General features: G+C 40.1%; 1 protein-coding gene and 2 long non-coding RNA genes across 3 annotated transcripts; 2 read left to right on the forward strand and 1 right to left on the reverse strand.

Moving 5' to 3' along the window:
• The first annotated feature begins 282 nt into the window (after positions 1-282).
• On the forward strand, positions 283-13,083 carry LOC135329048 (uncharacterized). Its single transcript, XR_010390245.1, has 3 exons — positions 283-385; positions 4,885-4,910; positions 6,012-13,083. It is a non-coding gene; the product is annotated as an uncharacterized LOC135329048 (long non-coding RNA).
• ST6GALNAC5 (ST6 N-acetylgalactosaminide alpha-2,6-sialyltransferase 5) lies at positions 297-69,319 on the reverse strand. The gene is made up of 5 exons (XM_064516068.1): positions 69,119-69,319; positions 68,417-68,638; positions 13,458-13,867; positions 8,042-8,149; positions 297-583 (listed from the first exon to the last, which is right to left on the reverse strand). The coding sequence occupies exons 1-5, from the start codon at positions 69,182-69,184 to the stop codon at positions 352-354; spliced, it is 1,038 nt and encodes a 345-aa protein (XP_064372138.1). The 5' UTR covers positions 69,185-69,319; the 3' UTR covers positions 297-351.
• On the forward strand, positions 54,956-65,319 carry LOC112981266 (uncharacterized). The gene is made up of 6 exons (XR_003258663.2): positions 54,956-55,222; positions 60,042-60,297; positions 60,489-60,664; positions 62,618-62,793; positions 63,887-63,998; positions 64,882-65,319. It is a non-coding gene; the product is annotated as an uncharacterized LOC112981266 (long non-coding RNA).
• Positions 69,320-116,316: the final 46,997 nt, after the last annotated feature.

Here is a 116,316-nt window from a genome sequence, read left to right on the forward strand (position 1 = left end):
AACCTCCATTAAATAAGTACTGTAAGTTTTCACTATGAAAATTCAGTGGCATTGTACTTTAAAAAACCATAATGATTAACCATCCCGTAATGATACTCAAGTTGTTTTTCACAAATCACATACACATACAGGAAGTCAGATGGCCAGAGAAGGCTATATACTGGTTTAATTTACAGTTTGACACAAGGTACTCTTGATATACTCCCTCATAACTTCCTGATTGTTGTTGCAGTTCTCATCTGCAAATCCTGTTACTCTTCTCATCTAGGTTGCCTTGCTGTCCCAGAAGGTCCAACACCCTGAAAGCTGATACAGTAGGTGACTGTGATTGCAGTCTTCTGTGTTCATCCTTCAGCCCACCATTTTAATCTCAGGGTGATTTACAGTAAGTGGTTCTGGTTTCCAGTCTGGTTGGAAAAAGTGAATATTGAATGTCCGTGCCCAGTTCTCAAACACTCGTTTCTCTGTGATGAAACGATGATGGCTGCCCTTTCGGCCCCGCTCATGGGAAATGTACATTGTGCATTCATCAGGTCCCAAAGGTTCATAATAATGATAAGGTACTGAAAGATGATTAGGATCCCTGTGGAAGAAAGAAAATAGATGGAAGCCCCAGATGTTCCTTTTTACTGATTGAAAAGATGCTATCTTTAATAAGCTGAGCTTTTTCTCCTAGTTAAACCAAATTTCTAGCTATCTGTATTTTTCTTGCATATTTAATGCATCAGAATGGGGCAAAGGTTTTTAATTTGCTCTTTCTGCTGTTTTCTTTTAACGCCCTCCTCCCTGTAAAATACAGAACAGCAGTAACTCACAAATAAGGGAGAATGCCACAGGGCTGTGTTACTATCCTGAAATTTGAAGCACACTGCTTAAAAGAGATTCACATCTACATTGTGACTTGTAAAAAGCCTTGCAGTGGCATTTACTGAACTGAGGGAAGAAAGGGAAAGGAAAGACAGAGGGGAGGAGGTTATCTGTGTCACTTCAGCTCAGGTGAATGTACCAGCATGGTGCAGAAGGATGTGACTGCACAACTTCATTAGCACATCTGCATGTCAGAGTGGTGATACAGCCTGCTGTTGCTGGGTTTATAATCAAACAGATCTAATGCACATGAGTTCTTTTTGATTTTTTTTTAATGGAAACTTTCATGTATGTAAGGTAAAAATTAAAGCTGTTCACCCGTAGTATCCTTTTGACCTTGTGAGCCATCAGCATTAACCTGCAGGAGATGCTGTACCCATGTGATAACACATAGGACAATCCTAAGAGCAATTAGGTACTTAGGACAAAGATCATTTTAACAGTTTTAACCTCAATATTTTGATCGTACATGCTTGAAAAGGTGCCTTTGTATTATGTTTGTAATATAAACCAGAGCGGATCATTCTCCTTTTGCCTTATTTATTCTCTGTATTAAACTGTACCCTTTGTGTTTTTACTTTGGGCACAAGTATTTTGGACTGACAAGAACTCATATACAAAATAACTGTTTCTATCAAACACTGAAAGAGATATAACTGTCCAGACAGAATAACCCAATTCTAATGACATTTTCCAAGCCACAGCAGAGTTAGTGTAAAGCTTATGTGCCAGATCGCCACAGTTACTACCAACGAAATATTTTGGGTGTAAAAAAGGATAACCAAAAGTTAATCCAAATACTACCACTTAATGCAGCCTTGGAATTGCTCTGTGTTAAAACCTGAGCTGAACAGAACCCTAATACAGAGCAAGAAAGTTAATGCAGAGTCAGGGTTGTCGGCTCTAATACTGAGTTTATCTTCCTTTTGAAGAGCTATTTTCAGTTGAATGCATCCACAGTCTGTCAGTATTCTGTCCTGATCATTATTTTTATTATATAATTCTGTCACCTACACAATTCTCTAATTTTTCTTATTTTACAAATATCCATATTATATTTGCAATGGTAATGTATGATACTGCTGCTGCTTTCCATTTGCACCTGAGATTAACATTTTAATTCAATCAGTCTAGCTTCCTAGTAACATCAGTGTGATCAATCTTACTACACTAGCATAACAATAAAATTGCATTTCTAAAATAAGATGGATCCTAAATTTACAGTATGTACTCTCCCTGGAATACATATGAGAACAAGAGGAAATCCTTTAATACCTTATCTAAAAGAGCATATTTTTAAAATTTAAAAAAATATCCTTTCATATATGTATTTAATAGATTTTTTTTTAGCTACCACCAAAGTGCAGACTGTTAGATCTCAATCTTCAATTAAATTTTCACACACTTTTTGATACATTGAACCTTTTATTATTATCTTCTAAATGAATTGTTTGGTTATTATAAATGTAACAGGATACATTTTAATGTGATTTATTTTTAAAAACTACTAAACAAATAGGCATCTGTCTTTCATTTAGATCACTCATCCTTTCTGTACAGAAGCTGGATTTTCCTCTTGTGTGGAAATTCACTGCTTTAAAAAAAAAGATTAGTAAAGTTGAAATCATACCTCCAGAAGACTTTGAATAAATGCAGTCACAGTGGAAATGAGTTACCTGCTCACAGCCCAGTACTGCAAAGCGAGCCCATAAAGTTGCTGGCCCTGATACCTCCTGGCAGATTTGGTTAGAGTTTTTCTCTTGTTTTTCAAAAAAGTAGTAGTTGCAAACTATGACTATGGACAATACAGTAAGCCTGAGCTAGGTTTGCAGAGCACGCACGAGAAGCACACAAAACAGGATAGGGATTGTGGTACAGCCCTTCCCTCATCCTTTGCTGCATGTTGAAAGTAACAGCGGATCCTGGTGATTACTTTGACCGGAATCAGATTTCCCTCTAAGGATCTGTAGGAACTCTGGGAATTTTTTTTCCACACAAAATCCAAAGGATACAGGGGTGGTGGTCTGTGTGCATGTGGTTCAGAGGGAGGGAAGGAGAAAGAGAGAAGGCTTCATAGTGGTCCTTTTTTCTTCTCCTTCTCCCACATAACTTAGTATTTGCTGAGGGTTATACCCTTCCTGCTGCCTCTCTGAAGCACGATTTTGACGCTTGTACCTCCCAGTAGGGCTTTATCCATTATGCTATCAATACGCTATGATGGATTTTCAGCAGTGGATTTCCCTCTTGAAGACAGGGACTCCAAATTCCATTAAATGTACTGAAGCTAAAACCGGAGTATCCCAAGTAGATGCCCTTAGCTCAAGGATATAGGGTGTCACTGTATTTTGTGCATTGTCCTGGCAGAAATATTCCAGAAACAGCTGCTGCATGGGGCCTGGCCAGCAAGAGAGGCAGAGGAGCATGGTCCAGGTGTGCTGTTGGGTTCAGGCCCTGACTGACAGGTGCTGTGAAGGCTCGTACTCAGTTTCACTGGCTGAACTGGGGAAGAATGCCAACATATAAATCAAGGTGCTGATGATTTCAGGCCTGTCTGGGACTGACTGAGGTTCTGAGGCTAAAAAAATGCCACATTTTGGATTTAGGAACTCTGAAAGGCAGTTAGGTATCAAGAAAGAATTGTCTGAAGTTGTTCTCCTTTCATGGGTGTTCTGGATTCCCCCAGATTTCATGAAAGTAAGGTTGAGATTTGAACTCTGGCTTGAGTAACTGCACCATAATCCAATTTAACTGCACTGTGTTATCTTCTAACTCTGCAATTAGCTTGTGTCACCAGCAAATGAAATGCATGAGTAATTTCTATAAGGAAATTGCTTGCCACCTCATTTATTAACATTAAAACAGATGCTGTTTTATCACTGACTGATACTGGACATTAATCAGTATTTTGTCAGACTTTGCATGCATATTAATATCACAGCTGGGAGGAATCTAGGGAAGGTCCTTTGTAAAACATACTATACTGCCTGCCTAATAGCCTGCCAGCACAGCAGCAGCGTAAGTGCTTGTACCCAGTGTCAATCATCGACTCTTTGCCACTTCGGTGCACATTTTCCCACAGATGGTGTCCACCCACACTGAAAGCTGAAAATACAGTAAACAGTGTTTGCCTCAAAAGAAACAAAGCAGAAAAATAAGGCCATCCCATACCACGTTCTAGTCAACCTCTTCCTTTACAAACTAAAAGCGTTTATAAATCAGCCCACAAAACTATATGTATTCACCTGCTTTGTAAAAGAATTCATATTTTGAAGGGTGACTAAAATGTCATTATCATGTTGGGTGATGGGCAAGGCGCTACACCAGGACTATGAAGATTTCTGGATAATTTTTTGCCTCCTATTCCTGGTATCCCATTTCATTGACCTTCTTTCAAGGCCAGTTTTGCTGAACTCCTTATACATTTTTTTCTGGCTACACAAAGCCAAACAATGCAGCAGTTACTAGGTAATGAGGTGAGATGGGGGTGTGAGGATTAAAGGGCATGACTATCTGCCACACAGCTGGAGTTTAAAATCTTATGAACACTTCCCCCCTTCCACCCGCCCCCCCCCCCCCCCCCCCCCCCAAATAAAGCCCAGCAAGTGTGACTAGCAACAACTGCTTTTTTGCACTTGATTTAAAGCAAATGAAAGTGAGGAGAGGGAGGTAAGAAAACACTAGATTTAAAAGCTGTGCCCAAAGGAATAAATTAAAGGATTTCAAAAGCCAATTTGCAGGCAAATTATCACAGATGGGAAATGGCCTGGCAGTCAAATAATTCTCCATAGGAAAATGATCTGGCTCCATATTCATATCTGTTAAAATAAGGCTCTGAATAAGCTTTAAGGGCCTGTGAGCTCCGGCAGGCCCATGAAGAGAACGAAGGCACAAGAGGGCTCTTCTCACTACCGCCTCGAGTTCTCCTTGGTGGAAATACCTAAGGAGATAGATATTCAGATAGACAGGGGCTGGTGTCATTACAAACTGCATTAAGGCTTGTCTGTGTCCTTTCCACAGATGCTGCTGAGCAGCCGCAGAGCAAAGTAAGTGGCAGCACTGTAGCTCATTCAGGAATTGTAGTGCTGTTTGTGCAGGATGGCTACTGATGTGCGGGGAAAAGGAAAATCCGTGATGGCCCAGGTCAGGAGTCCTTGCCCATGCGTGGTGCAGGCTGCTAAGGAAGCCCCGAGAGGGAAACGCTGCCTGTCTGGGGTACTGGCTTGCTCCAGCAGAGGCTACGACTGGATCCCTGCACACTGAAAATAATACAGCAAGATGACTTTTCCTCCTTGTTTCTTGTGATAAAAGAGCGAGAGGTGTGCACACACTCTCTACAAAAATCTCTGCAATGTGCATGCTGGCAAAGGCTTTCACCTTATTTCTAGAATGTGCAAGTCAGATGTATTTAACAGCATGCGAGCAGTATCAAAGCCATTAACCCCTAATACAGTCCAGCATAAGTGTGTAGCCAAGTAAAGAGATTCAATATTACATACGGCTTTGCTGCAGCATACTCAGAAATTCACAATAATCAGGTCACCAATTCCAGTTCAACTATAAAATCAATATCCAGTGAAAGTAAATAGAAATGAATCTAAAACACATTGTTGCAATTAATAGTGACAAATCTTTTTAGTCTGTAATGCACGCTCCTGTAGCTGGACTGTTTTTCCTGCCTGGGCAGGAAGCAATTTGGTTAATGATCTTAAGCTAATATTTTGTAGCAGAGTCAACAGTATGATATTCATGATACCTTTGAGATGTCCTTCATGTTACCAATGTGATACTAATTTAGTTCCCTGACAGTGATTCCTCTCACACTCATTACTTACTCCACAAATTAATACTTAAAAAATAATGGGTAACTGCTGAAGTTGTAGATTTGGTGACATTGAACCTGAATTGAAATAAGAATATTAGATTTTTTTAAATCTTAGATTCTTTAGTTGCACAGCAAATAAAATATACTTGTATCTATATCATCTCAGACACAATTAGAGAGGTGTTAGGGATTTTTTTTTTTTAAATGGTAAATTTGTATTTCATCTGAATGAAAACCATAGAAGTCTAGCTTAAAGTACAGCCATTTACAGAGTATTTCTTGACTTACACTATTCTATCTTTTTGTCTTATTTCTTTGAAAGGAAGCACTCCTCTAACTTCTTACTGGATAAAGAACAAACTGAAAGAGGTAATTTCCATTTATGGCAACATATCCCTTTTACAGATCTTCATGGATGGCTTTTTCCAGGCTTGGCCACTACAGTTTTCCTCTTTGTCAGCTGAGGAATAAACCAAACCTAAAGACATTTCATATCCTTTTGATTTTAAGAAACAGCTTTTTCCCTTTTTATGACCAGATAAGTGAACTTTTATGTTACAATTTGTTATACTGGCTATAAACATTAACTGTAACTCTCAATAGTAGGATTGACTACTGTCTTTCTTGTGTTATAATTTAATATTATACCCACTTGATTAGAGTGTATTCATTCTATGAAAGCCTTTCATACAATCTCAGTGACAATTTTAGCCTCTCAAACAGTTTTGTTGTTTGTTTGTTTTTGACTAAGTATACCTACCTAAGCCAATCTGGCTTTAACAAGTAGGGACGCTTGCTTGGAAAGTAAGGATTGTGCCTTGTTTTACACTGACTTGCAATTTTTAGTTCATCAGTTTAAGAATTACTTTCATGTGGCACTGGAATACAGCCTCAAGCAAGACAGAGCAGTCACTGTAGTGATGCCAGGGGCATAACCATTTCAGCACAGGAGCTGGAGATGAGCGTCTCGGCCAACTGAACAACAGGGGAACTGAAGTGCTGTGCTGCAGCAGGTATTTATGTTGTCTGGACTATCTGATCTAGTTTGTTATTTTCCTTGGAGGATTCATGTTGAAATCTGGCAGTACATTACTGCATTTGTCATCTCAATGTTCTGTTATAATTTGTAGAAGTTCTCACAAAGTGGAATTTAGGCTTGACATTTGATATTGTAATTTCTTCAGGGCTTTCTACTTCTTTTTGCCCAGGACAAAATGCAGATGCCTGAATCATCCTTGCTGGTACTCAGAAGAAGAAAATCAAACAATCCTATTTTTATGATAGATGAACTAACCTGTCACTGCAGCCTTGTGCCCCTTGCCCCTGAAAGGCATCTCACTAATGAACTAGACTTCAGTGAGGTCACTAAATTTGCAAGAGAAAATTCAGGAAAGTAAGTACCTCCTAGTGAGACGGGGTTCAGGAGGAGGCGATGAAACGTTACAGGTCAGATGGGCACATGGCCACATTTCTCTGAAAGGCCAGAGAGCTCGGCCTAGTAATGGAAGGACAGATGATGCTTAATTCAGCATAAGGACTGCTGATGCAAACAAATTCATATGAATTTCATACTGGATGGGTGCTTTGCATCATGTGACTAACATGATTTTGGTCCAGTATGAGGAGTCTGGAAGACTGGTTTCCTATCACTGACCCATAGTGAAGTGGTAATCAGCACCTCAGGCCTGAGTCCTGAATATGGCCTGAGGCATAACGGAGCTGTAAAATCTGTGCAAACCATTATAGCGTGAACTGGTCACTGAGCTGCCACTGACAGAATTTGTGTGCTGCTTGTATCATTTGTAACCCGCGTTTTGCATGACAAGAATGGGTGATTACAGGACTATCTATCCTGCAGGAACAAATTATGTTTTTTGTGGAGATTATTCAGTAAGCCAGTTTACTGGAAGACTGGAATTTATGTGACACATACAACAATCTTCATTTTGTTTACGTAAAAAGATCGATTTAGAAACTAGTCACTATGAAAACTCCATTCCTCCATTAAGGGGCAGGGAGAACCTTTAAAAAAAAATTAAAAGTAATATTTTCCAGTACTCCTTTTTTCAGATTAATTTCATGCCAATTATTACATTATTTTTAGGTGATAAATATTCAGAAGCTAAAAAACCCCAACAAGATGGATTAATTCTCCCATACTACAAAAAAAACCCACTTTTATATAACATAATTAAATGGTGTTTGTTGCTTTCAGAATCAGATTTTGGGACATGTTAATTAATAGCTTTAAGAGGACTGAAGACACATTTCACAGAAAAAAATTAAAGATTCGGATATTTATCTATAACATTCAACCTTGCTGGCTAATAATGGTTCTGAAATAAAGCCTACCTGCAGAAATCCGGTGGCACCATGCCATAAACATTTATCCTGTCACACAGCTCTAATGCGATAGTCATTGTGAACCAGCCCGTGCTAAGCCAAGTGTTGGATATCTTCCTGAAAGCAAAAACATAATTAAGTTTCTAGGCTGACAAATAATTCTTGAGATAGCTGAAGCAATTTCTGGGCATTTTTTTCATTTTTATGAAAGGTTATGAAAATTGGGCAACCAAGACTACTTTGGCTCATTCATCTTTTAATGATTTTACTCGTGTCTACTGTCAATGGACTAATCTATGCAGAAACGGCCCTTGCTGCAATTAATTTTGGGCACAGCAATGTTAATATTTAGCTGACCTTTCGATAAGTTTACCTTAAGTGACTGAAACTTCATGTCCTATATTTATATTCTTCTGCTAGTAATGTACTTGGAAAATATCACACATCTAGACTCACTAAATGTTCACGAAGACATATCTCAGGGGATGAAGAGGGCTGTTTAAAATGCTGCCTCCACACCATATAGAGGAGGTCGTCTCCTGGAATAGGATCTGGCCTCAAGTGCTCAGTCTAGTCACATCCTCCCCTCCCTGGTCTGGTTTCTGGATGCTCCCAGCCATCCAGTCCTCCACACGCCCAGACACTCACTGTGGCGGCTGGCACGAAACTCCTGTGCTAGCTGCAGCTGTGCCTGTCTCCGAGCCAACCTGGGAAACCTTCCTCCCGGGCCCTGCGTCCCGCTCCTGCCCCGGGGGAGCCTGGACTGTGGGGAAGGGATGCGGGGGGACAACCCCAGGGAGCCCTCTCAGGCAGCTTCTGTCCTGGCCTGCTCCGCAGGTACGACACAGCGTTAAAAGAAGCACAACCGATCACAGCAGTGTTTATGCAAAAATCAGTAGGTGCTTTTAGGTAAGTAACTGTTCACAAATATAAGATGTTTACAATCTGGGCTTAAATTTTGCCATCTCACAGGTCCTTACCTGCAGAATGGGAACAGTACACTTCTGCGCATTTGCTTGTCATTGCTGTTTAGTGTATAGGAACTAGGTATTACAACGGTCACTGGTTGCCTGGCACATGCACTGAAGTTCCCAGTCCTGCGTTAAGTTCCCACCCAGCCTGTATGCCTTGGGAGAGCTGGCGGTCTTGGAATGGGATCGCCAAGGAAATGCCAGTGAGGAGCACCCTAAAGGTGCAGTAGCAAACGGTGGGACACCCCTACAGGCCTAAGTCAGGCAGCTCTATTAGAAATGGGTCACAGCCCTCAGTCCTCTTCTGGAATCAGGGAAACAAATCCCCTGCAAGGTCTCCTCTGAAGTACCACTAAAAGAGGAAGCAGCAGGTCTCCCTCATGGCTAGTCCCTCATTTAGAGAAGCACCTCAGAAGGAGAAGTTAAAGCTCATGTTATCTGCTTCCCAAAAAGACAGCCTCATATTCCTGACTACAGACTGTCATAGTAGCTGGCACTTATTTCACATCTTACTAAAGCTGAGCCATTGCAGAGCTCTTGTATGACACACAAGCTGCATCCAATAGTACTAATACAGAACCTACATTAACCCCACTCCAGGATACCCATATCTGACCTCTGTGAAATTTGGTAAACCCAAAGAAAGCATGTAAGAGAATATGATGTTCTACATCAGAGCCTTCACCTGGGGAAGCCAAGGTCCTGACCCCAATCCCAGTCCCTCCTTTGCAATTTATCCTGTAATAGCTGAATGCAAAACAGTCCTGGAAGCAGGGCCCTGAAGCCGGGACACCCACTGCAAGCAAGTGCCATCATCACTAGTATCGTAAATGAGCAGGCAAGATCATACCATGCAGATGCCTGAGCTAATGCTTGGTTTGGAACTGGTCACCTCCTGTGCAGTAGGAGGAAGGTGTTTTAAACACACTCAGATTGAGAAACATCTAGTACCAAGGTCTCCCTTTTGCTCAGTGAAAGAGGCTATTGTAAACACAAGGGAATTTTTTAACCAAAAAGGCCCAAAGGATGCTGGGGGAGCCTAAGTAGCCCATCCAGTCCTTTGTGGGACACCTGGTAAATACATGAGCTCCTGAAAAGTACTTGTATGTCTTTGGTGCACCTGACATACAGACTTTCAGGCTAAGCTAGCATTTTGAGAATAACATGCTGTGATTTAAGCATCTAATTAGTCCAAATCATGGGGCCTTACTTCTTTTCTGAATTTGCACTTAAGCTCTTTTTGGGACCAATTTGTCACAGTGTAGTAGCAGAGTCGTAAGCTCGGCAGAGGCCTTCAGGCACTGCAATGATACAAAACAGTAAGTAATTTCTGTCTCAAAATTATTAGAAATGGGAAAGGCAGGGAAAAGCTTAAAAATTTGCTTTCCTGCCACTTGAGAGTTTTTGAGCCTATGAATCACTAGGCAATTTAGGTACTTAGTCAGGCTAGCGTACTTGGGAGCACGCACAAGGCCATTGTTTCAGGTGACTAAGACTGTACTTTCCAAAACTGAGAGAACAATTACACTTAGACCATGATCTAAGTGGTTAGCCTTTGCCCAGGTCAGGAGAGCTATTTAGGCTGTATGCGGGGTCTGTTTTTGTGCCATCTACATGCAGTTATTTTGTCCTTTACTGTTTTCAATAAATAGGAAAATAACTGATTTGAAATAAACTAGCTTAAAAGCCAAACAATGGAATAAAGATTTAAAAACCTATTCAAGTAGCAATCTAGCCTCTTCAAATACCACCTCTGTAGGACAGCAGTATAGAACCAGGGTTACAGTGTCTTGCCTCTTCATGAAAGATCTGAACAAGATTCCAACAAAAGGATACTGTTTTTATACCTTATCAGCTGTAATGAAAGAATATGAAGAACTGTCATGTGCTTATTAGAGGGAATTATCAGATATTCTTTTATATGATGAACTAACACACAGTGCTGATAATTCTGTAGTGCACACTAAATTACAATTAAAGGCCTTTCTGCTCCACCAAATCTCATTTATAATCTCTATGGAAATACTCTTCCTGCAGTTATTTCATTTATGCTTCCTTTATCTAATTACTATAATATTGGTTCTGAATCATATTTTCTTAATGCACCCTTATTCAATTATAAAGTTATTTTCAAGTACAGTTACTTTATAAAACCAAGTATATTGCTCTGCAGCCTTTGTCATTCACTATACTATTTAACTAGCAATATTTTCTGAAGGTTTCCCTTCATCTTAAAATCAGCTTTTTTTTCATAAGGCACAATACATCCAATTACATTTTTCTCATCATTTTCAAGACAGAAATGAATGGTTTGATTATGGCAACCTTGCAGTCAGACTTCCCTCTCCCTCCTTAGTATTTTGTAGGCACTAACGTGGAGAGCTCAGCAGAAACCTCCCAGTGAGGGGTGAACACTCTGGGCTGTACAATGTTCTGCTCCTGCTCCCACAGCCATGTACATTGTCTCTCCTTACAAATTCCTTACTACCCATGTTTCTTTTAGTCTTCTCTCTCTTTCTCTGTGCTGCCTATTCGTTTATTTTCATCTCTTGTTTTAAACATCATCTTAGTCCTTCAAGTATGCTGTATGTGCCCTCTAAAGGAGCAGTTGCTGTACAGCAGAGCATGCAATTTCCTAAATGCAGCAGGACCTGTTTATGAAGCTGAATTTTGCTAGTATTCAAGCGCCCTTGATTCACGCTGGGAGTTTAGGGTGCCCATGACTGAGCCTGAGGTAGCCTGTGATAACACCATTAAAGTCTCAAGCTCCTCGAAACTGGGCCTGGTGCCTGCACAGGGGGAGAAATGCTTTTCTTGGGTGCACAGCTATAGGTCTGCTCTGGCCAGGCGATGCAGAGCTAGAAGCAGCAGCTTGCCTGAAAACACCAACTGCAAAGCCAGTGTCAGGAAGGGACTGGGATCCTGGCTGCCCACCGCAGAGTTGGTCAGGCTGCAGCAGAGGATGTAAGCCACTCCTCAAAACAGGGGACTGCAAGTGGTGCTACGCTACAAGAGTAATCCAGGGACAAAAGAGGCAGCATGCACTTCCCTGCCTGCAGCACCTGGGCCTTCGAGCTGCTGGTAGTCCATGTTGCAGCTCTGCTGCAGCTCTGCGTACTTGAACGCCTCTAAATACTGGGCATACGGATAATCTGCTTAATTCTCACAGATTATAAGAGCCTCACTTGCTCCGCTCTGGATGAACAAATCTGGAAAAGACTCTAGCACAGCTGAGCTGGCAGGGTATCTCCCCTTGTTATCCTTCCTCCTAGTTCCCGCAAAGGAAGAGATTCACAGGCATAGATTTCAAGATGAAGAGGAAAGGGCCTTTAATGGTAAGACCTGAATAGTTACTGTGCACGCTAGTGTTAGTGTAGGTCGACTGAGAATTTAGATACTTAGTGTGATCCACTGTGCCTGAACAGAGCTCTACAAGCAAAGCACATGGCATATGACAGACAAAGACAGCAAATGCAAAGCAAAGCTGCACCCCATCAGCTAATAGGATGCAACAGTTTACTGTGTCACTGGCTCTGCCTTTGCCATGCCGCCCAGGAGACAAAGTCTGTGCTCTTGAGTCCTCCCTACCCACAGAAGATCAAGCCCAGCTGCTGGGCTGTAGTGTGCATGTGTAGTATTTGTGAAGACACAGAATTTTACCATGAGTTACTGCACAATAAACCTACCTCTTCATTTGTACCGAAGTGGGGACCCCGTTCTGTTTCTTACAGCTGCATATTTAGTATGTAGAAAATATGAGTTCATTAAAAATAAAAGTATTTCCCTCTAGGAAATCTTTGGCTTAAATGCCAGTTTTCAAACATTATATGTGAAAATGCTCAAGTCCTGCAGTGGGTCACTTATTAAAAATTTGATTTGAAGATCAGCCTGCAAGTCATAAACAGTCTCATAAAGATGTAACTATCATAATAACTTTCCTTTTCCCAGTTGGAAATGTAAGATGAACTGTTCAGAAGCACCTAATGTATGAATAATGTTTATTTGTTTTACAAGAAGCTTTACAGCTGCAATGTTCCAAGAATGCTTAAATTCAATAAACAACTATTATAATTCACAGAATGATGGCATTCCCTCTACAATAAAACATAACCTATCCATTCTGATTTTTCAGAATCAGTAGAAGACTTTCAGGTATATTACCCCAAAGTGAGATTTAAACATTTCCTACCTCTTTGGATATATAAACAGTACATCCTGATTCTGGTATTATAAGTTGATGAGGCAATAGTCAATGTAAATTATTTTGATGCATATTTTTTTACCTATGTTACAAGTGATGTTACTTGGTATGTCATATCATATTACAACTCATGAAGTAGAGTATTTAATGGGTATGATGTTCCCTCTGAACCGCTCTGAAATCGATGCATATAAACTACATTATTTTACCACAGTATGACTTCCCCCAAATATATCCACCTAAGTTTTCTCACCTGTCTTTCCCGGTTTCCCGTTTAAAAAGGTCATCAAATTGAAGCATCTTGTGGCGAGAAATCATATATGCTTTTAATTGAGGCAGTATCTGATTCATCAGCTGCAGGTTGTTATACACCAAGCCTTTTCCATCTCTCCTCATGTAGCTGCTAGGACCCCAGAAGATAAATACAGCTCCATGGCTCATATTTAAGAGTTCGTTGCGATTTCGTAAAATCCTCTGAATGCTAGAGTGTGCAATGACTCGAAGGCTTGTTTTGTTTCCCACATCTTTTCCGTAACCTCGAGTAGGTGCATCGTTCATTCGTATTACACACTCTGTCTGGTCGATTTTGTCACCTTGTTTACTTCCCAGAAGGTGTCCAGAACTGGTTACCAATGCACAACTCTTGCAGTGCATTTTTAAAGGCTGCAAAGACATACATACTTCAAAATTAGCTGTAAACACCTTCCCATTCACTATGTAAGTGATGACTATAACTAATATTTTACATGTACATGGCATGTTCTAGAACAAAAAAATCTCAGAGGACTTTACATAAACCTCTCCCAGCAGTGTTCCCAAATAAATAGGACTTATTATCTATCCATTTTGTAGATGGGGAAATGGAGGTGTAAGTGTCTGGCCCTTAAACAAAATTCCCTTTTAGAGCTAAGTCAAGTTCACTGTTTAAATCCTCCTTTCATCTGCTGTTCAACCTTCATATACCATAATTCCTGTTCCTTGCTGCCTAGGACTGTACTTCTTCCACGTACCATAAATGAGCCAAAATAAGAGTATTTTTGATTCCTCCTCTTCCAGTTTTTGCAGGAAATAATTATTCATAAGCCCAGCGCTAGAGAGCACAAGTGTGAATAACTTTTCAACCCCAAGTTTAGGGCATTTTGCTAAGGGGGGAAACTTGGTCCAATCCTTCCATACCATTTCCAAGTGCGTACCACAACTGCTATGATGCTCTCACTCCTTCGTTGTGGCTCAACAGGCAGAGCTGGTCATTACTGTGTGCATATATTTTACATGACAGTGAGTTAGTACTCTGAACTTTTTCTAGCTTGTCAGGTCATGTTTAAAAGTTATACAATAAAATGGAACAGGAGGTGTCTGTTCAGTGAGTGCCTGACCTAATGGAATCAGGAAAGTAAAATAAGCTTTCATGAAAATGAAAATGCATTATAAATCACATTACTGAAATATGCCACCAATATATATCAATAAGAGGAGCCTGGAAGTGTATTTGCTGCTCAGCATGAGAACTAAAGAGGGGAAATGGGTTATCTAACAGCATCCCAAAAGTGCTAATTCCTAACAAGATCATAGTAAACAGGGATGCAAAGACTGTCTGAGGGTGTGCCTCCTCAGCGGGGCTCTTTGAAAGAAAACCTTGCCACATTTAAGAACAGTAACATGTGACTGCAGAACATGGAGATTATGTCCCCTGCATAGGCAGAATGGAGTGGTCTCACTGCCTGTCTCCGTCCATGTCCTGACCTGATTTATAATGGCTCTCCAGAAGAGGAAGAAAAGCCACCAAACTGAACTGTGGTTTTCTCACCAGTGTTAGGTTTCTTGGAAGAACATTTGGATCCTCTGTGGAGGTCTATCAGATTTTTCTTTCATTTTCATCATTAACCATAAAGTTACTTTTCCTTGGAGACTCAGGTGCTGGTACCTTTCTGGAGTGTAACAGGCTTATTTAATTCTGAAGGCTCCCTATCAGACACAATATGCTGAGAGCAGTCGGCACCAGCACTGCTGCGCATTGGCCTGATCCCGTAACATACTAAGGACTCAAGAGTATTTGTTGGTTTTGGAGGATGCTAGCAACCTAAACCACCTGTGACAACACAGTCCCTGACACCTCTTGAGATCAAACTCTGTGGCTCCACATGGCAACTAGTTGTCCATGCCATTACAACCAGAGCTAGCATACCTCCAAATGTAAACTTGTAAGTTTATTAGAAATGAGACTATAGTGACATATTATTATACTTGGTAATCAACAACTTGTATATAGGAAAGAAATGATTAAATGAGTGTGCTGCGATGTACAACTTAAAACACTAAAATGGAAAACAAGACATAGCCTAGGTTTTAAGACAATCTCAGTCCCCTGTTTGAGAATGCTTTGGTCTCCAGTATTTGAAGGGGTTGTTTAATTTAAATAACTTATTTTTAATTCTAAAGTTTCTGAAAGAATACATAGGATGTAGTTTCATAGGTGCAGTCTGAGCTTATTTTCTGTGAGAACAGCTAATGAATGATTATGTGCTTTTTCATTAAAGATGAAATAACTAAAAATGTAGGCAATTTGCATAATGACATAACCAATAAGCTTTATATCCCCATCTTCTCCAAACAATAAAGTCCATTTTCTTTCATTTATATGTATTGTAATCCAGAGCTAATGATATGGGTAGAAATGTTCATGCCTTCGTGAGCCAAGGTTCCTAACACAGTATTTACATGTATTTTCCTTCAGGCTTTCATCTGCCACTTTGATGAATTACCTAGCAAAAGGCTCTAAGGTGAACTAGCTGCTCCACCATCATGCTTGGAAAAGCAAGATGAAGTGCTAATGAGGTTAAAGGAAACGTGCTCAGCACCACCGTTAACTCACATGGGTTTGAATATCCACACAGCAAGACATTTTCACCTAACAATCTCTGCTGGTTTCTAGCCTACTGAGTTACAACTTAACCTGCTTCTTTTAAAGGGAAACTATCAATTGTCAGGAAACAAGAGCAACCATCAGTGGAGCTGTGGAAACTTTTTGGGGGGGGGGATAAGAAATCTCAACATCTGCAAGAAGAAAAATATTAACACCCCCCACCCCACCCCCAATACATCTGTCCCAGATCTTGTTTCAAAACTGTTCCTTTTGGCTAAAAATTCTTCCTACAGAAACATTCAGGTATTACCCAACTAATTCTTGAATGATGCATGAGGGTTGATCCCTTGTAGCTGCTCAGGGCAAGTCATTTTCACTGGCCTCATTCAGATTCATTTAGTCCGAATCTACAAAACTCGCACCCACATTCTCGTATCAGCTGTTTATAATGCCTCCACAATATTGAAAGCAAGGAGAAAAAAGCTTTTGGCTGTAGTATTATCTCATTGGGAGGCAATGGCTGTACCACAAATGTCACGTACTTAAGCAATAATAATGGAGGCACAAGACATTTCTTTGGGATTGATGACCAGCTGGGAAAAGTTGATGGCCTGAGAATAACCAGGGGCCATTAAACCAGACGAACATTAACTCCACAGAAAGCTCTCTGTTAAGGTAATTATTACAGTGGTATGTGGAAAAAAAGCAAATCCCAAAAAAGCAAGCCCAAGACATACAGGTTCTATTTTTAGGTAGGGAATGCAATCGTTAGGCCATTAGCCTCGCTTCAAAATTCTCAGAAAAGGGCTAGGGTGAGAGGTAGGTGGGTTTCATGACATCTGTGTTCGTTACCTTGAGATGTATCATACAACGCATGTAAAAGCCGCTGACACTGAATGGTATCATTGTCACCAACCGTCTTCACCGCGTGTGAAATATCCAGTCATACTTCCCTGGGTATCTGAACTACACATACAGCCCCTAGCACAGGGTGGCACTGCACATGGCTACTTCCACAGCACAAACAAGTCACATCAGCGTTCAGGGCACTTTCTTAGACAGTGAATGATCCAAGAATCAGCCAAACAAATTGTCCAAATTCTCTCAGTTCCAGTCACCTAAAATACAGGCTGGGAGAAGGAGAAAGGAGATTTTACCAAAGCAAGCTCCGTGTGCTCGCACCACAGGAGATGGCAAAATCAACCTCTGCTTTTCACTGATGGACGGGATATACCAAGGCAGTGAAGAGAGTAGGTGAACCTTGCTAGGGTCTGATAAACCCCATAACAGCACTGTGGTGGCCATAACAAGCAAGTGCAACCTGGCATTTCTGAAAGTGCCATGGGCCAAAATGACTCCTGTGAACTTTGGCTCATATAACCCCAGTAAGTATGGTTGCCACATCACAGTTCTGGTTTGTTTAAAACCAACCAACCAACTGAAACACAAAACCAATGGCACAGTTGTTTCTGTGTTTTCCAATTTGAAGCAATCTCTGCTCTGTATTGACTGTAAAATCTATGTTGGGCAACAATAGAAAAATTTTGTTTTCAAACACTTTATTGCTTGAAAGAAATCAATGGAAAAATGTTATTCTTCATTCAAAATATGTTACTCTTAGAGATAATTATTTTCTTTGTGGTGAAATCAAATGATCAATTTTTTCTTTTTCTTTTCTTTTTTTTTTTTTGTTATAAAAGACCTTCGATTTTAAAGCCAAGAGTTAGAAAACAAGACAATTCCCTCCAGTAAAATTAGGCACACTAGAAAACACACTTTTTCCTACTAAGTACTTAATGACCTGCTTTCAAGAGCCCTGTGTTCAGATCATTCCATTATCAGTAGTATAGAAATTTCCTCTCTAGAAGTTTAAAAAACATATTTTATCTTGGCAGCAGTGACCTGCCCAGCTTTCCCCACCACCACCAAAGCAGATATTCTGGAGTCAAGAATAGCTCATTACTGAGAAAAAGACTCCCTGTCCCTTCATGATCAGGAAGCATTCCTAGTAGACCCAGCTGGAAGTATTACAGATGATTTCCAAGGTGTGTTGGCAGAAAGCAAGAGACACCAAGAAAGGTTAAAGAATATCCAAATTTCTTATGGATGAATGACCTTTAACTAAACATTTGAGACTGCAAAGTGCAAAACATCAACAAGACTGCTCAAGTAACTCTGAAATATGGCTGCTACTAACAGCATGCCGTAAAGCTGGATTACTTGACAGCTATGTTTTCCTCTTACACTGCATGTTATTACCCAATACCAGCATGGTTGTCTTCTGTCTGACCTAGAATGAAAGAAAAATTGTAGGTTGTCTTCACCGTGTACTACCATATCAACGACCTGCTCTACAATGACTCCCAAATCAACCGCTAAAGTAAAACTAGTGGTAGAAATAAGTCTGATGTAAAGAAAGGCAAGGTTTTCTATTTTCAATTGAATTCACTATGGGGCCATATTTATGGTTAAAAATGTACAAATGAACACTAAAAGAAGTCATCTTACTGGTTCAGGAGATACCTGTCTTTCCTATCATTCCACGGCAGTTTCTTGCCTTTTTTTCCTTCCTTCTTTCTTTCCAGAAGTGAATTTCATTGGTAGGAGCTTCACATTGACACTACCTACTTCCTACAGTGCCTGTGCTATATACCAAGTAACTAACACATGGCCAGTAACAGCAGACTCTCTCCTGGCAGCTTCATCTCTAACCTTGTACTTCCTTGTAGCCTTGAGCAAGTTTGGGGTTTCTCACAAGCGGCTGGCTGGGGACGACTGGCTGGCTGCTCCTTCCCCTCTCCAGCGGCCACGAGGGGAGGCCCTGTCACGACAGGCACGCCGGCCCTTGCCGTGCGCCGGGCCCCCCTGTACCGCTGGCTCATCGCAGACGGCCACTCCTGCTCACAGAGTCCTGTCCCTCAGCACGGCTCCAGCTTCTCTTGCCATCGCCTCCGTCACTCAGGTTTCCCCACTCATAGCATGCAATAAATACCGCTGTCGGCACAGCAGCAGTGAGGCCCAACTGCCCAGCAAACCACATCCATGGAAACCAAGCTGCAGCTGCTGCTTCACACACGCAGCCAGGCCTGCATCCTTCTAGCGGTTATCGTCTTCCAGCAGGACGCCAAGATGTCCTTTTTAACTGGTTAATACCTTTCTCTTAAGCATCCATAAGCTCCAGTCCACAGCCGCCTCATGTGTTTATTTCATGCTATGTACTTTAAACGCTATGTTTGGAAGTCTCCCCGTGTGCACGTGTTCCCCCATACGCTACAACAGGCATCCCGCACAGCCTCCTTGCCAGCCCTGTAGCTGGCTGCGTGGCTCAAGCTCCCCGTTATAGCAGCAGCACATCCGCAATAATTAGACTTCATATTTCTCTGGTTTGCACAGTATTGTTTCAGCCTACATGAAGTAACCGCCCATGATTGCCATTTCACTGCAGGTACGAGCAAGCAATACCGTGTTGTTTCCAAAGCCATGCCTCCTTCCTCAATATTTTTTCTAGAAGATCGATGACTCTAAGGCCAAATCTGCTCTTCAAAAAATTCCCGCCAATCACCTTAAAGTAGAATGGAAGCCTTGAAGCTTCTCATTTTCCAAGTTAACTTTTGGTCTCTAAGTCATCGCAGCAACCTGGTGTGGCTCAACCTGTCTCATTAGTGAAGTACAGCCGTGCATGTGAGGATTTCCAAAATACAAGTACTTTGGGGTACCTGATCACATGAAAATAACGTAAGCTCCCTGATACCTTTTTCTTTGTAATATATTGATGTTGGAACAGTGCTATCATAATAATATGAAAAGAAGAAAATAAGAATGAAAAATATATAAGCATAGAGAATTTCCTTTAGTATTTTCAAGGCCCATCTATCTGACACACTATTCAATGAGGCTCTCAAGCTAGTCTCTGAATGGTAAGAATGATTCAGATGTATATTGGGATAATTTAAGTAACAATTCTGTATATAAAAAGCTGAAACAAAAAAGAATGTATTGAAACACTTAAAACATCTGGAGGATTTAGAATAAGGACCAGCTTCAGCCTTCGGTGGTACTTGCCCTCCTCAGGTCTCTGAGAGTTTTGGTGTTGTGGTGCCAAGTCCTGATCTAAGCCATGATTTTGCTTTGACCATGCAGTTTTCATATGTATGTTCAGCTAGGGAACACAGCTGAAATCCCACACTACACATGCCAGCTCAGCCCATCCCCTTAAGGTTCACAGCTTTTCATCCTTTAACCTTTATGCTAGCAGGTACTGAGAGGTCTTAAAAAGAAAAATATCCCCAGAGCAAATACATTTATAATTTTTGTTGAAGTAAACTTCTGGAGCTTTAGAAAATCTGCCATGAAAATAAACTGCATTATCCACTGAGCTAAAAGCACTGATTGCCCTTAAACACTGTAACCCAATGACTGATATCGCACAAGTAAACAGAGAAGGTTAGGAGATACCACTTCCCCAACATTGTTAATCCTTATGCAAATCCAAATAACAAGCATTTGCAGCAAAACTTTGCAATTCAAAAGAGGTCTGGCAAGTCTGTTCATGAAGATAAACACATGTCTGGTTAAAAAGATAAAAGATAAAACAAATGAATTTCTTATTATTTCTCTTTGTTTCTTGGGCTGTGGAGCTTGAATATGCAAATGTTGTGGAAACATTGGAAACATTAGCATCTTCATTTCCCATTGATTTTTCTGAGTTAATTAAATAACTGGACTCTGCCTTCAGATATTTAATAAGTAGGAACAGTGAAATAGCCAAACTTCAGCAAATGCATTCACCAGACCAGTGATCACTGCCCTTGTTTTTATTTCTCAGAGAAATGGTGTGTTTTTGCCTTCCATGATGCTATACTGATGGGCATCTACAAAACATGCAGTAAAAATACAATAATTCTATTTTCAAATGGTCCTTAGGCAAATCTAATTCAATTCCAAAACACGAGGCTGTATTACAAAAAGAAAAATAATAATAAAAAAAAAAAACAAATGCACTCCGTAAAGCTTTCACTGGGATAATTTTCTTAGAAAAAGTACCGTTAGGCACATTAGTCAATGAAGAGTCTTCTGCTCATGTGAAGTGTTTTCCGGCACATTAACTCTTTTTCAGGGGACTGCCTGCTAGTCAAAGCTTTCATTAGATTAATTAAAATATGGCTCCTCTCACTGGAAAGGAAATGCATGAGTTTGGTTACAGGAGATTGACTACCTATAGATACCAGGCCCTTCCCAGACATGTTAAATACCAGCTGGAGATGCACAGGAGCCTGAGCAACAAGGTAACTTTTAGTATATGGACCCAACAAGGTAACTTTTAGTATATGGACCACATTTCTTATTCGGAAGCATGATTACAAGGTGCTGATGTTTCCCCTAAGCCACCTGAACTGAATATAAGGTGCAACCTTGCAAATTGTCAGCACATATAAAGCTAAGATTTAGCGAGTAGTTTCCATCCTGCAGCCTATAAATGTGTCCCATGAGGAAGATTAGTATCAATCATAGGCTTATTGGAGAGGGAGATAGGATACAATGATAACCTGAAGCTATCAACTAGAGTAATGGCCTAAGAAGAAAAAGCAATCAGAGAAAGAAAAGAATATCCTCAATGAAAGACAGAACCGGAAAATCAGGGAGGAATGTATCACGTTGATGAACATGAGCTGTTATACAAGAGAAAATCATATGAACAATATACAGGCTCTAAAGAAATGGTTATTGCCTAATGTTTATCTTAAAAGGAGTGCAAATAGACATCCATATTACATCAAACTGCTTTACTTTTGTTCTGCAGCTGAAGTGCTTGCACTAAAATGCAATAAAGCCACAAGCATGGGGTCTCAACTGTGCAAACTTACCACTGAAGTTTTACAAAAACACATTATTTCAAGGGTCTACAGAAAAGCTATTGAACAGTTTGGATTTTTGCTTCAGAAAGTTTTCAAGTCAGCTGCTTCTTTTGTGTGTTTAGGTATGTTTTGACAATTCTGCCCAGTTTAAACGCTTCACGGAAATATGCCCTCGGCTGCTCCCTTTGCACCTGTCGTGGCTGTGAAAGGTTTTCGATACTTCAAACTGTACAGGGTCACTCTGGGCCATCTTTTATCTAGCCTAGCTTTAAAGGTGAGCATCACTGATCCTTAAACTCCATACCTCCCTTTTCAACTTAAAGCACTTGTGTCTTGCTGTGACACCCTTTAGCTCGTCCAAACGCACCTGCACCCCGACGAGAGCCGTAGCTCTAAAGGGTAACGGTGCGCCAGGAGCTGCAAGGACGCAGGCAAACCTTTCCAAGGGCGTTGGGTTTCTACACGGCAACTTCAACGCAACATGCCGAGTCTTTAGCATGGGCCAGACCACGTTTGAGACCAAATGTCTGATTAGGAAGAGTCCTGACCCTATAGAGAATTTTCTCTAGAATGTATTTTGTTTTGTATTTCTCCATCTCACTCAAGTACACTGTAAAAAGAAAAAAAATGAGGTTCCTCATTCCGTTGTTCAAAGGTCTTTGTTTCAAAAATGTCCAGCCTCCCTGTATCCTCCGAGGTCTTTCAATTTTTGTGCAACTAGCTCCGTATCATCTTCAGCAGTTTATTTCCTATTAACCCAGACTGCTCTGCACTCTCTTACTTCTGTCCCTCTGAGAACAGAAGGTAGCTCCTCACTCTGATGGGTAACAGCACATCGGAAATTAGGGAAAGCAAGCAGATTAAAAATCTGTGTTTCGTCAAAAGATACTGAGTTTAAAATGTTTTGCAGAGAATATATCAGGTTCAACAAAGCTTCACCAACTCCACTGCAGGATCCCAAGGTAGCCTTCCCTAACTCCTGGCATACTGACACCAAAGACAGATGCTGGAGACTGGTACTGGATTTCTACTGGTTTTAGAAAGTCACTGGAAATTTCTCCCACGCATATATGTAGAGATGAGAGAGAGTGCTTTGGGCTAAAATATTTGTATATATAGTTTTGGACTAAAACTAGGTAAAAACAAAACAACTTGAAGACAGATGCATAATCTGTAACTATGGATCACTATAATTTTTAACTCATTTTGGACTACAACTAAATTTGAAAAATAATCCTGTGAAATCAGGGGTCAGTTTTGGGTCCTTTATTTTGAGGGGTATCAAGCACTCCAAACATTTTCTCTCTCCAACTCATTGATTACTATTTTCACAGTTCTGATCAGGAGACAAAAATAAACATATTTATTCTATTCAGATGTTTGTACCTAATCTGTTGGTCAGTGTGCAGGTTAATACAAAACTGGAGAGTCAGTGGATGGAAACCTTCAGCCCTGAGATGCCCCTATCACAAGGGTTAATCAGATAATCGAGTATAAGAAATGACACCCCGTCTGCCAACGCGGAATCTGATTCTCCAAAGAGACGAGATGGTCTTCAATTTACAGCAGGAGCATCAAAATTATCTTCTGAATAAATCAGAGGTAAGTAAGTTTGGGGGAGAAAAGGCTGAAGTTCACTGAAGTCTCTGGAAGAACCAGGGAAAGAGGCTGTCTGGAGAGAGAGACAGGCTCTCTCTGAGGAACATGACCTCAGCTGTACAGCAAATCCTTGGAAAATGGACTCAGGAAAGAGTTGACAGCAAGTCAGCTAGACACAGTGGGAGAGGGGATTTGACCTTACTAGAGGTAGAGTACGTGGGGTTTTCTTCCATTTCTGTATCTGTTTAATTCACAGACATTCGTAACTGTGCCACCTATTGTGGCTGTGGCAAATAAATACTTTGATTTATATTTTACCATCACCTGATTTGAGTGAAGGGTGATTCCCAGGAACCTGGCTAACACTCCTTAGTAATATTCCTCACTTTAACACGTAGCTTATTGAAAAACTGGGGAATGATGCAACTTAAAAGCCCAGTTACCCAACAGACTAGGCCAGGGTATCAGAAGGGTGGAAAGGTGCGCTCCAGAGAAGGTACAAAGCGTGAGTTTAAGAACAGATATGACAGAAATCAGTAAAAAGGAATTATCTTTTAGTGAGCAGCAGTAGTAAGGAAACCTCTCCGGAAAGAGGTAAAGTAGTGCGGCGCACAAAAGTCCCAAAGGGTTTGTGGGGGCTTTATATACCTATTTTACTTTAATAGTCCTAAATTGTACTCCTTGAATGTGATGTCTGTGTCATTTAGAGTGCATTTTACCTGGCAGTGACACTAAAGAACAACAGTTCTGGCTCTTTTTTTTCCTTTTTTTGGAGGAAGGGGGGGAAGGGGTGTAGGAGAAGGAGAAACAAGTCAGAAAAAAGCAGCTTGGTGGACGGCATCGCTTTCCTTAGTGGCACTGAACGTACATCAAAACTCAGCCGAAGTGCTCCAAGACGACCGGTGGTAGCGGTGGCAGAAGAATGAAAAGGAAAATCTGACATCACCACCACCAAGCGGTGCTGGGTTGCAGATGTCTTTCAAAATATCTTTTAACCTTTCATCATTTTAAATCACCATTAAACAGCAGCTGTTTTGTCAATACCGAAAGGCTAGACATCTATTTTAGATCTGTCATCAGGAAATTTTAAATTCTCCAACCAACGCTAGTTTTCCCGGTCACCGTCGCGTGCCTCTGCCTGAGCCAGGCAGCAGCCCAGAACTGCAGTTTCACCTGGATAAACTTCTATCAGTTTTATCAAAGCAAAAGGCATATTCTAACTTAATTTCTCAGCACTGGACATGCGGGCCATCATTCCAGCCTTCACTCCAGATGACGCCTGTTCATCTTAACAGCGCCTCTGGCAAAGCTCACGTCTCCAGGGCCACAATTTCAAACCGCAGGGAGGATGGCAGAAACCAGCGGCCAGCCTTTACACACACGTCAGCGTGTCCAGCTGGAGTTTGCTCCCAGGCGTTCACTTTCTGCCACGTTGCTCCCCAAAACACATAAAATAGCAATAATGCAGCATATCTACCAAAAAAATTAACAATCACACTATAGCACTGCTATAATTAAATAAAAATTAAATGACATTTCATAGAATGGGACACGTTTTGAAGGCTTAGCTAGTTTCCTTTTTAATTACTGTGTAACATCCTGAACAGATCACAAATCTTTTCGACATGCTAAACACACTGGGGTTTTTGTTTGTTTTGAAAGACTGCAATGGTTGCTTCATTTGCATTTAATTAGAAAAATAAGTTATTAAGACAGTTTATTTTGGTTCAGTATGTATTTGTTTAGCATGTGGATGGTTTTACATCAGAAATCAGATTTCCCCCCCCCAATCAGAATTAAGCAACAGACACCTGGCAAAGCAAATAATAAACCCAGATCAATATATTTTCAAAGGAAAGCTTGTTAATGTGAGAATGTCTAGTCCTATAACAACTAGATTATTTTTGAATATTCACCATTTCCAAAGGAATCAATGGCTATCCCAAAAGCTAAAGGAGAAACTTTTTCCACGGGAAGAAAATAATGTAACACTAAAAACTAGAATGCCTGCAAAACCCTCACTCTTCAACATAAAGTAGCCTCTGGATAACTCGTTGGGAAGAAGCGACTCCTACGGGTAGCTGACACCATCCCCTCCGACCCCCTTTTTAGAGGGTCAGGTTGGCTCTATGAGCCAAGAGGTCGACCTACTTTGCTAAACTGCCCCTAGGAGAGAGAAGATCCAATTTCCATATCCTGAGCAGACTCGCACCAGAGAGAAAAGCACTTGAGGCATCTACTTCCCTTCAGAGTCAAATAGGGAGACATCTTGGTGGTTTATGTGCCTCCAGGGTTAGGCAGCAGCTCAGCGAAGACTTCTGAAACTGCAATTTTACAGTTGGATTTAGGAGCCTGAGGTGGCTCAAGTCCTGCTTTAGATGCCAAAGCTCTTCATGGGATATAACTCTGTGTTCCTACATTAAGGGAAAGTCCTAGGGAACCACTTCTTTGTAGTCACACACCTGATTCATCACTCTTTGAAAGGCTACAATTAATCTGTCATGGAAGCCACCTAATTGCTAGTAAATCACCAAATTTGGAAGGGTCACAAGCTTATCCAAAAAGATCAAAAGTGGAGAGCATAACAGTCAAAGAGCTCTGCAGCAAAATCCTGTCACTTTACAGACAAACCTGTAATCTATGTGAAAATAAATGATGTATAATGATTACTAAATTTGAAATCAAATCTTCACATGGGGACAATCCAATAAGGTTAGGTGATTATAGGACTATGCTGCAGCAGCAATTTTGGAACCAGAAATAGCCTCACATCCCTCAGAGGCTACAAAAATGCTGTATTGCTTTATTCACCACCATCGGAGGACACCCACTTTTATCAAACAGTCTGGGGGCTTCTCAGCTGGGAGGGGGGAAAAACAAAAAAAGCACAAGCCCCCCAAGCCCTCCAAATGACTGGCAATTACCCTAACTTATCATTTGAGCTCCCATTTGCTCTGCCAACTGATGGGAAATGAAGTGTGATCAATTTTAGTCCATCGTACATCGTTCCCATTGACTGACCTGCCAAATCCTTCATTGAGTGATTAGTTAAGATATGAATGTCAGGTATCTTGCAGAGCACTCGCAAGACAAAGCCCTAATGTTGTCATAAAATGGACAATTGCCACGATGTCTGTGACTTTATGTTTTCTTTCACATGTATGACTAAGCCTTCATATTGCCAAAATATGGAATAAAAATATAACTGCACATAAGAAGTAGGAAAATCCGGGAGCATGAAATCTAGAGGTCAGTGCAGCTCCTGAAGTAATACAACATACATATTTAATCTTGCAGATGGATAATAAGCCATATCAGGCAGGATTAGATCTGTGCTCCTCATTTACAATAGTTCACGTTAAGTAGCAACCTGTCTATTTTCCATTCGCAGGATCAGGGGAGACAGCGCTAACTCAGGTGCGGTGTGATGAGTGACAAACTTGGTGACATTTTAACAGCAGCCACCGTTTAATACCACTATCACCATCCTGCGAGTCTTAAATAAAGGAAGATTTAATCTAGTTTTGATGCAGCAAAGGCTCCACAGACCACACAACCTGCTGTTGCAGCATGGGAAAAGGTGGTGGTTTCTTCTTTGTCAGCCCATTCCCACCCCACAGGTCAGACAGGCCAACACAAATGGCGTTAGCTGCAAATACAAATCAGTTATGCAGTACAGAAAGCGACACATGACTTGCTCATTGGGGCCCTTGATGAATACCTAGGCCTTTTTATGTCTCGTTCACGTGCATGGATGGATCTCCAAAGGGTCTGGGTGTCCTAGTGGTATTTGAAGACACCACCCAAACCATCCTGCGGCAGCCCTGGCTGTGCTAAGCATCTTTTCCTTTAATTCTCATCTCTCTTCCCCTCTGATTTGCCAGTGCAGAGCAAAACCAAAGAGAGAAACACACAAACTGAAAATGCAAATGCCTCTTCCAAGAGGCAGGAACGTGCCAGTGGCTTACAAACCACGAACGGAGAAAACATGCGAAAGAGAAAGCATCCTACTCCACACGGGTGACTAATTTCTTCCCGCACTAGCTTGTAATAAATCGTAGCCTTTGCTAACACAAGAACAGGAAAGCTTTTTTCTGGAGCCAATGAAGACATGCCCTGCTTAGTGCTTCCTTTAGTGTGCGTGATGGGGGACACTTCTGGTTTGCCAGCTAGGGGCATCTCAGCCCGAGGAAACCAGGTTCATCTTTCCTTCTGGGCTCACGGCACGTGAAAGCGTAATGCCACAGCTTTGGAAGTCACAAAAGGCTCCCGCGGGACATCACACTGACCCTAGCCAACAGCTTTATTTTCAATTTGGCAGAAGATACCGTTCCAGTGGGATCGCAGCCAAAGCATTTGCTGGCGGATGGGTTTGGGGCCTGCTGCACTGGGCAGGTGCAGGCCATGGACGGGACCTGCCGCAGCCGCTCGCTACGCCGCCGAAGCGCAGTTGTTTGCGTAATGCTTTGAAGCGAACGTTCCTTAAGAGAGGAAATCTGCATTACAGATGCAGCACTTGCATCACGTGCAAACTATATATTCAAGCTCAACGCATATCTTTTCATGTCAGACCCACTTTCTGTAACAAGGGGATTTGCAAATGAGCGAAGTGACGCAGGTTGCGCTGATCACCATCCTGAACTGCTTCAGCGGTATTTCCTTATGAAGTATACATGCAAGCTTTACACAGCGTGTAAACCCTTATTATGGAAATATGAATTATATATATATTTGCTATGTGTAGTTGAATACAGTCTGAAGGAATCTGGCTCTGTGTTTATTTTGCATGTTCAAATAGCCTTCTCTCAAATTCAGAATAACAGCGCTGTCTCTTTTCTGATGACCCAGTTATCCAAGTATTATCTAGGAATTTCTTACAGTGTGTTCATCACTGCTGAGTAAAAGTACAGAATGACCAGCACGAGCCCACAGAAGGACAAAATACTAATACAGTCTTCTTTAAAAATAACTACATACTTTCTGTGGTTATCCATGGAAATTTGGGTCTGTACTAGTTAGTTGGCCTATCTCTTCTTTTCAGGAGCAAAAAACCTTATCTGTGGTTTTCTACAGGGCTTAGCTCTGGTGAGTATTAAATAAGCACCATGAGTATCACTGTACAAAAATACCTCCTTTCGCCCTGCTAGCAAAAGTAGTAGCAGGGGGTATATAAAATATAAATAAAATATTCTACCCTTTCCAGATTTGCCCAAAGCACAAACAAGTATCAGCATTCTCTTTGTTCTTCTTACCCAGAGCAAACGCTACATAAAGTTCAAGAAAGAGACTTGCATCTTTAGCAAATTGGCTCCAGGAATCAATCAACTTATCTCATTTGCAAAGAGCTCGGATGTCTAGACTTTTACATTTGTGGAAATGGTTACTAGGCATTCAGTAATAATGACAACATGATGGGCTGACAAGACTATTTTCCTCCGAGATTGGAAAATTCTGATTCTGCTTGGCAATAAATGTAAATTATTTACAGTGTGAAGATTTGGTAGATACCATGCAGCATAATGCACATGGATATATGTAATTCTTATATACAATAATTGTGCACTCTATATGCATTGATAAAATTAATAGAAATAAAATGCCTGCAGTTCTATCTTGAATAATTTTCCACATATTAACCATTCATCTTAATACCGTGTCTTTTCTTATTTGATCATTTTATTAACGATTGTCACTCTTTTGCTCAGCCAAAGCTTACTAAATGAAGAAAAACTTACAATTGCTTAGTAGGTCAGACAAAGAGGATAAAGAAGTCTCCATATGGCATTCTATTTACTACAGAGGTAAATGCCAGTCTTGCGATATCTGAAAGAATTTAACATTTGTGGCTGTGAAAATGGACCGTACAGCATCACAGGAGGTTCCCCTTTATCCAGCCTCAGTTAAAATTTGCTGTCTTCTAAGACGGAGATTTAATTTCTCCTTTACAACTCTGTTTCCAACTGCCTAATGCACTTCAGCAAGCATTCAAAGGCAGGCTGACAGCACTGAATTTGCTCTCAAATCCAGGTCATTTCCTTTGCACCGAGCTTCTCCTTTCCCAACCTTTTCATTTTTTTCTCCTGTTTTTCATGGTTGCTAACTCCCCAGGATATCTTTATTTCCTAGGATAGAATCTCTATGCTGCATATTCTACCATTGCAACGATACAACATAAATGAAGCACATCTGGTAAATTAGGAACTCATTTGAAACATCCCTGAAAGTCATTTTAAAGGACAAAGGGAACACATCAAAAATTTAGGATGTTTCAGAATGTGAATGTGAATTTTGGGATGTTATAGAAATCAGCTGGGCATGCTATAGATTTCAGGCTTTTTTTCTGTTCATTTTATACTTGCCACTTGCAGAGGGCTACCAAACACTTCCTATGACTGAACTGCAGCCTACGGGTTGTTTATAGAATCTGTTTTCTGCAGGTATTCACCATTTCTTAAAGATTTGTACAGTTGTTACTTTAATAAAGCATATTTTGGTAACTTGGATAAATCTACAAGTTCATGATTTGGAGTTTTTTATTCTCTCAGGAATACAGTTCAGGCAGTTTATGACTTGAACCTGCAAATTAAGAGCTTTGCTGAAACCTTAGTAAATCTCCTTCTTTTTGGCCACTGTATAGGTCTTTCTTGATTTAGGCATCACCAACAGAAAAAAAATGAGTTACTGCACATAGTAGTCTTAGAGTAATAATCTGTTCACTCATATTACCATATTGCCAATTGTTACAACTTTACTATACATTTCACAATATTGTATGCTTTCCTTAAATCCCCAGCTCCCAGAGTGGTGAGATTAAAAGAGAACAAGCTTAATTCTCGAAGTGGCAGAGAAACTGAGAAGTGTAACACTCAGCACTCCATGAGACTCCACAGCAAAGGGAAAAATAAGCTCCAAATATCATATGAGTATTTAAATCTTAGGATTTTTTAAATTGATATTTTTGGCTGAACACAACTTCTGAAGGTTTGACTTGGATTTGCAGAGCTAGTGAAGGTGCAAAGCGTGGTCACGGTTGCTTACGTCAGGCTTTGGTAGCTACCACAGCTGAGCTACTGCTGCTTGCTCAGTTCTGCATCTGCTCTCCAGCCAGGCGTCTGAGGGGCCCTGACCGAGAAGGGTTGCACCCTGCGCTCACCTAAAACTGTGCTAGGGTCGGGATCCCCCCACGTGTTTGGAGAACAGCCTCTCCTTTGGGCACTCTGCCTCCCAGTTTTGGTCTCTGTCCAGTCCCTGGCACTCACACATGGCACTCAGGTAGCGACAACATGAAGGAAAGGAATAAAAAAAATAAAATAAAAAAAAAAGGAAGAAAAATTGAGTGAGATTGTAAACGTCTCACTGAAACACTTAGCAAAATCCTTCATGCCAAATGAGAGAAATGTTACAAACCGCCTTAAAAATTGATCCCAAATGGATGAGTCACCTCCCTGGTACGCAAGCCTTGGCAGGCTGATTTGCATCGCAAACCACCACGGCCTTTTGGCAGCAAGAACCCCACGGACCGAATGGACATAGCTGCAGAGCAGAAGCACTGACTCCCGGGGTAGCCTCTAGCTGCAGAGCTGGCCTGAACCTTACCCCCGGTCCCTGAACACCGTCCTCCCCACGCAGAAACGCTAATGACCCGTCTCCGAGAGCTCTTCCAGCCTGGGCTAATGCAGCAAGCGAAGCACAGGCTCGAGCCCAGCCTCTGCCAAGCTGCCCACCCACCTGAAACCTGGGGCAGGTCAGTGCCACTGGCTCTTATTTCCCCGTATTACTGAGTATTTCAACTGGGTTGAGATGCTGTTGTTCTGGGGCACAAATCCTACATTTTCTGCACTATCATAAAGAGTTGTCGGAGCAAAGATACACCATGAGAAGACACCATGGCTTTCATCCATATGTAATATCACAATTTATCATCAAAAATCCCATTATTACACTGAAACTATTTAACTCTGTTTAAGGGACTTCCAGCCTCTCAAGGGTTTCAGGCATTTCACAGTAAATTTCCATGTCTAGATACATCAATAAGCTCAGTCTCTTAAGCAGCAAGAATAATCGACCATGGGAATAATACTGCATTTACCAAATGTATGCAAATAAATTTGACGGACAGAAATATCAGATTAAGAGCGAAAAAGACAAAATTCTTTGTATTTATGTGTATTAAACACAATTCTGCCACATCTCCTTTGCTTCATACAGGACAAGCTGCAAAAGTGTGATTCTTTCACAGCCAGTAATCCTGGTGAGCATCACCATTTACCCCCAGTATCTTCAGGAAATTCGTTCCAACTGCTGAGTGTGACAGGCAGGCAGCAATACACACTTTGGAACGAGCTTTTGTGACATCGTTTAAGCTGACCCAGTTTTTAAGGTAGTTTATATATCTTACATGGGGAAAAAAAAACATGCCAATGAATAAATAGATATGAATGCTATTAGCACATTATCATCTCTACCAGTCTCTCCCCAAAGGGAGAAAGAGACACTCTTCCTCTGTATTCAGTCTCTCTCATTCTTAGGTTATTTTTATTCTAGAGGCACATTATTGCTATAGTAAAACAAGTACATTATGACAAAAAAGTAGTCCTAGCAGGGATACACCTATATGGTAAAGATATGCTTTGTCTTCCGACACAGTTGAGCCAAATTACACCACATTTACGGGTACAACCACTTCTCTATGAGAGCCTCTTCCAGAGCCACCATGCCAGTCAGCACTCACACCTATTACCCTCTCCCACCACCCACAGGACTCCTTAGCGTAGATCTGGCCTCTGATTTTCCCCTTTCACTACCAAAAATAGCACTGGAAGTTATTCCTGCTATCCCCATCCTAAAGAAGCTCCCACTGCCATGGTGACCAAGCATTCCCCTCAGAAGCACAAGAGCTTCCCATTTCTTTAGCCTTTCTTTTTCACAAACAAAAAACTACACCAGGTCCTACCACTGACCAATGACAAAATCAGACTGACCAGTAACGCTTTGGAAGTTTCCTTCATTCACTTCTGTGTTTAGGCATCACACTGACGTAGCCTCACTTGCTTAGTATTAAGTATGAATCCCACCATACCATTTGCAGTCCTGCTTCTTAAGTGCCTTTTAAAAGCAGGAGTAATAGTACTGTATTGCTCTCAAGCCAAGTATTCTGCGGTCAAAAGCAGAAAAGCGACTATAAAAATTCCTCCTCCCTCTCTTCCATGTCAGATTTGTTTAACAAAAACACTGCTTTGTTCTTTTTCCATGCAACTCTCAGCACCTGGGATCCAAACGTCAAGCTCGGCTCTTTCTCCCTCTTTTCTCAGAGAGTAATTAGGGTCCTGCAGTCGGTGCCAGGTGGCAGCTTGGCTCTTTAGGAGTCAGGCAGAACAAGAATTCAAAAGTTCAAGACTCCCTTCCACCACATCGTGCAGAATCAGTCAAAGAAAAAGAAAACCTAACATGAATAACCAGAAAAAATGGTAAACAGAAATGGTACAACATGCTCGCCTGAAGGCTAAAGAAGCTACTCTGTCCTCCAAGGACTTGCACGAATTGCACATAAAATGGTCATTGGACAATATGTGGAAAAAGGCAGGCGAGCCGGGGTTGAACCCACACTCTCCCAGCCTTGGGCTCGCCTTCCCTCTTGCCCAGTTCTTCCTTCCTCGCGCCACAGCTCCAACAAAAGGCGCAACGTACGCTGACCCCCACGTAGTTTGTAGGTTAGAGATGAGGGCCACATCCTTAGAGAAAGAGTTGTAAATCATCTCAGACAATAAATTTTTACCTTCTGCATTGTCAATAAGCGTTCCAGCCACGAGCCTACGTTACAGGGGAAAGCAGAGGACCTGCTTGTTTAGTTGAGGGCTTGGTGTTGTTTGTAAAAGTGACCTTGCTCTCTGGTTTCAGGAAAAAAAAGGGCAGAGGAACCTATTTCAGAATCAGCATTTAGGTCAGAGTGAAGGAAGGAGCTTTTTCACAGATATGAATAAGCTTGAAAAATACCGGATATTGAAGACGTATCCCCTCCTTCATCATTTCCTATTATCCCTTGTTATTTCTTTCTATTTTTTTTTTCTTCAGGTAATTGTATATCATCTTAAACATAAGCTAATGGGTATATGTTTACTGAATATTGCATAAAACATGGAAATTTGGCATCTTATGTGCATACACAGATATACCTCCAAGGCTTAAACTATATCCATTGAAATATTTAGGATCTTCAAATATATCATGGTGTTTTCCATATTTGGTTCACAGGCATTTCTGTAACACAAACTCTTCTTTTTAATAAAGAACTGATGTTATTCCTGCAATATAAATCCAGTGAAAAGCATGACTGTGGTTACATAACATTTTTTTTTATTTCTTCCTTGCATCTTTATCTCCATCACTAATTTTGTAATTTTAGGTAAATCCCAGCGTATATCTCCTGAGAATACGAAACACTGTATTCCAGTCACACTTACAGGGAAGCATTGATGCTGCATTGTTTTTCCTGAATGTAGATTTGAATGTGCTCTTAACAGGCAAGTGCCCATCTTATTGATCCAAATAATATCTGAAAGGCATCAAAACTGCAGCAATGGTTTAGCTCCTAACGTGAAACACAAACTCTTTTTCAGCACATCTGAACCTGGATCTTACTGCCCTGAACACTGATACATAAATACGGTTGCCTGACATAATGTAATTTCAGAGCAAGATCACATCAGTGCACTGACTGAAAACCAGGTTTTATGGAAAAGTCTCATATTCTTTCCTGGTTACTCAGAAAGCACAGCTGAAACAGCACAGCACATGGAAGAAATATTTAACCTGGAGAAAATACAATGAATAACCTTATTGGACAGATGCACTCTGAGATTTTAATTCTGCTTCAATTCCTATTTAGCAGAAGTTCATTAAACTCCTACATCATGAGTCTGACCTAGAAAAGTAAATAAGTACTCTGTTATTCCCTTTAGAGTCCCGAGTTACTAATAAGGAATTATAAATCTCCAGTCACTTTGTCAAGCGGCCAAATACATCCCAAGTGAAACACAACTGCAAAGTTCATAAAAATGAGACCGATTGAAATGCAAGACTAAAAATGTGATTTTGTTTTATAGACCATGAATTAATACCACATTGTTTCTGCTCTTCTGAACTACAAATATGAACAACTAGGAATGAAATGAATACAGCTACATTCACCAGCCTAGTCAACTCCTTCACTGGCCCTTATTTGTCTCCTCCTTAAAAATATCAAGTTATTGCACTTATACAGCACAATTCATCACGGATGCTAAAGCTTTTTATGAAGACAGATAGGTAGTTTAGCTGTGGAAAGACTCAGGAGCAAAGAATCATAAACATTAACACATGACTTACTAAGTCACCAAGCAAGCCAGTGATGGATTTGGCAAGAGGACCTCAGTACCCTGCCTCACCTTTCCCAGCTTTACAACTAGAGCGTATCACAGGCCCTGATCCAGCAAAACGCTACGCATATACATTTCTAGAAATTTCTGAATAATTAGATTAAAGCTGTTTTCTAATTCAGAGCCACAGTTCTTGCTACACATAGGGTGAAATCCTGGCTCTGCTGGAAGACTTGACCCTCTTGATAAAGCCTCTTGGCTTCAGAGGGTCTAAGACGCAAACCTCTCTAAACGGTTCTTGAGAATCTGCTTTGGATTTGTTGATTTGTTCACTGGATGACCTCAGTCATACTACCCAGGCTATGTTAAATATAGTAGCTTCAATTGTCATTACCTACAGCAATTAAGCCTATAATTAGATCCCCTTCAATGTCTTCTTGACTTGCAAATACATCCCTCTAACCTTCCCTGATGCTGTTTTAGCATTTGATCCTGGAACATCTCTGGTTGCTTTCCCGGCGCAATAGCTCCAAAGTCCTCCTTGAAGAAATCTGGCCAAAAAGCCAAATGCTACTTTTAATAGAGACTAGTGAGAATTATTTATAATCTATTTTCATCTGCCTGACTACAAAAGACCTAAGGGTCACTTACAAACCATCCTACCACAGTTTATCCCGCTGCTTTTGCAGCTGTCACTCAGAGCACAGCTCTGCCCTCAGAGCTTTCTGAACGCTGCCAAAACGTCAAAAGAGACAATTGTCCACGCAAACAAGGTTTTTGGTAGGACTTTGGCTATACTATGAATAGTAACTTAAAAGGGGATTGTCTTCAGGCACTCAGATACCACAGCAAAGAGAGCAATGTAAATGTCTAAATAGATGTAGACAGCGGCAACCGTAACATCAATTTTTGATAGTGTTTGCTCTTGCCCACTGACCTACGCAAGTTTTACAAAACAAACTTTCCTTCAATTTCCTCTGGCATAAATAGGTGCAGCAGGATTTATCTACCTGGGAAAAGACACCGAAGGTTTATTTAAGGATTAAAAAAATTCGGAGTTCCCTGGCAATGAGCCCCACTCAGTTGCCCATGGAGCGGCCCTCCTCACAAGGCCTGAAAAGCCCCAAAGTCCTGCCTGCTTGGCCTTGAGAGACGGCCCTTCTCACAAGGCTAGGGTTCACCTTTGGTCCATGATCAAACCTTCCTGGGGCAGATACCGTCCACCCGGCCACTGGTTTCTCAGGGCAGAACTGTCTGTAATACATGTATGTATTCTGAATATACTCTGAAAAGCAGTTTGAGACTTTGCAATACAAAAATAATTTAAGGTAAGTTACAATGTGGCTTCACAATTTGAATTATACCTGATGTATTTGTCATGCTGATTTTTAATTCGCTATCCACCTCTAACGCTGAGATGGCAACATTAATTTACATGGCTGGAACACTGTATCTGTATAAAAATGTGAATAAAATTGCTAAACTAAGATTGCCTCCAAGAAAGTGTTGCCTAGTCTCATTAGTAATACAAAAGTGTAGTAATTGAAATGCATGCAAGAAGCTGTTTATTCAACTGGTCAAGAAACCTGACATTTACTAAAGGCAGTCTTAATCTAAATGAAGAGAGGGTTAAAGATATGCAAATGATTTGTTTGCTTGTATTCCAAGCTAGGCAGCTCCTCGTGTCCCATTTAAAGAGGTGATCGTGTCCCATTTAAAGAGGTGATCAGGAGACAACGGACATTCTCCTTTGGGGATGGTCTTCTTTGGAAGATCACAACGACGTGGGAAATGCAGTATGATGGAGGGTGTAAAGAAAAATCACACACTAACATACGACGTACTGGGGAAATGGAAATTAAAATCTGGTATAGCTGGTCCAGTTTCCAAAGATGAAATGTCTTCCCATGTATTTTAGTATCCCACTGAGGAAATAAAAATGTTTTTTAATTACTGACACCTGCACATCGAAGTCCAAGGCCTAGTCTCCGGGGGGGTTTCTGGCCCCCCAGTTTCGCAGACAGCACGTCACTCTTTCCGACTCTGACAGAAAAAGACAGACATGGCTTTGGGCTGTGAGAGAGCCAATATTTTACTGTTACATGGTTAAACCAGCTAAAAACCCACCAATTATTCTTTAAACTGGAGAATAAAGCTAGCAACTGGACACTGTGTCTCCACTTCAGGCAATTTAATATCTCCTATCTTTTATTTTCTCTTTTCTCTCTGTTCCATAAAACACCAATAAATCCTCCTTTCCTTTAATCTAAGCTTAATTGGGTTTTTGGCTGTTATCTGGGGAAATTACTTTCTCGCATTCCTGAGGGAAACAGAGCAGTGTCCTTGGGAGAGGTGAGCACAGCAGTCAGCAACTGGTCAAGGGCAGGGGAAAACTGCTGCCTCCTTTCGAGGAGCTGCTCCGAGGGTCAGCGGTGTCGTTCTGACCACGGCAAGGCACCTCGGGGGTACAACGTGCCGTCGGGGCCTGGCACGCCTGCAGGAGACCACGGCCAGCGAGAGGCAGGAGTATAAACAGACACGATAGTCATAAGATGAGTATCTTTAAAAAAACATTTCAAAAGCAATGTGCTCACTGAAATATAGTCTACATGCAGAAGCCAAATTGTTTTAATTACAAAAGTGTAAAGAAAGCAGAGCGATTGCCTTAGCGTGGATGCAGACTAGCAGGTACAGAGGTGTTTCCTCCACAATAAGCTACGCTTGGAAGACAAGAACATGAAGCGCTTCTGGGATAAGGCATTTTGACACTACCACATCTATATCCACGGCAGAAGATAAGTATTTCAGTCAGGGATGTGAACGTAATAGAATAAAAACGGCACGTAGACCAGACCTAACAAAAGAGGGCACATTCCAGCAGAAATGGGGAACGTGGCGTTCTTGATAAAAGCAGCATGAAAACTGGTCAGCTTTTGTTTGCCCATAAAGGGCACCCCAGTATTGACATAAAAGCAATGCTTCTTCTCTTTGATGTCCTCCTGAGGGTTCTCTCCTACAGGCATCCCACTAATATTTCTCTGCATCATGTAATTACAGAAGATGGAAATAGACCCACAGCAATGAGGTGCTTTCAGCGGAGTTATCGCTTTGCAAGCCTGAGCCTAGCATTCACATTATTTTTGTTGCTCTGTATCACTGCGCTGTTTGGAATATTTATTCAGGATGTTTGTGTTCCAAATATTTCCATTTTCAGAATACAATTTAACGTATAGACAGAGCAGCAGACTGACTGCTTCCTGACAGGGCTGATAAGAGCCAAAATGTTTACAACGTACAACTGTCGGAGAAGCAAAGCAGCAGACCTCTGCAGGACAGGCTCTCAGACAAGAATATCTAGTAGTAAATCTGAAATGCCTCACACTGACAGAGCCATCCTACCATCCAGAAATGCTCCCCTGAAATACGAAAATAACTCATGAGCACAACCAAAACTATTTTTAATGTAGAAATACTACATTTTCCCCTGCTGTGGCTAGATATACACAGGGCACCAACATACTAGAAGCATTTTGCTACGGCATCAACATACAGGCAGGTTGTTTTCTCCCAGCTGAAACGGTATGCAATCTGAGGTGCCAGGACAAATATATATACTGCATTATTTGGCTTGGATTTCTTCAACAACTCCATAGAGAGTGAGAACTTACTCTAACCTTTTTGCTGACCCTCGCATTTTGTGCTGCTATCTCTAGCTACATCCTTAGGCCACGACTCCTGCAATCCCAACTTGCACCTGAAAACCACCAAACCACTTTACAGTATCAAGTTGCCCCAACTCAAGCAATGCGCAAGAAGATCACAATATCCATAATTATACTACTGCTACTTTGGAAGAGGACTTGGGAGGAAATAAATAGCCCTGAAATAAACTCACTCTATGAATTATTCCAATGCAAATGCATACTCTAAAACACTCATTGAGTGCTAAAAGAAAGGAATGTAATTAACTGAGAATATATTTTTACATTTAGATTTACAGGGGCCATTACGAAAAACAAACCTCTGAACAAATACTAATTTAAAGAATCAGGTCAGAACCACAGAAGTGATGAATAGCTAACCAATACATTCACCTAAGACACAGTCACAGTTGAAAGACATTAATTCCCACTATTCCTAGTATGGATTTTAAAATATTTTGGCCTAGATCCTTAAAGCACACAGGCATTTAAATCTATTTGAACTCAATGAGAATTTTCATCTACTTTCGAAGAACTGGGCCTCTGGATTTCTCAAGGTATTATCATCACAGTTAATGTATTCGAATAGGAAAGAAATTGGTTTAGTCACACAATCCATCAACCGAGGTTGCCAGCACCCTCCTCGCTGAGGAAAATAATCTGGTTCATAAGCTTTCTCATATTAAAATTTTGAATGTTTTCAAACTATTTCCAACAGTAATATTGCTCTGTGCCATCTGATCCCCTCCTACTGATGATGGGTAACACAAGGGCATCACTGAGAGAGCATGATTCGAAATCAATGACACACTGAAGCACACCAAAATTATTAAGTACTGACTCTACCATGCTGGTGCGGTACCCGTGTGCCAGGGTGCCGCACGGCAGTGCGCAGGGATGGTGAGGGCTGTGTGCCCCCTCAGGGCTTTAAAACTGCGTGACACTGCCCCTGAGCTCTGCTCTGTGTCACCCTTTCCATGCCATGCTACTCTGCACTTGGGCTTTGCCACCTGAATGGCCTCTCCAGCCCAACCACAGGGACGAGGGACAGCAGGACAGGCCATCCCTCTGGGAAGCGGTTCACACTGCTCTGCGTGGCAAAGCAGAACTGCTACAGAAATGAAGCAAAAGGCACCTGCAGGTGTTGGGAAGGGCATAGATGAAGATGGCTGTACTGGGAAAGGGCCTTAGAGTAACGAAAGGTTGGGCAGGAATGTCCCAGTATTGGTTTGTACTGCTGGATCCATTACAACGTGCCATCAGCCAGAAACATGTCTCAGTCCACGAGGGAGATCTAGCAATCTGGAAATTAGGGATCAGAGAAGAGATAGACAGGTCAAATGGTATTTATAGACAGGTCAAATGGTATTTATAGTATTTCTAATATTTAGAGGTGTCACATGAAAGATTCAGATAGTGTTGCTCAACACTACTGTAAAATGATTTCATGACAGTATGACTAGACCAAGTCTCACTAAATGATTAAGTAAAGTCATTTTAGAAGTTCACCAGTCTAAGGCAAGACAGGATAAGAAACCAAGCTACAACCTTTCTCCAGTATCCTTCTCATGAGTTTTACAAAATGCCAAATGTTGTCATGTTTGTCACTATTTTATAGTAAGAGTTGAGATCTTTCATGTAAGTGCCCTAAATCAGATACCACATTCAGCCCAAGTAGTAGTCAACTAGTATCAATTTGAGACAGTTTGTGTGAATCCAACCAACCTATAAAGAGTTGACTGCAAACAACCCAAGCCCTTTAACTTCTAAAAACAACTTATGACCAGCCTTTCCAAAAAGTCACTATGAAATCCACTTTGGAGAATTTTTTTTTATTCATCCCTTCCTAATACAGCTTTGAATTAACATGTTCAATAAAGTGAGTAACACTCCAGCTCTAATAGCCAGAATCAGTCCTGACCCTCATTTTATCTTAGCTGGATATAATTACTTGATAGTAATGTAGAGTGCCAAAGACAAGCCTGAATTTCACTCAGTTATTCTTAGACAGATTTTGGTTCAAATCACTCAGTATAACTCTCCCTCTCTCTATATATTTATACACACACACACGTATGTATGTATGGGAGGAGTGTGTGAGTGTGAGTGAGAGAGAGAGAGAGAGTTAGTTTATTTTGTGGTATCCTTGGTTGCCAGCAGGCAAAGGTCGTGATCCTTGACTGTACATTCAAGTAAATCCCCTGACTTCAGGACCAATCCCATAATCTGATACATGCAAGTAATCACATCAATTGGTATGTACAAATCCTTCTTAAATAGACTTGTGCACACTCGTTCTGCTGAACCGTTTTAAGAAGTGCATTTATTACAGGTGGAGCTCGTGGAGTATTCTATTCCAGACTGGGTATTGTAGCTGTCAGACATCCGCCAAGGAGCAAGCAGCTGCTGCTTTTTGTGGGGGGGTGTCACATGAGCTGTCAATAGAGTTTGTCAAACAGTGTCTTGAAATTTGGTTCTCTCTCAGTGGATGACTGGTTAATTTTAAAGAGTCTAGACGGAAAGTCTGAAAATTAACATGCATAAATTTGAATCAATCATTCCTGTGCATTTAGCAGTCCCTGCACTACTGACACCTGTGGAAAAATGACCAGAGGTGTCTGGAATATCAATAAGAAGCCCCACAAGAGGTGGTTACCCATCAACAAATACTCAAGTATTCACGTAACCACAGTTCTGCTGTGTTTGAAGGAGGATACGTTCTTTCTAAATGAAGCAGCCATGCCCTCAGCATCTATTAGCATTAAGTAGTGGTCAGTCACCGTTGAAAATCTCCATAATTCAGCCCTGGTATATGTTATGCTCCACATGAGCAAAGACTGGCTGGATCCTTACTAATCAGTTTTGCGACGGCCAAAGGCTCGCTGATTGTTTCATCAGCTCAGGTTTATTCCAAGGATAGCTCATCAGCTTACGACGGTCTGACAGCTGTTGAAGTACCTTACAGCATTACACAGCTGATGAGCGCACAGTGTCACAACAGCAAACCAAAGAAAAGCAGAAGCTTTCCTTCGGAATAAGTTCTATTAACTGTTAAGCTTTCTTCTCCAAAAAAATGCTTCAAAAGTTAACTGTGTTATGCAGAAGTGCTTTAATATTCTGAGGCCCCTACATAACTGCCTGCTCCAAAACCCTTCTCTTCATAGTTACTCTTATTGCATGTCTGCAGTGGCACCTCTGTGCATATGGAATAATATGACAAATGTGGCCTTTTGTATTCTTAATGGATCACGACCAATACAAGAACACAAGATGGTTGATCTGAGAGAGCAACAAGCACACAGGCATTAATTGAATCCTGTACCCGGTATACGAGCTAATCCCCACAGTGGCTGTCTCCCCACGCATCAGATATGTTGCTTGGGTATACATGCTGCAAAGAAACATTTCAACCTTCCTCTGCAGCCCAGTAAGTGTTTAATAAGTTTAATCTGAGCTAATGTATTTTTAAACTTTGCAAAACATTTTATTCTGTTTTATCGACCATACACACTCAGCCCAACCAGGAGTGACACACACAAACATGCGCACTCACGCTTCTATTGTGAACCTCATATTACCAGCATGGGAATCACTTTGGACCACAGGAGCTTAGTGCCTCTGAAACATGTGGTACTGTAGGAACCTGCCTTTGCAGAGGCACTCATGGCAAGCATTGAAATTCTTGGGTAGTTTGGTTACTTATTTTATCCCGTGATGCTCCAACTTTCTTTTTTACTTTTTTATTGGTGTTTGATATAGTAACATTACTTATTTAAATTCATATTTAATTATACCAATGCTGTATTTAATTATACCAGTGCCTGATAAACAGTACCTATAACATTTTCTTCTAGCACTTATAAAAACTCCTCATCGTTCAGATGCAAGTGTACTATAACAGTCACCTGTTACCTTTATGTTTTACCTTACATCATTTTTTTTTTTTACCTATTGTCTTTAATTTTATACTTAGTCCTCAAGATTTTTAGGTCTGGGTATTGCACTATATGTTTCTCCAGTTCCTAGCACATTTGGGCTTGGTCCCCTAGCTGTGCCATAAAATGAATGCAGAGCAACAGAAAAGTTTCTGTATTGCAGTCCCCCAGGGACACCGCTCACCAAGTTGCCTCAGTGCTTCTTTGCTCCAGTTCTCTGACTAAAGCAATGTGAATTCATACGTTCAGCAAAGCTCAGTTCAGCAAAGCTTGACCTATACAGCCAAATGTAATAAGTAAAATTTAACTAGCCTTAAAATAACCCTCTATAATCTGTAGGATTCATGAAACGTCTGCAGATTTATTTAGAATGACAGCTGAACCTCCCGCAGAACCAACAGGTATTGCCCTCCTTCACTCTCATCTTTCTCAAACAGATTCTGACCATCGATGTGCAAAAATCCAAGTATTTTACATATTAATAAGGTGAAAGATTAAAACAAAAGTGGGGGAGAAGGAGACCTTTTTATGCCCAGGGCTTCAGTTATGGATACAAAAACGTTAATGACACTTTTATGGATTACATCATGTTGATAGCAACTAATAAAAAGCTACCCACATGCAGATTTAAGTAGCTACTTATTCCCAAAGGATACTGGATCACTTCACGAAAGACCTTCACTTCTGAACCCGCTGACGGCATTTACACGCACCAGGGGAAGCTGATGCCATTCTGGAATCAGACCAGAATAACCAGGAGCCCAGCACTAATTATTATAGCCTTAACTCAGCAAGATAGTTAAGCATGTGCTTAAACGTTTAATTATTCTCACTGAAGTAACAGAAGAATTCACATGCTTAAGTACCTCGCTGAATTATGGCTATAATTACGGTCTATTCTTCCTGCCAATATCTTTCAATATCACTGAAGATGGATTTCTCAAAGTGCGCGGACACTTCTGGAGTAAAACTAAGAAGGGCTGCCGAGAGGAGCGGGGCCTCACCAGCAGTGTCACCCAGTAATTTCTCAGCATAATATGAGTTAGTGCTCGCATGCTGATCTATCCCACATGCTATAAATCCCTAAGTATTCAGAGACCCTGAAGTTCCCATTCCGAAAATCTTCCATACTGAACAAAAAACTGAAAAAAATCTTGATCCTAATAAATAATTCATGATAAACGTAATCTTTGGAATTTGAACACATAATTAAATGCTGTGATCATTAAACATTCATAAAGTTTGAAAAGTACGGTACAGTTGAAAATACTAAATATGTTAGTTACCGAGAAATACGACTCGCCCTGATTATCCACTGAATCCCTGCCATGCTGTAACACACAGTACTGGTCTTGAACCACCAAATCACTTTAATTACTACGACCAATGCTTGTTCGTAACACATCTTTATGGACTATAAAGGAAGGTTTTTTTTTTTTTTTTTTTTTTTTTTTTTTTTTTTTTTTTTTTTGGCTAAAGCTGTACAGTGAAGGCAGTAACTGAGGGGGGAAAAGAACTGGGGGGAAGACAGATCAGTCCAGGTCTGAAAAACTCACAGGTGAAGGTACACAGCTGAGTTATATTTTTAATGGCCAAACTTGCACCCATTTAAGAGCACCATGAAAGGCAAAGGAGAACGATTTGGCAGGAAAAATAAGTTTTTAACAGCACATCTTTACATCAGAAACTAACACAATCATTACTAATTGGTTCCTTTAAAAGACAAGCCTAATACTGATGCTGGTTGCAACTCTGACACAGACTGTCTCCATAGAAAACCTTTCAAAACTTGCCCTCTCATTACGATTGTAACATGGCTTGCTGGTAAACACGTACGGTATCAACCATATACAACACTTTTAGACCCATTCCATTCACTTAACAGCAACTGAAGAAATACTTCATGAACCATGCAAATTACTGGATATTAAAGCATTAATTAAAATAAATTTAATTTCACTTGGGATTCCTTTTTATCAAGTGAAATAAGTAAATACATCCCATTTGTTTTCAATTTATGCTTTCTTTGATCTTCAACATACAGGGAAATATACTGCATTTTAAAATAATTTGGTAGAGTTGGTATCAATAATTCCCACTAAAAGTTGCCAGAACACAGTCTCATTTTAGGATAGCACATAGCAGAAAGAGGTATTACCCCTTTCTCACAGATTATTTATGAATTCCCATTAAAAACGTGCGGGCTATTCAGTTATCCAATAAATACCTAAAATAGCATTCCCCACATCCTCCAGCACTCAGGATGCTAGATATCATATCTTTAAAAACCCCATTTTTTTCCATGTAGTCTCCTATACGGGAAATATGAATCTTCGCAGTTGCCACAACATACCTACAACTGTATACAAACAAACCAGCTATCAACAAAAACACCTGATACGTAACAGCAAATGATATTTCCACCTGCAAATAACTGACAGTATATGATAGCTTTTACTTAGTAACTAGTATAAAGATTTGGGTGCCTACCATCAAATTTAACTTCACTTTTATTACAGTGCCGTTTGGAGAGGTAATTAACTGTGAATTTGTTCTACATTTAAATCCAAACTCTCTTGCTTTGGGATTAATGCTTTCCACGACAAAAGAAATGCACCTGCAGAAACGCAGTTTCCACACAGGCTGGCATAAGTAAACATGACTACAAAATTTTGCATAGCTGCAGCCTGGATGCCAGGCTGGCCTCGCTCCAGGGAGGCCCCGTTTCCTGAAGCCCGGAGTACGGGGGAATTCGACACCCATTTCACAGCGGTCATGCAGGAGCTAAGGCCCTTCAAAACACGACACATGATGTTACCGAAGCAAGCAGGCAGAGAGCGAAGAGGAGGAAAGGGTTACAGGCAAGAAAATGGGAAATTTCATAAAGAGCATTACATTGTAGTACGAAAGAAGAAGACAGGACGCCCATGCAGTAGGCAAATCTCTACCAAAGTCTCAAGGAGGGTATCAGAAAGATATAATGGAGAGGGACCAGGCATCATTTTGAAAGACAAAGTCTTCCCTAAGCAGGAAGCCGTCTCCTGTTCCCTCAAACACACCTCACACTAGTAATCTGTATTCAGAGAGGATCAGAAAAAACAACTCATCAACTTTTTTCCTGACATCAAAACCTGGTTGAGAAAGGCAGGTGATCAAAAGCACGCTCAGCACGTCGGCAGGCCAGACAGCCCAGCGGCAGAGCGCCGAAGGGGCTGAAGGGGCAGGGCGCGAGGGAGGCAGGGAGGAGGCAGGCTGCAGAAGCGCCAGCCCCCCGGGGCTCCAGCCCAGCCGTCCCCGCGGCAGGCACGGCACAGGGCCGCGCTCAGGGCGAACCCGCTGCACTGGCTTCCAACCACCAGGCTGGGCGAGGAGACTCGCCACCAAGGCCTTCCACGACAGAAAACCACCCGCTGGTAAATGAGCTGTTAGCAATAACGAACGCACACTTTTTCATTAAAAAGTGCCAGGATTCTGTTCCTCAAATACAAATATAAAAATGAATATCACATTTCTGTCTGGAGAGTTAACGTATCAAGAACTAAGCTAGTGCAGGGGCGCAGCACCTCGAAACCTCGCGGGTACAAACAACAGAAAGGAGTTTGCATATACCCAGTGCCGAAGTCCTAAGCTACTTCGAAAAGAACGTGAACTATATGAATTCCAGTCACATGCAGACAATAAGAATCATATAACAAATACTGTAGAAGTGTCATATTCAAAAGACTGTAAAATACTAGATTTTGCTCAGACCAGCAGAGAATTTAAAACTGAAATCTTGAAGGGAAAAAGAAAAAGCTTATACAGTTTTAATCCAGAACAAAGTAAAAACAGAAAACCTCAAACACTTTCTAGCTTCAAAAAGCCAGAAGCTATGCAAATGAATGTACAGGACGGCAGAGAGGCATTGCTGAACTACGATACACACTCTTCGTGTTTCATCAATTCACTTAACAACTTTCCGTAGGCGGCCTATGAACCAGGCAAGTTTCTAATTCAAGAACCCCTACGTTAGGGCATTAAGATTCATGGCAGAAGTTCCTCCATATTTCAGGTTTTCTCATAATCCAGGAACCAAAAGAGTTTTCAATGTGCAATTTGCAATCCTGTGTGATATGATCACATATAATATGTATATCCATGTAGCCGCCTGGTGAGAATACCTTCCACCACGGGTATCAGTGTGCAGCCCAGGCTAGAGCAACTCAGTCCTTTAGCTCCAGTCGCAGCATCCTCCGCTTTTAAGCCTGCAGGTCTCCAGTACAATCTGTGATGTCTGTCACATACATTACTAAATAAAATACCAATACAGCTATTAGAACTGCTCAGCGTCTGGACTTGTGCATATGTGTTGGCAGGACTGTGGTCTTCAATCCAAAATAATTGGAAGTTCTTGGGAAAGGAAGCAAAAAGAAGTGTATCTCCCAGTTTCCTGGGGTCAAGAGAAGAGATTTTTCTGTCCCAAAGTGAAGCATGATTTTTTTTTTTTTGGTCAATTATAAAGAGAACAGACAACTAACTAAAAATATCTTTGGTATTTATTACTATCCCTTAAGATGACCCATAAGAGTCACTGATAAATTTGTTTTTGACTCTAGGACTGCAGAATCCAATGCAAGCTGTTTTTACTTAATGAAATCTAACTAGGCACAAGATGAAAGCGCTGTCTACATTTCTGGAATGCCTAATGCTATGTTCACCACATCAGGCTATCTGACTTGCAGCCTGAAAACCCAGATAACCATAAGTAAGAGCTAGTCATTAGCATGCCAGAAGACATCACCATTGGCAAAGGCTGTGTGTGAGTAGAGAGTGCAGGAAGCGCTGAATTTTACAGAATCATCTCACAGGATATGGAGCAAGGGGCTGGAATGGCTCCATGTGCATCCCCATCAAAAGGGGTGAACGCCTAAGGTATCTGCTGGCCAACAGATTTTCAAGGAGTCACAAGATAAGACTTTGCAAAACGTCAAGGAGAAACAGCAGGTTTAAGACCATGACTTGAAGTAATAATATATGATACAGTTCTCTATAACCTGATAGATATGTCAAGAAGTGGCTCTTTCTGGAGAGGATGCATACAATCAGTAACTATTTGAACTCAAGATGATGGTACTGGTACCTAGGATTACTGATTGCTCTTCCCCTTGTTTATTAATATGGCTTGTCTTCTATTATAAATCACTCCAATGGCACATAAAAGCCCTTGCAATGACCTGCTGCCACAGACCCAGAAACGCCGCTGCTTCATTACATACAGCACCACTGCATTATCCTCCGCAGCAAGACTCAAAGTCAGTAGATCAGACTTATGTTTTAACACACACATGCAACCCCATTACAGCCCCTCTCCAGATCTATATATATGCCATATATAAGTGACAGGACGAAATGAGGGACATGGAGGGCAGGAAGGACGTGAAGGCAGACCCATCTGAAATGCCACTTGGCAAATCATTCCATTTTGAGTGCTGATTTACTTGGTACATTTTAAGGGCACCTGCGGTACACACAAACATATGCTTTTGGTAATAAGCAGCTCTAAGTAAACAAAACATTACAACAAATGAGCATGGTGAATAGTCACATATCCATTTCTCATTGATTTCAAGGGGATTCAATGTACCATATCTGAAAAATTATACTATGCAGCTGATACAACACATACAGCATTGCATGAATAATAATGGGTATTTCCCTTTTTTAACTCATAATTCTGCAAACAGTACTTTGTATGTTACATTGATCTGAGGGCACAAATAATACATTATGGCCCATTAAAATCAATGAGGGATAAAAATACAATTACTGAAAATAATTTGGATTAAGATAAATATGATTGACCTTTTAGCATTTTTTCCATGTTTTCAACAAAACAGCTTGAGAAACAAATTTAAGATGACATTTACATTTAAGAGTGGCACAAGGGGATGAGAAGATTTGTGACATCCAGAAGTATACGATGAACCTACAAACCAGAGAGTAAAATTGCTCAGGTGAAAATCAAATACACACAGAATTGCTCTGACATTTATTTCTTACCATTTGCTTCTTGTCTGTCTCTTATCAAGCTTAATTTTCTACCGATAAATCAAATACTGAAATCATCAGCACCTTTCTTTCAAAAACTGAAATGCAGGTTCTACAGCAGATGCTTAGTCTTCTGGAAAACACCATTAACACAAGCACAGGCAATTATATCCAAATCTCAAATAAATGGATTTAACAGACTTTTGCAAAAGCTATTAGATAAACTCATCAGTCAAATTTAAATGCTTGAACAAAACAATGCTACCTACTAAACATGCCTATGAAGAGCTGATAGGTTCAATAGCTGCTGAGAGCAGCAACACACACCTGAGAATAACCACAAACACTGTAGTTAAAAACAAAAATGGGCTTGCACATTCCTCTCATAGGGGGTGGGAAGATAAACAGCATAAAGAAAATTGATAGAAAAGCAAATTATAAATAATAAAAAACATGACATCTTATAAGTTGTATCATGTTTTCTCATGCAGGACACAGGCAAATTACTTTCAAAATCAGAGTTTCTTCCATTGTCTTCCAAAACATTAAAACTGAACTAGCGTAAATGTATTGTTACCTCAAAAGAAACATTTTCCTTCCTATTTCTATGAACTTAATCATGTCTCTTCTGCTACTTGCTTTTTTAAAGCACCCAAGTGCTATGGGGTGGTTCTTTTGAACTAATGAGATTAGAGACTTTCATTATCACAATCTACTAGTAAAAGGGAAAATGTGTCTCATTGGACTTTACAGCAAAGGTTTTCAGTATTATATATCTTAATGGTGTATTTCATTTGAATGCACAGAAAGAGATTGCACGGAGATGCAATGAGACGAGGAAATCACACACAGGAAAGAGGACTTTTTAACAAAAACGTCATACTGAGATGATACATAATGTACAATTGGCATTTTTGAGACTGTCTGTTCCTCCATTAAAGGATTTAACCTTTACTGAAAGAAAACCAAGCATCTAGTTTCTCTGACTTGAAAGACAAACTTCTCACTATGTTCCACTTTAGCCTCTCAAAATAATTAGAGGTAAACAAAGCTATCATAAGTAAACAGGTGATTTAAATTGTCACCATTAAGCTTCAAAGCAAAAATCTTTTTCCTTTATTGAAACCAAATTCACTGCATATCACAAATTCATTGCAGCTCATTATATTCTATCTGCACCCTCATTTTTACTGCAAATAACAAGATGGACCATTTTAAAAAGCAAATCTGAACTCAAGTGAGCCATTCCAAAAGCTGCAAGAATTCTTCCAAAAGCTTTAGCAGTGAGAAAATATTGAATCTGGTGTCCCCTCCCTGACAGCTGCAAAACTGGTGATTTCACATATATACACTGCACTAAATGGCAAAGGAGGTTAAAAAAATATCTGCTACTTTTGCACTTAGGTATGCCACACAGAGTAAAGGCAAAATCAACACCTTTGAATGGTTTCACAAAAAATAACAAGACAATCACCTGCGAAATCCTGGCACTGGGCTGCGATGCTCTCTGTACCGTTCTTCAGGGAGGAGAACGCTTCATCTGGATTTAGCATCTACACAGAGTTACGCAACTTTGTAGGACAAATGCTTAATAGAAAAGTGAAAACTTCTGATTTTCTTTTTCTATCCCATTTTATGGCTGAGTCACTCTCCTGCACAAATAAGAATTTGCTGCCTTTCCCTGACCAACCACAGCTGACAGGCAGCAGGTCCAGCAAGTGTGGGTAGAGATGTGAAGGGAACCAACCTTACTCTGGCCTGCTGGGTTGCACCTCTTGATCACCTATCGGATGCTCCCGCACACTGGCTGCTCAGCCATTGGCCAAGCAAACAGCACAGGCCACCTTTCAGCCTAAGATATAGCCCTACGAATTACCTCCAGCCCATAGGCTGCCTGGCATATAGCGAAACAAATGCAAATTATTACTTTGAATTTAATCTGTCAGGTTTAAAATGAGACTCACAACACTGAGCCATGCTTTATCCAAAGAGCTGAAAGCGCTTTAGGAAGAGCTATGCAAGTGCCAAGCATATCACAGTAAAAGAACCATCCACAGACTGGGACCAACTTCTTGCACCATGTTTGGAAAGCACCTGGCACCCCAGATCCTGCTCTGCAAGAAGGCTTAAAGGAATAACGTTAACATAAATAAACACCATATTTTGTAAATGCGTGCTGTTTGTGTGGCTCTCAAAGCTAATTAGTTCATTGCCAGGAACAACAGCAAGGTCTGTTTGCTCATAGCAAAGTTCTCACATACTGGCATACTATTTTCATTTCTTTATTAAGAACCTGCTGATGAAAGAAACTGCCAAACTCGCTAGAGCCAAATTATCACTTGCCTTCTTTAAACACTGCTTTCAATAAAAAGCATTAGGAAAGCACCATTTGATGGGAGATGCATCCTGCACTAAACATCACTCCTATATGTCTTCAGTGAGCGTTTCGAGAAATGCTTGAACAATTGCTTAAGACGGGAAAACGTACTTATTTTATCACTGGGGTTCTTGAACGTGTGGCTGGATGAAGGTGCCGACAGCATTTGCTCTCAAGAATCCCTGTGGGAGTAAGAGTTGCGTGTTGAAAGGTGGGAGGTAGAGCAAGGCTAGAAGACACAGAGCTTTCACCACCTCCCCTCCAGCCCTCACCCAAACTACATCGCTAGTGTCTTCTACCAGGGTTGTTACGGAGGGAAAGCTGGTAACATCTCAGGACGTACGGTCTTAATTTCCTTGGGCAGGAGGAGGCACCCTCTCTGAAAAAGGTGGCACATCTGGGCACAAACAGATTCAGCTGAAAACACTGAAATGTGAAGACTAATAAGCCTGATTCTCCTTTACCCTTTCACCCTTTTAATATATTAGACAAGAGCCTTAAAGTGGGCAGAAATTGTGAGGTTTACAGAAGAAATTCATGCCAACCTTTTCCATAGTTACCAGTACAGGCTGGAGCAAACAGTACAGAATTAACCTATTATTTTTAGCGGAACAAAGGCTGCTACCAAAAAGACAGAATAAAGTTAGAGACAGCATGGAGCTACTGAACTCTCACCAGGAGCCAAGAACGACACAGCCCAGCGCCAGAATATTTCTTAGTCTCAAATACAGGACTAAAATAACTAGGAATCAGCTTCAGGGGAGTAATATTTACAAGAAGGATCTATATTTAAAATAATAAAGCCTCCCCCTAAAAGCATACAAAAATATAATAACACATTGCACTTTTGCATTCATAAAGGCTTTTTGTGCCTGTATCTCCGGTTTCAGGTTGAGTGACACATCCTTCAACCTTATCAGACAGATGGGGGTTTTTGTTTGTTTTCCCAGGCTCTTTAAACATACAAGTGCTCTTCTCCATTTCCTGAGATTTAGAATAACATATTTAAAAGGCATTCAGGACTCGCATTAACATCTAACCAGCAGCAAAAACTGTCACTTCTATTTTAGCCCTCTTAGCTCCCTGATTAGAAAGTTCTATTAACTGAAAGACAGCACCAGTTCACAAAGATAATCAAGAAGAAAGGTCAGGGTTTATGAAAGGAAATTCTGGCCTTTCAGTGCACCGCTGGGACTTGAGCTCAGTGCTAGCTCGAAGAATGAAAAGGCAGAGATGCAGTGTCCTTCAATGGTATAAGCCTGGCACCACTCAAAATAAAGCCATACGGACCTCCTCGGACTGGAGAATGACCACTGAAACATCAACCCTCAAATGGCAATTCCTTATAAACGGTGGTTGCACAGACACTATCAGAATAGTATCAGTGACAGTCAGCATTGCCAAAGTCATACTTTATCAAAACCTTGAACTGTTGATAGAAAAATAAGTGTGACACTCTATCACTGTCACCCTTTAACTCAGAGAATCCTAAAAAAATGTTAAAAAGTAATCTCTTTCCTTGATCCCAAAACTACATTAGCACTGTGGCTCCAGTTTCTGTTACAGCATTCCGAGTTCTCCTGCTCCTTGGACACTGCGACCCATATACAAAGTTGTAGAAACATTCAGTGCACTTTAGGAAGTATTTGGGACCTAACAATTACTAGCCCTCACACCGCAGCCTTTCACTCTTTTCCCTAACCAGTACAAATCTGGCAGAGAGGGCCTGACCCTGAATGATTCATGCCCTTCTGTGTTCAAATTTTATCGATCTGTAGATTTTGAGAATTGGGAGCAGAACCAGGGAACAGCCTATGCACTCACATAAGGAAGGCACCTATTAGGGGATCGGCACCTGGTGCTTAACCTCTCGCAGGACTGAGCCAACTGCACCAGCAGCCTTTGCTGGAAGCAGTTGATTGGGCTGCAAACTTGGCACTAATGCTGCCCCTGCTGATTTCCAGGGGAAACTTCCACAGAGTTTTAGCAGAAGCAAAACTGGGCTCTTAGAATAGCGACATTTCATTCCAAGTAGTGTTTTCTGCCCGTGCGTGCCTCCCCCGAGGTGTGCAGAGCAGCACATGCGAACTGCCTTAATCATCCAACGCTATGCCTGTGCTCTCCCAAGAAGCACAAAGAGACAGAAGGTTACAAGAGTATCTGCCAATAGAGACCATTAGGAGATGCACAACAAGAAGTGATGGATTATAATAAAAAAAAAGTTGTTTGAGGCTGCCTTTCCTGACAGAGTCTCAACATCACTTGATGGATTATTTGTCAGAGTTCGCCATTTGCGAGTCATGTATCTCGCTTAAGCTACAACGCTGGTGGCAGGCTATGCATATTGCTGGATCTAATTGGAACGGTCTGCTTTGTACACCTGAACTCTCAAAGCTGTGCAGCGCAGCTTTTATGAGTTTGATTTTCCATGATGACAGAACTGCCTGCTTGCAGTTCACTCCTCCGTCTGTCCTAATTCAAACAAGAAGATCAGGATTGTCTTATCTTCATTCCCACCCTCTGAAAGGGAAGATAAAAATATTTGCTCCTGCTTCATAGGAAGCAAAGAAAACTGAGGTCTTTCTTGAGACTTTGGCTGTGTAATTTTAAGACTGAAAGATGACCTTCCTTTTTTCAAAGATGGCTACTCCAGAAACCCTGTATTTCCGTACCAAGTTGCTCATATCTCTCTACTGCTATACAGAAAATAATTGAAACTTTTTGTATCTGTGTTCTTGTATTTATACATTCTTGTCCTTGTTGTTCAGGCATTGCGAATTTTAGGCAAAGAAAAGTGAGGGCTATCTAAACACTAAGCAAACAGCGAGAGCCCTTTGAGTTTACAGAATTTCAGGAGACCTACCATTTCCATTTACTAGATCAAATACAAGCTGTGTTGATACTGACTCCAGCTGCCTGGTACAGGAGGGCTGGTGAAGCATGTGAAATGAATGTAGTGATCTAAAAACTGAAATGGTCACATCACAAACTACTTTGCTGCCACTGAATATCCCAGGAAACTCTGGGCCAACCTTCACAAACAGGTTAAGGACTGAGCTGACAGTCTAAAGACCACTTCCACTTTTACTCTTAAAGATGATCTTCCCAGGTATTTGGTGAAGCTTTCCCTGCTCTTCCTAAACTGCCCTTGTTTTACAGGACCATGATAGACTCCAGTCTCCAATGCTGTCAGTCAGGCACTTTATACGAGCACAATGTTTACATTCAAATATATTTTAGCTCATCCTCTTTGTTGGTTCTTCTGCAGTAATGATTCTGTTTTTCTTTACACTAAAATATGAAGGGATTACTTGAATCCACAAAGAGAAAAGGTTTTCACAATCCAAAACGCATTATCATAATTCTTCTCCCTATCACTTAAATTCACTCATTTGATTAAGTATTTGAGATGTATCATATAATAGATGTCAAATATACAGTACAACACAAAATATAAATATTTTTAAGGCATAAGAAACCAATGAACTTTTATAAGTAGTTGGTGCTGTTACAACGAATAGGCTGTCTCAAAGGCACAAGCTCAAAGAGCCTTGTTCAGCCGCCATCTGAATCCGTGCATAGCTCCCCACGCCGCCGGGCTAACGCCGGCAGCCTCACGGGACAGCTAGAGACTGCCACAGGCGGGGAAGGGGCTGAACGCAGTCGGAGGAGGTGCACCATTACCTAAAACAGAGCAGAAAGCCGCCTTGGAAAGGTACTCAGGGAGGTTGTAGCCTTCGCTCTGTGTGGCACAACTGCCCAAAATATCTATGAGCTTTACCAGCCTCTAGAGCAGGAACGGGAACCCTCTATGCTCCGTTTCTGTGCCAGATTCCCAACTCAAGAACAAAGATTGCATTCGCTTTTGTGAGCTTTCATCTGGGCTAACACACCCTCCACCCCGATCCCTCTCAAGCTGAAGGGCCGCACTGGAAGTGCCCTGCGGCATTTTTTGGTGCTGCAGCTCCACCCAGCAGAAGAGGTATTTTGCAGCCATTTCCAGGCACAGAAACTTTGGTGTTATACAGAAAAAGGTTCTAAGTTTCAATTCCAAGCCAAGCAGGAAAACCACAGATCTCAAGCGACTGCTTTTTGGACCTGTTCCTAACTGACAAGTCCCTTCAGTTTCCAACACTTCTCGGACTCCTGAGATTCCTGGCCAGACACTCAAGGTCAAAAATGTGGTTTTAACTTTCTGTTTCACTATCCCCATGTGGAATAAGGAACTACTACTCCTGTACTTTAAGGCAGGAGTCTCCGTTTAATGTTTCTACAGCATTTTGAGATCCTCAGAAGCAAGGTGATATGTAAGTACAAAGTGTTATTATTTTATGAGTTGAGGGAAAGAACCTCGTGTTTCAGAAAATGGGAAAGGTGTGTGTGTGTGTGTGTGTGTGTGTGTGTGTGTGTGTGTGTGTAAAATATAAAAACAGCTACAAGAATAAAAGAAAATATGAAAAGAAATCCTAAACAAATCTTAATTATCTCAAAAAAATATAGCCTGGTTAGAAAAGTAATATTTGGGCAACTACCATACCCAAAATCTTCTTTGCTGTTTCTGCTACCCCTTTAACATCAAAATTGTATCATTTCATTAGATGATCATGTTATCACTTCTGATGATTACATATATTTGCACGAATGGCACTATGTATGTATAATCAATTATTTTTAAAAAACCCTTCTTCACAAGTTTCAGCTAAGACAACTTTAAAGTAACTAAATAGTCCAGTAGAGATATCCAGAGTGAATCTAAACCTTTAATACCTATAAGCACTACATAGCTCTCCTAATTACCAGTTTTATATGCAGTTGGGGCTAAAATATTAGCTTTATCCTTCACAATGAATTTAACCCTGCCTCCCAACTTCACTATTCTTCTCACGTAGTTTTGTTTCAAGTCCTGCCTTGTCTAAACATGCTGCAACTATAGCATGTTCCCTCTTTTGTGACTTAATGTTGTAATTTGAAAGAAAAATGTAAGAGTAATTACTGATGTAATAAAACATGAACATACTGTAGACAACTCTATGGAACTTTAATTAGGAAAAGTAGGTTCTTATGATTTCCCTGTTCTCCTTTCAATGAGCTGTCACCCAGTGTACATCTTATTTCCATGAATTTATTTTGAACACTTTTTGTCAACTTTGGCTTCGTATTTCAAAAGCATAAACATAGAGCAAATTATGATGTTGCTAAATAAAGGCTTGAAATGCAATCTTCTTATAGAAGTATGTATGTCTAACACAGCTTCTCCTTTTATTGATTGCTATGTGGAAAAATATGAAGGCATAGATATTAGCAGAGCTGGTTCTTTTTAATTTCTTTGCACTTAGATATGGCCTCAGTCTAAAGAATCTAACCAGGCTCTGACAGTTAAAGATTAACAGTCCTGCCATACCAACCGGCTTGACAAAGGAGCTTAGCTTAATCCTTAAGGCAGTATAAGATGTCTTATGACTATTACTGTGTAGGAGCACAACTATAATAAACACACTGTAATGTAATTTTCAGTATTTTTCCTGATGTAAAGTATGGGTCATGAAAAAAATATTGACACATCTATTTGTTTTCCAAGGAAAACAGAAATCAACTACAAAACTTTTTTTTTTTTTTAAAAAAAAGAGATTACTTTTATTTTGAATTTCAAAGATGCAATGCTTTGCATGTACTGGTACACAAAAAAGCAATTCCAATAAAAAAGAGAAAAAACACACAACCTCATCATCTACACTCAAAAAGAGATGGCCTTACAATTTTGGCTGAACTTGCTCACGCACCACTCTGTTATAGCTGCCCTTAGTTTTCACCTCTGATCTTAGTCACAAGGCTTTCATGTACTTCCTATGAGCAATGTACTCTATTTAAAATATAAATCGATTTTAAAAAGTCTTGAGGCCTTAAATAATGGTTTGTCCTTGGATTTAGCATGACCTTGGCTGATATCACCTCTTGCACTTCCAAGTAGAATTAATCTTTTCTCATTTGCTATAGACTGTGCAAATTAACCATCACACCTGAAAGTTCAGAAGTTAGGATACTAACTGTCATCTTAAGGCAATTTTTTTTCATATTATGCACTACAAATAAGATGTCATCTTCATAACACATTGAAAAATATCCCTAGAAAGTGGTATACTTATAAAAAAAGATCAGTTCTGAGAAACTTTAATAAAGCTGATGCATTTTATCATCCATCAATTTATTTTACATGTGCCCAAGAGCACCACTAAAGGCATTAGGGCTCTGTCATTATTTTTGTCATAAACACCACTGCTAAGGTGCTCCTAACACTGCACTTTTACTGTATCCCATACAAATATGAAGCCTGGAAGACCAGGTTTCCAGGTCCTGTGAATTACTTCAAATCTAGATTCAATCTGAAGATACATGGCCAATGTTAAAAAGCAAAGGAGAAAATATTTTAGTGACTTATAAGCTCAATTTTATACTGGAAGACTGTCTTTTTTGCATCTCAAAAGCCTCAATAGAATTAAGTTGTTAATTGAGAGTCCAAATATATTCTGGATTTCCCCCCCCCCCCCCAAAAAATCAAAGAAACAGAAAGATCCAAGCGGTGTTATTCCACCTTGGCACCTGTGACAGCTCTGATGGGGAGCGAGCGGTGGCTGTGCCTCCTGCGGGAGCCTGAGCCGCTGCAGCACCGCTGCCCTTCTCAAGACCAGAGTCACCATCCTTCCCCTCCCCGCTGCGTAATAAGCGGTGCTGAGTTTCAAATCAGCCCAGCTGGGAGGGAAAGGTGATCCTAAAGCATCATTTCACTTTCCAGGCCAAAATGACCACAGGCATAATTTAAAACATCTTGAAAGCCGCTCTGTATTGCATGAATTGCTGCAGATCAAAAGCGATCACTGTGCTGGCAGAAAGCAGACATGCCAATACCACAGATACCCTCCTGGCCCTGATATCCCTGCTCCATGTCTACCAGCTGCACAAAGTACCTCATTTGTGCCCTTAAACCATCAGGGATGCACCAACACTACTGCTGATAAAGAGTATTCAGCCTACCTATAACTAGCCTCATTGCTTCTTTGCGCTACTACTGAGGCATAAAGCAGATATGGGAAAAGTGAAGAATTTTGCTCTAGTTTTGATTCTACTTTTTAAAAACTATAGCTTTTGGCTATTCATAAAAATTAAAAGAGAAGTCAAAATTAAATCTATGACTATGATAATCATGTATGGGAAGAGGAACATTAAGACTCAGCAGTCTCACGTTAATTAGATTGTGAGGATATTAGTAAACATCCCATCATCTTCAAAAATTCTTCACTGACAGAAATTAAGATGCAGTTGTCAACATTTCTGAAGAAATGAACATCGTAAGAATACCAGAAAACATATTACAAATGAAATAGCATATATGTATATAGAAATAGTCATATTACAGATAAAAAAAACCCCTTGGCCTGATTTTCAAACATGAGTTTCTAAAGCAAAGCAATGCTCATTTTTCTCTCTGATAAGAACATGCCCAGTAAAAATCAGCATGTTTTGTAGATGATGACTTAGATGACTGATTTCTGCTCTGTAAGCTTAATTTTAGCTATCTCCAACTCTGAAAACCTGACCCACGATGTTACCTATCATACTAGGCTGTTGCATGCAAGATAAATGCTGAAAACCAGTCTTTTTTATAGGTCTACTAAACTTCTGGCAATCTACTGTAATGACCAAAATGTAGGTAACGAGCACTGGGAAGTACGCAGCACTTCTGCCTAAGCCCTGAGAAGCGTGCAGTCTGCACAAGAAGTCTGTAGGTCGGAGTCATATCCTCCTACCATAATAGGTAGGAAATTCCTGGTGGTGCAGCACAGGGCTGAAACCACTCCTCGGAAGGAGCATTAGGAGACCATTAGGATATGCAGTCAGCAGTTTTTTGCAGGTAGTTGCAAAAAAATATTGACCACGCTCCACACAACCACAAGCAAGCTCTGCCCACGCATCGGACTGTAGGACACACAAAACTACAGTGTAAGCTGCATAACCACACTAAACGTGCCGAACCCGAGGTAATAAACCCCTTCTCTCAGTCAAGCTTATTAGTTCTGGCTTAGCAACATGCAAACTGCAACTCCTGAGCTGCCAGGGCAGAGCTGATGCCTCTCCAACCGGCTCAAAGGGAGGGCAGAGCATGCTCCCGTCTGCTGGCAAAATCCCACACAGACATATGCTTTGACATCATGTCAGCTGGCACTCGGCAAGAGGGGGAAGCCCTTGCTGAAGGGCTGGTTATTATGTATAGTCCCATTCAGGTCCAAGGTAGTTCTCACGGATAGCGTGAGCGATATTAGACCAAACGGACCCAGATTTTGTAATGGTCATGATGCAAATGAACCGATACTAAAAACAGAAACAAAGCCGGAGCGGTGCTACAAAAAGAATGCACAAGTAGATGAACAAATTGAAATAGTAGTGATTTTGCTATAGGTTTTTAATTTGCAAATCACACTTTGAATAGTCATCAATAATAATGATAAGGAATATAAATGTTAAGAAAGAAATTATCTAAATAAATTACAGTGTCCTTTTTTCTTTTCCTTATTTTTTTGCTAAAAGGAGTTTGCCTACAAATACCCACACACAGGCAGATGAGCTGAGGAAGGACAGGCAGCATTAATTCTGCATCACCCTGGCAGCTGCAGCAGAACACTGACTGTATTCTGAGATTTTATGTTCCTATTTTAGAGTCAACCGATATGCTGAGATGTGTAAAACCAACCCTTTTACAGTAGCATTAGGAATAAAATGGACAGCAACAAAATTTAGGAGCACGTTTGTCATTATTCTAACCTCCCAGGATGAAATTCAGCCAAGTGTCTGAGAGACTGACCCAAAGATGCCACGCTCTGCGCTACAGTGGAGCGGGGAAGGGGCAGCACAGTTTGCACAACAGCACGTACTGCCTGCGAGCCTCTATGCTCGGAATAAACCATCAGGGACAGGACTGCACCAGACCTGCCGGAGGCTGATGGAGGCTGAGGTCAGGGGAGCAGCGCCTCTGCGGGTTTGGCCAAAAGCTTTCTCATAAGGACTATGAACAACTCTTGGAAATCATGTTTTTTTTTTTTTTTTTTAAACACATTTTTGGTTGAATCTTTGCAGACACAAAGTGCCTACAGTTTGGATGGTTAGAGTTGAAGAACAGCTAGCATCTCAAATGCAGTTTCATGCAGTGGAGGTCCCTGGCACGACACCTGTGAACTGCCCAGAAACGCTCTGGGCACGCGCACACCCCGGCCCCACAACGCCCCGGCTAGCTTCAGCCCACCCTGACCCCCAGTGCCACAGAAAGCTCAGCGCGGAGCCAGCTGGCTCCAGAAGAAATACAGCTGCCAGAAGTCAGGATTTATTTGCTCAGGTATGGTGCGACTATTCTGCTTCAAATTGAAGCTAACAAGCCTGGCTTGGACTGTGCTACGTGGACTTAGTGACCCAGTCTTTGCTAGCTTGGGGATCTCTGCATCGCACTTTACTGCCCAATAATCATGTGCTGCCATCCTGTCTGCTGCCCTGATTATGTGCTTCCTCAAATCCTTATGTTTTGTACAGGTCAAAAGGGTGAATTTCATTGAAACAGAATAAAAATGTCCACCTGCAGAGAATGCAATGCAGGCGAGAAAACCGAGAAGGAAACGAGCCTGAATGTGACTCACATCACCACCAACGAAACACCGCCTGGTGCCTCGAACTAGGAGAAGAGGTTTTAACCCTGTGTAAGGAAACGGGTGAGCAGCGTGTCTTTGGTGATGAACGCAATCTCTAGAAGCCTATTTCTTAGTGAGCAGTTTCTTAAGCATAACAGTACTCCTTTAGCTTTTCTGTGCACAAAGCCTGATACGGGTGTATATCTGGACAAACTTTCACTGTTTTCTTTTCCTTAGAGATAACTCTCAGGACAGCTGCTCTGCTGAGCATTATTACATCTACTCTGGGTACTTATGACCTGCTATAGCTGAGGGCAAGATATACTCTATTTTAATACTGTCTGGCAGTATAAGCTTTACCAAATATTTTGTTTCTGCAATATTAGAATCATAACAATATCTGAGGTTGCGAGTAACATACCTAACTAAAAATATAGTATTTGCTAGGGTACTTGCAAGCCCCAGTAAACAAAACGTGTATTCCAAATGCACTGCCTGTTTACTGAAAAACATCTTCCTCCTCTTCTCCCAGGTTATTTCTTACCAAACCATCCATTCTGTGATGGAAATTTTTCTATAGTTGCAATGAAGTGTTTTATTTGAGGACAAAGCACACATTTTATATTCATGTTCTATGTTACTTATAACAGTCCAGATTACTAAATCCAAACTAAAAAAAGACTGATCTATGCTGCCCGTATACCGTGTAAACCCATTACTGTTCTCTTTCCTTGGAGAACAAACATTTCGCACTACCAGTGCACTGTCACAGTGAAAAAATACTCAAAGGTGATGTCTAGTAATTACATTGGTTGGCCCTCGCCATATTTTAAAATAACCCAATCTTATCCCAAAGTTTTCTAATAATGTTCCTGTAAGAATCCAGTATTTACTACTGCACTTCTTATACACATTGTGCTTCTCTTACACTGTATGGGGAAAACTGCCTCCCTGAATCTAACCCAGGCACTAACAGTATTGCCAGCTTTGGCCAGCCCCAGCGCAAACTGTGTTCTCCATAGGCACATGCATGTGTTTCTCAGAGGAGGCCTCTATATTGCAAACATCATCAACAAGGGACACCTCTGAGGGGCACCACAGAGCTCTGCTTCATCATTTGTTTTGCACTTCTGTTGCAAAAAGACTCTCTGAAGGCAGAAGCTTAAGGCTTTGGTTTGCCCCCTCTCTTCCCATGTGACTCTTATGCTAGACTGTATTTGAATATTTTCAAGAGTGACAATGGAGATCAGTTAATAGAGGTTTCTGAACTGAAAACATTTGCTCTTCCAGCTGCGAGGAAACTTCAGTAATTAGCCTGGTCTTAACACTCTTAGCTTTAACTGTTAGAGCAAAACAGTGATGACTAATGGAGATTGCTTAGGGATGAGGTGAAGCAGCATGATGCTTCATCTCACCTTCAAAGTAGCTTTTGTGCTGTCACATCAACTTATATCAGCACCAAACAACTGCTGATTTGATCATAATTGCCCTAATTAGAAGTTAAATTAATACACTGAGTTGTTCAGTATCAATGCCACCTCAGCATCAAGGATGTGCATACAGAGCATTACTGAGCAATATGGGTTGAGCTAATCTAGAAGGTCACTGGCACAAGGAAACTCATCCTGTAGTTTCTTGTTCTGAAGACATCACGTAGTTAAGGTGACACAACTTCAACTTACACCCCAGGACAGGGACAAAGGGAAAACTTAGGGAACTCCATTGAGAGAGATCCGTCAGTTGTGAATGAAAGTTATATTTCCTGCCAGTGAAACCCTCATTTGGTTCAGACTTACTTCCACCAAGGATTAAAACACTTTAAAAGAACAATTCATCTTCACAGAAAAACGAAAATAGCCTAAAATGCTCGCAGTCAAAGGCGGCATGCAAGAAGTATACAATATGGCAGATCTAAACAGTTATCAAATATAATACACTTCAGCATGTACTGGAAATACAAATGTCGTCATTGAAACTAATGATGAAAATGGAAGTAATCAGAAATAATCTTTTCTGTTTCTGTTTCAATGAAAGCTACCTCAAGATTTTGGATAACGTCAGAAGTTCCATGGGGCAAGATCTTCATCCAGTATGAACTGCAAGAGATTTCTCTGCCTTCAAAGTAACACTGACCATTTGCTCTCCTTCATCTTCTCAAAAACCAGGAAATGATCAGAACACGGCTGGTTTGCGTTTGAGTAGGCTTTTAGGTATCAGATGATATGAATTAATGTAATAACACCACATATTAGATGCATATTAAACGTCTTTCAATTTTCAGGGACATTTGAATATTTAATGGTACCTGTACTCTTTCCCATCAGTTCTTCTAAGCAAGAAGTCCTGACCTCTGCCTGGAGTCACTATTTCTATTAGTCAGATTCCACCTCTACTGGCACTTATTTTATGAAGAATTAGGCAATAGTGATAACAGTGAAATACTACCCTTTTTACCAGTCTGTTGGCCAACATTGGTGTTCTCTCTCAAGCACACACTGGTGTCAAAATTCTTTAAAAATTTTGTCCAACTACAGAACACTGTCCTTTTCAAAAAGCTGAATAAAATAAATGCCTAACTGCACAGCTAACTGATACCTAGCACCAACAATATGCAAAAGACTTCAAGATACTGCAAATGGAAACAGTGCCAAGCAAGGACTGCTGGCTCTTTGCAGAGGTGCCAAGCAATCTGGAAAACAGCAAAAGGCACCATTTTCCATCACTGTTGCATCCTCTGTATTGCGCAGTAAGTGTTATCATCTAGCCCACACAGAGGCTGCTAAAAATTTTAGACAAGAATCATCAAAATGAATGAACCCAGTATTATGATGCATTACGCTGAAAAACTAGACTACTGCAGTAGCTCAAAAGCAAGAAAATATGAAACACAGGATAGTCATTATTCACATACTGGCTAAATCTGGTAAAATATCACTATCTCTGGAGGGTGTGCGTGTCTGTGTGTGATCCAATTACATTTCCCTGTTGTCACAGTTCTATTTTTTTTTTAAACTGTCAGTTTTATGAGAGTTTTAATAAACTTAAGCTTACTAAATTAAAAAGTAACTGCACTACCTCAAACAAAAAAAAGCAACCAGCAAAACACAGCAAAAGGGGCTTTTTGGAGTCACACCTTGCTTAGATTTATGGCCCGTGGAAGTGTCCCCCGGCAAGGTTATTCTAGAATAAAGTCTCCCCCTTGTGGATCTCTGACATTATAAAGGCTCCATCAACTACGTAGCACGATAAAGCATACAATGCATAAAGCATCGTATCATAAAGCCTGTGCTCCTTCCTTTACAGGTGAGGATTTCATAGGGGCTAATAGCAACCTGTAACGAAACCACGGCACACAGCTTGCTTCAGCTCAGCGGGTTCACCCCACCTCAGGCAAGACAAGCCGTTCTGCTGCAAGGTACCTTATGATTCAGTGATAAATGCATTTGCAAGAGATGGAAACCCTCTGAATAATCTCGCTGTCTTCCCATTTCCACATTGCACAGAAGCTAGTTGCGAAGCTTGGGTTACCGACCCCACAAACCATCCACAGCAAAAATGGCAATGGTTTAACTACTTCGGTAGCAACTCAAATTTCAGACTGTTTCTATCTGATCAAATTAGAGAGCAAGCATAAAACACGACAAGGTATTTCACCCTTTTAAGTGGGAAAAGTTACTATTCTAGAAAAAACAGTTTTGTTCCAGAGTGAGTACTCGTGTCTCAGAGATTATGGGAGCTATAGGACTATTTGCAGAATGATCCTTCCTCAAACACTTCATTAACTACACTATTCTCTGATCCACGTTAAATTAAAGGGATCACAAAGATTTCTTTGCATATGGTAATTCATATTATTAAGAAATCATTGCAACCATTTAAATTCTCATGTTGATTTCAATGCGCTTTTAAGGTGTTTAAACATGGGTCTAAACACATTTGTCTGCAAGACCGATTTTGATGCATTGTTGTGTTTTCTAAGAAATAAAATCTTTGATGGCTCACTATACTATTCTATTACATATGTGATAAACTCATATTTTATTCGTAGTACCAACTGTTGAGTCAATACTGGGTAAAAAGCTTCTTAAGCATCCAGACGTTCTCCACCTCATTTCAGAATAGTAATATAATGGTTAAATATTTATTTCTTGTAAGTTTTGGAGTAGCACTAGGTTTCCTGCTTTCATTAGCAGCTTCCTATTTGTATGCAGTAATTGCTTTAAAAATATTAGCATTGTAATTCCTTGCTAGCACTGTGATAAATCAACAGAAAGTTTTGTCTCCGTGCCTCCCCACAGAAGAGCGTAATTCTACTTCCCTCAACACCAATGACAAAATCTCTCTAATTTCCGGATTACACTCAAAGAATTCATGAAAGACATTAATTTGACAGTCTGGGACTCTCATCCTTCCTAACCACAGAGGAGATGCGACAGCGGAGCAGTGACGACTCTGCCAATGCGCCTCTGCACAAAGCCGCAGCTCCTGGAAGCAGAAGGGAGCTGCTCTTTCTCCGCTCCCCTTCAGTCCTTGACCTCTCAACAGCAACTATCAACAAACCATGTTCTCTGTGCCGATTGCGAGCTGTAGACATCTGGCTACCACGAACAAATAAACCATTCATTCATTTCAGACATCAGTTGACGATTTTTAACTGCTGTTGGTCTGGGACATGGTGAGGAGAAATAGCCAGAACCACTTGCTTGAAGCAGGTGCCTAATTTTCTTTTTCTCCTTTTTTTTTTTTTTTTTTTTTTTTTTTAAATAATAAAGAGTTCAGTTCAACAAAAATGAACTTTGCACTGCTAAACTGTGAAAGGCAATGAAAAGCTATGAACGTCAGCTCTGATCTCTGCTGCCTGATTCAGGGAAAAATAAGCTTGCAAAAACCATAGAGGCAAAACACTATGAAACAAAACATCACAAATCTGACCAAGTGACAAGAGACTCTGGAACAAAGACTCTTCGACCTAGTGAAAAGAATATTATGTATTTTAGCCATATTCTCAGAGATTACCTGCTTATCTTCACAGGATGGATGAGGAACTACAATTCTTACTGAATGCAAAAATAAAAGGGGGAAGTAATTGGTAATTACAATACTGCAAGCTATATTTTAAAATAATCATTGCTGCTTTAACCAAGTACCTTGATTTGCCAGCAAAAAGTCTCCATACATGATCAGCCAGCACTACTAAATGAGTTGCACTGCTATTACTGAAATACCACATAGTATAGTATAGTATATCTGTCACTAATGCGGACAATAGTTAAGCTTTATCCTTGAAGAGAAATGTCTATACAATTGTATAACATAACTTGTGTATGTGCCAATGCTCATATTTGTAACTTTGGATTAATAACTTCATCACTTATCATATAACTTCTAAATATATGTGTATTCTTACTCACATTAAGTGCATCAGAATGGGAACAGCACCACAAACGTTACACTAGGTGTTCATATTAAGCTGAACTATGGGATCCAGAAGCATAAAGCCTGTCTAAAGTTAGAAATGTTTCAGCTCCTAGATCCGAGTTCAACATTTGGTCTACCATTAACTGCCAAGAGTGCATGAACGGATGGATTTTGCATAGTTTATTCAGCTTCTTGACAGATAAACCAAGAGTCTATCTGGGAAATCAAGGAAGCTGTGTTGTGAAAAATCTACCATTAATTGTCATTTCACACTGCCATCTCTGGGGCCATCAAAATAAGACACATCACTGCTGAAGTCATTTCCCCCTTACCTTTCCAAGCCTGTTGTCCTCATACAACAGGAGCTTTTCATCTCCTTCCAGAGCTCCCTGTCTCTTAAAATATCATGTCCTCCTCACAGCTACACAATTTTATCTTGTTCTCCTCCTGCAGTTCTAATATTTCTTAAACTGCTCTGATTCCTTCATTTTCTCTCACTTTGGACTGGACTTACATGCTGCCTTTCAAGCTGTCTCCCACACAGTCTCCAGTGTAACACCCAATAAACATTTCCTCCAAAAATCTTTATTTCCCAGTTCTCGCAACATCTCTTTCTTTCTCTCATCATCACTGATCCTGCACCCTTCATCTTCCAAAGCCCTGATGCCTGTGATCTTTCATGTTCTCCAATTTTTATTCTGCAGGAAACCTACATATTCTGGGATTGTAAATCCATGTTAAATATATGGGTCTGTTAAATTACTAAAATAAATACACTATCAACAGTCACATCTGAACCCTTCTCTTCCCCATTGTCTCCCTACAGTAACACAGTCTCCTCACTGCTTTGTGTACCACAGTGGCATAGTTCTCTGCATGATCTCCTGTGCATTAAAATAAGACAGAGTAAGCTGGGAATACAGCAGGGACTCACATTATCTTCCTTTTGACCAACAAAAGTTACGTGGAAAAGTTATTAAAGCTTCAGCAGATTATTACTGTGAGGCATGAGCTATCTGCAATGAAATTCAGAAATATAATATCTGTGGGGTGTGGGCCATAATAAAAAAATACTAAAAAGCTAGAGGAGCAGGTCTTTTCAAAACACAAGGAGACACTAGGATCACCTTGGAAAATAACAAACATGGAATACTGATTTTAAGTGTGTTCTACTAACGAGGGGAGTTTTGGAGTCAGGAGAAACCACAGTAGGAGGTTACCAGTGTCAGATGGCTACTCACATAAAGAGCCTTAAAAACACGTAGATGCTTTCTCAATTATTATTACTGCTCACAAATTCATGTTCACATATGTCTACATGTCATTACTACAGCCATGTCAAAGAAGGACAAAAGAACACAGTAGGAATCCAAGTGGCCAAACTTGCTTTCTCTATAGCCACCAGCCATTACCTTGGAGAAGTTCTAGGAGAACCATGTAAGACAGCAAATAAAACCTGCAAGGGATCATCATGAGCTATTTCTCTGTGTTAAGAGCACTACAGATAGCTCTTGCATAGAAAGTGTAGCCAGAAGGAACAATAAAAATCACTGTATATCAAAGTCAGTAGTACCTCTAAACTCAGCCCAGTAACTTGCTTGACTATAGAGTATCTTTCAGAAAGATACCAGTCTTGATGTGAAAACACTGAGAAATTGAGAATCCTCACTTTCCCCCCCACCCCTCCTTTTTCCTGTTAAACCTGTGCATAGCAAACATTACCCAGGGGTCTGGCAGAGAGGGGTCTTTGGAGCCCCCAGGTAAACACAGAAGAACCTGACCACCATCCTGGGCAGAAGAATCTCCCTTCTGTGAAACTTGCTGAAGCTCAGGTATCTCTTCAGCAGGGCCATTCCCACCTTGCCCACCTCATACCACAATCCATCCTACAAGAGATGGCTACGCTTAGTGTGCTGGTCTCCAATAAAAGGGCATCATGGTCTGGCAATCCAGCCAGGTAACTCCTGTGTCAAGGAGAGGGACATCAGTTTGCTCACCATTAGAGAGGTACCCCCAGATTTCTGGAGTGGAGACTAGGGTTGACACCTTCTGCTCCAGGAGGAGGATAAAAAGGTCATCTAGGAAGTGAACGCAGCTCTTGGCTTCCCAAGACTAAATGAGCTAAGGAGAAACACCTGCTACTGCCCTTTGCCTTCCAGGTGCCAACCAACTTCTTTAACCCTGCTTTAATCTCACCACAAGCTCTCCCCCACCCTCGTGGGGTCACACCTGAAACAAAATGCTTTGCTCTCCATCCTCCCCTGGGCAAGGGAGGAGAAAGCCGATGCCCCGCAGAGGCCCGGCCACTCGCTAACCCGCGCCAGGGCCAGGCGGGACGGCGGCGGGGCGGCGGCGGGGCGGAGTCCTGCGGGGCTGCCTCCGGTCCCCCCGGCGCGGGGCGCGGCGGCCGCTCACCTTGTGCTCCAGGACGCTGATGTAGCCCTCCAGGAGGCCGGGCCCGCCGGGGGGCGCCGGGCGGTGCTGGCCGCGTCCCGGCGGCCGGCTGGGCTCCGCCGCCGCCACCTGCTGCTGCCGCCGCCGCGGCTCCGGGTGGCCCCCGCCGCCGATGCCGCCGTACATGAGCAGCAAGCTGGTGCACATGGTGGTGAGCGCCAAGCACACGGCCAGCCCCTGGCGCTGCGGGGCAGAGAGAGGCGGCTCAGCGGCTCCGCGCAAGTTTCACGCCGCGGCGGACGCGGCAGGACGGGGGACCCTCTCCCGCGGCGCCCCTGCCCGCCTCCCCTCCGGCATCCCTCCGCTCCCCCCTCGCCGTGCTCCCCCCCCCTTGCACACCCCGCTCGGGCGTTTTAAGGAGCGCCGGGGGCGGCGGCGCTCCCCCTGCCCCAGTTACCGCCAGCCCCGTCCTTCCAGCAGCTCGGCTCTCTACGCGCCCCTCGAAACGCGCACGCACGGGCACAGCCATCCCCGGCCGAGCACCAGCAACACGAATAAAAGAAAGGAGTGGAAAGTTCCTCTTCCCCCGCCTGCGGGGCTTCGTCCCCCGCCGCGCAGCCCCGAGGAGCCGGGGCAGGCGCCCGGGGAGGGCCGGCGCCGGGGCCGCCCGGGGCACCCCGCGCCGCGCCGCGCCGCTCCTCCCGCCGCCCGCAGAGCACTTACCATCAGCGTCTTCATTTTGTGCGGCTCCCGGCCGCCCGCCCTCGCGCTCCCCGCTAGGCTCTGCATGGCGGGGACGCCGCAGACATGGCTCGGCCGGGGAAGCGCCGCCGTGCCGGGGATTAGGGGGGAATTACAGCCGGCCGGACCCTCGGAGCCTGCCAGAGCCGGGTCCTCGACTGCCCCGCCTGCCTCCGCCCCCGCGCCCGCCTCCTCCCGCCGGCGCGGCGGCGGCTCCCGGGCAGGTGGAAGTTAACTTCTGCCGCCCCCGCGGCCGCGCTGCTCCGCGGCGGCGGGGGGAGGCGGCGGGCGGGCGCCGCGGGAGCCCCTCAGCCGGCCCCGGCTCGCGTCCTGCCGGCAGCGCCGGGGCTCGGCCCTCGCATCACGGCACTTGTGTGTTCCCCTAGCGGAAAATCCGTCACTCTCCCACCGCTAGCTGGATTTCCTGAAGCTGGCAGCGCTCAGGCAACAGTTTAAATCCATGCTGGCAAAAAAAACAAAACAAAAAAAAAAACCAAATCAAAGCAAAAAAAAAAAAAAAATCGACGCCTTCAACTCGTCGTCGGGCGCTAGCAGCACTTGCGGGCTCGCTCTCATGCCATCGCTCTCAAGCCCTCACAACCAGTTAAAAAACCTTCTGACACAGGCTATCTTCCCTTTTTTTTTTTTTTTTTTTTTTTTTTTTTAAGGAAATCCATAGTTTCTCGTAGGCTCGCTCCCCATGCCATCTCTCTGATTGCTGAAAACGGAATGTTTTCCACTCTCCTCTCACAAGCATTTTTCCATAGTCTTATTGTCTTCTTCTTCGTGTGAATGGTGCACAGTTCAGCTGTGAGAACTTTATTAAATCACCTTAAATTACACAGATTTCTTGCGCTGGGAATTCCACATTTATAAACGTGCCCCTTCAAAACAACCCATTTTAAGGTTGATTTCTTATGAAGTTATTAAAATGACAGCATAGCATTTTTTAAAAAAATCTGTATCTTAATCATGAACATACTTCTCTTGAAATTACTCATGGAAATAATAGTTCTAATATATGGCTTCACATCTAACCTATACCAATATAACATTAAAGATTACATTAAGGAGAAAATGATAATCAGGCTAACTCAACCATGGTCATAATAGCAGCTTTCCCATGGCTGGAATTGTCATTGAAACACATTTTTACATCTTTCCTAATTCACTGGTAGACTAACAGTGAAACAAATGCCATCTCTAGCAATGGCACAGCATGCAGCATTTAGTGCCTTTTAAGAAAGGAAAAAGTATTAAAGAAACAAAAATGTTTGCCACATCTGTAGACAGCACAGTAAACCTGCTTTATCATTCCCGAGGAGAATGTCCATATTGCACACACACCAGCTATTTATTCAGTTTGCTGGTTCCCTCTCAGTAGTACCAGTTGTTAAGACAAACGAAGCAATACACAAAGAATCTTATCAGGTCCTGGTAATTCTTTATTACGTGGTTGCACTTGGCACTCAGATTAGTGAAACAAAGGGCCAACTTGATAAATCATTGAAAGCAAATTATCTGTGGCTCTCCCAGGCTTCCTGCAATAGACTACAAAAGGCAGCTCATGCATTTTACAGAGCTGTTTCTCAACTACCAGCAAGCAGGTTGCTGGTGACTGACCTTTCCAAGCCTTGCTAATATATTTTGCCATGCCACACTGAAGCATCATGTTTATGATTTAGGCTCATAGCTGTATCTTAGACAACTGTTACACAGTATGTCTGACCAAATTCATTAAGCTTATGGGTTTTGGTAGAATAGCCTGGTTCAAAAATCTACTGATAAAGGAGATGAACTAAATTTTCTAATTTAATGCTGAGCTTGACTTGAATAATGTCCAGCTCTGCTTCTTAGATATTTAATTAGATTGCTATGATGGTCATAGACAGTATACTTGGCAGTCAAATACACAGTGAAACAAATACGGTAGTGTAATGTAAATCCTATGGAGGTTTTTATGTGTAAGCATGGGAACTTCAGAAGTCACCTGGAAAACAGCCCAGCTATTTAATTTAATTTTAAGTTCCTATAAATTAATAGTTCTAATTATCTGGAGGTGTGTATTTTAACTGTGTATATTTGAGTCTACATATATGTGTAGATATGCATCTGTATACACAATAGTTAAATTTGCAAGGCATAGAAGGAGGCTGAGCTCATAAGCGTTTAGTCAGCATGGAAATAAGTCAATAAAGAACATCTTAAAGTCGATCAAGCTTCCTGCTTCAACCAATTTTTTTTTCCAGAATGCAAGGGATACTTAACTAGATTTCTGACTGTTTAAAATTCTGCCATAATCCTTTATACACAAAGCATTGCAGGCGCTTGGTTTTATCCATCAACAGTTTTGTTTTCCACTTTTGGCTGACATGTTGCTCTATGTTCTTGACACTCGATTTGAAGCTGCAAAGCACAGGCAAAGACTGGTACTACTCTTCACAGCCCTACATACATCACTGTTCAGGTATTTCTCTTCTTACAGAGCTTAGAAGTAAAGACAGATCGCAACGAATTCAGGTGTTCTTGGTAGCCCAGCAAAAAAAGTGGCTAAATTTTTCAATAAAGCCTGATCAAGGAGAGCTTTCCTTCTGCTTAGTGGGGAACAGGGATTGTCCCCTCTCCCAATTTATTCTTTTCACTTACACCTTTCTGGTAGCTACAGGCTGACAAGAGTCACATGAGATAATAATTTGCTCATGGCAGCTTCAGGAGGACGCAAATGACATAAAACAAAAATTCAGGTAGACTGAGAAATCCATGTAAGAAGTAGTGATGCAGATAGAAACAAACTTCTCAAAACTGACACTGGATTTGGAGTGACAGAATTCTTTCACTGGTTCGAAAAAACAACACTGCTCAAACAGCAACTTCTCATGAGCTGCCTGGATGCCTGGATGAATAATTATCCTTTTATAATGCATTTTTACCCAGCTTGTCTTTCAAAGATTTCTATGTATAGATAAAAAACACCCTTTCAAAGAAACTTTTCAAGGCTGATTTCTCATGAAGTTAATAAAGTAACAACATAGCATAATCTATATCTTACATTATGAACAATTATGAACATATTTTCCACATTATGATTGGCCTGGAATGAGCACTTGTGTGAAGAGCCTCTTACTCTTCATCCTACATCTTCATGAGACAGTGCGTCTGAGCAAACGGCAGCCAAAACATTCAATGCAAGTTAGGATGAGGGCAATGGCTAGCATTCCTGCTGATGCCCCATGACATTTTCCCTGAACACACCGGCTAATACCTATATGACTCCAGCAAACACTGCTTTGGCCGCTGAAGTTCCTCCCTCCTTTCCACCATACTTGGAGGAAGCATGTTTGTGCCTCCAAACTGGAAGCTCCAGCCTCTCTCCAGCCCCTTCACCTCCTCAGAATCAAAGTGTTAAATGTTCAATTATTTAGTGACTCACTGATGGCAGTATGGCTCCTTTGCTGTAAAAAAAGAGCATATAACTGATTTAGATTTGTGCCCAGGTTGAAAGAGAATAAGCAAATGAAGTTTTTGTTTACCTACCACCCTTCACAAAAAAGAGAGAGATGTGGTGTGATAGAAGTAGTTAAACTCTGGGTGATTTCTGCATGTTACTCTGCAGGAGGGCTGAAAGCACTTTAATACATTCCCATCACGCGATGTGTATATGAAGAAGTTTTTCAGAAAAATATTGGCAGTAGAAGTGCTTAAAATAGATTGGAGGGGGGAGGTTAATTGTATCAGGACCACTTTGATATCCTTTTGCCTTTGAAATGAAGAATCTCAGTTACTAAGATTCTATACGTGACTAAGCACAAGATAATATTTCTTAAAAATATAAAATTCATCTAAAAATGACTCCTTTTAAAGTTGCATCATTTTATCATTTCCAATATATTTCTGTGGTCTGTGAAGCCTTGGATCTGCCTCCTCCAGAGTAAAATCCTGGCCCCACTGAAATTAACTCCTACACATCTTTTATCCCTCTTTGCTCGCTGGGGCAAGGAGCTCACTAGCAAGCATAAAGGTCCCACTTTTAGCTTTGCAGCCTCATGAGATAGGAGCTTAAACCATGATCGCCAGCTTAGAACAGAATATTGCCTGTCCTGGGCCTTAAGCCAGTGATATTTTGGAGGATGGCTGAGAGTGCTACATTTCAGGGAGGAGAGAAGTAAGCATTTTTTGACAGACTGGTTAGAAAAATGAGACTAAAGGTGCGAAGGAGGCTGGAATATGATGAAATTTTGCATGGATTAATGGAGAGAAGGGCCGTCAAAAGTGTATGGGGAATGAAATACATCACACTGATATCACCTCCACATGTTCTTTTATTATTTATGTATATATGTGTATATATTATTTATGTATGTATGAACCTCTTTTTCCTGAGTGAAAGGGCTGGTAAAACCGTCATTTTTGCATTGCAAACACAACCAATGGAAAACATTCAGCAGCCAGCACGGTAATGACCTTACACTACAGATTTTTCAAACTGCCCAGTGATTCATGAAATGCTTTTCAAAACTGGAAATATGCATTGAGGATTGGTCAAAAAAGGTAGAAACAATATTATGGATCAGTCAGTACTGTCTCTCCTTGATGAAAGCAGGCTGCTTTTGAACTTCTGACAGAAGCAAACAGTGATAGATGCATAAAAGTATGAAATGTTGCATGGAAATAGAAGTGAAAATGAAAACAGAAGGGGGAAAATAGTGAGATAAGATGTGCTGAATCTGCTGTTTTGTTCTTTTCTATTTCTTAGTTTTCTTCCCAATCTAGGAAGCATAAATTAAGGTATTGGATATTTCAGAAACAATCTTTCTAGCTCAACAGAAAAGACTCCTCAGCTTTAAGACCACATGTGAAATACAGTGCTTCATCTAATCACTTTTTTTAGGAAAGTTAGACAGGAACATTGGGGAATATACAACATACCAGTGGCTTACACAGGCCAACAGTTCCAAATTCCACATGTCTGAAGTCAGAAAATTTGATGATAAGAAATTAATCCAGGTGGTCACAGGGGGAGAGTACACAGTACCACAGGTGGAAGCCAACAGAGATGACTAGAAACTGCTCTTCATGGCCTTTTTGCGTTACCATTCAGTACCACAGCAAAAGAAAGAAGACATAATCTCTATCCACAGAGCAAATATTTAACATAGGTATTAAAGCAACTGAGGACATAATTACTACAACTACTTGTACAACTACAGTAACTAGAGAGATTAGAGATTAGATACAGTAGATCACATACAGAGATTAGATACAGTAACTAGAGAGAGAGAGATGAGAGATTAGATACATTTTATTGCATATTGGTGGAGGGGGGTATTTTTGCTACAATGTAAGAGATTTCAATTCAATTTTTTGCTACATTCCAGAATATTTGAACTTCCAGTGTGCATGTCTTCCTCTTCCTTTGCAGAGAGAGAAAAAAAAAAAAAAAAAAAACCCATAGGAAGCCAAAGTGATAAATGGAGTAGAAATTCTAAACATTTAAAAAAATTACCTAGTAAATAACAGACATGAAGCATTAGAGGAAAAAAAAAAGTGGAAAAGTGAAAGGATAAATGCTCATTATGGATTGGTTTGCAGTTCATTATGTATTATTAGAGAGTCAATAGAGAACTCTCCTGCTATTACTAACACAAACACAAACATCACTTATGATGACAGGCTGAACAACAACTGTGGCAACAAGGGGATCCATTACCATCAAACTGAAAAGGCACAGTCACAGAATCAACTAAAGTCCTTTAGTGGTTGAGTTATGTATATTTGATTTTGGTAGTAGCTAGTATTCTTAGGTACAGGTTTATAGAAACCATCCTTACAATTCACATAGTATATCAGTATATAAGCATATGTGCAAAATCAGAGCAATAAATCAATTAATGTACAGTGTGAGAAAGCTGCCAATGACTCCTGTGATAGCTCAGCAATATCATGCTTGTGTCCCTTGTGCTTTTGTTTGGTTAAATAATAGTATTTCTTAGAGTCTGTGCTCTCTAACAATGTAATATTTCATATTTCAGCTTTCAAAGACAAAGTAGACAATATATTTAATTCACAGAGCAGTTAGACTGAAATTATGTAGTGGTCTTCTCTGTTACGCATAAATCTCTCGCATTTACCCAGCATACTTCAAATACAGTTATCCAAATGAAGGAGAATAGTCTTGGGGACTTGGGCTTACTGTTGAGAGGTCCTGAGCACTCCCATTTCCTGGGGAAGTCGACAGAAATTGAATGAGGCGCTCTGCATTCAAGTGAGCTGCCTGCTAAAAGCCAGTCTTGGCTCTAGCCATTCACAGACTCAAATGATGATACATTTCTACTAGGGGATATCAGAGAGCATGAGCCCAGGGTGCAGGCATTTAAAGGTATGGAGATTGTCACTTTTATGTAACTTGCTTAAATAATTGCAACTAAACATGGAACGTGGACCTACACATCAGTACAGAATGGCTATAAAATGATTTCCTGCTTCCAGACCTGGTTCTGCAAACCATCCCAGGCAACTCTTCTGGTCAGGATGAGTGAGGGTTGTAGGAACTAGCCTGAAACAGTGGGAGAGTTTCTTCACTGTAATGGATATCTAACTGAATGCTCCAAATCAGCTGCTAAAATAGACAGATTGTCTTCGTTAGCGATGTGTGGTGTCCTTGTTTAAACATTTCTTCCAGACTATTGACATCTGCCACTTTTAAACAAATACAGAAAGCAAGTCTTCTCTGTTTCATGCAGGACAGATATCTTGGGTGTTTACTGGCGTCCTCAAATCATGGGTTGGTGCAATTCCATATCGATATATACTCATTTTTCTTTCTTACACTTCAGGGCAGAGGACCAAGTCCAACTCAGCTGCAGAGCTGGATGTAACACTTCCTCTGCAGCAGCTGTACTTTCCTTTCTTTGAACTGCTATTAATACTTGTTATCACATTCCCTAGACTTTTGTCACCACCACCTGCCTCATGCATTTCATTCAGATGATAGAATTTGAAAAAAACTGTACTTTTCCTGGTCACTGTAAATATTTTATTCAAGACGATGATTACATATTTATTCTCTCCAGAAAAGTACAGTGCCAGGAATGTACTGATGTGAATTTTGTCAAAGTACTTTTTCTGCCTTCTGATGATTTTCTTGGTGGGAATTGCATTTGGCCTTTTGTTCTGCTGAATTTCTCCAGAATCTAAAGCATTCTAATCAAACAGTTATATTTATCTAATTGTTTTATTTTGTACTTTTTGTTTATGATTTATTTCAGTTTACAAGGGATTATTTTGATGTCTGCTTTCCCTAAAATAGCTTTTGTTTGTATGGTAAGTACCTTATGTTTTAGTTGTTATCAAAAGCCCGCAAATTCTGTAAGGCTTATTCAGTCTTTCTTGTGATCAGTACTTGAAATGTGATGCTAAGCTCTGTACGGCATGTGTTGTTTCTGTCCCAAGTTCAAATAAATGAGGCCTTAGGCCATTTATGGTTTAGACCATAAATTCAGATGTCAGAGGAACAGGTGGTAACGTGACGCAAGCTGTTCTTGTTCACTGTATGAGCTTCCTTTGCTCAGTCTCCTACTGCTTCATCTCTGTCACAATCTCGAATCACTCTCCAACAATGGTTACTCTATTTTGGTGGTTTCAGTTTCCATCTGTTGATAAATGAGAGCTGCTCTGCTCCTAAGCAATACTGGTCTGGGGAAGTGTGGAGCTTGGAATCTGAAAGCGTGTCTATACTGGCACATTAACTCAGGCACGGCACTGCATTACTGTGACTAAAGCCTTCTCAGATAAAGCTGGCTCACTTCTGTTCAGCTTGGAGCCTGTGCAGAGGAGCTCAGGTCCATCTGCATGCCAGCTCTGGCTGACTAGTGCTTTGCTACACTGAAGCACTGTAGGTTGTGCCTCAAGAACTCGCAAATACTAAAGAAAAATGAAAGCTGACCAGAAAAGTGAGAGAAACAGGCATGAAGCAATAGTATAAAGGAATGTGTAATAGTTGCTCAATATTTGTTCACTCACCGATTCTGGAGATGTTGTATATAAAGTTTGATATCCTGCTGGTGAGCAAAGATGGACTGTGTGGGACTTTCTTTCCAAGGGAGGAGAGAAGGCACTATCTGCCAGTCTTATCTGAGTAGCTGATTCAGTTGTTTTAACCAAAGAAACTACTGATTTTGTCAATTGTCTTAGGTTCCTCAAATAATATTCTAAACACTGTTAATCTTCAAAGCATTGTCTACATATCAATCAATCCTCACAAAACCCATGTGACTTCATCCCCATTTACAGAAGATACTGGTGTAGGGATGGTTAGAAATGCTGCCTGGTCAACTCCAGCTGCAACCTTAGAGCTGTACCTTCAAGACTCGAGTCCACAAAGCCTAAAGTTGCGCACTGAAAATTAGAAGCCTCTTCTGGAAATCTGAACCTTCTTGACCTGTCAAAACCATGAGTTCTTACTTCTCAGCATCATGCGAGGATTGCTGAGATAGCAACACCTCTCATCTCAGCTGGTAGGTGAACCATGACCTCATACAAATGTTGGTTTGGAAGATTACTTGACTCTCTGATTCTGCACATTTCTAGCTACCAAAGTTATGAAACCTCACAGTCTCTTCTGAAGTACCGGCAGTTATCAAAAGCTGATGAGACATATTTGAGACTAATAGGTCACTGGAAAAAAATATGTTCTCTTCCCTCCTCCCCAAGAGGTGAAGGTGCACTATGCACAGGCTCATTTCATGGGAAACTTGGTCAGTCACCATTAGCATATGGGCTAGACCAGTTATGGCCCAACTCTTTGGTTTTCAGTTTCCTTTTCTCTGCTTCTGCAGGAGCCACAAAGAAGTGGTTGCTTTGCTCAGCCCTGCATCACCTCTCCAGCTAGCAAAGGCAAAGGGACCAACCAGAAGCCAGGCCAAGCTGAAACAGAAGCAGCTAGGAACCCTCTGTCACTGCATTCCTTTCAAATTCCCTCTACCTCCAACATTGATTGCCTCAACACATTACATCCACAACCAGCATCTAACATACAAACCTTTCTCAAATATCCCCACCCTTATCTTCATCTAAAGCGACCTCCACTCTTCTGTGTTTTTTTTTCTTTTAAAACCAGGCCCTTGCCCAGTCATGGAGCTGCTAGGCTGGGTCCTCCCTGGCTGCTGCTCTTTCCTACCCCCCTACCCCACCATGTACTTCTCCCAGTCCATGCAGAGCTCCATGATACAACTGCTTAATGGTGAGTCTGCTGGGCAAATGCTTCAGCACAGCACTGGGTGATTGCTAGCACAGCTACTTATCTGTACTTATATTATTACAGCATGTCTTTTTGATTAATTAGAAATGCAGTACTGTAAGTTCTAGTTTCACAGTCAGGGTATTACTAACTAACATGCAGAAAAGAGTGCCCTATTTGCAACTTCTCATATTTGAAGGTGAGAGAGAAAAGGAAAATGATTAGAGTGGGGAGGAAAGAGTATATGCGACAAATACATATACAGTAGAGGGTAAGCAGCACTTTGAGAGATGTGCTAGGGATAAGACCTTGTGGTCTTAGACATCATCACAGAGGGCAAAGAAGCCAAAAGAGATATTTATAAAAGTATTAAGCCTGAGCTGTATGGTTTCACTCACACAAACAAAAAAAAAGCTCTAGGGCCTAAAGGCTGCCCTGGGCTGCTGAAATTTCAAGCCAGCTAATCAGGACTTAGCAAAGGAAGTGGAAGATGGCACACAGAAAAAGTATGGTATGCAGTGTCTACTTCCTGATCATACCAAATATAAGGGAAGTATCCTTTCTAGTTCTTAACAAAGCGATGATTTAAAGGGCAATGACAACCCTGCCTCATCCTTCTTGGAGCTCAAGATCCCTGAGGGCAGAGGCTAAGTAGATTAAACTATATTCCTAAATCCAGAGTTAAATATTTCTATAAAAGGATGTTATTTCTCAATTGTTCTTTGCAGCCACAACTTGTGCTGCCTTGAAAAAACAGCTCTAGATCCAAGCTGGATCTTTGTCTTATCTTTCATTTCATCCAAAACTGCTTAGTCTTTGCATGTGGGCTGATCTTTCACTTTTCTAGTCTACTGCTATTGAACTGTTCATAAATGTTGTGATCATTAGGCAAGGTTACCCCTCACATTTCACAACGGGAACATCTTTTTTGCAAGCTGATGTTGGCTGTTTTTATGTCTTGGTACCATTAGATTACGTGAACCAGGTCCTGACCAGCAGATACTTCCCAGACCGCAGGTTGCTAATTGTGGCAACACTGAAACAGACTAAAACATCCAAATGTGGGTTGCATAGATCCATTTTATTCCTAAATGCAGATATTAAAAAACTGACAAAGTTATTGGCCAATTGACTCAAAGTATAAGCATTAAAATAATTCATCCTGAACAATGTGTGGTTTTATTTTATGTTTAGTACAGCAGGCTCACCTGCACGAATTTGCTGTGCTTATTTAATATCCTTTTTAAGATGAAAAATGATGCCAGTCCTGTGGTAATAGCATCTTTTGACGCTAAGAAAGCATTTCGTTGGATTGAATGGCAGTTTCCCTTTACTATGATGGAAATTTTAAAATTTGTTATAAATGTATTGCATCAGTTACACTGTTCTGAGCAGAGATGCATACTAATGTCACAATACTATCTCAGTTTTGACTTTTGAGGGAGACTAGTCAAGGGTTCCCACTTTCAGTGCTATTTTTGCTAATGGAAGCAAACCAATCTTTGCAAGACTAAGGAGATTGGGTGGAGACTCTAAAACAGAATGCATTAGAGCTGAGTGATTCTATCTGTGGAACTGCCTTAAAATGGTGTAACTTTGTTTTATACATTAGTAACCCTTCGGAGACTCTAAAACAGAGTCTTCAGGCAGCTGTAGATCCAAGACAACTTCCCAGCCACAGGGTGGATTAGGATTCAGTCAAAAGATTTTGGAGCTGAAGTGATGATAGTTGTGGAGCTGTTGTGAGTCTCTTGCTTCTTGTTAACACCAAAAACTCACAAGTCTGAGGACCTTCACAGTGGCCTGCATGGGGTATGGTGGGGCTTCAAATGAAAAAATGCTCTACTCAAAGCTTAGCTTTTCACATGATTTTCTGAAGCAAGAGTTCTTTAGGAACACTGTGGATTGTTCTGTGTTATTGCCACTGGGGGTGATGCAAGGAAGAAGTGTCTTCTCTGCTTGCGGTCAAGCATGCCATCATGAAGAGAAAGGGAAAAATCCTCCTGAATTCTCAATAAGCTATAGGATTTATTACTTTTCCTCACTGTCCTGAAAGAGTTGGGCAGAAGTATGCCAGTAGTATTAGAATAAGCCTTTGCTTCTGCAGACAAAATGCAAATAAGTTCTGAAAATACATTGAGACCAACCAGGCATTGTGTGGGCAACTGTGGTGCAAGCTCTGTCCCTCTTGTTTCCCAGCTTCCTGCTTTATACATCTGAACCACACTAAATATCAGACTCCTCTTCTGTAATGCTTTAAACATTTCATGGGCTGGTTTCCTGCATTATGTTCAAATCAATAGTGCTGAGAGAATGTCCTCTCACACTGGTGCCCCCCAGTACACACCAGTCCTTCTTTAAATCTCTCCCACCCCTAGTTTTTGTTGCTGTTCTCTGCTTAACCAGATGTGCTTGGCGCTTCTTGCAGATAGATGTTGACAAAGCTCCTTCCATTGCCAGCTCACTTAAAGCTGTAACCCATAACCTCCACACCAGTCTCAATGTTACAGTTTTGGGAAACTGGAATTAATCCCTACGGCAACAGCAGAATCAGCAAAGTACAAGTGAAATTCTGAGAGGTACCTGACAAAACTAACTAAACAGATGGTTGTGCAATTTATCACATGCTTCTGCAATTAAGTATAGTCACAACATCATCTCACCACTATGAAGAAGATCGGAGATATCACTCACATGGCCAAGGAAATACACTCCTTGGACGGAGCACAGTCCATACAGTAGTACGCAGGAGAGTCACAAAAGGTGACTGGGCGTTTAATTTGCCCTGAAAGTCAGCAGTATGTTACTGCCATTAGTTCTTGGCAAACCTTGCTTTTCAGTGACATGGTAGACTGAGGTATCTACAGGGGGAGAAACAAGCTAAAATACTTTAAAAAACACTTATTTCCCATTCTCACATCAGAAGGGATGTTGCAAATAAAGGAACCATTAGCAAATTCACTATTTTTACTCTCCTCTTAAGTTAATTTTATTTATGGTCTTGTAACAGGTTCTAAATATATGCTGATGTAATTTAAATACACGGTATTTCAAACATTTAGGAATCAAGTCCTCTAGTTAGGAAAATTGAGTTTTCACTAAGTGCATACAAGTTAAACACAAAATCACTAAATAAAGTTTAACAAGGGTGAACTGAAAAGCAAAATGAACTCACTCTGATGAGTTAATGTAATTCCCTTATGAAATGCTAGTTTCCTACGATAATTAATTTTAAACACTAAACCAGTATGTCTGTTTTTTGATAATTATAAAAATGCATTCGTCCATATCCTTGTAAATTATTAATATTTATCGTAAGAAATATCCTGTAGACATTAAGAATCAAGGGAGATAGAGTTTTCAGTAAATTTTTCCACAGCTTTACTAAAACAGTAATGGAGTTGTAAATACTCATGACTCCAAACCAAAGAGAAATATAGGTCTAAATCCTCAAGCCCCCTTCCCTTCATCTTCCAGATTACTCAGACAGAACTCAAAAAATCAAAGAAGAATTTCAGGACTGCAAGTGTGTGATACTGCTAAGTACCCTATGTGCTCACTTCATTACCGTTCCACTCCCGGGAGCCAGGAGTATCTAGTGTTATATAGAGATGATGCCATAATGATGTTATAGAAAGATTATGAAAGCCCCTGTAGTTCTGTTCTGTTTCAGGGATAACTTTAGTGATAAGAAAACTGCATCACGATACTTTTGAGTTACTTCTCTGACATTTCAGCAACACTGATTATCAGTAGTTCTGTTCATGGATATTTTTAAGCCTCTCAGCACATTTGGACGTAAAGCTTCACGCTCGTAGGAACTCACTCATCATCATCAGCAATAAGAAACTTCCCCTAAGTCAGTCAGAATTACTGGGGGAGTTGCTTGTGTAGAAGCTGCTGGATCAGACGCACACAATCTACTTATATATTGCCTTACTGGTTGTAATAAAGTATGAACCTGAGAAGCAGAAACTGCAACCAAATATGAAACACAGCATTTTCCAGTTCCAGAAAGTTAGGTTCCAACTAACTTGCCTCTCTGTACGGAGAAAAAATTTACATATCTCGCTACTTTCTGAACAGATATTTGAAAGGAATGTGCTTTCTTTCTAAATATACCCCAATACAGAGTTCAGGAAGCAGTAGCAATTTAATGGAAAATCTGATTGTATCACAATTTTACATACATACTAATATATATATGTGTATACATATATACACACGCACACATACCTGAAAATTTTGCTTCATTGACAAGTTAGATTTTCAACTTTGGATACTTTTTTGGAGTGAAGAAGCACAAACATACTCACAGTAACATTAAGGATTACAAAAGCAATGCCCAATAAAACCCATTGCACTCTTCAAAATTATAGGCAGTTTATATGTTGGGGAACTGGTGGTCAACCAGTGCTATCTCCAGAGGTTTCAGAAAGGAAGTTGAATCTTGGTGGGGTATCAGGAAATATTTGCAACCTTTTCACAGCCAGTTCTTACAATAAACTGGAGAAGCTAGGTTTTCAGGAAGCTATCTTGAGTTTTTCACTTTGCTGAAGCAGGGAAGCTCAACTCTGTTTGTGATGGGGATTGTGAAAGCACAAAGAAGCAGATGAGACAGAGCTAGATAAGAAAAGAGAGCAGTGTATTCCTTGTCCTAACACTACTCAATAACTAGAGGAGGCAGGGGTTACAGCAATGTCAGTACAGGTGGGTGTGCTCTGTTTCCTGACCAGAGTGATGATGTACCAACCTCGGATCCTAAAAAGAGAATTAAGAACTTACTGCTGTTTCACGTACCAATGCAAGGCCCTAAATCCAGAAAGTGAGCTCAAATAGCTATAGGCTGAGAAAAGGAAGTATTAGATGTATTTTGAGTAATCTAAAAGTATCAGAGGTATACAAAACTACTGTCTTGGTGTAAGACAGGTGGAACACGTAATGATGCTTCAAGAATGAAAAGTTTAAGACTCTGAAAGTGAAGTGTTGCAACTGGTTTGCTATATCCTGCTTTGATCTGACATTTCCAATTTTGTTCACCTTGCTGACTGCTGAGAGAGGAGGATTGAAAAGACTTAGACTGTGTGATTGTAGGGTGCTATCTTTTATGTCAGTGGTCTTCATTACTGAGTTGGCTATTTATGCTGCTGATGGGTAATGTTGAGAAGCAGATGAGCTGGTAAAGTATGAAGGGTATTCTACAACCTTTGCTGTACTTTCCATTGCCTTACAGGAACTTAGAATTCAGAAAGATGGCTCTGAACAAAATCAAAATACAGTAAGATAAACTCCTTCAGGAACTGAAGTCTAGGGCTGTTGTTGAAGGAGAGCAAAATGGTCTAATTAACAGCTATCGCATCAAACTCACGCAGTAGTTACCGTAATGACACTGATGATATTGATGGCATTGAAGATGGCGTTTAGTTCAGAATGGAAATGAGCAGAGGATTCATCTATCAACTGCATATTGCTGTAGGCAGTGGGTGGTCTCAGAGTTTCTTTCTTCTGTTGTTCTCTCATTCACCTGGTTTGCTTTGGTAGTGCAGCTGCAAATGATTAATATATATATTTGCACAAAATGGAGCACGTTCATTTTAGTGGAACCCCATGGCTGACACTTGGCCATACCTGAAGAATAATCATTTATTTGTTTTTATTCCTGCTGTTTGGTTTCTCAGCAACAGTTGCATGTAGGTGGGTAGTTAGCTAAGGGAGTCTCCCAACTTCTTTACACATTTTATAAAAAATTTTCCTCTCTTCTCTGGTTTGTGAAAGCTGTTGGCAGCAGGGAATGCTGCATCCTGAGATAAGGTTTCATTCTCATCAGTATTTGGTTTCCGTTCAGACTCCTGTTGATATCTGCTTTCTTTCGTTCACTTTACTGATGTACCTTTTTGGCTGGTGTTATTGTTCAGAAATAAGCACATCACAAGGTCTTGCAATAACCAAGCTGATATATGTCAATGGATGTGGTCTCCATCAAATGTGAGGCTCAGCCAAGCTCACACCCACTCTGATATTAGTGCCCACTGTCTCGCAAACACCACTTACTAATATGAAATGTCAAATCCCAGAACTGAAACAGCAGTCAGCTGAATAGGACCAAAGGCTAACAAGGGAATCTAAAACCCGGCATAAACCTAGAGACATCATCACAGTAACTGATGCTCGTAACAATAGCACTTTGATTCTGAAAGGGTCATAGCGTACAACTAAGCTCAAGAGGGCCCTGTGATCAAAAGAAGAGGTCAGAGCTACATACACCGGACAAAATCTTTTCCCAGTCCCATTGAATTCAATGGTAAAATTATTCCTGACTTCAGCAGAGAAAAAAATTAATTTTCTTGCCTCTTTCCAGACTAAACTCATCTGCCATGTAGACTTCAAGGCTGCAAGTGCTATCTCAGGTGGGACAGAGGTGCATCCAAGCATCCTAGTAGGTAATTCAGGTAGGCAGCTCTAAAATACCCAGGTAGACACAAGCTTACAGCTAAACAAAGGGTGTGCCAGGCCTCCAGCTACATTGTAGGCCAGGCTTTCAGAGAAGCAGCTAATATTACTAAGCCTATCTGGATAGGTCTTGCAGCACAAAACAGCTGTAGCATTGTTTAGCTGGTCACATGCAGATTCTTCTAGTGAAAGAATAGTCCTCTGGTGAAGATCTGGCATAACAGCTCTGAACTACCCCTTTCAAAAAAACCTGAAAATAAAATGGGATCTACTCTAAATACCAACTCCATGGCTTCAGGAACAGTCACTGTGATAGAGGCCAGCCTTTGATTGCTTACCTTGTCAGGGACTAGCTAATTTCTGTCTCTCCCAGCAGCAGTAAGATGCTGGGTCACTCAGTCCCTAAAGTTTCCCAGACTGAGTCTTAAATGTTGCCTCAGGAGCAAGGAGACTTACTGCTTGTCTTCTTTATGTTTTAATTTACCTTCCCTAAAGATCAACACTTCAAATCAGCAACTAATGTTCTTTGACCTCTTTATTGATCCATCTTAACAGCTGTTCATCCATTTTCAAAGAGAAACTCCCAGTCTGTGCAGGAGGAAGAAGGGAAATATAGCAAGCACTGTATAGACCTGGACATATTCCCATGCTTTACCATTATTTTGCATGTTCAATATAAAGAATGATTGAAGGTTTCAGTCATTCTAAGTCATGAATTCGTACACTACCTTTAACTCTTGTTAGGCAGCTTCCTTCTCCTTGATGCTGCACATCATACAAACTTCACAATCTTTTACTCCAAAGCTTCTAGTAACACAGCCAATTGCTCCATTTCACCAGGTGTGCATGCCACAGAGCCTGTAAATTCAGCTTTCCCAAGGCCGTCCTCTGCTATCCCCTGACTTTTATCATGAACACTTTTTCATGTGTTTGCAGGGACTGCCCAACCAACTGCACAGATGAGGAAAGCAGGTAAGATTGTTGCCGAGGACACAACAGAGCAGTAGAAGCAGAGAAACAGCTAAGCCTATTGTATCTTCCCACATTTCCAAATAGCCATGATTTCCGTGGTCTTCTTGGTTTGCAACCTCCAGCCAACCTGCCAGATCACTCAGTACAGGAAAATCTCTACCTCAGATTCTCAGTAAATGTCAGTCATCAACTCTGGAGCAGCTACCCAAGCTAACCTCAGAAACGATTCTGCTCTTCGATTTCCCCAGAATAGAGAAGACTTGTTTTTCAACAGCATTTTTGTCAGTACCAAGTGTCACAGTACACATAGTCTTATGCTGATATACTAGTCTGTGCTCATTTGTTTTAGGTGTGGATTAGGACTGGCTGGCAGGCTTTCAGTCTGGAAAAGGTCATCAGATTTGTTGTTCCACTAGATTTGTAGGATTTCAGGTGATATCAGATCTGGTTCCAGGTACTTTTATTATCTCTGATTGGTAACTAATGAACAGCGCTAATACAGTTCATATAATATGAGTACAATATACCCACATGGTATGGGTAGCTAGTTTGTTAGGAAAGATCATTTAATAAGGGAACACTGAACCAGGCAGGATTCAAGAGATTTCCATTCATTTCTTCAGCTCAACCAAACATTTATTTTGTGACTGGGGACAAATCATCTCATGTGCCCTGTATAAATGAGGATAATATTTTGCTTGGTAGAAGATTTGGAGAAGAAAATCTCACACTGACCCTGAGGCTCAGGCACAGGTAATGAAAGCCACTCTCTAAGTAGGTAATGTTAGACCTTTAAAGATCCATGTTCTTCCTTAAGATCTCTGCAGAAGAGGTATTGAAATTTGGCCTTCTGCCCTGACATGCAACAACTGAAGGAACCTTCAAACTCTCCAAAGCTTCCACTTGTGTGGGACTCAGCAGCAGGGAAATATTCTTGCCTTTTTAACACGAAGCTTCATGATACTCATTTTGTTAGTTGGTTACTAACTAGTTTACCTTAACCCTTCCTTTAAAGCCCAGATCAGCTCTCGTTTACAACCATTTATTAATATTTTAGACAGTATTTACTTTCTATTATGTCTTTAGCAGGTATTCAAGCCACCTCAGACTACTTTACTTTCTACATGGACACCCCTGCTTTACTGTTTTTTACCTTTCTATGAACCACAGCATATTTGTTTTCAGAATAAGCTTCATGGGTGAGTTGTTGCATTCAACAATATTTTCTCCCTCTTCTGCTATCACATGCAGGGCGGCCATCCTGTCTGGCCAAAGTAAACACAGCAGAGCCAAGGCTGCCAGCTAGCAATCTGTGTTTCGTTTGGCATTGCTGGAGCAAGTGGTGATGTGGCAGGCAGTATATGTGTTATCTACATGTTAAGAGTATCCTTCAGGGTCAAAAAACTGCCCATTGCAAAGCAAGGATGAGAAAGAATGCACAAAAGTTATACTGAAGTGAAATACCTCCTAAAACTGCTTTAATCAGCTTTAATAGGAAATGGCAGCTCCAGGCATCACACATCTTTTTATACCACTGTCAAAGGTAAATGCACAGGAATGTATAGTACATGATTAGCACAGGGAACAACCAGATCTGCCAGGATATTTGTGCACCTTGCCAAATAACTGCCAGGCAGGTCAGGCGGCACAGACACCGACTCTGACTTTGGCATCTCTGAACACTAAACATTTGCCCTGCTAATAAATGGTACAGCACAATCGCATTTTGCTTTACCACCATATGGCCAGGAAGAGCTACATCTTAGCCCTTGAAAGGAAGATTCGCTCTTCTCTTTTCTTCCTCCTTCTTCTCTAATATTGCTCTCAGATTTTAGAAAAATAATTTCATGTTCTCCTTCCTATCAAGCTAGTAGTATGCTCCTCTGCTACCAGTCATCAGCGATATTGTGTGCACTGGAGTGCATGACCTGTTTTAATGAGCTTTGGCAGAACATCAGATTCATTCCCCCTCCCCCCATCTAATTATAGTGTGCCGTTTGTGCCATTCTGGTTCAGGATCTATCAGGAGATCTAATCGAAACACCTACTTCTAGGGATTTTTAAATAAGCAATAACAATGTGCTTAAAAACAACTGAAGAAGGGCATGCAGCTGCAGTATTTTTGCATCCTTTTTAAGCTATTTACCCAGTTGATTTGAGATGTTTTTGAGGTCTTATAGCGCTGCATAAAGAGCAAAGTTTCCTGCAATTAACATAGGCTGTAAATTAATTCCTCTTGGTATTTCAATGTGTTTCATAAGCTCTTGTAGAACAATTCAGTGACAAAACAATTTGCAAAGTTTCACTCATGGTTCAAAGCCCTCACCCTGCAAGGACTAATACACATATTTTACTTTCTGTAATTTAGCAGACATGTTTACCTCTAAAGGATGACAGATGTGCTTACAGTCAAGCCCAGTGCAAGTTTTCAGGAGACCAAGATCTGAAGTAACAGCCTGAAGCCACTTTTGGCCCCTAAATACTGATAGATTACTTTAAAACAAAGCATTTGAAAATTAATTTTACTTTTACTCATCCAACCTTGGATTTCTCAGGACTCAGATCTTGGCAGAGAGATAAAGAATATATAAAGAGCTTTGTACATGGTCTAGCCAAGGACATAAATTACTACAGTGCAGTGTATGCTATTCTGATGATTAAGGACAGAACATTGTCATCCTTGCCCAATTTTTCTGAACCAAACAGGAATTCTGCTTGAATAAAATCTGCATATGAGCTAACAACATGGTGCTCAAATTGCTTTTGAATTTTCTTAAGTTTTGTGGATTGAAATACATACCCCTCCACAGATATAAATAAATTTGGGGGTGAAAAAATTGGTGTTTAGATTTTGTGAGCTGTCAGTCATTCTTCAGTAATTGCAGACTGTGATCCAGGACAAATTCAAAACATCATCCTTCCTGCTTATAGAACTGGCTCCTAAAGAAGTTTTCTAGGCTTATAAAGCCATCAGCTTAGACACTAATCAGATTTTACAATATTTATTATCTGCTAAGTAGGACTGATTTAGGGTCCACTAAAGAGAATTGATTTAGGGTCCTCTCAAGAGATCTGGAAAATAAAGGTATCTTGAGGACTATCTTACTTTAGGAGAGGAATGAGTCCTCTATTTTGCTCATTCCTGTAGTAGGATGGTTGTTCAACTGTCCTGTAAATTACAGTCCCAACTCCACCTAGCGACTAAGCAATCAGCTGCAGTGTCTTTTTATTAGCCCCTTTCCTTGGCAATTCTGCAATCTGAACCCCAGTCTGGGGCTCCTAGCACGCTCCAGGAAGGAAACGCAGCTGTGTGGGATGGTGTCCAGCCTGACTCCTTAGAAGCCAGTCACTGGGTGATCTATGGGGTTCAAGACCGGTCAATCTGGAAAGGGCAGGTCAGAAATATCTGTGAGGGTGGACAGAAAATCATCCCTCCCCAATCAGCTCCATCACCCAATTTCATGACTGAGCTAAATGTTTTCACAAATAAAGCTTTTCTGCCTGGGATCTTCTTCCATTATGTTGAACAACTTTAGGCTTGAGAATATTGAAAAAGATAAAAATAGGTCAAACAAATGGCTAAGGCAGACTGATGGCATAAACGCTCCACTAAGGCTAGTGGAGCAGTAAGACTGCAACAGGAAAAGGGAACTCCTTAAACCCAGAGGTATAGGTTTCCCCTGCAGCTGTACTGAAACAATCCACATGGATGTTAGGTGGCTCCACGCTCCATGATTTATATGCACAGTCTGAGGAACTGAAAGACTCCACGGAAAATGCCTGTACATCCCTCCACCCTTCCAATGCAAACCCCAGCACGGGCTTGCTGCATCACTGGGTATGAAATTATTTTCATTTAAAAATAACAGGAACCCATAGGCTCTAAATTTAGTCTTAAATGATTCTGAATTTGCAATATACTAAGAATCAATCCCCATCTGAAGGCCCATGAGATTTCAGTCATATATATATGTGTGTATATAAATGTATATCTATGTTTGCATATGTGTGTGTGTGTGTGTATATATATTTATATATACATATATATACATACATATATATATATATGATTGAACAGATAAAACATGCAAGAGCTAGATGCAGAGCTGCAGTTCCATCTACCCTCTAATGCCTGGTTTGATTAGGTGGCCTAAGTGTCACCTCAATGCAAACAAAAATAAATACGTTAATTTAAACATACCTGTTACCTTCTTTCTATTCCACCAAGAGTATACAATAGTTTCTCTCTTTCTACACATGGAATTATCAATCCAGCAAAGGTGATACTGAAGAAAGAGGTGCTTTACAGGAGGTCACAAATGAACAGCATTTTTTATTTTGCAAGTCCACCTCACTCTATTCAGCTGTTGCATTTTCCGTTCTCAGCTATGTTCTCTGAATACTGGATGTCACGGCTTGGGAGCCGACTTTGTCAGCCTTTGCCCAGTGTCTCCCCCTCTCATCTGCATAGCTCTCTCTGGCTGCATTATCTGTAATATGTTTCTCAAGAGCTAGTTTAAAAGGGGAAAATGCGGTACTACAGTCTTTGCTTCCATTATCCAACAGATATGGATATGCTGGTATCTGTCCTGTTTGCCAGCCTTCTTCACTTTTAAAACCAAAAATGTAATACAGTTCATAGTTTTTTTCTTGAATACCTATTTACATTCCTACAGCTTAAGAACTTCGTGAAGTCAAAAGGTTCAAGAGGCATTTTCAAGGCTGACAAGATCAAAATGTGACCGCTGGCCTAAACTGAAGGCTGAAACAGCTGTAAAATCCCAATTTCCAGAACTGCTACACGTGTTGAGCTTGCAGACAATGGTATAATGGTAAACACAAACGTGTTCCAGGCCATGTGGTGAGAAGTGGGTAGAAAGCTCTATTACTAAATTCTTCTAAATTAGAAACAGAGAGGCTCCATTTACCTGCATCTACTCATGCCTGCATCAGTGCCTGACGACATGTACCTCCACATCTTACTGTTTTGCCTTTCTTGATGCTTGTCTTCATGGATTGCTAGGGCAAGTAAAAACTTTACCCTCTAAACCACTCAGACAGGAACTTCTATATCTACAGTCCCAACAAATTCCAGGTTTTATTAGCTGGGACTGCTATCTCCCTTTTTCTGCAGAACTGACTGGCATTGTTTTTTAAAGGGGCTGCAGGTGCTAAAAGAGTGATGTTTTAAAACACAAGTTGAGGATGAGAGTCAAGATTTGTTCATTTTGTCAACTTTCACTTTTCAGCTTCATTACAATCATCAGTAGAAGCAAACTGCTGCTTATCGGAGGGATAGAAGTTGGACCACAGTGGCCACATCCAATTAGAAACTATTGTTGTATCTAAATGGTATTTAATCTAATTCCATCTTCAAGTATTTCAATATCAGTAATCAGTAATATAAAGTAATACAAAGTAACAGTAATATAAGGTAACATGAGACGTATCAGATATCTCATTGCCTTGCGACCATTGATTAGGGCTCCTATAGACCTGGGATCTGCCACAAAACTTTATGACTTTAAGCATAGGAAGCAATATAGTGGCCTCATAGGAATAGCCCATGAATAGAGAAATTTAATGGCTGTGAGCCACTCCACTACTGCTGAGAAGTTGGCCACAAAAGAATTCAGGTAAAATTCACAATACTAACAGAGTAATCCAGGCAGGATGATAGTAACCGTGTACATAAATGCTTCAGCTGGCCAAACACTTCTAGATGACTCTACCTAATTTCTGTTCACTCAAGAAACAGAGTGTGGGAAATGCAAGTTCACAGTTTTCCTGTTTGGTAGCTAGCTGAGGACTATTTCTTTGTGCTGCTTTAACTTGAATCCTATTACCTATGTCAACAAAATAGTGACAGCTAAAATAAGCTGCAGGGTGTTTTTGGACTATATCTCTCCTGACCTTCTCTTTATGCAGTTAATATTTCCTAGGGCTTGGTTATAGTTCCTGAATATATACAGAAGACTATACAGGGCCTGAATATAGCTCCTTTATATCTGCAAGGTGGCAGAAATAATTAAAAACTGGCCTCATGGAATTTAACGCTGAATCTGAAAATTAAATTATACAAAAGATATTTCAATAATCATAAAAGTAAAGATTCCAGACAAGCATGTTCTTCATGGAACTAACTTTCATTACTACAATTTTTCATACTACTAACTGATTTTAAATTATGGGGATAATCTCTGGTAGTGCCCATTAGTACCTTGGTGTATAAAGAATAGGCTAAAGAACAGGCTCCCACAACAGTAGGTATTGGAGTTCACGGACACTTTTTGGCACAAAAACAGAAGAAGCCTTCAGAATCCTGAAAGGCATCAGAACACAGTATCATTCTGCAGATAAAGAAAAGCAAATGCCAAGCAGATAGTGTAGCTTCCCAAATATCTGCTCAAAGACTGGATGGTGGAGAGAATATTGTAGAAATGGAGAGAATTAAATATAAATGTACAGAGCTGGACAAAGAGGAGACCAACCAAAACTGCATTGAAATAATTTTAGTCAAAGAGGTAACAGGCAATAGAATAATATTTATAAAGATATCAAGAAGAAAAGATACACTAATGAGAAATTAGGCCAGGTAATGAATGACCGGGAAGATTAGCTTACTAATGATTCAAAAAAATGACTGAGGTGGCCTGCACTTTTTTTTTTTTTTTAATATGGCCTCTAAAAAGAGAAATAAAAAAAGTAGTATGGAGAGTTAAATAGCAAAGAAAGCTATCATCTGTTGTGCTTGGCTCAGGAGCCTGAAGCTTTTACCACCCTTCCCTAGGGAACATTCATGCAGAGGCAGGCAGGTTTTCCTCAAAACTCTGCCTTCGCTTCAGGGAGAGTTTGTTGAAACCCCAAAGTTTCAGTGAACTGGTGTCAGCAACTGGTGTTAGAAACTTGATTTGGTGTTTCTACAACAAGCTCTACTAATAGTCACAGGATGGGTCCTGAGCCTGGCTGGGCATAAAAGGAGAAATTTGTATCCAGTCAGACACATCTGACAGTTCTTATTGATTTAATTCTGGGAGGTTGAAACAGAACACTGAATAGAGAAATATGAAACTATGGAGCTGGAGCCAGCCTTAGGGAGAGCTATCCTTGCCTTATTTCCTTTTCTTAAAATCTGCTGGGAAAAGATTCCACAGGTAGCCTGCTCAGATCCTTACACTTGTCCTTATAAATCAGAAGGTTTTTCCTAACATCAGAAAATTCTTATGTGTTTCAAACAGTTCAATTTCTTCCTTTTTATTGTAAGTAGGTACAGGAAAATGACCCTTATCACTGTCCTCTTCATTACAAACTTTTTCACACATGATGACTACGACATTCAGCCACCTTCTGTAGAGTTAACAAACAATTCCATCAAGCTTTCATTTCTAAATCTCCTATTGTTCTTGCTCGTATTCTCTTGGCTTTCTCAGAATTGTCCACGTGTTTATGTGTGAGGCTGAAAATTGAGTACAGTGGTCCTGGAGAGCCTCAGCAGTACTAAAAATCATAGCATAATGAGACCACACTCCACTTCCACACTTCAGAATGGTGTATATATATATATATATATATATATATATATATATATATATATATATATTTAATACAGCATCACATATGTGCAGTGACTCCTATTCAGTTTATGGCCAGATGACTATCTGTAGTGACTTTGCAGAGCTAATCACTTCACTATGTGTTGGTGTCTCTGTCTAGAGATCTACCTCTACTGGATTTTGTCACCTTACTGATTTCAGAATGTTCTTCCAATTTATCATCACCATTTTCAAGTCTAATCTTCCCCTCCAGATGACTTGAAGTCCCTCCCAACCTTTTGGCCTTATCTACAAATTTTTTTTACCTTGTCTTTCACTGTATCAATCAATAGTGGAAATGCTTATACTACTGAACATAGAAAAGATCCTTGTGGGACTCTGCTTGCTATGTCCTCAGGGTCTGATGTACCAATAGGTTTAAGCAAAACATCCCTCATAAAATCTTATTAAAAATATATCCAAATTATCTTGGATATGAGCACTGTCTTAGCAACAGGACCATAAACAAAAGATCACTATGAACAGGATAGCATGCTTTATCTAAAATGGTAACAATTTAAAGGAAGTAGAAAATACCATATATTTCATATATCAGCATATTATTTGTCAATAAATTCAGCACTTTTGCTTTCTAACAAAAATCAGAGAAATCATACAAGAACTCTTAGACATAGAAATAAGAGTAAACATAACAAGAATTAAATTCTTCCTTAAAAAATCAAAGTCATGTTTTTGTTATGCTTCGAAGCACCTGCTATTCAACAGAAAGGACATACTGGGAATTCCAGAGACACAGCCAAGCATAGCAAATTAAAGCTTCTAGTGAAGAACTGAAGCAGCCAAAACAGCAACTGTGACTTGGGGTTGCAGAAATGTCGTATCACAACCCAAGGAGATGATAATCTTTCTCCTTATGGCTTTGCTGAGACTACCAAGAATTCTATACATAGCTTTTGGCCCTGTAATACTGGGCAGATGTCAGTGAACTAAATGAAATACAGAAAAAAATCTGAAAGATCATGCGTAGATTAGAGAGGATGTTTTTGAAGAAGGACCAGAACAGTAAGTTAAGATTTGCTATGGAATGGCTGTAGGGAATATTATAACATCTACAAGTATTTGACAAAGAAGAAGTGAAATCGTTCTGAGTTACGGAATGGATGATAATAATGAGTTACAAAATGAAAGCAAGAAGCAGTAAGTATACTCAGAATACTAGGAGAAATTTCTTAATTCCATGGCCAAGGCTAGAATGTACACTTCTTTTCTACTGGGAATTAATGAAACCCTCTTTGTTAGCCTGGGAAAATTGCCTGGGAAATTCCATGGAAGCCAAGAAATGGATGTCACCTTAATGAACTTCCTGACCATATGACAGACTGTTACCTAACTTTCATCTAACTTTCTATCTCATTTAACCATATTGCAAACTGGACTCCAGATTCAATTTGGAGTTCAGATTTTGAAAAACAGGATCTCTTTGTAAACCTTTCCAGGAGGCAATGAAAGATGATCAAGTCAGGCAAAACTGCTATTAAAGATGTCTCTAAAGCTTAATGAATAATCTTTGCTTGCTACTTCTAAATGACAAACAGAACATTTAGTTCTATTCTTGTCTAAGCAGTTGACCAGCAAGGGAAGCAGTTACTAAGAGAAAATGGTAATGTCCTGGTCACCTGGATGATAAGATTAGACTAGATTCATTTAGATTACTGGGAATCATAGAAAGATCAGGGTCCTTCTGGTAAATCACTCTCACAGCTGCATTCATGGTAATGATCCTACTATTAGATTAAAAAATAGTCTGAGCACCATCCTTTTTTTTTAAGGAGATTTTCTATTTTCAAAATATCTCATTTATCTGGATCTACAATTTATACTTCTCTTAATGAGCATCTTATGTCAGTGGAACTAAAATCTGCAGAAATTTCTACATACTGAATTATATAGTCAGCATGTGAAATATTCCACTCATTTGAGCCCAAAGCTATGAAAGGTACTTTCACTGGAAGTGAAACAAGGTTATACACCAAGTGAGCTCACCTGCTTCAACTTGAAATAAAGAACATCTTACCAAATAAATGAGAAAGGAAATTTTAAAACTATGCATTATTTCCCCTGCCTTTCTTCACAAGTGATCCTGTCTTATGATTGAGAAGGATGTCAGCTGGTGCACAACCATGTATTTTGATATCCATTATGTCTTTAATTATTGCACCCAGAGTGTGTCAGGTGCTTTACAAACAAACAAGGAGACAAGCCCTGAGGAACTGACAATCTAAATAAGTTGTAAGTGTTAACATGATCCCTACTGAAGCAGCCCAAGGTGCTAAGTATAAAGATGGGATGCAGATGATATAACACAACAGAGCCCAATTTCTGCCACAATGATTTTCAGAAGGCAAAGAATGAACTGTATATGATTATGTGAATATTTGGTATCACTGTCACTTAAGTCTTGAAAACAACGGTGCAGCTTCTACTTAGAGCCACTCACTGAGATTACAAAATTTGCAAGTATTCCGTGCCTTCAAGATTTGGCCTATTGTAAAAGAAACAATCCCTTAATTATTTGCGGCAGCACTTAAACAGAGGCTCAGAGAATATATATAAAACAAGAATGCATATAAACAAGGGAAAAGTATGACCTTTTTAACTAATGCAGTTGAATTCTTTTTTCTATGAAAAAATCACTTCCCATTATTTCCAGTGTTTTGGCCACAACATGTCATTCCAAAAATACTCCTGCCAGAAATCATTTTTAATATCAAATATTAAATATCAAAATTTCTACGTTTAAGTACTTTGCTTAACTGTGGACCATATATTTCTACTCATTTTTTTAAATAACCCGTTGTTTTTTTTTAATGACCAGCTGCAATCATAGGTCTCTAGAAGCTCACTCACCCTGTTCGTGGATATCTTCCTAAAAACCTATACACGGATAAAGATTAATACATTTCTGTTCTGATACTTCAACAATCACTGCTGATACAGAACAGAAGTGGAAACAAAACAGATAAATTGAGGAAACTGTGCATTTTGGCAGACAGATCTGCATTATCTTATACTTTATTATTAATATTCACATAGTGCCCTCAGGTAGTCACAAAATGCATCAAGAAAAATTTAAAAGGTGTAACTTATCAGAGTCTTTTAATCTCTTTAAGAGATTCCATTGAGTTATATTAAACTGGCAATGTCAAAAGCCAGAGACTGCTACCTGTCTCTGACAGCTATCAAAATCAGATGAAAGAAAGCTGTACTACAGTTGTTAGGCAGGATGCCTGGACCAGGTTTTCTGCCATACCTGCTGATGAAACAAAAGCTATAACTTGTAGAGAACAAATGAATATTTCCATGTGTTATGCCAATAATAGCTTTCCCTGTAGAGAAATGCCTCTTGCTTCTAGCTGGCAGCAATGCTAGCTACCTAAAATCTGACAAATGGACTGTGTTCAAAGTTAGGTAATTGGAATCTCAGTAGTGCAGACGTGACTTTTGTCATTTAAAGCTATGACAGTTCATCTGTTCTCAATGGTAACTTAAATAGAAAGCAGAAACTATTCTTTTGTCATCCACATGCTATATATTCACAAGTGTTGCTATCACAATTATCAGTTTCTTCAAAACAGAATTGTTGTGAAAATAGTTTCTATGCCTTCTTGTCAGCTGATTCAAAAAAGTCTCTCAAACATAAAGATTAAACACCATACCAATGCAGGTTCTATAATACAGTTCTTGAAGCTTTAAAAGAAGCTAAAATTTATTCTAATTTTGGAATTTCAGGATTTAAAATTATCAGAATTATGCAATAATTTCAATTTATTTGGACTCTTAAATATCAGCTTGCAAAAGTATAGACAGTAAGATCTGGAGGACCCACATTTAATCAATCCATTTAATGCTATCTTCTTCCCTAAAATATGTGATAAATGTTGTCAATAAATGATGAAACAAATAACTGATTTTTTTACACTATTATGGACTAGGTCAAATGTTCACTCCTCCATATGCTTTCAAATGGGAACACACAATGTGCAAATTAGCAGATAGACATGGTGCAGACTCATCTGGGTTATGCCAGTTGAGCATGACAAAGAATCCTCATAAACATTTGGGAAAAGCATATTCCTAGTTTTTACAGCCCAGTAAACATGGCGAAAAAAATCTGCAAGCTTGATCCCATTCTTACTATCACTCAAGTAAGCAGTAGCGCACAGTTTAAACAGGTAAATTAATAATGTCTTTAAATTCGTGGCTCCATTCACATGCTTAAAGTTTGTTATTTGCCTACACTGGACCTTAAAGCAAGAACAGGTAGGGATCAGTTTATTTTAATCGTGCAGATAACCTTCGGTCTTCAAATAGTCTGATCTAATGTCTGATGAACTAATGATAAGGTCATGGGTATGCGTGTTTTTGGGATCACTGTCTTTCTCTTGGTTAACTCCATTGAAGTCAATGGAGATAAAGCAACCTAAATGAAAATGTGAACTGATATTTTCTTCTTTTAGCTTACATAGGTTTCTTCAGCAAATCTCAGACGCCAACAGGATTTATTAAAATTCAAGTGTTCAGAAAATGGAAAAAACCACAACCTTTTATCTAAATTTTACAAGCATTTTTAAGTGTTCTGCAAATTAATTATAGCAGACTTCCCAAAACTTTGGAAGAAAAGCTGGTATAAACATGCCAAGAAACTCTTTACTGTCTATTAAAACTGAGCCCCCACTCAGAGACCTTACAAATCTTTTCCATAAATATATTTTCATCCAATGCTGTAGCAAATCATTGCTGAACGTATTAACAATTCCAGTAACCACTTATGTATGCGAGTTCTTTTTCATATGAGTCATCACTATCAGTGTATCTCAAAAATGAAAGAGTATAAAAAGATTGAGTTGATTTGTAATTCATAAGTCTGTCAAGAAATAATTTTTTTAAAAACAGAGATTGTGAAACAGTCGAATCAGCCATAGTTTCAAACAGAAAAAAAGCCTTCAACTCCTTCTAAAAAGCTAAGTAAAATAAAAATAAATATTGTGTATTTTAAAACAGTATCTTGGCAAGCAGCGACTGAATAAGATAACCCTATTTTACTTAGTCTTTGCTATCTCAAGGCAGTAATTTCCGCTATACCTTCAGCCACCTCTTGCTGCAGGCTAGTTAAAAACAAATCAATCCAGGGATTTGACAAAAAGAGTACAACAGTATTTCCTCCGGTTTCTCTAAGATGGCTTACAGTAGTCTGAAAACATGATCTAACGCATGGCAAGACAGGTATCTTTTTTTTCTTATCTCCTTACTCACGGAGCAGAGTTTGCTCTAGTTCCTGCCTTGCACATCCAGATGAAAGTAAGGCTAAAGACTTGATTCACTTCTAGAATAGCCCAAATTCTGTCAGCATCTCTCAAGAAGCCAAAATACCGGTGCTACAAAAGCATCTGGGGCAAAGCACCATATTTAGGCTGTTTGTGAGTGCCTTGAATCACATGCTTGAAGCATACTGGAAAAGTGACCTAGCAAAGCTGCTGAGGGTGACCATAACCCTCACGGATCTACAGTGATTAGGTTCTGGAAAGGTGCTCATGTTAGCAGGAGACTCAGTCCTGGGTGTATGCTTGTATATATATATGTGTACATAAGTGTGTGTGTATACACATATGTAGGGATTCATTCCATAGATCAGTGGCATATAAAACACAAGTTTATATTAATTCTCCACTCTCTTACAACATGTGTAGGCATTTACACCTGCAGTGCCTGAATTTAAAATATATATACTTGAAAGTATTGGGTCTGATTCTAATTTACACTAAGGCAATTGAACCTGTTTTGACCATGTTATGGGGCCTTAAATGGATAAATCTCAGTTATGCAGATCTTTTTAAAGACTCCTTTTCACTGCTTAACAGGTGTCCAAGTCTTTGTTTGAAGGAGAATCAGGCCCCATCAAAAAGCAGGACAGTACATGTTCAGATGGGTAATTATTGTGGTTTGAATGCACGCTAACATCTGCAAGGAGCAAAACTCATAATGTAATTAAAACACTTCAGAAATACTTAAATTAAACATTACATGATATTTGCAGTTTGATTCACAAAAAGTCATTACAGATTAAACTGTGTTATTCTTCTCAACTGATGGAAGACCTTATTCATTTTTTTTGAAGAAGTGTCTACATAAGCATCTTTTTTGTACAGTTCATGAAAATAACAGAAGAGTAAGGCCATTTATTAACTGGAACCTGACAGCATGTACACATGTAGTCTTATTTGTGTAATAATTAAGTTTAGCTTCTGTGGAACTACAGACATGTGCAAGAGGCAGCCATTTAGAGTTTGAAGATCAACCTGTGTCTGTTTTCCTTATTCAGTATTGTTAAATTTGGCCCAGTGTAATTATATGTGAGCATTTGGCCACATGAGTATAAATGGAGGACTGATTCTCCTCCATGTACTGGTTTATACTATAAAATAATCTTTACTAACCTATAAAAAAATAAGAAACAACAAAGTTTTCATTACATTAAAAGCCTTACATACAAAAACAAACAAATCAGTTAAATGTCAGCAAGTGATGTGGTGAGGTAGTAGAAAATGCAGTGTTTTATCATTATACTGCAGGGTAATTTTATGCTATTTATTTTCTAGGATTTTGATCAGAAAATTAGTATCTTTTTATTCTTTTATACCATCCCAAAGAAAATCTGACTATGTGTCTCCAGCAATAGAGATATGCACAATGTACAGGACTTACTTACATTTGATTTTTTATTAAACTAATACTATTACAGAAACTTTTTAGCTCTGGATGAAGAATCACATCTCAATGACTTTACAGAATGTCAAGAACTGTCAGGTTAATATAACAGATTTTTAGTTGCTTGCTTTTATTCTCCTGCATATTGCTCTCACTACCCCTATTTTCCTTCAATTGATCCTAACACTAGTAATAAAACTTCATTTCACCTTAATAAAATGAAGTAAAAGCATCTCATTTCATACATTTCTATTTTATTTTAAATAGACACTGATTACTGACCTGAAAACATGCCATCCTATACTGTTGTACCTTTCTACCTCATTTTTTCACCTTTTGGTTTATATCCATTGTTGACTGTGATGGAATTATACTAGGAAAACAATATGATCCTAGCCTTGAGAAGACATCTCTCTGCTGGGTCAAACACTTTGCCATAATGAAAATTGCAAAAAGAAAATAAGTGCATTCACCAAACAGTCAAGAACACTGGCCTTTCTTCTCCGTACTTCAGGATAACAGATTGGCCTTGCCAACTTCCATCACAAAAACATTTTCATTTATAGAAGATCTTATAATTCTTGTTTTGAGTGATTGCTTTTAGATGACACGTAGCAATAAATATGAACTTTATTTTATTTAGTGACCAGTGCTTCTGAAAGAGTGCAAGCCAACTAGAGCAGCAGAATATTGAATATATAAAACTGCTATTAAAGAAGGTTAAGGCTGTGTCATAAACCATCTAAAATGTTATTATTTCAAGCTCAAGCTGATACGCTGGTGCACTGTTGGGAGAAAAGAAAAGGATACAACAGCAGGAGTGAAAGCACAGTCATAGTCAGAAAAGTCACTGTAATAATGACTTTGGGATGACTTCAACACAAACAAGAGCAGATCCACCATGGGGCTATATATTCTACTCCAATGATACCATATTAAAGTTATTCAGCTCACAAACCACAAGACGATTTTTTCCAACTGACAGCCTAGAAGATGCAAGGATTGGCCTCATTTGCAGTGAATAAAATGGGAACAAGAGGCATAATTAGGAAACTCAAAGTTAATCTACATTTCTTCTGTCTTTTCTGTCTCCATTAGTAATGAAGATTTTAATGTACTTCATAGTGTTCATGCAGAACAGAAAACAGAAAGCTCCTATTAATTCCATAAATGCGCAACTGAATTGTACTAACAAGGAAAACTGCAACTTAACCATTCAACAAACATAATACCTACATACATACGCATACCCCCACTACCCAGCAGCACGCTTAAGGACAGATTTTGGGGGGTTCTTTGGCTCTTAAAGACTTACAAATATTGTTGGGAACCCATCAGTGTCCTAGCAGTATATTCCTACTGCTGTATGTCTCTGCATTTCTCCCTGTGGATGGAGGCTCATCTCTGGTTTTTAATACTCACTACCTAGAAGTGATTTAAGTTCTTAGGAGAATATGCACCCCTACATACCCCTTTACCTCTACAAAACAGTCAAGAGGAAGCCTTTTCCATAGACAGAAGCCTTTCACAAAGCTTGGCCAGAATAAAGCCTACCCTAGACATTTTTCTAGTGCATTTTAAGGGTCCTGATATTCCAATCCCCTTGAGGGCTTGACCCCTCAAGTCACAGCACTTTGGTACTCACCCTACATACCACTTTACCTTCACATTTAGCTTGGGAATGGTCCTACTCTTTCAGTGAAATTTGACCTACGACCTATGCACTAGAGCACCAAGTGCCTTGAACAACTGAATCTTTTTAATCCATATGTTAAAAACTATTGTAAAAGCCCTGCCATACTTTTCAGATTATGCTGCAATCATACCACAATCCCAACCACAAAGCCCACTACCACTCTTTATACGTGTTAGCAAAAGCCTACAGAGCGCGGGCAGATTTGTAGGCTGTACAGACACCTAGGAGGAGTTTAGGGGTGTGCAGCCCCTTCCTTTTAGCACTGCTGAGTTCAGCATACATCTGACTCTGTTGAGAGTTAAAAAAACAAAGTAGGTAATTCCACACAGGATTGGGAAGTGCTATTTTGGAGAATTCATAGCCATTACCTGATTAACTAAATGGGAAGTTTCCTAATCTCAAGGAACAGCAACAAGAGTTAAACTTCTTACAGCTAGACAGCTTTCCAGGCTTTCAGCCAAAAAGGAAGCACTATCGTCGCGAGGATATTTGGAGGAAAAAAGTGTCAAATTTTGACTTTTAAGTAGAGTCAGATATGGCTGCATCCAGTTTTTTCAATCAGGAACAATGTCCTCAGCTTGTTTGTTCTCCTGCTTTGCTCCAGCTTTTGATTTCAATGCCATCTCATGTCATTTTGAGGACTGTTTGACTTTCTGGAATGGATTAAACTTCTAAAAAAGTCCAAAGACATTGATCAGATGACTGCAGTGATGCTTGCAAAATTAATGAACACAACTATGAAGGCCTTGTCTGCCAAGTTATTTACTCTGTATTCATTTTATGCAACCAGATGCTCATAGAGAAAAGAAAAAAGATCTCCCTTTTTCCTGAGCTCGCTTTGGTCAATGTCTCATGGCCTTTATTTAGTCATTTCTGAAGCCTCTGGAGTCCAAGCAGAGCCAAGGCATTGCCCTAGTTGGAGTTCCTAGGTATACTTTGGTGAGGTAGCTACTATTTTTAGAAGTCTCTCCAGACAGGCAGAATACGTAGCTGAACTCCTTGCCCACCAGACTTGTTGATGACCATTCAGGAGCATTTGTGATTTAATCATCCTTTCCCAGAAATCTCCACTGGAAGATGTCCACTCATCCAGTTTACAGAAAATTTGCATATTAAATATAGGCACATAACTAACGGATTTTGTAAAACACTTCCAAAACCATCATCTCTTTAATTCAACAGCATGAGAAATGTACAGATGTATGCTCAAAATTAATGTTGTATGCACTTCACTATTTTAGTTTCTTTATCACTGATTGGGAGAAAGCCCATTGGAAGTAACACATGGTCTTTCTGTGACCATACAGTTTTTTCAGTGTCACTTGCTTATTAGCCTTGGCTGGTCCTGTAGCTGAACTGGCTCCTACTGTGGCAGTTCTGTCCTTCAGCTCTCATAGCCACCATTTCCAGGATCTTCTTTTTAGAGGGGTTTCCAAATTAATACCTTATCTTAATTTTGTATTTGGCAAATTTCCATTTCTCCAAAGTCAAAATGCTTCCTTGCAATTTATCCCTATCAGACTGCTTTGTCTAGGCTTTGTCAGCTACTTGGTTCCCAATATCTTTCCACCTTTAATATTCTTTCCATTAAGATTTAACTATCATCCACTGTCTATGTTTAGAGAAAAATATGTTAAAACTAATGTCAGCAAGTTGGGCTACTCATTCATACTGGCAATAAAATCCAGCAATTTTATGCCTTCACTGTATCTCTCAAACTGCATAATTCTCCAACCAGTCATAGAAGTCTCCCAGTTAACACTGATGGATGTTGGCTCAGACACGGAAAGTTCACAGAAGGAATCAATCACACTACTGAACAGGTGATTCTGTACAATAGGGCTGCTGTAGCCATGATGGTTTGTGGGTGTAAGAGAGAAGTAGATGATACTTGTAACTACTGTTATAAAAAATGTAAATGCAAAATATTTCTAGCCAGTGTGAAATATGAACTATATTTATTAAGTTATATGGCTTGCAGAATGACTTATAATCTATGTGTGAATTGTACATCTGGCTGAAATATCTGAAATTCACAATCTGATTTGTTGACTGTAAAACATTCTCTGTTTTGTCTTGGATTTTGAATAAAGACTACATTTCGTGTTTTTGCACCTATACCTGCAAATGCTGAAAAGAGTGTAAAATTCATTGAATAAATAATTTCTGCTAGCCATTTGTTTATGCTAATACTAATCATATTGTAAAAGATTCTTTTTTCTCCCAGCTTACTAGCTGGTGGGCTTTTTTTCTCTCTACTTTTGCATTTTCTTGAGTTTTTCAATCCAGGGATCCTGGGAAAAAAAGCTTGTTCTGTACAAGCTTTCTGTTCCCACAAGCGAATGGAACTTCCAAATGGCATTTTCAGCACCTTGGCGTATCTGCTATAGCTATAATCTCATGCCAGAAACTGAAGGAATTAATTACCCAGTACCCTGGTACTTAAAACTTGATTATGACAAGCATCTAAATTTCATATATGCAAACATGATGCGGTAACAACTTCCTAGTTTGATACTGATGCAGATTCGAGCTGCAGTCTAGAAGTAGAGAACATCAGGGTTTTCCTTTGCCTCCCTCTGTGAAAAGGCTACCTCCATATAAAAAAGGAATCAGCTTTTTTTTCTGTATGTGAACCCTTTTCTTACCATTTCTATCTTTAGTAGATGTTCTATAATATGGGAAAAAATTTAGATCAGAAAAAAAGGTTCTCTTAAAAAAATACTTGAATAAAAATTCCTATTTTCTAAACCAAATATCTTCATCACTACACCATACTATTTTTGTTATAATCTATGAAGTGGAAGATATGAAATACTGATTTTTTTTGAGTATGTGCTGCAATTTTAGGTTAATCACTGGAAAAATTTACAGCTTGATAATGAGGTTGAAATGAAAATGTGCTATATAAAAATCTCAAATGGTATACATTTCAACTGAAGTTTTAATCAAACCCTCATGGAGGACTGTGAAACCTAAGTAACAAAAATGATATACTGCCCACCAGAGTTTTAAAGTGACATGAAGTTATAGCCCCAAAATGATCAATGGCTGGATAAGCTCACAAATAGTGTTATTGGGCATAGGGTGTCAACTTTCCCAGGAAATCGATTGGGTTCGACAACTGCTGGTAGCAGCAGTTTCCAAAACATCTCCCCTGCTTCTTGTCAGCAATATAATCCGAAGTAAGTGCTAATATAGGTGTGTCAAAATCATTTTTCAGTGTCATTATAAAAAGACTAATTGAGACCAGATAATACAGACAAACTATACAGTTCATGAGTCTCTTAGGAAAGAAAGAGGTGTACTAATGATTATAGGCAGAATGATAATTATAAGAGGTTTTACCCATTTTTAATAAAGCTTATGTATCAGGTCCAAATATAACATTTTAAATCAACAAGCCTCTCTCACACTACAAGTAACCCCTGGCATACATCCTAACTTATCTAGAAATGTCAAGTAATGAGACAAGGGGCATTAAATTGATCATTTTATTACCATGACCATAGGTAACACTAGAACTCAGCTTTTTTTACAACAAAGAAAAAGCCCAACAAATTTAACATGACAAAAGATAAATCAGAGCTCTCGAAAAGCTATTAAGCCATAAGTGTTAATTTCCTTAGTTAAATCTTTGCTCCATCACCTTGTTATATATGAATCCTTTCATAAAAGTGAAAAAATGGTGCTTTAGAAATATTAAAGGCACAGCTTTATGTCTTCCTGAATAGGTCAGATTCTTAAACTTTCAGTAAAGGGTACCTAAATGCAGCTATCTTTGAAAAAGCTAAAAAAAGACAACACACATAGTTGAGTACAGAGAATCTGTGAAAAATCAAGAATACAGACATATCTCAAATAGATCTCATTGACTTTTAGAAACGCTTTGAACAACAGCTGTAGCCACTGGGGTGCTGTAATGACATACCCCATTATAAAATGTAACACTAAGTAAATGTAGGAGTGGAAATTTAACAATTGGACGTTTAATGGCTGCAATTATGGCAAAAGAATAATGAACCTATTAGACAGAAGAACTGGCAATTACTCTAAGGCTTATTGCAATACAGCTGTGAAAAAAGTAATACAGAAGCATACTTAAAAATGGTTATTAAAGGGGGATAAGGCATTCTGTTTACCTTGACAGAGGCAATTTTTCTTCTGAAATGAAATGGAGCTTTTTGGCTATCAGACATGGGAGCTCAGATGTGATGGATCCTGCTAGTTAAAGGTAATGTATTTTCAGATATGCTTTTCTAGATATAAATGATGTCTACACTAAGACTATAATGGCTAGATTTATAAGCCAACAAACAGACAGAAGAGGATGTTTAAGCACAGACATATATGAAAAATAAACAGCATGCAAAAATATGGGGTATCTCCTAAGCAGTCTAAGTAGCTACTCTTCATCAATGGAAATGTTAAATGTTAGTTGTCTCCTATCAAGACAGATTAGGTGCCAGACCCATTAGGCAGCCTACAAAATCCCCACGTTGAGATTCAAATATAATTTATTTGACTTCATTTTCAGTTGTACACATGCCAGTGAGGTTATAAGTGAATGGAAAGAAGCAAAATGTGATACAGATACAACAAGGAAGACTGTAAAAGAAAGCCTCCATGGTACCATATGAAAATGTAATACAGTATTTGGCTAAAATAGTAATATATATAGTATTTATAACTATATGTACTATATGTAGTATATATAATTAGCAAGCCGAGAGAAATTCAGAGAACAGCCCTAAGTCTCAACCATGTCCAGTTCAGTGATCTAACTGGTGACTCTTTAAGTAAAAAGTTAAACATTCTGGAAAGTTAAACATTCCACACCAAAATCATGGCAGTGTTCCCAAAACTTATATCTCAAGCCTGACCAATAATCAATCTGTGTGCATCACCTCTCCACTTCATGCAGTGTTTCATAAGGGATTTATTAAATACGTTGCAGCCGTAGGCCATATATTTCCAAGAAAGAGCTCAAAAATTAAATATGGATCTAAATTTGGTTGGCAGTGAGCACAATTGAAGAAAAGGGCCTCAGGGCCCATACCTTGTCATTTGGTGCAGACAGCTAAAAAGAAATGAAGACTTGCCCTGAAAAAAGCAATGAAAATAGCATCACCTAATTGAGAAAAAGAGTCTTAGAAGACACCAAACACAATGCCTTATGAATGGCTCCATAAGGCCAGGAACTAAATCAAGAAGTTATGCACTAGCAAAATTCTCATCAAGAGCTTTGCCCTAAGCTTGCTTATACCACAGAAATGAGTATGTACAAAAACAGGTTTATTCTTGGCTTACACAGTGCCAAAGGCAATCTGTGTGTATTCAGTTCAGGTTCTTGGACCGACTTTGGTTGCTTTATGCTCCTGTGGAAGCTCAAAACAGTTGGAAAACTGGAATAAAAGGCCTTAAAAATGTTCTAGTTTGTTTAAGTTTTTCAGTAGGTCATTTAGGCCCAAGGCTGGTACATGAATAGGAATATGAAATGGCGGCTTTGAGTTAGGGCTATCAGCAATTCCCTGCTTCCTAGTATGGGAACTTATTCCAAGAATAAACTGGATGATATTGAAATTTGACCCAGTGACTTGAAAAGGATTGCTTCTCTTTTAGAGCAACAGGAAAGGAAAACCAAACCCTTTTACAATGTGCATCAAATAGCACAGTCCTTTCTTGCTACATACTTTGCTTACACTATGTAACTAACTCATTACCATACGTATTCCCTGCATATGTTCTTCTGAAAGTATCAGGTCCTGAAAATAAGTCCCCAGATCACTGCAAGAGCAGGAAGGCTATGAGTCTAGAAGGAACAGGCTCCTTGAGCTTAGGAGTTGAGAAAACATTGGGAATGAAGAAGCAAGTTACAGAGACAGAAGCAGAAAGACTACTAAGGAGCTCTGAGGTAAAATTTGTATTACCTGTCTGCAATGATAATCCCACTGCTGCTGAAATGCAGGCTGTTTATTTATTCTTAAAATATATATATATTTACAGATGACCTGTGGGCACTATAATGTGAAAATACAGTATGATAATTCCCCTGAAAATGATAGGCATTCTTTTTATTTTAAGTATATCCTGTAGATAGTGACACTTACACCATCACTCCTTGAGCATGCCTGCCAGACAAAATGCCATGATATTATAAAATGATGTCTCTTCTCCCACCTGTATGTCCTCCGCATTTCCCTCATCTTTGCCCAGGACACTGCTGTAGGTGTTTTAGACCATACTTACACTAGAAGTGTATTGCATCAGCATACAAATTATACTTTCATCTTACTTTCAATCTGTAAATGGCTATTTTACCAGTATCTAAATCATTAGACTTCTCCTCACACAGCAATGAATCAGTGGTGTCTCTGGCTGGAAAGATGGCCTTTTTACACATTCAGCCCAGGCATGACTGAGAACATAGCTTTAAAAAGCTTTAAAAGCATAATCTGTTTGATTGGTATTGATGCATGCATCAAAAACTAGTAACAAACAGAAAATCCAAGAAGGTGAGTAAAATGGAAAGTGAAAAAACCCCCCAACCCTCTATGCCATGAAAAACTGCCATTAAGGCAAGATGTTATCCTCAGTTGTCATCTACTGAGAATATATTTGTTCACCAAGTAATAAATAAAAATATTCTTGGGTCTCCACTTTGAAATGATAGCTAGAGAAAAGTGCATTGCTACTGTAATCAAGTTTAGGCTATCATTTGGTTTATGGAAAATAGACTGTATTAGTGAAGCATCACTTGGAGAAATAATTCTTTGCAAAAGGAGAAGTATTTGAAGACCTCCCTTCAAACTTCTCAGCTCTCCAGAGATGAATCATATTACATGAGACTAGAGAAGGATAGAGACTGTCTCTGAACAAACATTAACATGCTGCACCATCTTTTAAATGTTTTAATTGCTGGTATTGAACATTTGTATGAATAAGGCTGTTTATATCTAATTTCTCTTTCTTATTAACTTCCTTGTTCTTTAGAAATTGTTGAGAGGAGTTTGTACTTTTTGTCTACAAGCTGTGCAAATTCATTTGGATGCCCCTTTGCTAAGTTTTATTCATACAGAGAGCCACTGTTCCTGTACTTTCAGAGAGTTCTTAAAATATGTGTTTTGTACAGCATGGTCACCTTTCAAATGTTGTGAAAGTTATTATTATTAAAAAAAATACAGGTACTATAAGGATGAGTGAAGCCAGACTGGTTAAATTTGAATTTTCTTGAAAGTGATGATAGAGCTAATTTCCTGAATTCTAAAAACTGCTGTTCAGATAGGCAGTACACTAGGGACATACACTCAGCATAATGATTATCCTATAAAGGTTCCCTTTTCTTTTTTGTTCTATTCTTGTGCTACATCAGACATTTTTAAATGAGCTGTAGGTTGTCCTGGTTCATTTAGCTCCATCTGTCTGTTTCAAATATGGTTTTATTATGTGGTAGACTGCCTACAAGTGTCTTCTTTCTACAGTAACCTTTTAAATTAAATATGTTAGCAGAATATGAGAGCTTGCTAACCAAGGATTTGCCCTGTTTTCCCTAGAGTTTTCACTCAAATAAAAATTCCTTTTTCACCAAAAAAAAAAAAAGCAGAAATTCTGCTTACTGTCTCGGGCATGTCAGCTCTGCAGTGAAATGCACAATGGATCTCCAAACTAGCAGCAATCTAAGGCTGGAAGGCAAACCATATAGACTTAGTAGCGTGGATCTGGAAGCAGAATAACCATCCTCACGTGGCCCTGCATCAAAGCTAAGAATTCCTGAATTCCTGCTGCGCTACCGAGGTGATTGGATGTTTTCAGATCGAAACTGCTTTGCGCAGACCCTACATAAGTAATCCTCCACTATGCTCACAGTTCCATCATTTGCATCTGCAGAACCAGCTTAGGGGCTAGGGTGAAATCCTGGATCCAGTGAAATCAACAGCAAGATGCCCATCTACAACAACATCCGAAGGTGTATCTCAAGACTGCAGTGCATAGTGAAGAAACGCTTGAGGTTGCTTTAGATAAGCTAAATGTAATATCTGCAGCATTCTTGCCATGAGCTGCTCGGTAAGATGAGTGGGAAACCAGCTCAAACAGCTCTGGGTGACAATGACTCTCGGGTTTGGTCCCTAAGAAGTCAAACTTTCCCTGACACAAGACTCCAGCATTGAACTCATAACTGAAATAAATTATAATACCTGAATTCTGACTCCTTGTTAGAAAATAAATGTGAATAATTAGCTTACAGATTTTTAATGAGCTTTGCAAACAGTAAAAAGTAACTCTTTATGCACTGCTAACTTTTCTGAGAGTGCAGCTAGGCTGTATTGTCTAGGAGGCAAGGACATCACTTGCTTAGCTTTTGGAAATTTTCTGTTCTGTAAAACTGCACCGACATCTTCATAGTTAGAAGAGGATGTTGTTGTTTACAAGAAAAAACAAATCCTGCCTCTCAAAGACTCATGAACTTGAACTACATTCGCAAACATTAGAGAATGTTTAGGAAGTCTGGGTAAATCTCAAATTTCATGAGAATTGTTCATCACTGATTTGCATGTATGAGTCACATAATTGTCAGCGAGTGATGAAATAGGGAAGCAGGGGGTAATGTCTGTGCACTGGCTTACGGTGGGGAGCGCTCTGGACACGTTTCAGTCTGCCAGGGAGTTACTGGGAAATGTGACAGACCCAGTTCTTCTGGTTACTGGGCAAACAGAATAGATCTGAAAGAGCAGTTTAACAGGCCAGGAAGATAAATGCTCTAGCTATGCTAAAAAAATCTGTTCTAAGAAAAAGGAAAGATGATCTCTTGGATGACAGATGTGAAAATATTGCAGGCTCAAGAAATGTAAAGCACTCTGAGGGTTCCTGTTAAAACTAGCTCCTCCAAAGCTAAGAGAATGAGGGAGAACAGAGACATACATTTGCACTGAGGGGAAAAAAGTCACACCCTTTTTATTCTATCCAATGCCCTCTTTAAAAACAAAAAAAAGAAACACTTTGTTATAAAATTGAGATCTTCTGGCTGACTTCTTCCACCTTAGTGCAGGTGGCCATATAGCCTGATATTTGCATATTCCAATCAAGTTTATACTGTTTTTGGATCTTCCTAAGAAGCATTACACCAAAAGGGAGTAATGAACCAGGTATTCAGTACTAGAACATCCTTTGGACTAAAGGTTAAAAAAAGAAAAAACAGAAAACCCTACATAATTAGCTACATATTATATGACATTAAGTATAAATTGTATTACATAACTAAGTTGTACTTCTGGAATGTTCCTAACTACTAGTTTTATATTTTCTGTATTTGGTTGCTAAATGAAACAGAAGAAGCAGAGATCAATGAGATTAAAATTCAGCTTTTCAGTCCAGCTCAGGCTCTGTTCAGAAATTATCTGCAGCATAACTGGCCACGGATACACATACAACATAGTTCTAAGACCTGTGAAAGGACTGCACAGCATTTACAGTGTAAAATGCTCTACCTATCCTAAACTAAGTGATCCTGGAGGCTTGTTGACAGCCATGCCACGTTTCAGCTTACATAGGTCAGAATCAAAGTTCTCTTAATTGCTGGGTCACTAATGCAGACTAATGAAGTTTAGTAGAAGCATTGCTAACTACGGAAAAAAACATTCAGAAGTATTCTGACATTGAGATCAGCATTTCTGACTTGTCCATTTTGAAAGATGATAGCTCTATACTGAAGGCTAAAGGCAAATGTTTTGTCATTGGCTTGTTGCATTACAAGCTCCATTTAGAGCTAAACCATCCGTACTATGCCAGGAGATGGATACCATGTAAACCACTACAAACTTAAGAGTCATTGTAGGATCTCAACTGTATATGTCCCTCCACAGAAATAGAGTTTCCTAGTAGCAAAACCTTTGAACAGACACTGCAAAGAACCCTGCATGGGAAAGACGCGAAATTCTCCAGTGGTTTGCTCTGAAAGCTGCAGTTTGTCTGCCTGAACACTTACCTTGAGGAGTAGAGAAGTGAAAGTCATTTTATTGCAACAAGTAAGCAGAACTAGCTGGAAGAAGAAAAGACAAGAGCGTATCCATTTTGACCATGGTGCTAACCAGAATCAGAATCAAAGCTGAAGCAAGATCCATCAAAAATAATTTTGTTCTTTTGAGGTTTTAAGTGTTCTAGATTTTTGAGAGAAAACATCCCTAGGATTAAGAAATGCTTTGCCAAGTGTGCTTATGTCTTTACTGCCTCTGTGTCCGTTAATGTACTGAAGCTGAAAGGCACTCTGCTTCTGTCATGCCTTCTAGTGCATTAGCAGACCAGTGCAAAGCAAATGAATTAAGTCCTGCTCTTTACTTATATGTTCTTATGTCTCTTCATGAACACGTTAATGAGGCAAATTCAAATCCAACAAAGAACAACCTAACAAATTCTAGCATTTGTGAGATGTCAAGTAAATTTGTGTGGTCCCAGAGTTCAGAGCCTATTTCTAGACAATGTAATTCCTCCAGGCTTGGAAAACAACAACTATAGACTTTAAGCAGACAGAGGAGTGAGGGGGGAAAGAAAACAAAAAAACAATAATCAAAAAAACCCCAACCCACACTCCCATGGTGGTTATAAATTGCCAGAACCATAATTGCCAAGATAAGTAGCATCCTTCTGCCAACATTTGCTTAATTTATGAATACATATATCTAGGAGATATAAGCCTGACCTATAAAATAATCTGCATAGAACAGCAATTCATACAAAACACCAAATTACTACCCATCAATGTTCAATTGTGTGCTCTGATCTTTTATTTCTGATTTCTTCATACTGAAAGTCTTTTGCGATCAACATTCCAAAGTAAAAGCTATTGTACCCATCTCTGCGGGAAGAGCAGCACTTAGCAAATAAAACATTCCTTGAGACAAGCTAGTTGTAAAATTAGACACAGGTCTATAGTTTTCTGCTCTTCTTTATTGCTCAGAAAGAGTTCTCTTTGGCTAGATTAATTTCTTAATGAGACCCAGTTATGATACTTGTTGCTGGTTTACATTATATTTTGCTGGTTTCCAGTTCTGTGCCACTGCGATGTAAATTTCCTGACCTTCAATACGTTAAGCTAATGTATTACCACATTAATGTAATCAGATGATCACTGCACTTCCCACCATCTGCAATATACTGTACAGTAATCAGGGCAGAAGCCATAATGTTTCAGTTGTATTGTCCAGTATAACAATCTCTTTGTTATGTGATTTTACTTCAAATCATTATTGTGGTGCAGTCAAACTTTCCACAGAAAAGGCTGGTAGCTATGAGGAAAATTTAACCTGCTGAGTAGAAAATGGGGGTCAGCTTTGATGAAGAATGGAAATTCGACACATTAGGAAAAGGTGGTATCTTTTATTAGATAAGCAAATATAATTAGGAAAAACAGACTAGCTTTTGGGTGCACAAGGCCTTCTTCAGGTCAGGCTTTTTTTTTCCTCTGCAGTTATGATAGCTGCTGCAACAAAGGATCACTTTTTCCTGAGAACCTTGCCTCATTTATATTCTTAGACCATCACAGCAACAATAGGTTTTACTATATTATGTGTATACAAAACTAAAAATCCCAAAGATCTCTAAATGATTTGTATCTTTTCTGTATGTTGGAAAGTTGGCCTACCTTTGAACCATAAACAGTTCCTGAGTGGAAATGTAGATGTTCAACACTGGAAGTACAACCCAAATGTTTGAGACAGGAAATGAAGAAGTTCCCCTTGTTAGAAATAACAGAGAGAATTAGGTTAGAATGCAACAATTACAAGAACTGAAACTAAACAACTACCAAATTGAAAATGAAACTAAAGCTATACACGAGGTCAATTAGGAACTTAAGCCCAGTTTTAATATATCCTACAGAGGAGAGGAAATCCTAAAGTGAACTCACTGCATGTGGGCAGCATGTTCAATAGTGCCATATGGAGTGAAGTACTAGCTCCAACACTTGATGATCAGCAAGGATGATCTTCAAGCACCTAGGCTTTGTTTGGAGGAGTATGCTTCCTGCAGTAATATAAGTGATAAAGCAGTACAAACAGGAAATGCATAATAAATCTGTGTACTTTGTAAAACCTCATATGCTTACCTTACAAGCTGGTTACATGATATATTCTCTTTGAAAGTGTTATGGATAAACTTATGCCAACCACAGTCCATCATTTTTATGAAATAATATTTAATGAATGCAGCAGATTCCCATAGTATAGGAATAGCTACAGAACCATCATGAATAATGAACATAATGAAAGAAACAAACCTCCAAGCATTGAACAAACTACTGACTGCATCATCAGGTTGTAAAAAAAAGAGGATGACTTAAAGAGCTATTTGCAAATATCATTCTGTAAACAAATTTGAATATAAAAGCCACACAGAGTTTGTTGTTCTTCAAATTTGTATAAAGGATTTGTCATCTCTGAAATGACAATCCATTCAAAGTACAAAGACAAATGTGCCGAAGGTGCCAGTTTGATTTACCAGGAAATAGGGCAGATTACAGTTGAGCATAAATTCCTACCAAAAGTTCCATCCCAAAGTGAGTGATCACCAGAGAGTAAAAGGCACTTCACGGAGATATGGAACAACTACAGTGAACTTATCACTAATCAGTACCATTGCCAATGCAGGCCAGAAAAGTGTATTAGAGAGGATTACTGTTTCCTCTTTATTACTGTCCCCAAATATAAAACATGGATCTAAAATGATCCTCACCCTTCTATGAGCAGAAATAAAAATACACAGCAAAAAAGTAAACTCATACGTCTCCCCATTCAGAGAACAGTTTGAAAATAAACAGATTTTTCCTTTGTTTTTCAATGTACTGCATACTACATTCAGGCCAGTATAACATTTTGAAAGATTAGATAGCAGACGATGTGATCACAGTGACGGAGTTGACTTCAAGGTAGTTTCAAAGCCTATATGTGCTAATTGACTCAGTTTGCTCCTCCTGTAGTAGGGTCCAATCTGAGCCTAAGAAAGAGAAGATCTGAGGCTGAACCTGGCAGTCTCTTCAGCAAAAAAAACGCTCCTCTAGCACCTTGCTGTCTTTAGCATCTCTCTAGCTGCCTGCACAGCAAGAGTAAAGGGGAAAGTGAACTCAGAACAAGGACAAGGAGAAACAAACAGTCCAAATTGGATGACAGCTTTTAAAATACATTACAGACAAGAGAGAGGCAGCTTCCACAGCAGAGGCTAGGTGAGTAATCCTCAAACTCCAAGCTGAAAGTTAGGTGTAGCTCTACCTCCATGTAAATGGCCACCAGGGCAGGGCAGGGCAGGGGAGGGCAGGGCAGATGGAAGGAATCTGAGTTCATCTCCTCCAGCTTTCCTGCTCTGAACTAAATATGATCTTTGCTTCAGTGGGAATCTGGACATAGAAAACTCCTCCCTGCTGCATTATAGCACTATCAGTAGCACTTTTGATTACATAAAAGATGGTAAACAGAACACTGAAGACTTATCCTAAAAAACACTGGCTCTAACTGTACCACTGCTCTTAAAGATAATTAGTAAAATCTTGGCAAAAGCAGAAAAGATGCAGACATGGTCCTGTGTCTGGTACGAAGTTCCAGCAGTCCAGAATGCAGAATTTTATAGAAGGTTGTTACATTTCAGTTAATGTGTCTCTTGACTCAGTTGATGCCTATATGCTTCTCAGTGCAAAAGGCACACATGTTCTGGGTAGTGGAGAGTTATCTGCACTACAGACAGAAATGTTTTCAGTTGGCTATAGACATGGGAAAGGAAAAGAACCTGACTTCATTTATTTGGAAGCTACCATCTCTTGTTATGTGTACAAGAAGTGCCAAGGAAAAGGTGTGAACTTATGAGTGAAGCAAAGATAGAAAAATTAGCAGAGAAGTTGAAGGAATATGGAGAGGGGATGTAGGAGGCAAAGTACTACTAAATGAGCAATGTGGATGTTAATTTGAATGTAAAAATGTTGCCTGCATTTTTAGGATGACTAGTATGTGTTTTAAAGGATCTCATATTTAATCAGAGGCATACTCAGGCAATGCAGGGACATGCGTGGGGCCTAGTATCAGTAACTCTGCTTCTCAGTGTTTTTTTTTTAATGTTCCAGGAAGCCAATTAAAAAAACAGAATTATAAGCAATCTGGTTATGTCATTTCATTTCCCGGATGGTGAAACTGTAAAACGATGCTTGGACTTTGTATAATTGGGCTCACAGATGTCTCTCGGAGGAAATGAAATGTACCTAGTGCCTAAAAAAGATATATGGGTTTTTGTTTGGGTTCATTTGAAAGGAAAACCCTACTGCAAGACATATTTGTGAAGCTGGGGGGAGAAAAACAGTAGTTGTTGCCATCCGGCTCTTTCAAGATGATCCCTACAGAGGTCTGTCTCTGACTATTTATACCCTATCCATTGTCATCATATCATATCTGACTGTCCTGTGTTACAGGACACTGGGCAAGAAGCATATAGGATGATACTCTGATATGGAGGTGATTCTCAGGGCAAATCAGCATAG

This window comes from Dromaius novaehollandiae, chromosome 8, assembly GCF_036370855.1.
Source record: "Dromaius novaehollandiae isolate bDroNov1 chromosome 8, bDroNov1.hap1, whole genome shotgun sequence".
NCBI classification, from domain to species: domain Eukaryota; kingdom Metazoa; phylum Chordata; class Aves; order Casuariiformes; family Dromaiidae; genus Dromaius; species Dromaius novaehollandiae.

Bases quoted from the DNA above. Each gene is read 5' to 3' on its own strand.
- ST6GALNAC5 (XM_064516068.1), bottom strand. From the start codon at position 69,184: ATGCAGAGCCTAGCGGGGAGCGCGAGGGCGGGCGGCCGGGAGCCGCAC. The intron at 13,868-68,416 runs GTGAGCGGCCGC...ATGTCTTTGCAG, and splicing joins TCAGCGTCCTGGAGCACAAG to CCTTTAAAAATGCACTGCAA. The intron at 584-8,041 runs GTAGGCTTTATT...TTTCTTCCACAG, and splicing joins GTGCCACCGGATTTCTGCAG to GGATCCTAATCATCTTTCAG.